This window comes from Bos indicus, chromosome 7 (assembly GCF_029378745.1).
Source record: "Bos indicus isolate NIAB-ARS_2022 breed Sahiwal x Tharparkar chromosome 7, NIAB-ARS_B.indTharparkar_mat_pri_1.0, whole genome shotgun sequence".
Taxonomy (NCBI): Eukaryota; Metazoa; Chordata; class Mammalia; order Artiodactyla; family Bovidae; genus Bos; species Bos indicus.
Genome location: NC_091766.1, coordinates 29,909,742 through 30,053,920, shown reverse-complemented (window position 1 = coordinate 30,053,920; position 144,179 = coordinate 29,909,742). Strand labels below are relative to the sequence as shown.

At 37.1% G+C, this 144,179-nt stretch overlaps 1 protein-coding gene across 11 annotated transcripts; it reads left to right on the top strand.

The window, feature by feature from the left end:
* The first annotated feature begins 25,504 nt into the window (after positions 1–25,504).
* Positions 25,505–141,618, top strand: CSNK1G3 (casein kinase 1 gamma 3). 11 transcript variants are annotated; one of them, XM_070793245.1, is made up of 15 exons: positions 25,505–25,911; positions 31,547–40,821; positions 54,558–54,982; positions 64,728–64,768; positions 70,447–70,516; positions 84,143–84,291; positions 86,115–86,349; positions 99,351–99,436; positions 99,553–99,637; positions 105,804–105,952; positions 111,036–111,128; positions 114,722–114,817; positions 124,758–124,864; positions 125,369–125,392; positions 139,185–141,618. In XM_070793245.1, the coding sequence occupies exons 3-15, from the start codon at positions 54,805–54,807 to the stop codon at positions 139,237–139,239; spliced, it is 1,368 nt and encodes a 455-aa protein (XP_070649346.1). In that variant the 5' UTR covers positions 25,505–25,911; positions 31,547–40,821; positions 54,558–54,804; the 3' UTR covers positions 139,240–141,618. The 11 variants fall into 11 exon arrangements, with proteins under 11 accessions (XP_070649346.1, XP_019820191.2, XP_019820192.2 ...); XM_019964632.2 differs by lacking the exon at positions 31,547–40,821 and having other exon boundaries at positions 105,807–105,952; XM_019964633.2 differs by lacking the exon at positions 31,547–40,821 and having other exon boundaries at positions 114,722–114,811.
* The last annotated feature ends 2,561 nt before the right edge of the window (positions 141,619–144,179 follow it).

Sequence of the window (144,179 nt, the reverse complement as noted above, 5' to 3'; positions counted from 1 at the left end):
GGAGGAGGAGTACAAGTAGTGGAAAAAACAGGAGACATCCGTGAAGTAGAAGAAAAAGGATGGGAAAAAAAAAAAAAGCATTAATGAAAAACCACTTTCTGAGGAAGAACCATGCTCCGGCACAGCAATTGCTGGCCCTGAGAAGAAAAAGGAAAAAAAAAGAGAGTTAATGACGACTATTGGAAGGAGCCATTCTTTCAAAGACTTCATAATCGAATCACCTGGATATATCATGCGTGAGATTCAGTCAGAAATATACCAGAGATGCTCTCTAAAATAATCAGCGGGAGGTTGGATGAAACAAAACAATTTATCATCAATAGCATTTCATATCTACTTGTGCCTTGACGTCAACTCTGTTAATTTTATTATGTCACCATTTCTTAGAATATCTGCTATACAAATACAAATATTTTCTTTGTATTAAAAAAAGAAATGGACTATTGACAGATGCAACAACTTGAACGAAACACCAAGAAATTAGGCTGAGCAAAAAAAAAGCCCGTCCTGGTGGATCCTTCCCTGCAGTGAGGGAAGGACTTGGCGGCTCCCTTTCCTGAGATCTCAGAAGTGACCTGTGATGGAAAAGTCCAGTACTGGTCAGCCTACGGGCCTGTAAAGAGGAAAGAGAGGACCCGGAACCAGCTGTCCTGACCAACTAGAGAATAGCAGGCAGCAGCAGGGTAGACTGGACGGGCCTGTTGAAAATAAGCCTCAAGAATTCGAGCAACTATGCTGCTCAGATTCCTTTTCACCGCCTTGAGTATGACAACCTGGGTCTGAAGGGCCAGCAAGTTACCTTAGAAGTCACTCGAGCGTCTCCTTGGAAACCACACATCTTTAATCCTGCTGTGACGCAAGAGGCAGTTCAGGACCCCCGGCTTTTCCTTGCTGAGAGCCTGGGAACGAGTGACGTCCTGCTCTGGCCCGCTCAGACTCCTTTCTGTGGACTGCTGCCGCTGGGCACTCACACCTGTGAGGACTTTCCAGGGCGTGAACCCCGTACAGGCCAGAGGGGGCCTGTTAACTGGCGGTACTAGAAAGATCTCCACGCTTTCCTTTCCTATTTAAATCACCTCTTTTCTTCAGGTGAAGACCTTTGATGATTGAAAGGGGAGGAGAAAAGTGTTAAAGAGAAACATATGCTATTCTATTATATAATATTCTTGAAGAGACTTCTAGCCTTTAGTCTCAATAAATAACTCTAGATCCTCTACTTTTCTAGTGGGACATTGAAACTTGTCAATGTAGAACCTGAAGTTTACTCACCCAAGTTCAAAAAGCACTTAAAAAAAAAATTTAGAAATTACAGTGAGCAGCCTTTTCCCAAGCTCACTGACATCTCATACTTTTGGGGTTTATCCCTGCAATGCGTTAAACTACTCCAAATCCTTGGAAGAAGGAGATCATTGTTAATTTCTCATCCAGCGGAAAAACTGAAACGTATGGTACTTATAGTACTTGGAGAAGGAAATGGCAACCCACTCCAGTGTTCTTCCATGGAAAATCCCATGGACAGAGGAACTTGGAGGGCTACAGTCTATGGGGTCGCAGTGTCAGACACGATTTAGCAAGTAAACAACATAGTATTTAGAAAAACCTTTATCCTAACCTATGTTCCTTCATCAAAGGACAAGATAATGAGCAAGCCTGGTTCATTTGCTAATCAAAACAGCTGTGAGCCTTAGTGATGACTGTAGCACCTCCTCCCCTTTCCACACACATGTGTGCCTGTTGCCCATCTCAGTAGTCTTGAGTTTCTTTATTGGAGGGGGCTGTAGGGAAGGCCTCTGTGAATTGTTTAGTGGGTAATTCTGCTGCTCTGCTGTTGTTTTTTAGTCATTTATTTGTCTCTGACTCTTTGCCACGCCAAGTACTATATAGCTTGCCAGGCTGCTCCTGTCCATGGGATTTCCTAGGCAAGACTACTGGAGTGAATTGCCATTCCCTTCTCCAGGGTAATCTTCCCGACTCAGGAATTGAACCTGCGTCTCCTGCTTAACAGAATTCTTTACCATTGAGTCACCTGAGAAGCCCAATTCTGCTGAGTATTGAAATTTTAGGAAGTAGTCACAAGATAAAGGTCGGACACAACGGAGTGACTTCACTTTCACTTTTCACTTTCATGCGTTGGAGAAGGAAATGGCAACCCACTCCAGTGTTCTTGCCTGGAGAATCCCAGGGACGGGGGAGCCTGGTGGGCTGCCGTCTATGGGGTCGCACAGAGTCGGACACGACTGAAGTGACTTAGCAGCAGCAGCAGCAGCAGCAGCAGTCACAAAACAGAGCATTCCCAAAAGGTGTTTTTCTAATCAATGGCAGTCTCAAGAATCGGGACCTTTGAGCAAAGAGGAGACATCACTCAGTACGTCAGAAGGTTCCTGGCTCCTTGGTGCTGTCCCAGGTGTTCATTCCTGGGCCTGCCTTTTCACTTATCCTCCTGAGGCATCTAGTTGATGAATGTTTTCTCTCTGGTGGGAATAGTAATGTCCTATAAATTCTTGGTATGAAGGTTTCCATGTCAAACTCATGTTTGCCTTAAAAAAAAAAAAAGCCCATGCCCAAAGGTTACATACTGTATGATCACATTTGTAAATACTTCTGAAATAACAAAATTTTAGAAGTAGGGAACAGATCACTGGTTGCTAGGGATTACAGTGAGGAGGGTAGTTTTGAGGAGAAGGTAGGAGAGAGATGAGTATGTTATAAAATGTAAATTTTATTTAAAAAAAGGGAGGTCCTTGTGCTGTTTGGTATTATAACTGGTCATTATATGAACCCACACATTGTATATATACAATGTCATATAAAACTTCACACAAACACACACACACACAGACACAGACCACAAATGAGTACAAGTAATACTGGGGAAATTTGAATAAAGTAGGTGGATTTTATTAATGTCAATATCTTGGTTATGATATTATGCCATAATTTAGCAAAATGTTATCACTGGAGTAAACTGAGTGTCATGTACTGGGATTTATATGATTTCTTATAATTGTGTATGAATCTATCATTATTTGAATAAACACTTCAATTAAAAGAAGTAAAAGTCAGATTTATAACTTGAAGCTTGAAGTTGGTAAATATGGGACAATCAGAAGAAGTTGATTGCAGATTTATAGATTTTATTGATCTAATTTTAGATACTGAAAAACATGAACAGAATAACTTGAGATAGTTTTACATAGAGATTCTATCTCTATGTAAGGGATTCCATAAGGTAATTAGGATATTCATCACTACCCCTAAGCTTTAGTGGAATTCATGCTCTTCCAACAATGTTCTTTGATGCCTCTGAAATTGAATGTATTCAATAGTACTTGGAAATTGGTTGATATAATTTTTAATGTCAGTGACTGGCAATTTTTTCAGGTGTTTCTGAAGGGAAAATTCCTGTGTAAATTTAATTTCCTCCAAATATTTTTCATTTGCAAGGAGTAATCTCTCCTTGTATTCAAGTTTTGTGTTCTTCTCCAGAAAACATAATTTTTAATTAAAGTATAAATTATAAGGAAAGCATAGCCTATACTCCAGCTATTTTCCATTTTTGTCCTGAACCAAGTCATGATGTAGTCCTCTGAGACATTACGTTCAATACACTGCCAAGTTTATCCTTTTATAATAATTAAGGTCATTGTAAAGAATGTATAATATAAATCACTCCAAGATATAAAAAATATCGCCTGTTCAAAGCTATTTTCAGCACATTTTCAAGAGGCTTCCCATAAAGCAACTTTCAAATCTGAATTTTTGGGGTGATGCTTTATAAGATAACTTATCTTCCCTTGTCTCCCTGAGTATGGATTTGAAGAAAGCTCAAAGTGGATAAGATTAAAATATCAACTTGTGCTAACATTCTCATTTTTTCTCCAGAAGGTGAATACATAGAAGTGCTCAGACCACAAATAGATCAATTTATGCCTGACTGTGGGAATCCCAGGTGGCACAGTGGCAAAAAAAAAAGTCTGCCTGCCAATGTGGGAGATGCAAGAGATGCAGGTTCAATCCCTGGGTTGGGAAGATCCCGTGGAGTAGGAGATGACCACCCACTCCAATATTCTTGCCTGCCAATATGGTTTTCACCACTATGTGGAACAATTTTCACTTGGGCTTATTCCTGAGATTCTGGCCCCATTCATCCATCATGTATAGAAACTTATTTAAGGGTTTGAGTCTAACCTGGGGTAGGTCTGTGGTGGCAATAAGGATCCTAAAACCACCTTTACAGCAAGATTAAATTAATGTGTAAGAATGTAATGGAGTTAATTCAGATCTGTGTGTGTGTTAGTTGCTCAGTCGTAGGCAGACCAGAAATTACATGCCTAAGAGTCCTTCAGATTAGTAATGGTCTGAGTCAGCAAGAATTCCCCGGGCATTCCCACCTCCAAGAGCCAGTGGAAACCAAATCAATTCTCTGAAGCATGTTTGCAACAAGAGGCGCAGGCATGTTGCAAATACAGTCTCTCTGTAGAGATCATCTTGTTATGACATCAACCATAAGACAACTGTCAGCCCATGAAAGACAAAGCAAATGCAAAGAGATCTTTTAATATGTAAAATGCATAGACCTTGGTTAATATTTTGAAAATACATATGCATATTAGATATTTTGTAGTTGGTGTTAATTTTATTGATTTTATAAATTCTATTACTATTTGGACTTTTAACAGGCCTTGTTTTACCTTTTAATCTTTCCAAAATATACCCCATAGCCTTTAAACTCTTGAGAGTTAATTAAATTACAATTAAATGGTATCCTCAGCAGCAGAGAACAATTTCATCAGTTAGGAAAGTAAAAGTAGGGCTTTATTTTCAGGGTTTTCGTTATAAAAAGGATATAATTAAAGGAAGGATGATTTTGTGATTCCTAACTGATAAAGTACCCACTCCAGTGTTCTCCAGTGTTCTTGCCTGGAGAATCCCAGGGATGGGGGAGCCTGGTGGGCTGCCATCTATGGGGTCGCACAGAGTCGGACACGACTGAAGCGACTTAGCAGCAGTAGCAGCAGCAACTGATAAAGTGTAAATGGAAAAAAAAACTGATCTTGACCAACATCAATATCCAGAATTATTTTCTATAACTTATATTAGCACCAAGGAATACTCTTATTATGGTAACGAGGCAGACTGAAACAGTAATGTGGTAGACAGCCAATTGTTAAATAATGAATAATTTTTGTAAGACAGCTGATGTCACATTGATAACTTGGAATTGGCCATGGTGGGAATATTTAAGTTACGAAAAGTAGCAAACCACTGAGAGCTCCCCTTTCCTCCCCAGAGAGCCAGTTGTTAAATACTTACCAGCATACCACTGGAGTTTATTCACACTGGTAGAGAAAGTGGCTTATTCATTTGTGATTTTGAGGAGGAACTGAGGGAAGTCCTACACATCTTAAAGTAACTTCTTAACTAGTTTGCCATGATAAGCATTAGACCATTGTTAGATAGAGAATTATATCCAGAGAGTCAGTCTGTAGTGAATTACAACCTAGAAAACTATAATACATTTCTATATTGACTTGTACAATTTACAGAACTCTCAACATGGTTGGTGTCATTTGATCTTTACAACCATCCTAGAGAGCGGGTTTCATTACTATTCTCATTTTATAAGTGTGGTAACTGAGGCTCAAATGGATTTAGTATCTTTTTTGAAGGTTACACACCAGTGATGGAACCGATAAACTTACACTATACCTTGTATATCTAACTGTAGAATACCTTCCACTGTGCCGTGTTTCGGGCTTCCCTGGTGGCTCAGTTTAGCCCCAGGGGTTTGCTTTCATCTCGAGTGCTGCTTTAGACCTCTATCTGTCAGTAGCAGTCAGGGAATTAGAAACCACTCTAGATATTTCAGGGCTTCCCTGGTAGTTCAAATAGTAAAGAATCTATCTGCAGTATGGGAGACCCCGATTCAATCCTTGGGTTGAGAAGATCCCTTGGAGAAGGGCATGGCAACCCACCCCAATATTCTTGTCAGGAGAATTCCATGAACAGAGGAACCTGGCGGGCTACAGTTCGTGGGGTCCCAAAGAGTTGGACATGACAGGGCAACTAACACTTTCACCTTCTAGGTATTTCTAGCCTTTATGAAGGCTTTTTTTTAATGAAAATTTTATAAGGTCTGGAAGATAAAATAAGGAAGGTGATATCTAGAAATCAGTAACTGTAGGAAGTTTCTCTCACTCTCAATCTTGAAGATATTTGGAAAGCTAGCTTTGTTCAAGAGTCACCGTAGCAACTCATGTTTTTCTAGTCAATTAGTGGGTTGTACACTTTAGGGTGGGTCAGGTTGGAGAATAGGGAAGGTACTAAAGAGGTCAGGGAGAAGTTATCCTACCAACTTTGTTCTATTGCAGGCAAAAAGATCTACAGTGAGGTTGATTAGAACCAAAGAATGATTTTAGGATTAGCTCAAGGTCTAGAAGTGAGATTTAAAGTGGAATTAGTTTCCACACATTTAGATCTGATTTATTTCCCAAAGACAAAGGTGCCCTTGCTTCCTGTCCGAGAATGCATGAAATTCTTCAGGATCGGTTTCAGAGTGATCTGGGAGTCTACAGTTTGTATAAAGAGATGTAATTAAAGGTGAAAAAGAGCCATGTACTACACCAGGGATCAACAAAACTTGGTCTAGAAGCCTTTTACAGTTCAACGTGGTTGAATTTATTTGCTCACATGAGGCAATGCACAGCCAATGCCTGTGAAGGATGGATGGATAAGATACAAAGCAAAAATGCTTCACAACAAAACAACTACTTATTTTTCTGTTGTATATCATATACATAAACATATTTACATATTATATGCATATATATTACATATTATATGCATACATACTATATACACTATGTGACATTTGTTGATTATATATTATTGAAAGGCATATGATATTATACACATACACACACGTTTAGAATGTAGATAGCTATAAACTCACATTGGCACCCTTTATGATTGCCGACCCCACCCTTGATCTTGTCCAGGCTCAGCCAATGGCCTGGCGACAGTCTCATGCCACAATAGAGAATCCATAAAACATATAATCTACTTGCAGACATTAGAGAGACATATGGGAAACTCACATTAGTGAGACCACAATGCAGAGATCGTAAAGGGAGAAATTATGTTTGAGGTAAAAGAGGGTAAGAATTAGCCCTTTGGTGGGACTGGAATGTCAACATCATCAGGCTAGGTCATTTGAAATACATTTTGTTTTTCAGGAGCTGAAAATTTGTTAACTTACAATAGATTCATTTTACTCACATTTCTTAGGCTTGAGACCTGACAAAGATTTAAGTTGATTCTCGCATTTTTTTACCTTAAACTTTTCAGGCTGTTAGAATCCTTGTTGCTTCATTTACTTTACACATGGAAACTCTGTATTAAGTAGAGGACAATTTTAGATCTTAATATACTTCTAAGTTTCTGGCTCCCTAACATCTGTTCCCTCATGTTTCTCAACCCAGGGGTTTGCTGTCTGTTTAAAGGATAGCTGACGTGGCATTCACTAAAAGGAAACGTGATGAAGAAGGTGGCAGTGTTCTCCAGCTCTCCCCACAACGAAACCATACCCCTTTGTTGGAAGGCAGTCTCTCTGAATGGTATCAAATCTCCAGAAAAAAGCTCTGGCTTTACCCTCAGCATCGACTGGAAAGACAGGGGGACTTTATTTTCTGATCATTTGACATTTGATAACCTTCATTTAGGGGCTTCCCAAGTGGCACTAACTGGCCTGCTAAAGCGGGAGGTGCTGGAGACGTGGGTTTGATCCCTGAGTCAGGAAGATCCCCTGGAGGAGGGCATGGCAGCCCACTTCGGTGTTCTTGGAGAAGAGACTGGCAGGCTACGGTCCACAGGGTAGCAAAGAGTGAAAACATGACCGAAGCAACTTAGCATGCAAACACAACCTTCGTTTAATATTGATTCATTTATTATTTTGGCTGCATTGGGCCTTAGTAGCAGCATGCAGGATCTTTTGTTTTGGCTCATGGGCTTAGTTGCCCCTTGGCATGTTAGATCTTAGTTCCCGGGGATCCAACCCGGGTCCCCTGCATTGAAACGTGGACTCTTAAGCTCTGGAGCACCGGGGAAGTCCTGACAGCTTTCATTTAGCCTACTGAAAGCTACTGTCTTTGAGAAAGAAAAGTTGTGTGCCATAACACAAACACACCTTGATTATTAAACTATATTCTGACTCTCACAGCTCTCAGCGCCTTCGTTACTACTTCTCTGCTCCTAGTCATCATGTTGTACATGCACTATTACAATAGCTTCCTTAATGGTTTCCCTTTTAGCCTAATTCCTTCAGAGCAGGCAGACAGACCTTCTTCAGATGTAAATTGGATTATGCCAAGTGAAAAGTGAAAGTGTTAGTTGCTCAGTCATGTCCAACTCTTTGCCACCCAATGGATACTGGAGAGGGTAGCCATTCTCTTCTCCAGGGGATCTTCCTAACCCAGGGATCGAGCTCAGGTCTCCTGCATTGAAGATAGATTCATTATCATCTAAGCCACCCAGGAAGCCTGAATTATGCCAAGCTCCTTGATAAATCCCCCAGTGGCTTTCCTTTACATTTCTCATTTGTAAAAATGGATTTAACAAAAATGCCTACTCACTGAGGTTCTAAAAATTAAATAAGTATGTGGTATATAGTAGGTACTCAATAAATGTTCAGTAGTATCATTGCTAATATTATTATATTTGTTCAATGTGTAATGAGTTGATAGTGATTTGCTACTTAAAACATTTTTTGAATTACTTGTGATGTTTCAGTTGATAATTTTTTGGAAGAATCATTAACCATTGCTAAATAAATCAGTCCCAGCTACTACACATTTTGGAATGCTGTATATACAGAATGTATATGTGGAATGCAGCTTCATATGCGAATGACTGCCTGATCCTGCTTATTTGTTTGGGTTTGTATTTGAAGATGGTGCTTCCCAGGTGGCTCTAGTAGTAAAGAACCTGTCTGCCAATGCAGGAGAGGTAAGAGACTTGGGTTTAATCCCTGGGTCAGGAAGATTTCCTGGAGAAGGAAATGGTAACCCATTCCAGTGTTCTTGCTTGGAGAATCCCATGGACCAGAGGAGCCTGGCAGGCTATAGACCGCAGGGTCATAAAGAGTTGGACACAACTGAAGAGACTCATCAGGCACACATATACTATTTTTTCTCTTGTAAAACACTTTAAGAGCACATTATGCATCATTTACGGTCATAAACACAAGCTGGAATCAAGATTGCTGGGAGAAATATCAATAACCTCAGATATGCAGATGACACCATCCTTATGGCAGAAAGTGAAGAGGAACTAAAAAGCCTCTTGATGAAAGTGAAAGTGGAGAGTGAAAAAGTTGGCTTAAAGCTCAACATTCAGAAAACGAAGATCATGGCATCTGGTCCCATCACTTCATGGGAAATAGATGGGGAAACAGTGGAAACAGTGTCAGACTTTACTTTTTTGGGCTCCAAAATCACTGCAGATGGTGACTGCAGCTTAAAAGATGCTTACTCCTTGGAAGGAAAGTTATGTCCAACCTAGATAGTATATTCAAAAGCAGAGACATTACTTTGCCAACAAAGGTTCGTCTAGTCAAGGCTATGGTTTTTCCTGTGGTCATGTATGGATGTGAGAGTTGGACTGTGAAGAAGGCTGAGCGCCGAAGAATTGATGCTTTTGAACTGTGGTGATGGAGAAGACTCTTGAGAGTCCCTTGGACTGCAAGGAGATCCAACCAGTCCATTCTGAAGGAGATCAGCCCTGGGATTTCTTTGGAAGGAATGATGCTGAAGCTGAAACTCCAGTACTTTGGCCACCTCATGCGAAGAGTTGACTCATTGGAAAAGACCCTGATGCTGGGAGGGATTGGGGGCAGGAGGAGAAAGGGACGACAGAGGATGAGATGGCTGGATGCCATCACCGACTCGATGGACATGAGTCTCAGTGAACTCCGGGGGTTGGTGATGGACAGGGAGGCCTGGCGTGCTGCGATTCATGGGGTCTCGAAGAGTCGGAGACGACTGAGCGACTGAACTGAACTGAACTGAGTCTCGTTGTACCTCAGTTTCATCTGCTCCAGAAGATGAATACATTTCTCTTCCAGGTGCCCCTCAGGAAACCCTAGTGTGAAATTCAGGAGAGCCACATTCAGGTCAGAATGACCCAATCTTGCCTGGAGAATCCTATGGACAGAGGATCCTGGCAGGCTACAGTCCAAAGGGTTGCAGAGTCGGACACAACTGAAGCAATTTAGCGTGTGCGTGTGTGCGTGCGCGCACACACCCCACCCCCCCAAATATACTTTCCAAATTTTGGAAAAAACTAACAATTTTCATGGAATGTGCAAAATAAATAAACAGGCAGTATCATAATTCTCTCACATATTTTCAATATTCTGTTTCATTATCCAAGGAACCAAGGCAGTTTACAAAAATACTTCCAGTATAACAAGATAAAAACAAAAGGGAGATAACATATGATAACATACACGATATAAGATTATTCCAGAGCTGGTTCACCAACATGCTTGTCAAAAGGTACATGGACTCCCTAGAAATAGGCTAAAAAGTTGGTTCTAGACTTCCTAGAAATCAGTGCTGGAAGCAAATATAAGAGTTAAATGATTTATGACATTTGTAAGATGAAAACAAACCAGCTCTCTAAAAGAAGTATGGCTCTTCCTGGTACTGTAACATAAAAGGAATTTGTTTCTTCGGCCCTCTTATAAATGAAATCATGCTGCTGCTAAGTCGCTTCAGTCGCGTCTGACTCTGTGCATCCCCACAGATGGCAGCCCACCAGGCTCCCCATCCCTGGGATTCTCCAGGCAAGAACACTGGAGTGGGTTTCCATTTCCTTCTCCAATGCATGAAAGTGAAAAGTGAAAGTGAAGTCGCTCATTCGTGTCCGACTCTTAGCGACCCCATGGACTGCAGCCCACCAGGCTCCTCCGTCCATGTGATTTTCCAGGCAAGAGTACTGGAGTGGGGTGCCATTGCCTTCTCCGAAATGAAATCATATGGTATAGTAAATATCATCCTTAAAATATTCTGATAGTAACTACTCTAATGAGTTTCCTAAGGCTCTTTCTTATAATATCCCTCAATATCAAAACAGAAAGAAGAGTTTGGTAATTAAAACAAGTCTATGAAGGTGTTTTTGAGGGGGCAGTGGAAGAGACACAAAATAGTATGGGCCAGATACATCTGACTAAATCCAGTGATAAATTTGAGGGTATCTGTAGAAATTGAATGGTATATTTTTTAGAAAAGCCTCCAAAAAGTATTTTTTAAGATGAATTTTTGGTGTCATGCAAACAAGCGGCTTAAAGTTGTAGTATCAAATGTATGTCTCTCTTGCTAATTAATGGCAGACATATTAATTAGATGGATGTCCTCTTATCAAAGCTAAGGCTAATCAGTACATGTTAGAACAAACACTAATTTCAAACAATGTAACTTCCTAGTGAATTCCCAAGGATCAGTTCAGTTCAGTTCAGTCACTCAGTTGTGTCCGACTCTTTGCAATCCCATGAATCTCAGCACGCCAGGCCTCCCTGTCCGTCACCAACACCTGGAATTTACCCAAACTCATGTCCATCGAGTCGGTGATGCCATCCAGCCATCTCATCCTCTGTCGTCCCTTTCTCCTCCTGCCCCCAATCCCTCCCAGCATCAGGGTCTTTTCCAATGAGTTAACTCTTCGCATGAGGTGGCCAGTATTGGAGTTTCAGCTTCTGCATCAGTCCTTCCAGTGAACAACCAGGATGATCTCCTTTAGGATGGACTGGTTGGATCTCCTTGTAGTCCAAGGGACTCTCAAGAGTCTTCTCCAACACCACAGTTCAAAAGCATCAATTCTTCAGTGTTCATCTTTCTTCACAGTCCAACTCTCACATCCATACATGACCACAGGAAACACCATAGCCTTGACTAGACGGACCTTTGTTGGCAAAGTAATGTTTCTGCTTTTCAATATACTATCAAGGTTGGTCATAACTTTCCTTCCAAGGAGTAAGCATCTTTTAATTTCATGGCTGCAATCACCATCTGCAGTGATTTTGGAGCCCACAAAGATAAAGTCTGACACTTTTTCCACTGTTTCCCCATCTATTTCCCATGAAGTGATGGGACCGGATACCATGATCTTAGTTTTCTGAATGTTGAGCTTTAAGCCAACTTTTTCACTCTCCTCTTTCACTTTCATCAAGAGGCTTTTTAGTTCCTCTTCTCTTTCTGCCATAAGGGTGTAGTCATCTGCATATCTGAGGTTATTGCTAGTTCTCCCAGCAATCTTGATTCCAGTTTGTGTTTCTTCCAGCCCAGTGTTTCTCATGATGTACTCTGCATATAAGTTGAATAAACTGGGTGACAATATACAGCCTTGACGTACTCCTTTTCCTATTTGGAACCAGTCTGTTGTCCCATGTCCAATTCTAACTGTTGCTTCCTGACCTGCATATAAGTTTCTCAAGAGGCAGGTCAGGTGGTCTGGTATTCCCATCTTTTTCAGAGTTTTCCACAGTTTATTGTGATCCACACAGTCAAAGGCTTTGGCATAGTCAATAAAGCAGAAATAGATGTTCTTCTGGAACTCTCTTGCTTTTCTGATGATCCAGCAGATGTTGGCAACTTGATCTCTGGTTCCTCTGCCTTTTTTAAAACCAGCTTGAGCATCAGGAAGTTCATGGTTCATGTGTTGCTGAAGCCTGGCTTGGAGAATTTTGAGCATTACTTTACTAGAATGTGAGGTGAGTGCAATTGTGTGGTAGTCTGAGCATTCTTTGGCATTGCCTTTCTTTGGATGGAATGAAAACTGACTTTCCAGTTCTGTGGCCACTGCTGAGTTTTCCAAATTTGCTGGACTATTGAGTGCAGCACTTTCACAGCATCATCTTCCAGGATTTGAAATAGATCAACTGGAATTCCATCACCTCCACTAGCTTTGTTCGTAGTGATGTTTTTTAAGGCCCACTTGACTTCACATTCCAGGATGCCTGGCTCTAGGTGAGTGATCACATCATCATGATTATCTGGGTTGTGAAGATCTTTTTTGTACAGTTCTTCTGTATATTCTTGCCACCTCTTCTTAATCTTCTGCTTCTGTTAGGTCCATACCATTTATGTCCTTTATCAAGCCCATCTTTGCATGAAATGTTCCCTTGGTATCTCTAATTTTCCTGAAGAGATCTCTAATCTTTCCCATTCTGTAGTTTTCCTCTTTTTCTTTTCCTCTATTCCTTGATTTCCTCTATTTATTTCCTCTGTTGATCGCTGAGGAAGGCTTTCTTATTGCTCCTTGCTATTCTTTGGAACTCTGCATTCAGATGCTTATATCTTTCCTTTTCTCCTTTGCTTTTTGCTTCTCTTCTTTTCACAGCTATTTGTAAGGCCTCCCCAGACAGCCATTTTGTTTTTTTGCGTTTCTTTTCCATGGGGATGGTCTTGATCCCTGTCTCCTGTACAATGTCACGAAACTCCGTCCATAGTTCATCAGGCATTCTGTCTATCGGATCTAGTCCCTTAAATCTATTTCTCACTTCCACTGTATAATCATAAGGAATTTGATTTAGGTCATACCTGAATGGTCTAGTGGTTTTCCCTACTTTCTTCAATTTAAGTCTGAATTTGGCAATAAGGAGTTCATGATCCGAGTCACAGTCAGCTCTCGGTCTTGTTTTTGTTGACTGTATAGAGCTTCTCCATCTTTGGCTGCAAAGAATATAATCAATCTGATTTCGGTGTTGACCATCTGGTGATGTCACTGTGTAGAGTCTTGTGTTGTTGGAAGAGGGTGTTTGCTATGACCAGTGCATTCTCTTGGCAAAAGTCTATTAGCATTTGCTGTGCTTCATTCCATATTCCAAGACCAAATTTACCTGTTACTCCAGGTGTTTCTTGACTTCCTACTTTTGCATTCCAGTCCCCTATAATGAAAAGGGCATCTTTTTTGGGTATTAGCTCTAAAAGGTCTTGTAGGTCTTCACAGAACTGTTCAACTTCAGCTTATTCAGTGTTACTGGTTGAGGCATAGACTTGGATTACTGTGATATTGAATAGTTTGCCTTGGAAATGAACAGAGATCATTCTGTCGTTTCTGAGCCTGCATCCAAGTACTGCATTTTGGACTCTTTTGTTGACCATGATGGCTACTCCATTTCTTCTAAGGGATTTCTGCCCACAGTAGTAGATATAATGGTCATCTGAGTTAAATTCGCCCATTCCAGTTCAATTGAAAAGAATTCCTGGGATATATCATTGTTAACAGTTAACAGTTGGAAAATGTTTACTAAAAGTAATTATTAATAACTATTTGTGTACTTACATGGCTGAAAAGACCAGCATATATAAGAAAGCCAATTGTACCCAAGTAAATATTAGGTTTTTTGGTTTAAAAATCCTCTCATTCATTGGGACTTGACATTTGGAATAAGAATGGATTAAGACGTATTTAACTACAGACCATAGTCATTCTCTGACTGGTGCTGTGTCTGTGAGTGTTAAAATCCACAAAGCTGTGCTTAGAAATAGGTCTTGATTTTCTCTCTGCCCTTTTCTATCCATCCTTCATATGTATAGAGTTGGTTTAGTTCAGCTTGATATAAATCACTAATTTAGGATCCCACTTTCCCTACTTGCTTTCTCCCTTCCTCTTTTCCTTCTTCCTTTCCTCCTTCTTTCTTTCTTTGCCTAGACAGGTTCAATCTGCAGCAGCAGCAGTTGGACAATTTGTGCCGGGATCTCCTTGTTTACTTCTTGTTACATCATGAAAAGCGGCATAAATTCATGGACTTTGGAGTCAGACGTATGTATTGAAATTTTAGCTCCGCCATTCACTAGTTGAGTGATCAGAGCATTGCCTAGACTGTCTTCTCTTCGAGTCTGACTTTTCTCATCTATGAAAAGGAGAAAGTGATACTTACCTACAATAAAAGAGGTGGTTTCTAGAAAGTGCCTGACTCTCTTTGTTCAGGCACTCAGTAGTTGTTAGTTCCACTCTCTCCCATTTATTATTATGCTTCCCTTGTAGCTCAGTTGGTAACGAATCTGCCTACCATACAGGAGACCTGGGTTCAATTCCTTGGTCGGGAAGATCCCCTGGAGAAGGAAATGGCAACCCACTCCAGTATTCTTGCCTGGAGAATCCTATGGACAGAGGAGGCTGGCAGGCTATAGTCCATGGGGTCGCAAGAGTTGGACATGACTTAGCGACTAAACCACCAAAGCTTATAGGCAATATTGATAAAATTATATTAAAAGTGACATTTATTAGTGGATCCTTATCTCAGCAACTGGGGTTAGGCTTTACTTCTGTAAAAAGAACTCAGATCCTTCTATTTGGCTTAGTACCTGTGGCAGGCAGAATAATCGTCCTCCCAAATATGTCCACATCCTAATCTCCAGAACCAATAAATGTATTATCTCACACAGCAAAAGGGGCTTCACATTAAGTGAAGGATTTTGAGACAGGGATTATCCTGGATTATCCCAGAGAACTCAGTGCAATCACTAGAGTCCTTATAAATGAGAGAGAAAGGCAGGAGAGAATCTGAGGAGATGTGAAGATGGAAGTAGAATTTAGTGTTACGTGATGCTGGCTTTAAAGGTGGAAAGCAGCCAAGAGACAGGGAATACAGGAAGCCTCTGGAATCTGGAAAACACAAGGAAAGGAATTTGCCCCTAAACACTCCACAGTTTTGCCAACGACGAGATTTCAGCTCAAAGATAACAATTTTGGATTTCTAACATCCAGACCTGTAAGATAGTAAATGTGTTGTTTTAAACCACTAAGTTTGTGGTCGTTTGTTACACAGCAGTAGGAAACTAATATTGGCTATTCTCTGCTTGTCTTGCTTCCAAAGGCTCTGTTGCTTGTAAAGTGTGCAGGCTAAAGGAACTCACTGCAACTAAATTGGGCTTATCTGGAGACTTTTCAGTGGATGGAGTTAAAAAATATTTATACAAAATTCCTCTGAGTTCATGACGACATCTCTCATCCAAATTCAGGATTATTGGCTGTTTAGATGGTCTCTTTTTTCATCTGTATCAATATCAGAGATGGTAGAATAAGATATTGTAATCACTCATTTTGCTTTATCCCACATTACACATATAACAGTCTTAGAAAAACAGCAACTATTACCAACAACATGGTTACTGGAAAGTTAAAAAAGAAGAAAAGAAACCTTTTTGCATTTTTTTGTTCTTAGGATAAAATCTATGAAGGATGTATAGTCAGATTATTTTAAAATCACGTGGGATTACAAGCTTTAAAAAAAAATCAGTTTATATGTACAGAATGAAAATCATCATTCTTTTCCTCTGTTTACCAATCATGACCCCAAAATCTACCAGATAATTATTTTCATTTCTTTGGATAATGTTTTAGTCTACTGAGTTTATTAATAATTAGCCTTTATTATAACAATTGTATGTAATTGGGTTTTTCTGATATCTGGAAATGAATTCTAAAGCCAGATTCTATTTTCTGTTTTGAAATTTTGGTCATGACTTTGTTTCCTTTTCAACACCACAAGATTTCTAGTGAGATGTCAAGGTCTGGTTTAAAGGCATGATGGAGGAAGCTGAGGACTGTAGCTTTGGTTTGGAGTACAAACACTCCACAACTAGGCTCTCTTTAGTATTCCAAAACTAGGATTAAGTTGATTAGATAGCTTCCAAAAACAAGGGATAAGGCTTCCTAGGTGGCTCAGTGGTAAAATAATCTGCCTATGAATGCCAGAGATGTAGGAGATGCTGGTTCAATCCCTAGGTTGGGAAGATCCCCTGGAGAAGGAAATGACAACCCACTCCAGTATTTTTGCCTAGAAAATTCCATGGACAGAGGAACCTAGCAGGCTACCATGGGGTCACAAAGAGTCAGACATGACCAAGAGACTGAGCACATGCACACACACACGAAAACAAGGGATATCCCAACACTAAGGACTCCAATAGCTATAGTAATTTTAGACTACAGAATCTATTCCATTGTGAAGAGACCACATTAATGTCTCTTTGCTCATATGAGTCCAGAACAGAAGAGTAGAGGTAAAATATGGAAAGGCAATGAGATACAAGATGACTCTGGCTTTCATTGTCCTAAGTATAAACTGACAAGCACACACTAATATATATCAGACTAATGTGGCTAGAAAGCAGCAAGTATTGGCATTTGGTTGAAGTTTTTTCTTAGTTAATATCAAGTCACCCAAGCTGACAGAACACAAAGCATTAAGTCACAGTCCAAAGGGTTAGGTCTGCAATTGGCAGGGTTTCAGCCAGAAGCTTAGGTAGAACTGTCTGGTGACTGGAGCAGCTGCACTGAAATACAAAGCTCTGGCAGGGTGTGGCCAGTTTTGCCAATTAGAATACAAACCTGAAGCCAGGGAGCCTCACGACAACAGTGAGATAGTCAAGAGGTTATATTAGAGCAAGGCCAAAGAAGTGAAATCAGGACTGAACTACAGTTCAGAATTCAAGTATTCTCGTGGACACAGAGCCAAGCCACACAAGAAAGAATATAAATAGGAGAGACAGTGGTGAGCTGAACCAAAAGACAGGAATGAACGCCTAGTAGTCAGGATTCTTCAGTTGCAAACAAAGGAAACATTCTGGTAAAGCAAGCGAAACAGAATTGAATGAAAAGCATTGCCAGCCAAGTGGGGAGGGGGTTTGGTTGTCGTGGGTGGTAAGGATGGGCTGACAGAATTAACAGGAAGTGGGAAGCAGGAGGGCCAGGTTTGGGTAGGATCTAAAATGCTCCAAAGGCTGGAAGTAGGATCATAACCACTGTTCGAGAGCATAGATCACAGCCCTAACCCTAACCCTAACCCTAACCTTAACTGTATGGCCAGAAGGCTGAATTTAGATGGAGTGTGATTGCAATTGTTTTTAGAGTCCTCGTCTCTCTGCTCAAGATTTAAACAGGGCATCCATTGGCATTGTTTGGGCAATGTGTTCTTTTACTCTTCCCCCACCTGATAACACACCTACAGGGAGCCAGAGCCCCAGGTCAAAGAATACCGTGAGATGGAGAAAAGTTATCAAAAGGAAATCTGGGTGCCATTGTTGTTGTTCAGTCACTAAGTTGTGTCTGATTCTTTGCCCTGCCCTCCAACGTGAACTGCAACATGCCAGGCTTCCCTGTCCTTCACTACGAACAACAACGGCACCCACACAGGAAAGGGTAAGCAGACGCTGGACAGCTAATATACCGTGAATGTCCAAGTATATATGGTAAAATCAAGAAAAATAGGGCCTGGAGCAGATTTAAATAATGATTTGCTCTGGACCACAAATTCAGTTACATGATTCTTGGGCCTTAAAGCTATGAAACAACTTGAGGTCTGATATTTTCAACAACTGATTATCATTCATGTTGACCTAGAAAATGCAGTTTCCTAAGGGTCACATGGTGACTAGCAATGACCATGAATTTAGTGCTTTCTGTATGCTAGATACTGTGGTAAGTTGATATATCATTGCATTTAATCTTCCTGATATCTTTATGATGCAGATATTACAGATTCATTTTACAGGTGAGCCAACTGGGGTTTCTGACAACTTAAATTGTTCAAGGAAGAAAAATGGAAATTGAAAAGTAGTATAATTCAAATTGTAGAAGGGTTAGAATGAGGGCTAAAGGAAAGTGAGGTTCTAACTAAGGTATCCTCCCACGTCAGTTTTAACTTTTGTTGACCTTGAGATCTTGTTCAGTCAGATATGGTATCAGCAGCATAATAGGAACAGGTGGGAGGATGAAACTATGTAGAGAATTCAGCAGTACTACTTGGTGAAGAGAAGGATGAAGCGAAGATCAGGTGCAGCCAAACGTGACAGAGACTCAAGAAACATAATTAGACACAGATTCTGACCCCACTCAAGGTAGTCCTTTGTTCACTGTCCAGAGGGCACATGAAGTTCAGACATGGCTTAGATGAGCTTTGGAAACAATGTAGTGCTACGCAGGAGAAGAATACAGTAATCCAGTAAGCCCAGTCAGGAGGTGATATTTAAAGAAGTTGAGTCGTTGGAGCCTCAGAGTGGAACCATAGCCAGTGACTTAGGGTCTAGCCTGAACTTGGTTTAGGGAACAATTTTCCACACCAAGTTTATACCTTTTCTATATCGGGTGGGGCTCTGGGAAAGGGTACGGTTTTCATTATAAAGGGAAACCAAAGGAGAAGTCCAGGACTAGAGACTGGGAACCATTATACCGGTAACAGAGAGAGAAGTGGCACAGTTGGAAGGCTGCTCTCTAATGCAGAGCTCCTCCTTGGCATTCTGCATCTTCAGCTGGAGGACTGCATGATTCCTGTGGGTGGGGCCGATGAGACACTCAGTCTTGGTCACATTTGGCCCATGAGCTGGGATGGGCTCTTGAGGAAGATATTGGGGAATATAACATGGAAGGGGGCTTCCCTGGTGGCTCAGACAGTAAAGAATCTTCTTGTAATGCAAGAGACCTGGGTTCAGTCCCTGTGTTGGGAAGATCCCCTGCGGAGGGGAATGGCAACTCACTCCAGAATTCTTGCCTGGAAAATTCCATGGACAGAGGAGCCTGGCAGGCTACAGTTTATGGGGCCACAAAGAGACAGACATGACTAAAGTGATTCTCACTTTCTACAAACATAACCATGGAAAACAAAAGGAGACCAGGGTGAGGAAAATGGAATGGGGATCAATGATTATGGTCATCTTTAAACTTTGGCTTCATATGTGATCCAGAATTCAAACTGCTATTGAGAATATTACAAAAACACACACAAACAAACATAGCTTTAGTTAATTCTTCCATTTATCACATTACAGCATCCTTTGAATAGCCAAACTTGTTTAAAAGCTGCCAAAATTCAGGTCTGTTAATGGAAAAAACAAAAATTAAATTGCCTGCCTAGGGATTTAACTGCTCTTTTTGGCAAGATACTTTTAACACTTTTCAGGGTCTTTGTAGCTCTGTAGAGAAGAGCTCCTCTCTTTATTTACTGAAGTTCTTTCTCTTACAAATGCATTCTTTCCTCTGTGAGGTTTTAATGTTATGTTGTTTACAAATTGTTTTTTCTTATTTGCATCCTGTCTAACCTTTAGATTCTCTTTCACTTATAGATGATACACTATATATAGAAAGTATTCCTTTCAAGAGTGCTACAGACCGAATTGTGATCCCCCCGCCCTGCCCACCCCAATTCATATGTTGACACCCTGTGTGTGTTTGCATGCTAAGTTGATTCAGTCATGTCCAACTCCTTGTGATCCCATGACTTAGCCCACCAGGCTCCTCATTCCATAGGATTTTCTAGGCAAGCACACTTGGGCTTCCCTGGTGGCTCAAACAGTAAAGCATCTGCCTGCAATGCAAGAGGCCTGGATTTGATCCCTGTGTCAGGAAGATACCCTGGAGAAGGGAATGTTGACACCCTAACCCCTAATGTGGTAGCATTTCTAGATGAGACCTTTTGTATGTAATTAGGTTTATATGAGGTCATGAGGGTGGGTCTCTCATGATGGGATTGGTGCCCCTTTAAAAAGAGGAAGAGTGACAGATTGCATGCATCGAGAAAACGTCATATGCGTACATGATGATGTACATGTACAAGAGTACATGATGTACATATGCGTACATGATGCGTACATGATGACAGATTGCATGCATCGAGAAAAGGTCATATGCATACATGATGACATCATCATGTACATCAGATGGCAGCTAGCCATCAGAAAGCCAGGAAGAAAGCCCACGAATCAACCATACTAGCACCCTGGTGGCTAGACTTCTAGCTTTCAGAACTGTGAGAAAAATTTCTGTTGTTTAAGCCACTCTACGTCAGCCTGAGCTAAGACAAGGAATCTGAAAGATGTGATTATAAAATACAATGCTGAAGATTATGACTATAAAATACAATAAAACCTCTCAGAAAAGTTGATTCTTATATTTTCATTTTTGCCAACTACAGAATACTTAAAATAATTTTCTTGGGCTGTGTAAACTGGTGCCTTGACCCTTTCTGACTTTACTCATGTAACAATCTAAACGAAAGGTTGCTAAGTGACAGCTTTCCCCAAACCTGACCTAGCTGCTGTCTGTGACTGGTTTTCTCCCAGAATCCTTCCCTTGCTCCCCCTACTGCAGGCTTGACTGGGGAAGAGGTTATTTTTCTATTCTGAGTAGAACATGCATCTTTGCTCCCAGGCTCTGGCTATTGCTAGTGTCTCATTTTGCGTTCTTCCTGCTTCTACTTGATCATATTTTAATGTTTCTTTTCCTCTTTTAATTTTTAAGAAAATAAATGTTTTTTGAGGCCACATACCTTAAATTTTTTTCTCCTTCTAGTTTTATTGATATGTAATTGATGTAGAGCATAAGATTAAGGAGTACAACACAATAATTCGGCTCATATATACATCAGGAAATAATTACCACACTAAGTTTAGTGAATATCCATCATCTCATATAGATACAAAATAAAAGAAAAAAATTTTTCCCTTTAGATGAGAACTCTTAGGATTTACTCTCTTTACAACTTTCATATACAACATACAGAAGTATTACTTGTATTAATTATGCTGTACATTTGGCAGTTATTTATCACATAACTTCCAGTAATAAGACTATTTACTTTTTCATGTTTTAAAATTATATTTATTTATCAATGGCTGTGCTGGGTCTGCGTTGCCATGTGCAGGCTTTCTCTAGCTGTGACGAGCAGGGGCTATTCTCTTGTTACGCGAGGGCTTCTCATTGTAGTGGCTTCTATTGCAGAGAATAGACTCTAGGGCACACCTGTTATAGTAGTTGCAGTTTGTGAGTTTCAGCAGTTGTGTTACATGGGCTTAGCTGTCCCATGGCATGGAACTTAGCCAGGGATCAAACCCCTGTCCCTTCATTGGCAGGTGGATTCTTAACCACTGGACCACCAGGGAAGTTCCATTTATTTTTTCTTAATTACATCTGTCCCCCACATAAATGAATGTTTCCTCTATTTTTATTTTGAAAAGTTCTGGTAAAGATTTTAATCTCATTTTGTAGTTTATATTTAACAGTTTATCACTTGTACATCTTGGGCAAATCAATTTATCTTTTGAGACCATCCTTCTTCTTTCCCAAGAGGGAAAAAAATAATATCTGCTATACTACTTCATAAGCTGTTGTCAGAATCAACAGAAAGAATCATATACATCAGAGTTTGTGCAAACGTTGCTTGTTACATTGTTAGTTGGAAAATAGCTGTCTGTATTTAACTCAGCCAGGTTGGCCACATAGTTGATGAGTGAGTGAGTGAGTCAAAGTCGCTCAGTTGTGTCCGACTCTTTACAACCTCAAGGATATACAGTCCATGATATTCTCCAGGCCAGAGTACTGGAGTAGGTAGCCTTTCCCTTCTCCAGGGGATCTTCCCAACCCCAAGGTTTGAACCCAGGTCTCCTGCATTGCAGGTGGATTCTTTACCAGCTGAGCTACCAGGGAAGCCTTACACAGTTGATACACTACACCAAAGTAGAGTGTAGATTAATTAGTCTTTGGTGCTTATTTATATTTTTAGGGTATTTCTTGACCAATATGTGCAAAACAAGTTTGGCTTTGGAGAATATTTTAATAGTATGTATGAGGGGCAGAGGAGAAAATGATTATAACACAGATCTGTATGTTAGTGCTTATAATCTTTAATGATATCCTGGAAACTTGTATTTATTAAATTTATCTTTTGACAAATGCTTTTTTTTATCATGTCCTACAAGTTTTTTGCTTGAGAGAAAGAAAAGTAGGTAATTTTGTGGAAAGTAAAGCTGGCCATTTTTTTCTGAGATTTTAACTGAGACAAAAAATGAAATGGAACAGCTTTCCGGCTTTTAAGACCCTGATTGAAGGCCTTATTCCTAAACTCTCTCCATTCTGGTTGTATGTGTGTGTCTGTGTGTGTAAATTGGCATGGTTAGGTAACACACTGAGTGTGAAAAGAGGTGAGAAGAGATACAGTAACAGAAATAAAGACTCAAAAGATGTAAAGGAGATATTGGAATATTTATACTATTAAAGGCACCCAGAAATTTTGCTTTCTCGTTCCTTCCCAAATTCCCACTTGATAAATTTTTTTTTCCTGAGGAATTCATGATAGTCTTAGACCGAAGTCATTGTGAAGTAACCTCCGGCCTTGTTCTAAAATGTGTGGATAAATCTGCTTTTATCCTGTTTTTCATAATAATAACAGATGTTGCATGACCAAATGATGGGATGAACATTTGCTTATATCTATAGAGACATAAGGGCTCAGCAGTAGAGTCTACTTACAATGCAAGAGACTGCCTACAATGCAGGAGATGTAGGTTCGAACCCTGGGTCAGGAAGATCCCCTGGAAAAGAAAATGGCAACCCACTCCACTATTCTTGCCTGGGCAATCCAACGGACAGAAGAGCCTGGCAGGCGACATTCCATGTGGTCACAAGAGTTGGATCACCACCACCACAGAGATATAAATTCAACAAAATAAAGTTCTGGGTGATAAAAATGTGACACTGCTTTGGGAAACATGAAAAATATTAATAATAATATAAACACCTAATGAGTAGCAAATGCTAGGAAACGTGGTGAAATTAACTATAGATAACGTAGCAGATAAAAATGATGATCTGTCTGCTTATGCTGAGACATCATGCTACAGAACAAAGAGTTTTGGTTAAGATGCCTGTAATTTGATTATTCTCTCTTTAACATATTTTTGTATTGCCAATTTTTTCTTAGAAGTTAATAGAACTGTAAGAAAACATTATTGACTTCTTACTTACCAGCCAATTTTAATCTATAGGAGCTTCTAGGTCAAATTTTAACAAAAACAGTCTTTACTGAAGTGTTTAAAAACATAAACATTTTGATCTAATTAAATACTTGTATTTCTTAAACATTTATCAGACTTTGATGTAGAGGTGTTCTTGATCTAAACTGAGGTTTTTGAGGTGCGGAGTATAAAATGGTTTGTTGATCGCTGATGACAATATTTACAGTTCCCGAAATGCAGACATTTCTTCTCCATTTAGTGAGATATGCTTAATTCTGTTTTTTGTCCAGTATCTGGTCCTGGAATATATCAGAACCGTGGAGATGTGTTATTTTAGGCATATTATTCCCAAGCCCGAGCATGCACAAACTGTAGTTGCTTTTGAGCCTCTAAAAGAATGATGGTAGCGTGGTAAACACAGAAGCAGTCCTTACTACCACTGTTCCTCTATGACAGGTGATACCAGTCACTTCATAACCTCCAGTCTGGGAAACCATGAAAGTAAAGAGGTGAAAAAGAGGTACTGTTGTACTACAAAAACAAAAATGGCCTCTTTCCATACTAACTACCCCTCTGAACGTTACACATCGACTCTATCAGCAGTCTGCTAAAGCAGAAAGGGAAATGAGATAAATTCTCAATCATTTTAAAGTGCATTTGTTTCATTGAAGCCTTTCAAGTATTTTGTGTGGTGTGTGTGTGTGAGACAGAAACTGACTCAAGGCTTCCTTGATGCAGCAAGTACACTGAAAATATAAAAATAAGTTTGACTTTTCTTCATGCACACCTTTATGTCTGACTTTTGAAAGGACTTTAGACAGTTTCCAAGAAATCAGAATCCTCTACAATGCCTTCATGGTGGATTGATTTCCACAGAGGTCTCCTATAATAAAGTATTTTCATCCCAGATAACCAACCGTAAGAAAAAGAATGTAATCTGCCTTCCCTGTTTGGGCAGAGTGGACTGGATGGAGAACAAATTTAGAATCGGTTTCAATTTGATGAGTTGAGTGATGTTTGGTTTCTAGGAATTTCAGGAGATTGGTTAGATAGATAGATACATAGATACCAGTAATTATAATAGTTACCACACTATATAGTTGAGAGGATTACTTGAGCTCACAAATTACTTCTCTATAGACAGCAAATGGAATGCAAACGTGAGCCACAATGTATATTTCTAAGCGTCTGAATCCTTGATATAGCACTGGAGTTACAAAAAAGTGGGGGAAAACGTCAATCCAGTGATGTCATTCCCTGAGCCCAGGCTTTCAAATTCTTTGGCACCTGGAGGGGTGTGCTCCTCACACTCAGCAAAGCCTCGGCAACCTGACTTGGCACAATGGCGTCCTTAGGCTCTCTGCTCATTCATGCAGAGGGGGACTTTTCATTCCTCCTCTAAACCATGAGCGATTTTCTCCCAGTTCTCGCCACAGACCTACCCAAGCCTCTTCTCCCAAGGCCTCACCCAGGGAAACAGGCGCGTAACCACAATTACTCCACGATCTCTACACGCACCACGGGTGCGGAGGTAGGGAGGGGGCGTGGCTTGACTTTTATAGGCCTTTCCAGCCAATGAACAATCTGCTTTTCTTCCGGTCGGCAAGCCGACCAATCTGAGCAAGTCGGTGTAACCTTCGGCTGTACTCGGCTCTTTTCGCTGATGCGGGCAGCTCAAGGGGCGGCCGCCGCTGGAGAGACGCTTCCCTTTTTTATTTTTTTTTTCCCCAAGCGTTCACTTCCGGGTCCGGCGCCGATCCGGATGCCCGAGGCAGAAGGATGTTTGACCTCCGGATAAGCGAGGAGGCGCCGCTGTGCATTCATTGCCGGCTGCATCGGTGGCGACAGCAGCGGCCCGGGCGGCGACTCTCCGGCCACAGGCGGCGGTAGGACGCACCGGCAGTAGTGAGGGGACCGAGTCCGAGCCGAGCTGCGTTACCTCCCTCGCTCGTTCCTTCCCCCTCTACCTCGCTCGCTCCCTCCCTGCGTGGCTCGCTTTCCTCCTCCGGCCGCCGGCGGGTGCAATGTGCCGCCGCCGCTGCCCCCGCCGCCACTGACTGACGGACCGGGGGGCGCCGCCCGCGCCCGGGACCGACCCGCCGCTGGCGGCCGCGCCTCTGAGGTAAAGCCCCCTGTGCGTTGGCGCCTGGCTGGGCGGCCCCGGCCCGCCGGCAGCCTCGGCGCGGCCGCGGCGCCCTCCTGCCCGGGTGGGGCTGGGCGGGCTGGGGTCCGGGGCTGAGTGGGGTGGGGTAGGGTGCGGCGGGGGCGGCGCCGCCAGCGGGGGCCTCGGGAAGGGGTGGGCGAAGAGGACCCGGGCTGGGGCGCGGAGGCGCGGGACCGGAGGGGGCCGCGGCCGGGGGGCGAGGGCGCCGCGGGCTCGCTGGGCAGGGAGGGGGCCGCGGGCGGCGGGCCGGGCTGGCCGCAGAAGTTGCCCGAGTGGTGCGGCGCGAGTGGGGACCGCGGGGATGTGGGCGAGGTGGGAAAAGGCAGGGGCTTTTGCGAGGAGGGTTGAGAGGTCGGGAGTGCAGCCCCCCAGCGCTCCTCGATTTTGTCCAGACAATTCTCTTTGGAGTAGGCATTTTAGGCAAGAGGGTGGGAGCTATCGGTCGGCTGGAGGGAGGGATCAGGGGCTAGCATTCATTTCGGGGAGAAACTTCCCGATAGGGTATTTGTTTCCAGGTTTGGGGTGGGGGGCAGGGATTTACCTATTTGTTGGAGCTTTTGACTTTGCTCAAAACTTACCCAAGGCATTAGTCGGGGGAACAAAATTACTCTGCTGGTTACTGTTAGGGTGCTGGTTTGTTTGTTTATCCCACTTGCTAGGGGAAGTGACACACAGAAGCGTCGGCTTTCCTGGTCCACAGCCCCCACGTTTCTTTTCTGCGGGGTGGTGATGGAGATGTGCGTTTGCTTCTGGGGTGGGGGTAGTTAGGCCTGTGTTAGGATGGTTCCAGTTCTCCCAGGGAAGGAGGAAAAGTTAATGGGTGGGAGAGAGTGTGTGTGGGAGATGGCTACTGTTGCTGCCATTGTGCGAATTAGTTTTAACTCTGTTGTAATGAGTGCCTAGGCTGGTCAGCAAGTGACCCTTTTTTAACCTTTGGTTTTAGAACATCGACTTTAATTGGACAGTTAAAAACCTACTGATTTTTAGTAAGTTAAGAAAAAGTCAGTACTTAATTTCTTTTACGTTTGCAGTTACTTCTTGTGATAGGAATTGACATTGGCCCACACAGATAGTAAAAGAGGTTAAGCTATATCTGACTTAGAATACTTTTTAAAATTAAAAATGTCTAGTAAAGGCATGTGTATGTTTTTGAAGAATATTTGCTTTCCCTATAAATAAGCAAATTGTGAAAGAAAAGTATCATAAAAGTTGCAAGATGTGAGGCCAGTTTAAGAAAACATTTCCCACCAAAAATCAAATCTGGTTTGTGACATTCTTAGTAACTTTTGGGGGGGGAGGGAAGTGGAGAGATGTACTTAGTGTATTTTATAATTATTCCCAAACTTCAAACTTTTGGTCTAACTATATTCTGAGCTAAGATTATATTCATATTTTATATACATTAACCATATATTTTGTACAAAACATGAAAATCATATTTATGGGAATTGGAAGAAAGATGTAATAAAATAAATTGCGTAGCTTTTGTATAGATTCAGAGCAGAGTGTATAGACACTTTGGTATTCAGGGAGCTTCCTTTTCTGGATATGCCTCAGGTATAAGTAGTTCTTCTTAGAATGGGGAACAGAAAGTTTAACTTTAATGTTGATGTGTATGAGATTTTTGGGGGAATCTTGGAAAATGATTTTTTTTTTTAACTATGATTTAGTGTGCTCATTGACCAAGAGGTCGTTAACCTAAAAATTAATGAATTATATAATTATTGACATTTTCATTGTTAGATTTGCAAGCATTAACTATTAACAAAATCTTCAGCACATGAAATGCATTTATTCCTTCAAATAAAAGAACTAGGATTCAAACAAAGGAATAGTTTAGTTCAGACTGAAACTTTACTTTGTGCAAGGGACTTTTACTGTGTGTTGAGGATGAAAGAGTGGGTTGACACATGAAGAGGAATTAGATCCAGTTAGTTACCTTTAAGGGAGAAGCAGACATGCACAGAAATAATTGCAACACAGGACTCCTGTGGGGCTTATTAGAGATGTACGGAAATGTGGGGGTGGTGGTGATGGTGTGTGTGTGTGTGAGACAGAGAGACTAATTTTTGACTGGGAATTACAAATGAGTTTAAAGCTGGTAATACTCCATTTAGGCCTTAAAATATTTTAATTGTCAAAATGGTTCAGTGTGTGTAGCGGCGGTATTTTTGTAGGTGAAGGGAGCAGTTGAGCACGGACATGTTGGTTTGGTATGGTGGGGCCTGTTGAACTGGAGGCAAGGCTCTGTGCCAGGAAGTCTTTATGGGAAATGAAGCTATAAAATTAGGTGGTGATCAGTCCATGGACATCTAGAATGCCTTGTATTTAAAAATGAGTCAGTTCACCATATGAAGATCCTAGTGTATAGATTCTAAGGTGATAGGGAATACCTATGAAAATAAGGCTGCTGCTGCTGCTAAGTCGCTTCAGTCGTATCCGACTCTGTGCGACCCCATGGACTGCAGCCTACCAGGCTCCTCCATCCATGGGATTTTCCAGGCAACAGTACTGGAGTGGGGTGCCATTGCCTTCTCCAAAAATAAGGCTAGTAAGTTTAAAGGAAACAAAGTGTAACAGAATAGTCAATTTGTTATCCTTCATGCTAATAGAGGAGAGCCAGAAGAGTATATGAAACAGTTTATACATGGCTTTGTCATATTTCTTGACTTGCTTTTGGATATGAGTGTGTGGTAATCTGGCAGTTGGTTATATGAAATAAAGCTAGATTTTTAAACATGTGACCTGGAAAGAAATGGGAATCTTTGCATTTCTTCTCTGGGTCTCCTCTGTATCCCCTTCATGCTGATAATAGACCGTCATTCTGGCATGGGTTTTTGGTTCATATTTTTTCAGAATGGAACAAGTGGTTTAGTTTCCAAGAGCTTGCTAAAAGAATATAACAGACTACATAGAGGGAATTTGAAAATAATAACCAACAAAATACAGGTCTTTGGATAGTTATATTATTGTTAATACATTTTAAGGTGAGATTTGCTATGGATGAAGTGAAATGTGAGGAATCTATATAGGACGAGAATTGGCTGTAATAGTAAGATGACAACATGAGAAAATTCCACAGTTCTGGATCAATATGTACAAGGTTTTTAGTCATCTTAAGTATCAACAACTCTAAAAAAATTTAACCCCCAATTTAATCATTATCAAAGGGGTACTTAAAAAATATCACCCTTACGACACCAGTGTTTAATCATCTAGTCATGTTGCAGGGGAGATTGATAGTTCTTACTAACTGTTCCCTTCTTAGTGTTCAACAAGGACTTAACTTTATAACTGAATTTGTATCTCAAATCTCCCAATAATAGCAGTACCTGTTACACTTTATTAAATGCTCACTTTGTCTGTGGACCTTAAATGATACTGTTATAAGACAGCTCTATGAGTTAGGTGGTATACCGCTTGCTTTCGACAGTAGGAAACGGTCTTCTAGAATTTAAGCATCCTGTTTAAGGTGTATCTTGGGAGTAGCAGAGGGCATATTTAAATCATTTTTTTTTTCTGACTTTGCAGTGTTAGACCAGTGATATCTTCCCTAATCTTCTATCATCTTCCTTTTTGTCTTCTCTTATGCAGTTGGCATTTAGCGGTACTGAGTAATGTTTTTAATATGTGTTTGGGTGTTGTTTTTCTAAGATGTAATTTCTTTGGAAATGGTGGTTTGGGGATATCTGTAGTTTTCTAATCGTAGACTCTCTAGGAGCAGAAAATATGGTTCTAGTAACTTAAGCTACTGCAGAGTATCGTTTTTGTGATAATCTATAGGAAAGAACCATACATGGGATTATTAATATGTAGAGATCAAGTGTGTATTATCTATTAATGTAAAGTGACTTTGGAGAGCCTCTGAACTAGTCAGGAAACATGGAATGAGACAGAAACGTGGAGATGGGTAAGTTTTAGAGACAGTGGAGACTGCTGTTAGCCATGGTCTTTCCAGCTCCCTTCTCAAAGTTGAGATTTAGGAACTGTGAATGTTTGGGTTCCTTTCTATTATGGGATGTAAGAAAGATGCATAGTGATTTGTTCTTTAACCATATTAAGTGACTGGTTATAGTCTCTCCTTCTTATCCCTTATCGTCTTAGTTCTGAACGTGAAGTATTTGTGTATTTGGTAGATAAGACACATTTTGATCATTTTCTTTACTAATGACATATCACATAGTTATAATTTAATTTGATGAAAATCTATAACTTATATCCAATGACTATACCATATCCACTTTTTTTTTTTTTACAGCTTTTACTGTAATTAGGTAAAAATCTCATGATAGATGCCCTCTTTCTTAAACACAAGTTTCTAACGTTTTTTTCCTTCAGTGAGTTGTCAGACTTTTAACTGTATTCAAATTTATTACATATATTTAGCTGATTAGGTGCTGAACTGCTTTCGTTAGCTGAAAAGAGTGCGGATAGTTTCTCTGCCATTATATTTTTCATCAGGATTGAGAAAACTGGTATGAAGTGCCAGGATGTGATGCCTGGCACACAGTAGGCACTGTGAAAGTCTTCTCATAAATGTAGAAGTTGCTGATGTATATGAGTTGTCAGAGGGTTGATTGGTGTGTAGAATCAGCAAAGACTATTAGGGATAGCCTGTTACAGGAGAATCTCTGAACTCACCTCTCTAACCCACTCAGAAGATTGTTGTATTCTCCATTCATTTACTGTTTGATGTCCATGCTACATTAAAAGGCAGTAGACTACCCTCTAGTTTCTTGAACTTTTATTCCCATCAGTTGCTGTATACCTTGTATACATACCAAGAATCATTTATCTTTGTACCCAACAAATTGTTACAAAGACAAATGATTCTTGGTAGGTATACAAGGTATACAGCAACTGATGGGAATACAAGTTAATGGCAGTTGTACCTCTTGTTGTAATTACATAGTTTAATGAAACATTATTCAGTGAACTGTGAAGGCAAAAAGGTGTTTATCTTGAGACCCAGTGGCTGCTTTGAAAAGCAGTTGAGTAATTGAGTGGTTGAAGTCAATTATAGTTAAAATAGTTTTAGGTGAAATAACTTAAATGATTAGGGGAAAAAACCCTAAAGATCTTAGATTTCACAGTAAGATTCTTCAGCAAAATTGCTTTTCAGTGTTGTGAGATGTCTTTCCATGTTTAAGAGACAGAAGCTGGAAATCACAGGTGATGTACTATGGGTGTGGTTTTTGCAAGAAAAATAAAGTAGGACTACAATCTGTAGACTTATGCTTGAAGGAAAGGCCTTGGCAACCTGCATTTAAAGACTGTTTTGTGATTGTTTTAGTGTTGGTGGCATTAAACTGTTTAAAGTATGTAGATTTTTTGTGATTCCCTTTTAAAATTCACTTATGAACTGTATGTTAACAATAATATATTAAAGAGGTATCTACTTCTGAAATAACACCTCTTTTATACTCACAGAGATTTACTTAACAGCATCCTCTTCTAAAAAAGAGAGAAATACTGGTCTTCCTGAGCATACAGCCATTCATATTTTAGGATGAATTGTTCAATTATCCAGTCACATGATATCCACTTGTTTCCTGATACAGTCCCTCATCTGATTTTCTGTGTTCTCTTTCAGCTGTTACACAGTGTCAGGGATGGATAGAGCCATTTGTAATTCCACCATCTCCTCAACCTGAGTGGGGACTGCAGGAGTGAGTTGGTAGAGGAAATTGTCCTTTGGAAGAGGAAATGCCATCCCCTTGATGTATACCAGGAGCTGTTGAGCTTGGTGCAAAGCGTGCTGGTTTAACAGCTTATGGTAACTACTCGCCTTTCCTGTCTAGCTCAGCCCAAGTGGAGAGGAAGGCACGCAGGTGTAGGAGAAGAAGGTCCAAGTTGGAGAAGGAAAGGTAGATGGGGTATACTATTTATCTTGGTGTCACACATTACAACACCAGAAATGCAGTAGCTTCTGAAATGGAACACTGAAGTATGAAGGCAGGGCTAGTTTTTCAGAGTGTTGGCTGGCTCCTGTGTAATTGACTTGCCTCTGCTTTCCCCTGTGTATGGGGTTCTTCCTGCTACTGGTAGCAGGATCCTGGTGCGTTGGCCAGGACATCTTTTGCACAAGCCTACCTGCATACTTTCGCCTTCCTGTTTTTTTTTTTTTCCCTTAAGTTTTTGTTTCTTTTGGCTGTGTTGGGTCTTTGTTGCTCGCATGGGCTTTCTCTAGTTGAGGTGAGCAGGGGCTACTCTTCGTTGCGGTGCGTGGGCTTCTCATTGCTCTGGCTTCTCTTGTGGCTGAGCACCGGGTCTAAGTGCGTGGGCTTCTCATTGCTCTGGCTTCTCTTGTGGCTGAGCACCGGGTCTAAATGCGTGGGCTTCGGTAGTTGCAGCTCTCGGGCTCTAGAGCGCAGGCTCAGTAGTTGTGGCGCAGCGGCCGTCTTAGTTGCTCCGCGGGATGTGGGATGTTCCTGGACTGTGGATAGAACCGGTGTCCCCTGCGTTGGCAGGCAGATTCTTATACACCATACCACCAGGGAAGTCCCTCATCATATTTTATTGACCGGAATTAGATCACATACACTTCTAAACCAGTTATGACACGGGGAACAGGGTTACTGTAGTGAGTTTCTACTATTCAGGATATAGTCCCTGCAGTTGGGGATGGGGTCACATTTCCCTGAGTTACATGGTGGAGGGAGGATGTTCTAAAAAACTGTGGGAAGGAAGAATATGGGGGAAATGGATGTTATAGAGGCAATCAATAGTGACCACCACATCTACTTGTTTAAAGGATGAAAATAAATAATGCATACAAATGCACTTTGAACTTTAAAGTGTTGTGCAAATGTAACAGATCAAAGATTAGAAAGCTGTTTCTATGTGACTGTCTTAAATATGCTCAGGTATGAATATTTTAGGAGCTGAAAACACTGCTAGTTTCTTACTGACTTTCGAGTCAGTAAAATTGAGTATTACTTTTTTCATGGAAAAAAGCTATTTTAACTTTCATAGGGCTATTTTAACTTTAAAAACTTGTACCTCTAAACTTATTTAAATTTTTTGGTGTGTTGTTGCCCTCCTTCCTGGACAAAACTTGCCCGACATCTTTGATTTTATCAGACTTCTTTGTGACACCTGGAGGAGAGTAAGATGCCTTGAGGAAATGGGAATTTATCAGTCAGAAATGGTTGGTTTATTTTGAGTCAACGAATCTCTTTGAAGTAGGAGGGAAAGATGGGTGTTATATTATCTTGACTACAGCCACCCACCCTCTGCCGCCCCCCTGAAAATTATAGGGCCAGAGGAGAATCACAGACTTTTATAACTGAATTGTGGAAGGTTGAAATGCTTGTCACGTACCTGGTTAATAGAACCCTCCTATCCTCATTGATAGGTTGATAGGTTGATTCTCTTTCTAACCAAAAGGGGAGAGGCTGTGAAAAAATTTGTGTATTTTGCAATTTTGCTCAGGACCATGGGCTAGTTATATAAAGCAGTCAGCCAAGAACCTTTAAAGTTCTCAGGGTTTGGAAAATTTTAGCCAGAGTTGAAGTGTATATGTATGTGTGTGTTTGTGTGCATATGTGTTTAAATAAAACAAGCAAACAGACAAATCTTTTAATCTTCCCTCAAGCAGCCCACAAAAACAGCACACTTGGATTTCCCCTCCCTCCCCCCGCCTCCCCACACAAAGTAACCTCAAACCTGGCCTGCTGAAATGGAAAGGCAGAAGCAGACTGAGTGCTTGGAACAGTTCTTGTATTTTTAGTTTCAAGAAAGTTATCTTAAAGATTTCTTTATTGTATGTGTGAAAGAAAGAAATTGTGTGTGTGTGTGTGTGTTTATGGGGACATATATGGAAATACATGTATGTATAAATACATAATTAGTATACATTAATTATGGTAATTCTAATCCCTGCATTGTTGTTGTAAACATACAGAGTAAATCCATCCATCCCCTGGAAGGATGTTAATGACATTTATAAATAGATTTGGGATGATTTTTATTTTTACACTTTTTATACTTTTCTGTATCGTTTGGGTTTTCAGCTATGATTGTGCATTATTTGACCATCAGAAAAAAATACTGAGTTTTTCATTTGAGGGAAGAAAATAAAATTTGGGGATGGGATGTTTTCTCCAACCTAGAATTTACCATAGTCCACTTTCATTGTAAATTACCTTGAATAGAGTATGCACTGAATGCACTGTTGCATTGTAATAGCCTTTATTTAAAAAACTGGGCTTGTTAAAATTATGTTTCTTAAAATTTTAAGTTGAAATTAGCTGTATGATACCATATGGTACAAGAACATTTTATAAAAGTAGTAGACTTCTGAATTTTTGTAATTATTAATTGTGTTATCTATTTTAAACTTGTTTAGTTTTTGACTTCAGGTGGTATACTTGGCAGGGCATCAGAGTATGATATATTGGAGTCAAAGTTACAGTCAGAATTTCCTTTAATAAAAAGGGAAGTGAAAATTTATTTTTCCCCTTACACCCAGTCTGTGTCATGTTTATTTTCTATTTCTGTGAAATACTTATTGCAATGAATACTTTCAGGCGAATATAGTAGGTAATGTTACAGGAAGAGAAAATGCCTGATATTTCAATATATATATGACTATAAAGCCTTTTCATACAATCCTAGTTGGGCATGTAAAAATAACCTAGCATTGTTTTGGAGGTGAAACTAGTAGGTATCAATAGTTGGTGAGACACTTGAAAAAGAAACTGGTATTTGTAGATGTATATTTTTATGAAACAGTATTTTATATTCTTTTGTTCCAGGGATCTGAAAACAATATTAACATTTCTGCACCACCCACCCTCCCACCTCCCAAAGTGTAAATCTTAAAGATGTGGAATCACGTAATGCCAGTTTTTATTTTTAAAAAATGGTAGACTATTTACTGAATTTGTTTTCTGTCATATGAATGTCAGGACATATTATTGATAGTATTTCTTAATATATTTAAGATTCTGAAAATATTAGGGTAGTTAAAATAGCAATGTAATCAGCCCTTGAAACTTATTTTTTTGAGTATTTTTTGATAGTCTGTTGAAAGTTGATTATTGAAATACGTGTTGTGTGTTTATATTCTGTTAATCTAAATACTCTACTAATGAAAGTTGTTTTTTGAAGGCTGACTGAACAATAAAGTTCTGAGCACTGGGAATGAGAACATCAAATAAGTTAAAATAAATTTTACTATATTTACTTTTTAAAAAATCTCCCAACTGAAAATTAATAATTTTTTTTTTCTGTGACAGAATAAAGAAGAGAACAAAATTGGGCAATTTTAAAGATGGTGCTTTCAGTCCTTGCTATAGGGCTGGGAGTGCTAATACTTATGAGTAGATGAGAGAAAGAGGTTGTAGAGAAGGCAGCTTGTTCCAGTGGTTCTCAGCCCTGACTTCACATTAACATTTTCTGTGGAGTTTCAAAAAATGACAGATATTGGGATTCTACCCATGCTGTTGAATCTGGCTATGGGGCCAGGGTGTTGATCTATTTTAGGATTTCTACAGGTGATTCCAATGTACTTCAGGGTTAAAAATGACTCATTTCATTTTTTATGTGTATCTCTTAGCTCTTTTTGAAAAAATGACTTCCTTTTACTTTCAGATTGTCTTTTAAATCAGGGATGGAGGTGTAAAGATAAGAAAGAAATGCATAGAAAATATATGCAAGAGGAACAGGTTAGTGAAGTGAGTTCTCTTTAGGGTTTCACACTCAGAATCCTTAGGCTACTGTATTGCTTGTTCATTAGCATCTTTTGAATAGTATGGCACCACAATTAGTGGAGTTTTGACATTTGGAAAATTTGTTAAAGGAAATTTATCAGATTAAATTAAGGCACCTGGAGAATGTTCCATGTGTACTTGGAAAGAATGTGTAGTCTGCTGCTTTTGGATGAAATGCTCTTTAAATATCAATTAAGTCCAACTCTTCTAAAAGTGTCATATAAGTGTGTTTCCTTACTGATTTTTTGCTGGATGATCTGTCCATTGGTGAAAGTGGGTATTAAAGTCCCCCACTGTTATTGTTACCATCACTTTCTCTCTTTATTGTTGTTAGTATTTGCCTCACATATTGAGCTGCTCCTTTGTTGGGTGCATGTGTGCGTGTATGCTCAGTCGCTTCAGTCGTGTCCAGCTCTTTGCTACCCTGTCGACTGTAGCCTGCCAGGCTCCTCTGTCCATGGGATTATCCAGGCAAGAATACTGGAGTGAGTTCCCATGCCCTCCGCCAGGAATCTTCCTGACCAGGGATCAAACCCAAATCTCCTGCGTCTTCTGCGCCGGCAGGCGGGTTCTTTACTCACTAAGCCACGTGGGAAGCCTGTGTTGGGTATATATTTATAATTGTTACATCTTCTTTTTTGGATTGAACCCTTGGTCATTACGTGTAGTGTCCTTATTCCTCTCAAAATCTTAAGAAACCTAAGTGATAAAAGCAATCCTGTCTTTAAAGTTAGTGTAAGAATGTTACTCATCAAAATTTGATTAGTTTTGGGTTATATTTATCATATTTGCAATATTGTTGAGTTGTATTTTTCATGGAACATAAGCATGGAAGGAGCCTTAATGGTATTTTAGTGTAATTGTACTTCTGCTTTACTCTTTTTTACCATTGTTGATGAGGTATTGTTTCTGTTTTTCCCGTTGGTGGAGATAGTTTAGTACTTCAGTTATAGTATATTGTGAATGTAGTATATTACTTATATCAGATATAGTCAGTAAATGTATACTTGTAAGTACACTATGATACTAGGGTTTTATGGTTATTGTATCTTGTCATTTATGGGAAATCAGGTTCCAAGGTGACTCATTTACTGCTCCTCCCTAGGTCAGGAACACTGTTACTGGTTATAGCATTTTTCTTATGACAGAATGAGAGCAAGCCATTTTGTGAGTTTAATACATTAAATTCCATTCAATGAACATTTTTTTCATAGTGGCAAATTTGGATGTGGCATTTTTTTCTATCAATGTCAATGGTTAGATATTTGTAAACTGCCCTGATAGGAGAATTTGTGGTAGAGAAATTTAAGAGTGGGTACAGTGTAGGGGGCTTCCTTGGGAGCTCAGCTGGTAAAGAATCTGCCTGTAATGCAGGAGACCTGAGTTGGATCCCTGGGTTGGGAAGATCTCCTGGAGGACAGCATGGCAACCCACTCCAGTATTTCTGCCTGGAGAGTCCCCATGACAGAAGAGCCTGGTGGGCTATGGTTCACGGGGTTGCAAAGAGTCGAACACAACTGAGTGTCTAAGCACAGCACAGCAGAGTGTAGAGGAGATACTGTGTGTGAACCATTGGGAGACTTTTAGAATTATTTTGAGTTCATCAATATACTACAGTAAAAGCCATGATAAAGAGGTTACCAGTTATATCTTGCACATATAATTAGTAATGGATTAATGGGTACTCTTCAACAGGACCACAATTTCTTATCAATAGTTTTGACATCCTAAATGCCCTGAAAACAAAAACAATTTTTTTTGGTATATATGACACAAATTGGTTTTATTCCCAAATCTTGTTAACTGTCTTTTATTTCACGTGACTGTGGGTTTCACTGCAGAAATAGTAAATGTTTAGTCACAGTGCTGTCTCAGACTTCTCTGTGCCATTCTGCTTTCTCTGTGGGTATTTCAAAGTACATAGTGTTTACACACTGTATCACCTGTCAAAAATGCCCTGAAATTCTGAGTTCCAGAATGATTAGCTGCAAGAACTTTGGAAAAGGAACTGTGAAACGGCATTGATTTGCTTCTGTCATTTGCTTAGGATAGGAACTACTCAGTATCTTACTCCTCTGAGATGGAGTTTGAGTAAGATCCTGGTAGACTTCTCTTGCTTTTTACAGTTGTAAGTATGTGGATACCAAGAGGCACTTTGTTTTAATCTGGGTTTATTTCTTTAGCAGTTGTTGAAAGCTTTTCTGGTTTTTCGACAACCGAGTCTTGTGGGGCCCATTGTGGTCCCAGAAGCGTTGTGTAATTAGGATGCTTGAGATGGACAATGTTTCGGGTAACTTCAGCATAGCTGAGCATTCATCACACTCTCTTTGGTCCTTGGCATTATGTAAGTTTACCTCTGTAACTCATGGTAATTTCATGCCACAGCACCTGCAGGCACCCATCTTTTTTTTTTTTTTTAATATCTTGGCTTCCTTTTTCATAACAGAAAGTAGAAGGGGTGTGGTTGCAGTGCCTCTGTTTTAGTTTCCTTAAACTTCCTTAATTTGTTTTTAAGAGTTCACTGCAAAAATCTTCATACCTACTCTGGCTTCTCTCCCCCCCCCCCATCCTGTTTCTTTTTTTCTTGATTACTTCCCTGCCCCCTTCCCTTTAAAATAATATTCCTCAGCCAGAGAAGTTTATACTTACGGTATTCTGTATCAGAAAAATACAGAAATTTGTTTGCTGAAAAGGTGACAGAAGTAAATGTGCACATTCTCTTTCCCTAACGAGGACCTTTCTATAGGGGAGTGATTATTGCACTGCTGTGCATGGATAGTGTTCTGTGTGTATAATCTTTGCTTTCTTTCCATCCTTAGATACTGAAGGGTAATGGTGAGCACTGTGGTCCATGTCTTTTTGTGTTTGCCATGACACTAGACACCTTAAGGTGTAAATCTTAATGGGAAATTTAGACCTCTTCCATGGTGGCTCACTGGTGAGGAATCTGCCTGCAGTGTGGGAGATGCAGTTTCAATCCCTGGGTTGGGAAGCTCCCCTGGAGAAGGAAATGGCAACCCACTCTAGTATTCTTGCCTGGGCAATCCCATCCCATGGACGGAGGAGCCTGGCGGGCTCCAGTCCATGGGGTTTCAAAGAGTCGACCCGACCAAGGGGCTAAGCACACACAGCGTGCTTAGTTATGGTGCACCTGCTGTGTCCCCTGAAAGCACTGCGATTCTCCTGGAGGACAGATTTAACCTTGTGTATGGTTTGTCTAAGCTATGTGATGTCAGGGATTGTGATGGTTTTATTTGCCATTTGTATTTCCTGTGTTTGGTATGTAATAGGCCTCTAATGATTGCTTGTTTGTTGAATAGATTAATCATTTCATCTTTTATTAGGGAGAATTTTTTTTTTTTTTTTGTAGGGAGAATTTTAACATGGAAGAACCTTCATTAATTAAATCCCTCCTGAGGCACCATACTCATCCCAGACCAGTTTAGTTTGCATCATCACAGTTGTATAAGACAAACTTCAAACAAGTAAATTGGGCCTAGTTTAAATAAAGTAATAAACCAACCCTCTGACTGACTTTCTCAGGCTTAAGAGTAGAGAGATACATTATAGAAAGATTTTTGAAATGAAAAGCATTCATGGGCTAGCTGGACAATTTAAAGGAAATATTCTATTTTTTTGAGCATTTCAGTTAATTATGATTTTAAGATATTTTTTATATTAAAGTTTTTCTCTCTCTTTTAAGTTCACACAGCAAACTTCACTCCCCATCACAGGCAAATTAGAAAGCAGTTTTATCACCCTAGAGTATTCTCTCATGCTGCCCATTTGTACTTAAGCCCTTCTCCCACTCTAGCCCCAACAACCACTGCTCTCTTTCTATACTTTTGCCAAATACCATGTAAATGGAATCATGTGGTGTGTAGCCTTCTAAATCTCTCTTCCACAGTGCAGAATGCATTTGAGTTTCATCCATGTTGTAGTGTGTATCAGTGGTTTCTATTTGCTGCTAAGCAATAATCCATCATAATGGATATACTTGAGCATATTTATCCATTCACCAGTTGAAGTACTTGTTTCTAGTTTTTGTGATCATGGATACAGCTGCCACAAAACTTTGTATGTGGTTTTGTTTTTGTGTGTGAATCTAAGTTTTTATTTCTCTTGGGTAGCTTTCTAGGGGAATTGTTAGGTCATATGGCAAGTATGGCTTTCCTGGTGGCTCAGACGGTAAAGAGTCTGCTGCAATGTGGGAGACCTGGGTTCAATCCCCGGGTTGGGAAGACCCCCTGAAGAAGAAAGTGGCAATCCACTCCAATATTCTTGCCTGGAAAATCCCATGGACCGAGGAGCCTGGCAAGCTACAGTCCATGGGGTCTTAAAGAGTCAGACACGACTGAGCAACTAACACACACAGATGGCAAGTGTATGTTTAACTTTATAGCAAGCTGTCAAACTGTTTTCTAAAGCATTTTGTATTCCCACCAGTAATGTAGGAGAGTTCCACTAATAATCAGTTCCTAAAATTTAAATTGGCTGTATTGAGTTACTCTAGTAATTTGTTGGTTTGATTGTATACCAGAATATCTTGACAATAACATTTAATTCTGAACATGATATTTTTATAGTTGTAGATCTGTTGGAGATAGTGATTTTGGGGAGTCTCACTTTTCAGTGAATGCAATCTTCCGTATGGTTTGGAACTATTTTTTCTTGCTAAGATCATGCAGCCCTGATCTTTGTAAAAAAAAAAAAAGCAAAACAAAAAGCAAAAATCTAGGCCTTAACCCTGGTGTTCATATTGGGGATTAAGGTGCCTTTGGATCAATTCTGTCTCTGTCTTCAGGTTTATAGCACTACTTTGGGGACGGATTCTTTTGGTTTGAACTAGGCAGAAGAAAATCCTTCTCACGGAGAAGTGGTTGTCCTTTCAGCCAGTTTCTGTCACCTGTTACATGTTCCATTCCACAGTTTTGTAGAAGTCAACATATTTATGATTTACTGTCGATTATACTAGTTAGGGGCTTCCCTTGTAGCTCAGACAGTAAAGAATCTGCCTACAGTGCAGGAGAGACCTGGGTTTGATTACTGGATTGGGAACGTCCCCTGGAGAAGGAAATGGTTACCCATTTCAGTATTCTTCCTTGGAGAATTCCATGGACAGAGGAGCCTGGCGGTCTACAGTCAGACACAAGTAAGCAGCCGACACTAACTATACTGATAAGCCCTTTCTGCAATGAGGGTTGACAATATTAACTTCATAATTGGAATTTTCAAATGCTAATACCCTTGAATGACTGTTTTAAATCTGAGGCCTTTGCCTACATTAAACTGTTGTTTTTAATAACATTTTTATAAATTAGGAAACAAGCACTGTAGTTAAGAAAGAATGTAACTTTGTTATGGGAACCATGCATGAAATAGCTGCTGACTTTCCTGAAGTGTTTTCTCATTTATCTGGTATTATTAGGGAACAACCTGTTAGATGAATTAGAAGTTTGTATTTATAGTTAAATATTTTATTAACATTGTTTTAAATGGTAAACTTTACACAGTAGTACTGTTTTTCTCAGTGTTTTCTAAGCATATTCAGATCTTGCTGATGCCCAGTTCTCATTCTAAACATCAATTACAAACTGTGCTGTCATGCGTAGATGCCAGAATTTATTGAAGTTGTATAAGGTTGCCTTCTTCCTGTTCTCTGTCATGTTTTTATAAGTCACCTCAAATTTTCCAGTTTGATTTCTAGTGTAAACTTGTTAGAATTATGTTAAAATGGAGTTCAGGGGCTCTTATTAAGTGAACAGAATATGCATTTTGTGACCTCCTTTGGTGAATTTTTTTGTTTTTTCTTCTGACTCATAGCTATGTCTTGGAGAGCTGAAATTACAGTATCAATGATCTTTGACTTGTGAGGTGTTATTCCGCTTGCTTGTAGTATCTCAGAGCCATACATGGCCTGCCTGTCCTCTGATACCTTTTTCTTTCCTTTATTTGGAAAAGAGATGATCATATAAATTATGAGTAGCCTGGTGGGCTGCAGTCCATGGGATCTCAAAGAGTTGGACACAACTTAGTGACTAAACAACAGCAACAATAGGGTAAATACTCAAGTATTTGTTGGATGAGAGTAAGTGCCCCCAAATGGAACATGATTTTTTCATTGATGGCTTGGAGTTTAACATCATTCCTGTGATTGAGATTTGTAGTCAAGTCTATGCTTAGAGATAGTGAGATGACCTGCTCTTAGTATAAATTTAATATGATGTCTACTTGATTTTTGATTTCCATCGTACAGGAGATGAGCATGATTGGATGTGTTTATAAGTGCTTAAGGGGCTGGAGGGGTTAAGGGGTTTAGTTTTCAAATTAAACATTCCCTCCTCTTTCAAACATGGAGACTCACTAGCAGTGATAAGGGATGTTACCAACGGGAGTATAAGTTCAACTGTGAAATTCAAGAGGAGGCACATGTCCTCAGAAGACATTTTGAGGGCCTATGGAATGGTCATATCCTAGTTACCTAGAGAACAATTAGATGTGGATAATTAGAAAATTTACTTAATTAGACTTTCAGTAATACTTACATATTTTATGAAAGTTGAGATTTTAATACAATTTCCCATAAAATTGACTTAGTTATAACTGAATATAGTATGTTTTGCTACTCCTTTGCTATTATGTATTATGCAGTAGCTTTCAAGTTTAGAAATATTTTTGACTACAGTGCATAGAAAAATATTTACCACAACTTAGAGAAATATATTTTGCATTGTATCCTAGTGATATGTATATATTCATATAAGGAGCCAAAACAAAATCTCATTAAACAAAACTATTCTTACTACATTTGAGCACTCTATTTTCTTTCTTTCTTTGATACTATTTTATTTAAAAAACTGTTGCTTAAGACCCATTTGTTTAAACACCCAGTAATGGGTCATTATCCACAGTTTGGGGAACACTGTTGTCTAATAAAACTGATGATAAATTTTAAAGGCTAGAATTTTCTGGGTCTTAACAGAAATATACAAGGGACATCGCTGAAATCAGGTTTTGAAAATCTAAAGTGTTGTAGATGATAGTTACTAAACATTTCTGAGATAAAATAAGTTTCTGTGGTATGTAATTAGAGAATTGATTTCCATTTTTGTCATTACAGTTAATGATTTAGCTTTCAAAAATAAGTGTTTAGTCTTTTCTTAGACAACCACAGTTGAGCTCATGCCAGAAACCAGTAACTGGGACACTTGCTGCTAACAGAAGCATGTGATGTAACGGCTAGCCATCACATCACGAATATCCTTACTCATTTAGATTTTGGAGAAGCTTGGAGACTTGTAGTAGTGTCATTTTTTATAGAGACTGCATTGGGCATTTAAAACACTGAATGGCTCATTTTATGTATGGATTTTAAAATTTAAGATAAAGCAGTGAGAAATCAATGCTATGACAACTAACTTGTGAAAAAATTAATTAAAAATTTCTATTGCATGTGATTTTTTTATTTGCAAAGAATATTGAATAACAGCATGTGAAAAGATACCTATAGATACTTTTAATATTTAAAATTATAGGTACATGAAAATTCTATATTGATTACAACCTATTTTGGAAGATAGTTTCAGTTCATTCGCTCAGTCGTGTCCGACGCTTTGCAACCCCATGAACTGCAGCACATCAGGCCCCCCTGTCCATCACCAACTCCTGGAGTTCACCCAAACTCATGTCCATTGAGTTGGTGATTCTATCCAACCATCGCATCCTCTGTCGTCCCCTTCTCCTCCTACCCTCGATCTTTCCCAGCATCAGGGTCAGTTCTTCGAGTCAGGTGGCCAAAGTTTTGGAGTCTCAGCTTCAGCATCAGTTCTTCAATGAACACCCAGGACTGATCTTCTTTAGGATGGACTGGTTGGATCTCCTTGCAGTCCAAGGGAAGATAGGTAGAGTACTAATAATTATTTTAAACAATTTAGAACTGATCATTAATGTTTACTGGAAAGCTTTAGCTAGCTGTATGGCTTTTTATGAAGTAAAACATACTATACTAATATGTTCTCAGATTACTTTGATTTATCTATTTGCAACTTAAAGGAGGTCAGTTGGCTCTGTAATGTCCTAAATTATTGGGCCATGCAGGTTAGAGAATCTGATTTTCTGTTTTCTGTTTTGAAGATTCATCAGTGATCATCAAATTAGAAGTATGCCTGTGACCTACATTTTCACTCATATAATCAGATTATATCTAATGTTTTCTGTATTTAGCAGCTCATTTTTTGTCTTTATTAGTGAATGATACTCCATGAAAATTATAATTGTTTATGAAAGAAAAGCAATTGATTATTAATCTGTTCTCAAGGATAATTTGAAAATATATCCCTTAGATAAATTCTGTCTTTTTAATATAGATATTTAAATAAGTTAGTATGCTGAGAATTATGATAGAATCATCAGAGATCAGATCAGATCAGTCGCTCAGTCATGTTCGACTCTTCGCGACCCCATGAATCGCAGCACGCCAGGCCTCCCTGTCCATCACCAACTCCTGGAGTTCACTCAGACTCACGTCCATTGAGTCAGTGATGCCATCCAGCCATCTCATCCTCTGTCATCCCCTTCTCCTCTTGCCCCCAATCCCTCCCAGCATCAGTCTTTTGCAGTGAGTCAACTCTTCGCATGAGGTGGCCAAAGTACTGGAGTTTTAGCTTCAGCATCATTCCTTCCAAAGAAATCCCAGGGCTGATCTCTTCAGAATGGACTGGTTGGATCTCCTTGCAGTCCAAGGGACTCTCAAGAGTCTTCTCCAACACCACAGTTCAAAAGCATCAATTCTTCGGCGCTCAGCCTTCTTCACAGTCCAACCCTCACATCCATACATGACCACAGGAAAAACCATAGCCTTGACTAGACGAACCTTTGTTGGCAAAGTAATGTTTCTGCTTTTAAATATGCTATGTAGGTTTGTTCTAGCAATTTTACATTATCTCTTTAATCTGTGCTTACTAAGTTGCAAGTGTTCATATCCCTGTCCTTCCCTCTACTACTTCTACTCCGCCTTAACAGCTGAGTGTCTATCAATTGCAGTGTTACTTTAACCCTGGAAAAATTTACATTTTCATCAATAACATCTTATTTGGGGGGGATAAAATTGATTCTAAAAGCTGAAAATCAATTAACCTTGCTTACACTCTTAGAACTTACAGTGGAATGCCTGTGTTAGGTTTTCTTTGTTTTTCTTTGCTGCATCTGCAGTATGTGAGATCGTCTTCCCCAAACAGCCACTGAAGCTGTGTCTGCTGCAGTGGAAGCATGGATTCCTAACCACTGGACCGCCAGGGAATTCTCTAGTTTTCTTCCTTGATGAGCCCCCAGGGCCCTTTTTGCTGTAGCTCAGGAAAAATTTCTTTTTCTTAATTTCCTCTGTCCTTAATGCTAATTTATCTTATTAGTTGGAAGTCAGAGGTATTGAATTGCTTCTTTCTGTCTCTGTTCCTTTATTTTTTGTTTCTTTTTATTTTTCTTTCACATAATAGGATTGTTTTCCTACTCTGGTTATTCTATATAGTATGGCATTATTTTCTTAACTCAGTGTTTATTATTGTCCTTCTCAAAAGTCACTGAGGATCTTTTTTTTTTTTTTTTTTAATGTTTTCCTTTTTCTGAATGGTGTACCTCCCTGTATTTTTAAAAATTTGCTTTTTGGGGGGCATTTTTCTATCCTGTTGTTACTTTTCTTCATGAATTAGTGATTCTGTCAGTTCATATTTGTGAAGGAGTGATTAGGTTACTATTTCTGGGCAGATGGTTTGGGTTTTCTTTGCCATTCTGTTTGCTCTGCTGTCTTTTTCTGTATCAGCCTCTTGAATCTGTCTACACAGATGGGGCTTATTGACCAGCATGTTTCACATAGGGTAGGCACTCAGGGAACCACAGCCAATATCATACTTAAAGAGTAAAACAATGAACTCTTAATCAAGACTTGGAAAAAACACAAGGAAGTTTGTTCTCAGATCTTCCATTCTACATTGTACTGAAGAACTAGTCTTTTGGCAGGGGTTTCTTTAAAATGCCACCTTGGCTCAAATTAGGATCTGACAACATTGAGGTACTGTAGAGACAGTACAGGCTGGCAGGAAGGGACAGACTGTACCTGCCGATCCAGACAGAAAGGCAGACACATTTTAGACTTTGGGAGGCCAGAGAATTAGTGGAAACACCATCAGAGTTTAAGTGGATAAGAATGTGAACTCAGGAATCTGACTCCTTGTGATCATGTTCTCACTATACCATTTATTAACTTGATGATGCTGGTCAGGTTGTACAATTGCTCTATGTTTTAGTTTTCTTTATTGGTAAAAATAGGGATTGAAATAGTATAATTGTGGGAACTGATGAGCTGATCTATTTAAAATATGTAGCAAATTAAGTGCTTAGCAAATGGCAACTGGAGAGATTTTATGTAAAATCCAGGTTTCTGGATTTTTCTTGAAAAATTTGGACATCTGATGGTCCTGAATGGTGGCAGTTGTTTACAGCTGAGTGGTAGCCACCTCTAATTGGAGTATTTGCTTTCCAGATTGCTGTAGCCCCCAGTACTACTTATTGTCTCACACTCTATTTGATTCACTCTCTTTATGGTACCTCTGTGGCCATTTGGATTTGTGACTTCTGATGTACCAGTTATCAACTGTAGCTAAAAGGATATCTTTAATTTTCAAAACTGATTTTTCTTTGGTGTAGAACGAATCAGCACCAAAGGCACAGACATAGACCAGATGAGAAGAGTAATTCAGGCAAGGGAATGCTGTCACATACAGGAAATGCTTGGCAGTGCTTATAGCATACTGGTTGGTGAGGTTCAGCGAGTGCATCAGGTGAATGGAGAGACTGATGCTGGGGGGTGTAGTGATATGTAACTGGGAATGCTCTAGGTACGAATCATACCACCAAAACCTGAAAATGTTTAGAGATAGAAAAAAACTCATGTCTTAATCTGTAGTAGCTATTGACTGTCCTAGGTGCCTGACAGTATGCTAGGTTCAGAGATCACCAGGTTACATAATGAGTCCTTGTCATCAAATACAGCAGACAATTATAATAATGTGTATAATGTAAGAATAGCCTCAGAAGTCTCTTAATCTAATCCTCCTATTTTATAATTATTAAAATAAGCTTAGACAGATTAGGCCTTGCCTAAGGCTTTACAACTAGTTGAGACTCGAAGATGACTTTTTTTTTTTTAATACAATGCTTTTTCTAGTACATAGCCAGGCAGGCAACATCAAAGAGGTTTGGAAGCAGCTAGTAGGGATTCCAAGACCTGGGAGAACTGATGTATTGGAGCATGGTACAAAGATTGGGACTTGGGTGTGAAAGAAGGTTACGTTGCTGCATTTAAGACTTATTCTTCAAAGACTGGAGCTAGAGGTTCTTCTTAGGGGTGTGAAGAAGTGGCCATTTTAGAGAAGCCTGTGTGGCAAGGAACTGTTGGTAGCTGCTGGGAACTGTCGACACCATTTTAGGACCCGAGGGTGGCCTCTGAGAGCCAGCAAGAAGCTGACACCATCACACCATCAGTTATACACTGCAAGGGTGTGAGTTCTGTCCACAATCTGAAGGAACTTGGAAGAAGATTCTTTCCCATTTTCACCTCCAGATAAGAATGTCATCTAACTGATCTTTTGATGAAGTCTGTGAAACCCTGAGCAAATGCCTCAGCTGAGTCGTGCCCAGAGTTCTAATCCACAGAAACTCTGGACTAATAAATGTATTGCTATAAGCTGCTAAGTTTTTGGTAGTTTGTTCCACAGTAACAGAAAACTAGTACTTTTGGTCATGTCCAAGTATATTATATTCTTTACTGTCATTACATAATAAACACAGCACTTTGCCATCTGATTTGAAATACATAATCCACACTCCACTATGCCTTAGAAGCATGAAAATCACTGCAGTTTGTGATTTTCTGGCAGCACTGTGAAATGATAAGAGTGCCCCACACGGTCTCACAACTGTTGTCTTGTAGCGTGAAGCAGCTTTAACAATGCATAAGTGACTTAGCATGGATGATTATTAATGAAAGTTTGTTTATGAACACCAGCATTTGAATTTCATATAATTTTCATGTGTCACAAAATACTGTTTCTTCTCCAAACATGTAAATATGTAAAGACCATTCTTAGTCTGTAGACTGTGTATAGTGGACAAGAGCCTGGATTTAGCCTGCAGGCTGGAGTTTGCTGACCATGACTATAGACAGACTTGTCTATACTAATACTGTTTGATAGGTGCAACAATAGGGAAAGTACTAGCACTCTTTAGGATCCTTAATAAAAAAATATTTAATCAAAAATTCTATTTGTTAACTATATTAAAAGACTAAAGAAATCTAGTAAGACAGGTTTGTGAGCAGTTTCTTGAATGTGGTGAAAAGGATGGAGTAAAATAGGAAACAGCTTCGTTTCTCACTAACCACTAAATTGTATACTTTGATTATTTCTTTTTCCCCACTCATAAATGATATAAGTGGCCGGTTTCCATTGATTCTTACCATATATTAATAGGAATAAGTTCAGTTTGTCAAGAGTTATTTTGGGGTGTTAATACTTGTTCCATTTTCAAGTACAGTTTTAAGCTATTCGATCACTTCTTCCTGTCTCTTGAAATTTCTTCTGGGGAAGGAATTTGGGGCCGTCTCTTGACTTTTCCTACTGCCTCCTCAGCCATTCATTAAGCTGGCCCTTGATCCTCCAGGGTCCGTGTGAGTGGAGGGTTATGAAAGGGAAAAGGCAAAAGTTTTTCAGTGGATGACATGCTTTCAAATGCTCTTTCTTTTGGGAGGAAGTTTTAGTTCATCAGAGGCTGTACCCTGACCTATTCTGTAAAACAAACAGACCTGCAAGTATTGCTATACATAAACATATCCATGCACAGGAATTACAAAAAAGAGTTGGATCATATAAAACAAACTGAAAGTAATGTTTACATCTGAGGAGAGCAAGTGGGATGAAGGACAAGACGTATGGGCATCCCAAGGATATTTTTACTTTGTATTTGAATTCTTACAACATGTAGAATGTCTTTTGGATATTTGGTAAATGAAAAGGTATATATTGAAAATAGCATGAAAAATTGCAAATGGGAAGGAAATTACTTTCTTCTAAATAGAAAAAAATGTAGAAGGGCCCTTTTTGTTTTGGTTGCTGTTGTTGGTTACACTTTGTGGCATGTGGGATCTTAGTTCCCCAACTAAGTATTGAACCCACACCCCCATGTGTTGGAATGGTGGAGTCTTTTAACCACTGGACTGCTAGGAAAGTCCCCTGAAAGGGCTCTTTTAAAGAAAACCTTCTAAAATACTTACATGTTCATTAACCTTAAAAAGCTGTAGTGTTTTCACATGAGTTTTGGGATAAAGTTATAGTAGAGAAAACATATGAACTTTGAGATGTAGCATTATTTTTGGAGTGGGTTATTTCTAAAAATAATGTTTTGAAGTATTATCTACATATAATACAACACATAGATTTTTAGTTTGATGAATTTTTATACATGTATACACTTGTATAATCCCTTCCCAAGCACAGTAGAGAATATTCCTTTCTCTGGTAAAGTTCCCTTATGCCACTTTCCAAGCTTTCAACCACTCTTGGCAACAACTGATCTGCTTTCTATCACCACAACTTATTTTTGCTGATTCTAGAACTTCATTTGATGAGAATTGTATGATACTTACTCATTTGTGCCTGACTTACCTCAATCTCATATCTGAGAGATTCATCCATATGGTTACATGTATCAACAGTTCTTTCCTTTTTATTTACTGAGTAATATTCCACTGAATGAATATATCAGTTTGTATACCTGTTCTCCTGTTAGTAGATATTAGGATTGTTTTTAGTTTTGGCTGTTACTGATTTAGGCTGCTCTAAATACATGTGTACAAGTCTTTCTCTAAATATATGTTTTAATTTCTCTTGAGTAACTACCTAAGAGTGGTATTGTTAGGACATCAGATAGGTGTATATTTTACTTAGAATAAACTATCAAACTTCCTTAGAATCAAAGTTGTACTATTTTATATTCCCATTAGGAATTGAGAGTTCTAATTGTTCCTCATTCTTTCCTGGACTTTTCTTTCTTGGGAGGTTTTTGATTACTGATTGCATATCTTTACTATTGTTCTATTGAGGTTTTTCTTTTTTTTCCCTAATGATTCCCACAGTAATCACGGTGAGGCAAGACCAGAGTGGGCTTCCCAGGAAGCTGGAGGTCCACCTTGGACTCTCATTTTCCCGCTGGGGAAACCATAGGCTTGAGGGCCCTGTGGGTGTGATGCTGTGCCAGCCTTGGGGGAGGCCCAGTGTGGTCAGAGTATAGCCACTCCTCTTGCCCTTCTCTGTCTCTCTGGTTCAGGAGGGTGCTTTGGCCTCAGCCCTGGGTTCTGGGGATTTGTTTCAGTGGTGTCTTGTGCTAACTGACCTATGTTGCTCTCTTGATGGTGTCTCCCTATAAGGTTTTCTGCACACACAATTATAATGTCTCTGAATAACAGTGGTTTAGCCTTTTCCTCTTCACTTTTCATGCCTTTTGCATCTTTCTTAACTTATTGTACAGGCTAGTTCTTCTGTACAGTGTGTTGAATGGAAGATCTGAGAGCAAACATTCTTTTGTTTTCTCTTAGTCTTGATTAAGAGTTCAGTGTTTTACCATATAAGTATGATGTTGGCTATCTTTTTTTTTTTTTAAGGAAAAACTCTTTTTATTAGGTTGACGTTTGATTCTCTTTCTGGATTACTGAGAGGTTTTAAACATTAACGGGTTGAATTTTGTCAAATGCATTTTATTGTCTGTTGAGATACTTTCTTTTTTTTCCTGTTAATTTGTTGAATTTATTTCAAATATTAAATCTTAACATTTCTAATATGAGAAATACGAGATCAGAGAGTATACTTTAATTTTGTAGTTACTTGAGACAAATAATGATAGCATATGATCTTTCTTGATGAACATTTTTTGAAAGGAAATATTATTCTTCAGTTTTGGGCTATTGTATTTTATAAATGTCAGTTCAGGGTAGTTGATGATATTTAGGTCTACTGTTTTAATATACATACTGTTATTTTTGTCTTCTACTCAATCAAACAACAGTGAAACAACAGTGTTAACATTTCAACTATGATTGTCTTTTTCAAACAGTTATTTCAAACTAATCCTTGTTTTTTAAAGTCTTTCCCTTATTTTGCTCATTTATATGTCATTTTAATGATTTTTCAAATTTTTCTGTTGAGTTATTTCTGTTATTATGAAATGGATCTCTGTGTCTTTGGAGATTCTCCCTTGTTTCGATGTTTACTTTGTATGATAACATTATAGCCTCTAAGGCTTATTATACTTGATGTTTGCATTGTCGTTGTTCAGTCGCTCAGTCATGTGCGACTGTTTGCGACCCCGTGGACTGCAGCACACCAGGCTTCCTTATCCTTCACTGTCTCCCGGAGCTAGCTCAAACTAGTCCATTGAGTCGATGATGCCATCCACCCATCTCGTCCTCTGTCGTCCCCTTCTCCTCCTGCCTTCAGTCTTTCCCAGCATCAAGGTCTTTTCTAATGAGTCGGCTCTTCGCATCAGGTAGCCAAAAGTATTGGCACTTCAGCTTCAGCATCAGTCCTTCCAATGAATATTCAGAATTGATTTCCTTTAGGATTGATTGGTTTGATCTGTTTGCAGACCAAGGGACTCTCAAGAGTCTTCTCCAACACCACAGTTCAAAAGCATCAATTCTTCAGCACTCAGCCTTCTTTATGGTCCAACTTGCACATTCATACACGACTACTGGAAAAACTACAGCTTTGACTATATGGACCTTAGTTGGCAAAGTAACAGCTCTGCTTTTTAATATTGCTGTCTAGGTTGGTCATAGCTTTTCTTCCAAGGAGCAAGAGTCTTTTAATTTCATGGCTGCAGTCACCATCTGCAGTGATTTGGAGTCCAAGAAGGTCAAGTCTGTCACTGTATCCATTGTTTTCCCATCTATTTGCCATGAAGTAATGGGACAGGATGCCATGATCTTAGTTTTTTGAATGTTGAATTTTAAGCTGGCCTTTTCACTCTTCTCTTTCACCTTCATCAAGAGGCTCTTTAGTTCTTGTTCGCTTTCTGCCATAAGGGTGGTGTCGTCTGCAAATCTGAGGATGTTTGCGTAGTATATCTTTCTGTTATTTCACTTTCAGTTTGTCTGCGTCTTTGAATGTAAAGTTGTTTCTTAGAGACAATGTATAGTTGGATCTTGGTTTTTTTCTTTTTTAAAGTCTTTGCTTTTTATGGGGAGAATATGGTCCATTTTCATTATATGTGTGTTTTTAAGTCTATTCTCTTGGTGTTTTCCTTTTTGTCTCATATCTCGTTTATTTCTCTTGTTTTAATCAAATGTTTATCATCCTACTTTATTTCTTATATTAACTTTTTAGCTGTTTCTACTGCAGTTAATTTTTAGTGTTTGGTCTGGGTATTACAATATGCATTTTTAATTTGTCATGGGCTGCTTAAAATTAATATTGAACCACTCATTCTTAACAAATACAAGAATCTTAAAAAACAACGTAGTTCCATTTACTGTCTGCCCTGCCATTTAAAATTAATTTTTAACTACTTCATTCTTAACAAATATAAGAATCTTAATATAATTGCATTTGCTTGCTGCCCCTGCCATTTCTGTTATCATATATTTATTCTACTTTCCCGTATCTTATAAATGACACTAAGAAATTATTTGTGCTTTAACAAGTAATTTATCTTTTGAGGAAATGAATACCCATGCATTTCTCATTTCTAGGGTTCCTCATTTCTTCTTAAAGTTTCACATTTCTGTCTGGTATCATGTGATTTAATTAAGCATAATGGATTATTTAAAAAGTTTTTCTTGTGAAAGTGTGCTGGTGACTATTCTTAGCTTCCTTCATCCGAAAATGACTTTCTTTCATTTTCAGTTTTAAAGACTAATTTTATTGGGTGTCATGTTCTTGGTTGAGACTTCTTTTCCTCCTTCCATTGCTTTGAACATGTTCTCCCGTTTTCTTTTCGGTCTCCATTATTTCTGATGATAAAGTTCACCTGTGTGTTGTGGAGTTTTCCTCTGTCTGCTTTCAAGACTTTCCTTTAATTTTTGGGTTTTTGCACTCTGATGTACCTAGGTTTAATTTTCTTTGTATTGATTCTTCATGGAGTTGCTGAGTTTCCCCATTTTGTAGGTTAATGTTTTTCAGTGAATTTGGGAAATTTTCCATCATTATTTCTTCAAATATTTTTTCTGCTCCATTCTCTTTCTTTAATGTAGTAGAACTTTAATAGCTACTTAGTAGTTTTGAAGTCCTGTCTTCTAATTTCAGTGTCAGGGTCATCTTGGTGTCTGTTTCCTTTGGTAGCTTTATTTCTGACTGCATGTCACATTTACTGATTTTTCTTGTCTGGTAATTTCTAACTGTATGCTGGACATTATGAATTCAGCGTTGTTGAAAGTCTGTTTTTTTGTTTTCCCTTCTGTCTTTTTAATTATGTCAAGTTTCATTCTGGAATGCAGTTAGTGTAGTTGGAGATATTCTTAATCCTCTCTAGGCTTGGTTTTAGCTTTAGGTGGGTTATTCTAAATAGTCCTTACTTTACAGTATGATCCTTACTGTTAAGACTTGGTCTTTCTGGTATCTCAACTGAATTCTGGGATATTAATGAAGTTCCTCCACCATGACTAGGTAGGAACTTTAAGATATCCTGGCACTCTACAGCCTTTGGTATCTCCATTCTTTATTTAACCCCAGAGTAGTTTGTCTGCTAGCCTTGTTTCAGCCCTGTCACCTCCTACCCCGCAAACTGGACAGCTCCCTCACCTTCAGTACTGCCTGCAAATTCCACTAGCTTCAACACCCCAAACTCTGAGCTGTGATCATTGGGCACTGCCTGAAATACCCCAGACTCTGATTTGTGATCACTGGGCACTGTCTGAGTCTCCACTTCCCTGTGCTGTAGTCAGAAAACTGTCCCTAGCTGGAGATCTTGAGTGAAGGTGGAATTCACCTTCTGTGTTTCTATTTTCTCAGAAATGGCAGTTTACTCTACCTGTTATTCAATGCCTGAAAATATTTGTCCATATTCATAATTATTTACAGCAAGGGGGGAAGTTCAATATTAGTTACCCTATCGTAGAAAGTAAACAGTATATGTAAAACTCATTAAATTTTACTTATACCAAATGGATGCTTATATTTCATCTGCAATATTAAGATCATGGCAGAATGTAATAAGAAACTTTATAAATAGATTGGGTGTTAGGAATAATTGCATATTTGGTGGGTTGCTAAAATTAATCAGAAATATACTATTTATTTCAAACCTTGTTATGATCGCTCCATTCCCTATGTAGTTACAAGTAATAAATATTTGAATAAATGAAGATCAAATAAGAATGTATACTTGAAAAGCCCTTGAAAATTATTAAATGTATGAACATGTGAAAGATATTAAACTCTTTTACTAATTTGCAAACTGTATTCTCTTTTCTTGCTTTTAAATTGATATTCCTGTATTGACTTACTTGAATTCTTTGAATTTTTTGTTTTTAATTGGAATGATTCTAAGCTGGAAGGTCTAAGCTGGTGAATGTATATTGGCTTATGAAATACTCAATACATTTTTGTTATTTTTATTTATTCTTTAAAAAGTAAGCAAAATCACTGATTTCGTTTGGTTTTGTTTTTGTGATCACTTTGGTGTTGAAGTATAGGAATAAAGGGGAATGATTAAGAGTCTGCTGAGGTTTTATTTCAGTGGGCATTAACTAATAAGTCCATTGCCTGAACTTTTGTTACGTTATTAATTTCCGAAACATGGTTTTTAGTTCTCTGTAAGTTGACTAATTTTCTTTTCTTAATATTTTAGCTCTCTGTCAATATCAGCTCACATCATTGAAAAATAATTCTGAAGACATGTTTTGCTGAAAAGACAGCTGAGAAAAATTTTACGAATGGGATGAACACGCGCCAGTTCATTGACTACCTACTGCAATTTGAATGTTAACATCACCCACCTGGTACAGTTACCTAGTGATGTACCAGTTCTCACAATACCCTATTTCAGTGTGCTTGTCTTGATTAAAGAATTCAAAGTGGAGTACCGCAAACTTGATATGGAAAATAAAAAGAAAGACAAGGACAAATCAGATGATAGAATGGCACGACCTAGTGGTCGGCTGGGACATAACACTCGAGGAACTGGTTCTTCATCCTCTGGAGTTTTAATGGTTGGACCTAACTTTAGAGTTGGAAAAAAAATTGGATGTGGGAATTTTGGAGAACTACGATTAGGTAAGACTATTTTGTTTATTCCATAATAATGGGAGCATTTTTTTTAAATGAAGGGTACTTTTTAATGAAATGATTTAGTTAGTCACTTGTTGTTTCATTGTTGTGGTAATTTTAAACAACACAGATACTAAGAATTTCTGTGTACTTGTATTTTCATTTTTGGGTCATTACTTAGTATAACAGTGTCTGTTTTCTTGAGATTAGCCATCCAGATTAAGAGAAAAAAGAAAGTAAATGAAAAAGCCCTAGCAGGCTGAAAGAGATACCAGGGGAGTCTTTGCAGTATACTCTTTAGGAATGATATTTAGGCTACCTTTTCTGATTAGAAAACATGTAGTAACTGGTTACTTTAGTAACTGCTTACTACCTTTTCTGATTAGAAAACATTTAGTAACTGTATGGCTTAAAGTTAAGGTAATATCCTCAAACTACGTCAGAAATCAGTGCAGTTTGCAGTGTTATAATTTATTCCCCTCTTCCCCCATGTATGTCCAGAGTGGTTTAGAAATCTATATTCTTACCAAGGGACACAAAATACTGATTCACTTTATTCTTATAATCAGGTAAGTTTGGGAAACATTGATCTACTTTAACCTCCTAACTCTACGTTTAAGACATTTGAAACTCAGGGAAGGTTTCTTGACAAATGTAACCCATCAATTTAATGATGGCCTTTTAAACTCTCCTAGTGCAATGAAGATGTGGCTATCTTCATTGAAGAGAAACAAGAAGGAGGACAGCACGGTTTTATGGGAGTCAGTATTGAGGTTCTTTGAGGGCTAGCTGGTTAATGCACCAGCATGAGTGTAAACTTCTTTAAATAAAAAGAAAAAACTTAGCTTCGCAATTTTCATTAGATTTAACCTTGGTGTTATAAAAATATATGTAATTGTATGTTCATCTACTCAGCTACTTCTCTTTATCATCTTGTAAAACACTTTGAAAGAAAGTGAAGTTTTAGTCTCAAAGAGTATCAGACTCTTTGAGACCCCCATGGACTGTAGCCCACCAGGCTCCTCTGACCATGGAGTTCTCCAGGCAAGAATACTAGAGTGGGTTGCCATTCACTTCTCCATGGAATCTTTCTAATCCAGGGATCGAATCCAGGTCTCTTGCATTGCAGGCAGATTCTTTACCATCTGGGCCAAAAACATTCTAATTTTTAGTTACTCCTTCATTTCATTATTGTTTTATGTAGTTAGTGTACATTAAATCTTTGAATGAAGCAATCCAATAAAAGGTAATGACATATTTTAAAATACATATGATGTGTCTGATAGACTCTTCTGCATTTTAGTAGGGACTCAAATATTTGAAAGGGTGAATGTTTTATATTTTATTTTTTAAAAGATATTGTAATGATACTTTGAAATTCTTAAACTGTTTTTGATTTTGGCATTAAAAAGCAGATTATTTACTTGTCTGACCTTGAATTACACCCATCCATCCATTAAAAATTTATCACATGTCTACAGTATTATGTATGAAGCATGATTAGACACTGATGATACACTGGAAAAATATAAAAATTGTCTCTGCCATTATGGAACGCATAAGTCATTTAACCACATGGGGCTTCAAATTTGTCAACTTTAAAATGGAATTATTTCTGCTTCCTGAATTATTGTGAAGATTAAATTTAGATAGCAATATAAAAGAACCAACATTATCCTTGCCTGTTTCAGGAAAGCAGTGATTGTTCTACTCCTTTAAAGGATATCAAGATATTTGTTCTTAATTAAGATTATAGCATGTTGTATGTATATTTAAATTTAATATAAATTAGTTTTCTAGCTGTATATTATGACATATATATTTGTACTTTGTCACTCTCTTTGTATATGACTATAGTACTAAAGTATTTTGGCATTTATTATTCAGAATTGATTTCATATAATTTATTTCAAAATAACTATATATATATATATACACACACACACACATCTGTGTGTGTATGCATGTATATGTGTGTGTGTGGGTATATGTGTGTATATACACAAAAGAATCTAGTGGAACATTTTAGCCAGGGCATATGAGAAAACTGTATTACTCCTATAAACTGAAACTAACATGCTGTATACTGAAAAAAACAGCAAAATACCCCCATTCTTTTGCAGTCTGTGAATAAACAGGAATAGGGTAAGATGACTTACTAGTCTGTCCATCCATCCATCCTTTATCATCTTTCTATTTATCTATCTATATCTAATCTACCTGTGTGTTTTTATTGTATATTTTTGTAGATTTTATTTAAATGTTTTATCTATACATGTTACTGTTTCAGTACTTACTATATATGTAACATGTCCATTTGCATAATTATTTTAGTCATTTTTTTTCTTAGTAGACTACTAAATAAAGGGAGGTTTTATTCCCTTTTAAAAAGGTTCCAGGTGATCTCTCTGTACAGAAAGTGTCAGTTTTTTCTATGATAAATGTGAATAAACATGTTTATTTAATCTGGATAAACATGCTAATGTTAAAAGCTGGTTTGAATTCTTAAACTGCCTTCTTTAAAACCATGTTAATAGACATTGATTTCTGGCACTAAATTGTTTGTGATTAGTATTGAGTAAGAAAGAATACAGAGTATATATGTTATAGGTAAGTGATTGTCAAAAAAGATGGTATTAGGATCTTGGGCTGGACAGTGTTTTGTTTTTGTCTGCTTGTTTGTTAGAAGACTGTCCCATGCATTGTGTGGTATTTAGAACTTCAGACCTCTTGGACACTGAACAGGAGTTGCATCTCCACATGCAGCCCCAGGTTCTTTCCCTCCAGCCCCTACTCCCATTTCTAAAAGCCCCAAGGAGAGACACTATTACCCTCTGTTGAAAGTACTTTTATAGAGGATTGCTAAAGAAAGAAGGAAATGGCAACACATTCCAGTATTTTTGCCTGGAGAATTCCATGGACAGAAGAGCCTGGCAGACTGTAGTTCATGGGGTTGCAAAGAGTTGGACATGACTGAGTGGCTAACAGACACACACACACTAAAGAAAGAAAGCCGAACATAAAAAATTTGCCTTGAGATTAAAAAGAAAATAGTTAATCTTTTAAAAAAATCTAAAATTAAGTTTAAGTAAATGTGTTTACTATCATTTTAATCTGTATTTTTAATTGTAAAATGATGAATTGATATTTTTGGTTTTATTTTATCCTTGTATTGGTGGTAAGGCTTGTATCCAGCATGTTGGATATATTCCTAGCTTAGACAATTAACCAAAACCCCCAGAAATGTTTTTAACAGGTACAGAATGAGACAGAACAAAGCTAGCTAAAATGTGGGGTTATATTGTATACATTTTTTATTTTCCTATGTATTATGAGGCTATAACATCTGAAGAAAAACCTTTCTGGTCAACCATATAGACCTCTGACTGCGGATGTATTCTAGAAGTGTGGAATACAAACCAGCTAATATAACATTGCTTTAATAATAAAAAGAAACCAAAAAACCTCAAATCCTTTCACTCTATGGAAAGACTGCTCCTCTACAGGATAGCCAGTTCTTCAAGATAAAAAAAAAAATTGAGAGCATGCCTTTGATCTGCAAACTAACCAATTTAGAGCCATACCTCCCTCCTCTCTCTGGCCCATGCATTCCAGGAGGCAGTCTTCCTGAAGGCATCCCGTGGCAAAGCACAAGACAGAGAAACTGCCCTGAAGGTTAAGAGTTATTCAAACTAGTCACTCCTAAGCTGTTTACCCTCCCCTATCTTGCTTTTCCTGCAGAAATACCAAAGATCTTGGCCAAAGCTCTTCCCTTGCTCCTGTCTTCTACCGCTTGACCAAAACATGGTGTTTCTTCTGTGTCTCCTCTTGTAGCTATGCCTGACTGACCATCACGTGAAAGAACAGAACAAGGGTGTTATATATTGTTTTATGAATTAACATATCTGAAGTAAGATATTATAAATTTTGATATAATTAAGTAGACATGGAAGTTTTTATAACTTTTTATTTTTGTTTAAGAATTGTTTTGTTGAAAATTCTTCAGGTCTTAACCATATGTATCAAGTAAATATACAGATTTGGGTAGATTCATCTTTTTTATGTTTATTGATTTTTCTATATTTATTAGCTGAAGCTTAAAATTTTTCTGAAAAATGTAACAAGGAGTAGGCTATGATGCTATAAGAAAGAGACCCTAGCATACAGCAGTGTTAGGCAAAGTAGTTTCTTTCTTTTTCACATGACACAGGCCGGAAGAGCAGCACCAAGGGCTGTCAGGGTATCTCTGCACCCTCAGTATGTGGCTTCAGTCTCAGTGTGTGAGTTGTTTACTCCCGTTGTTGCTGTCTCCCAGACACCCAGCCAGCAAGAAGAAAAGCCAGAAGATAATACGTTCATTCTCGCAAGTGGGCAGTGACATACTTTGTGTTGACTCATATCTAGAACTTAAAATCACACGTCTGCACCAAGTTGAAAGAGAGGCTAGAAATGTAGTCTAGCTGGGCAACTATTTTAGGCTGTTCTTTTACTAAGGTAGGTGAACAGGGATATTTCAGTTGATTAGTTGTCCCTGATATAACCATATATGGAGTTTCTGTAGAACATAGTTTTATAATAATGACTATTCAAATATCCCAATATTGGTAAACCCATCTTTTCAAGTTCAGTATGGCTCAAAGTACTATTGGAAACATCTTTTGAAATTGGATTAAAACTTCAGTGAACTGGAACCAGTTTACTTGGAGCCTTTTCTTATTTGGATTTCCTTCATACACACACTTGTCTCTCTTACTTGTACTGTACCCACAAACATATACTTTGTGCATTGAACATACATTGTTAGTTTGTTCATATATATACCAAATGTGGATTGAAAAGCCGATTATTTAAGGGCATGCCTATACAAAGTGGATCATTGAAAAAGCAAAAGAGTTGCAAAAAAAGTCTACTTCTGCTTTATTGACTACGCCAAAGCCTTTGACTGTGTGGATCACAGCAAACTGGAAAATTCTGAAAGAGATGGGAATAGTAGACCACTGGACTTGCCTCCTGAGAAATCTGTGTGCAGGTCAAGAAGCAACAGTTAGAATTGGACATGGAACAAGAGACTGGTTCCAAATAGGAAAGGAGTACTGATATATCAAGGCTGTATATTGTCACCCTGCTTGTTCATCTGTGCAGAGTACATCCTGAGAAATGCTGGACTGGATGAAGCACAAGCTGGAATCAGGATTGCTGGGAGTAGTATCAGTAACCTCAGATATGTGGATGACACCACCCTTATGGCAGAAAGCAAAGAAGAACTAAAGAGCTTCTTAGTGAAAGTGAAAGAGGAGAGTGAAAAAGTTGGCTTAAAACTCAACATGCAGAAAACTAAGATCATGGCATCTGGTCCCATCACTTCATGGCAAATAGATGGGGAAACAAGGGAAACAGTGACAGACTTCATTTTTTGGGGCTCCAAAATCACTGTAGATGGTGATTGCAGCAATGAAATTAAAAGATGCTTGCTCCTTGGAAGAAAAGTTATGACCAACCTAGACAGGATATTCAAAAGCAGAGACATTACTTTGCCAACAGAGGTCCATCTAGTCAAACCTATGGTTTTTTCAGAAATGCATGGATGTGAGAGTTGGACTATAAAGAAAGCTGAGTGCCGAAGAACTGATGCTTTTGAACTGTGGTGTTGGAGAAGACACTTGAGAGTCCCTTGGACTGCAGGGAGGTCCAACCAGTCCATTCTAAAGGAAATCAGTCCATAATGCATTGGAAGGACTGATGCTGAAGCTGAAACTCCAATACTTTGGCCATCTGATGCGAAGAACTGACTCATTTGAAAAGACTCCGATGCTGGGAAAGATTGAAGGCGGGAGGAGGAGGGGACAACAGAGGATGAGATGGTTGGATGGCATCACTGACTCAATGGACATGAATTTGAGTAAACTCCAGGAGTTGGTGAGGGACAGGGAAGCCTGGTGTACTGCAGTCCATGGGGTAGCAAAGGGTTGGACCCAACTGAGTGAACTGAACTGAACTATGCAAAGTGACAAAAATGCATTAGTAATATTCAATCATGGCTCATTTTTATAACCTTCAAAGTTTAGTGAAATCACTAATATTCAAAAAAAGAAAATGCTTTTAGATTTAGTTCTTTCTTCTGTGACTTAAAAGTAAACATTTGACCATGTAAATGAAAACAAGAACAATATTTTTAGAAGTATTTTATTTTCATTGTATGGAATCTGTGTTTAAACTAACTTTTTGTCCTATAAATATTTTTTACCTATGTGGTTATGAATAAATATCATATACAGTACAAAATTCTGAGAAGATGATAATGTCTTGATGAAATATAAATTCCATTTTTAAGTTAAAAATTTTTCTTTTGTTAGACACTCAGGATTTAAATGTTCCTCAAGATTTAAATTTTTAATTGTATCATTAAAGTATTCACTAAGCCAATTTTATACATCATGTATTCTTAAAATATATATGGTCACATCTAAATGCTGAACTAATTGGCTAAAAAATGGTATGTTTTCTAAAATGATTTTTAATTTATGGTCTCAGTGAGTACTTTGACTACAGCTTGGCTTACACCACTTAGGTACTCCTATTAATCTCTGTCTTTGTGATCAGTGTAATAGGTTTATGAGACTTATGCTATTTAGCATTAGAATGAACATTTTTCCCCCCACTCATTTTTATAAAACAAGAACAAAACTCAGAAGAGCTTTATAATATTTATATGAACAAACACTGCTGTACAGTTGGCAGTGGTTGTAACTATTTTTGCCATGACATTCTTTGTCAAAAGTAGTCTTGCTGTTTGGTCATGCAGCTCATTGACCGTAAGGCAGTTTTGCCCTCAAGGGTAAGATAACTGGTTGACAGTTTGGTTTCAGTGCTCTAGAAGATAAAAAAAAAACCTGGTTGACAGTTTTGATCTTGAATGGTTGACAGTTTGGTTTCATTTCTCCACGGATGCAGTGCTTTCATTTTTTTTTCATTTTATATTGGATTCTAGTTTATTTACAATGCTGTGTTAGTTTCAGGTGTACAGCAAAGTGATTTAGTTATTTTTACAGTCCCATCACTTCATGGTAAATAGAAGGGAAAAAGTGGAAGCAGTGACACATTTTCTTTTCTTGAGCTCCAAAATCACTGTGGACAGTGCTGTAGCCATTAAATTAAAAGATGCTTGCTCCTTGGAAGGAAAGCTGTGAGAAACCTAGACCGTGTATTTAAAAGCAGAGATATCACTTTGCCAACAAAAGTCCATATGATCAAAGCATGGAAATGAGAGTTGGACCATAAAGAAGGCTGAGTGCTGAAGAATTGATGCTTTTGAACTGTGGTGCTGGAGAAGACTCTTGAGAGTCCCTTGGACAGCAAGGAGATCATACTAGTCAATCCTAAAGGAAATCAACCCTGAATATTCCTTGGAAGGACTGATGTTGAAACCAAAACTCCAATACTTTGGCCACCTGATGTGAAGAGCTGACTCATTGGAAAAGGCCCTGATGCTGGGAAAGATTGAGGGCAAGAGGAGAAGAGGGCGGCTGAGGATCAGATGGTTAGATAGCGTCACTGACTCAATGGACATGAATTTCAGCAAACTCTGGGAGATAGTGAAGGACATGGAAACCTGATGTGCTGCAGTCCATGGGGTTGCAAAAGTTGGACACGACTTAGTCACTGAACAACAACAACTTTGGCTAATTTAGATACAATTGCTTGTTCTCTAATGACATCTTTACCAGGTTTATCATGCAATTAGAAATTGGATGCTAAAGAACAATCAAGCTCTTCGGTGTCCCTCGCAAAAGAAATGGTTACACGATTCCTGATGAGTGTAAGTTTCTTAAAAATGGTCAAAATTTTTGCTGTTTGATAGTGGAGAACATGATGGAGACAGAGTTTTTGTATTTGGTACAGCATCTAGCTTAGTGAATTTGGTGAAATATAAGGAGTGGTCATGTGTTGGAACATTTAAATGCAGTGCAGTGATTTATTACCAGTTGTATAGGTTGCACCTGGAGGAGGACATGGCAACCCACTCCAGTGCTCTTGCCTGGAAAATCCCATGGATGGAGGAGCCTGGGAGGCTACAGTCCATGGGGTTGCAAAGAGTCGGAGACAACTGAGGGACTTCACTTTCTTTATATAGGTTACATGTATTGATAATCAATAGGAGTGTCCCTCGATTATTCATTTTATTTCCAGGGAAATCTGGAGAGACTTAGTGCAAAATTTTTCTTATATCATAGAGAATTTAGGTCCAGTATGAGATCCTGAATCCTTAATGTTTGACTTTGACAAAGGAAGTATCACCTTTTCTCAGATATACCATTATTATCATGAATCTTCACAAATTTTAAATGTTTTTTATATTTTCATTTTTCACAATAAAGTCTTTAAAAGATTTTTTTTACTAGTTTTTCATGTGTCTTTGTGTCCTATTTAATGTTTATTTAAAATTTTATTTTCCTTGTTTTTTATGGCAAAATTGCCTTATGGGCCGTTAGCTGGGCTATGAAATTGCTTGTGGCAAAGAGTCTTATGGTGAAAATACTGCTCACTGTGGCAACATATCCAAGACTGAAATTTTGTCTAGAAGTTTTCCTGCCATTCATTGAATAAAATGAAGTTAGGAGTATTATGTTGGAAAAAATTGCATGTGTGAAAGTTGATGATTACCTATTTTATTCAGTACTCAGTGTAACCAGGGCCATTTACTATCATAGTTAAACACAACAACTGTCATTGTTCTGTCTTTCTTCAGAAATCAAATATTGTTATATTTTTTATCTTTTTAGCTATACTTGTAAAGAAGCACATGAATTTATGTATTACATTATCTTTACATACTTAATTCTCCATAGTGTTTTACTTGAACTACAGATACTGACCCTGTGGAATTTTCTAGATTATTTTCAACTTGCTGGTGCAAATGATTAGTGTAATTTACTTGGATTCTTTACATATTAATTATGTTAAATCTTTATTCTGATTTGTCTTCTATCTGTGTGTAGGTTTAAACTTAAAAAAGTTTAAAGTGTTTTAAGCTATCAAATCGGTATAAAATCTTCTGATCTCAATCTTTTTCCATTTTTTTTTTTTTAATGCTTAAAAGGCTTCTATATACTGGCCTGATAAATATTTTTTCTTGTTTTATGGCTTATATCTAACTCTTAAAATAACTGGAATTTAATTTGGTTTTAAGGTAAGTTGCTAATAACACTTCTTCCCCTCAAAGTAAATAACTAGTTTGTCAAAGCCAGTTATTGAATAGTATTTCTATTATTTTAAATGTATTCTGGATTTTTCTGTATATTTACTAGATTATGTAAGAGCCCTATTAAGATCACATCCGATAATAACAAAGGATTTAAAATGAGGTGGTGATTGAAAAAGGAATTGTGTAGTCTTGTTTCAATATACCGTTCTGGTTTTGAAACGTAGTGTGTTTGCCTATTGATTACTTCCTAAGTGGTACACAGTGTTCTAACAAAATAAAGAGTTTTTCTATTTTTTTTTTTATAGGCTAAAGTATTTCTTAGTCTTACTTTTTTCTCTGAGTCCAGGTGAAATACTAAATGTTAATGAGTTGATCATAAATTTAAATATATCCCTGTTATTGAGGTTTCTGCTAAGTAGTTGGAAGCAAAAATCTATAATTTATTTAAATGTATTCTGTGCTTCTCCTATCCCTCCAGAGCAGTTTTACATAATATATCTTTAAAAATTCACTTTTGGTAGAACCTGACATTTTTCTTTCTTTTTCAAGGGAAAAATTTGTATACAAATGAATATGTGGCCATTAAATTGGTAAGTTCATGTTTCTTATTTTTCTTCAATCATTTTCTTGTTATTTCTTTAATGATTAAGTTGCATTTTCACTAGTTTTTTCCATATCATTTGTAACTTGAGCGTTTATTTGGAAAGTATGAGGCATAACTGATCTTTTGTTATTAAGCTTCTAGCATTATCGTGCCCTCAAGTGTATGGTAATGTATAAGATATCTGTGTCTTTCTGTGTTATAACAACTTAATTCTTTTACTGTGGCAGCATTATAGAACTGAATTCTTAAAATTTGGTACTGCTTCAAATTTGAGGAAGCTGATGTACTGGCCTTTTTAATATGCTGGAAGTTAGAATGCAAGGTTTTTCTTTCTGATTCAAGCATTTGGACAAAAGTGTCTTTAGTGTTTAGGATTACATTACTTGGAAATGTATTTCCAGGTAGCTTCCAAAATCTTTTCTGTTTGTGTTTTATGTTTGGTAAAACCGGGTCTTGCTTGACCTTCAGGGATTCAGAAATTCTTGATATGGGTGGAGGTTAGCCAGGAAAGCAAACTCCCAAGGGACTGATTTGAAGTCCTAAAGAAGCTTGGTATGACATCTGTAAGGCAGCTTTTTTTTTTTTTTGTATAGTTGGGATCTGGGAATTTTTATGACATATAACTTTGTTCTGGTGCAGCTTTACTATTTGGTTTGCCAGCCAGGTTTCCCTGAGGTTGAGCATGGCTTATTTGGTTTTCCCAGCCTGCCTGCCAGTCTTGATCTTCTTTGTGCCAATATAACCTCTGTTATTAGGGTAATGTGACTACAGAAGAGCCTATTCAAGCAAGAGGCAAGTTGGAGAAATTGAAAAACAAAACTTTGGGGATAAGATAGAAAACTGTGCTTTAAGTTAAAAAGCACAGTTTAAGTATCTTTGTGAGTATAAACCAAGTTTCACTGGAACAAATGCTGTCTATTTTTACTGGAAAATAAAAATGTGCAGTAGGGGTTGTGGTGCTACTGAGATGGGCTCACTGACATGTGAGTTGGGACTGGCATTTACCTGGCATGAGTTCACCTAGGTTTAGTTCTGGTCCTTGATTTTTATGACAGAAAATCTGGTTAGGTTGTCTCATTAAAATTGTCGCTGTTAATCAGAACTAGATTCACAGTATCCATCAATTCACTTAGTCAAGTTCTCAGGTGTAAGTCAGAAGAGTTAATTTCTAACTTACAGTGAAGGTATTTTATTATTATGGGTCCAGAATGCCCACAACAGTATAAATCATGTTTTCTTTCTGTAGGCTGATCTACATAGAATATTAAGTTAAAATTACAAAAAGAAATATGCAAGGTTTCCTCATGAGTGTGTAGTCAGGACAAGGGGAGTTAGTTTGTGTGAATCACAATAGGGAGGCCAGGATGCAAGGAACGGGCATTGCTGACTTTTCTTTTCCCATGGTCTAGGCCAGTGGTCTGAGATACAGACATTGAATGGTGTTGGGAGTGGACATGGCACACTAGGATGGCAGTTCCTATATTCTTTGTTATTGATGGCTTGTAATGAGTAGTTCCACTCACGGGAGCATGTGAATAATACTTAACTGAGGTTAGGGCAAATAAATCTTTATGTCAAAATATGAGCCACGCTAGGCTCACCTTTACTTGTCAGTTTCAGTCATTCACTGGTGACCCTTAGCTCCAGTTATTTTCAGATTTGAAACTTGTTTACCCTGTTGACGTCTTTGCTACCTTACTAAACATGTCCTGTGTCATCTGTTAGCCTTCCTGTGTATACACATACAAGTCACTTGTTTTAGTTTACTTTCATGCTGTATCACTGTTCCCGTATTTTTTTTTAAATGTTAAGTTTGGTTTTCTTTTTATTCTGGAACCTAAATTTATTTATTAATTTACTTTTGGCTAAACTGAGTCTTTGTTGCTATGCGAAGGCATTCTCTAATTGCTGTGAGCAGGGGCTGCTCTTTGTTGTGGTGCGTGGGCTTCTCGTCGTGGTAGCTTCTCTTGTTGCAGAGCATGAGCTCTAGACGAGCAGGCTTAAGTAGCTGTGGGGTGTGGGCTCAGGAGTTGTGGTTCCCAGGCTCCAGAGCACAGCCTTTTTGTTGCGGTGCGTGGGCTTAGTTGCTCCACACTATGTGGGATCTTCCCAGACAAGGGATCGAACCCACGTCCCCTGCATTGGCAGGTGGATTCTTTACCACTGAGCCAATGGGGAAGTCCCCTTATTTTTTTTTTTTCTTCTTTTGTTTTTTGACATTATTTTTCTGCCTTGATTTGTCCCTTATTAAAGCACAGTGATTAGAACTACATATAATAATGTTGTTATTCAATATTCTTTGGAAGAACTGGAAGTATTTTTATATCTATATGTGGCATTTTGAGGTTGAAGTATGGTATAGAGTTATACTTGCCTCAGATTCATCCAAAGGTGTATTGGCAAGATAAAAAATTTTTCATATAAACTGTTAAGCCATGGTTGGTATTTAGTTTCCTAAATATTTTCATGTGTGTGTATTTATGTATTTATATGTGTATTATATGTATATACATATATATAAAATGTCCTTTTATATTTTTTCTATCTTATATGTTTGTCTGTTTGTATCTATTGTCTCTGTTTATACAAAACCTCATGATTTTGTTCAGAACCTGCCTTAAAAGTAACCACTTGAAAAATGTTGTATCTGTATACCTTCAGTACTCTCTTATTTTTGTACCTTGGTACAAAGTCCTTATTTGATGACAGTGGTGTTCATTCAGAGAGCAAACTTTAGTGACTAATTTCAGTTTTGTTATATATCCCATATAAAGGTTTACACAGTTATTTAATGTTACCCTGGTTCCTATTGATAGTTTGCTTCAGGTTAATTTGTTAACTTGATCTCAGCCACCACTCTCATATCTTGTTTGTTCAGTTCAGTTCAGTCGCTCAATCCTGACTCTTTGCGACTCCATGGACTGTTGCATGCCAGGCTTCCCTGTCCATCACCAACTCCCGAAGCTTGCTCAAACTCGTGTCCACTGAGTTGGTGATGCCATCCAACCATTCATCCTCTATCACCCCCTTCTCCTCCTGCCTCCTGCCATACAACAAATGACAGGTTATTATGCACCTTGTTTATAGTTACATAATAACCTGTCATTCATGAATAATGAAAAATTCATCCTATGGTGAGGTGACTTTTCTTGTATGGTGGCACAATAAAATTTTAGTGCTAGTAAAGTATTGGAATCAAGCTGAAGTGACTCTGCTAAATTAGAGAGTAGATAGATCTGGGTTTCTGTTTTTACCTAGGGAATATTAGTGATTGAGTGAATTATGTATTTTACTTGTGATTGTCTACTTGGGTATCTTTTTATTATATCTTATGGTTATATACTTTAATATAGTTAACTAAGGAATTCCACTGTATGGAAGGGGCTGTTTTAAGTCATATATATGTGTATAGAAATAAAATGAGAAAATATTTTATGTGTCTTTTGTAAACAAGGGAACTGAAAAGTACAAAAAGATTAAGTAAGTCTAGCAAGTAGTGAATTTCTGATTCACACCCAGCCTCTGCCTTTACCCTACCATCCTGCCTCTCAAGAACTAAGTTGATTGTTTTCTCTTATAATAATCTTTATGATTATAACTGTTCCACTGGGATTTTACAGCTTCCTTATTTGAAGTCTTTGTCGTTGGCTCTTTCATTATGATATGTCAAGTATAAATTTCTTTTTAGTTACTCTGGGATTCACATTCCTCTTGACTCTCTGGTTTGTTGTCTTTCATCAGTTCTCGCATTTATTTCTTCAGTTGTTGCCTCTGCTCACTTTTCTTTCTCTTTTCCTTATCAAATGCATATTAGTCCTCATTGTATTGTCCAGCTCTTTAATCTTTTTTCTGTGTTTTCTGTTTTTCTTCCTGCATAATGCATTTTGTATAATTTATGTAGATGCATTCCACAAAATTTTCTCATTCTTTAGGTATTTTTCTGTCTCCCAGTTTCCAAATTCTTTTTGCTGTTGTGTTAGTGTGTTGACGGATTGGTTTTAAATTTTGGTTATTTTTGTTTTTTTGTACTTCTTGAAGTTTTGTTGGTTTTGTTTAAATTTTGTTAGCTTGTTATATACTTTCCTGTTGGATCTTGTTCAGTTTTCCTGTGTTATTGCTCTGTTATAGTTTTGTTTCCTACACATTTATATCTTAAATCTACTTTGCTTCTGTTTATGTTCTATGAGTGTGTGTGTGTGTTTGTCTGTGTAGGTATAAATCTCAAAAACATGTTGAATGAAAAGTCAGATACATACATATAAGACATATATCATACAATCTCATTTGCATGAAATCCAGCAACAGACAAAACAAATCAAAAGATGATAGAAGTCTGAGAGAAGGGTGATAGAAGAGCGCTAAAGGCTTTTTGAGCTAGTGGTTGCAGTTTACAAAACTCAGTTCAGTTCAGTTCAGTTGCTCAGTGATGTCTGACTCTTTGTGACCCCATGAATCGCAGCACGCCAGGCCTCCCTGTCCATCACCAACTCCCTGAGTTCACTCAGACTCATGTCCATTGAGTCAGTGATGCCATCCAGCCATCTCATCCTCTGTTGTCCCCTTCTCCTCCTGCCCTCAATTCCTCCCAGCATCAAAGTCTTTTCCAATGAGTCAAGTCTTCGCATGAGGTGGCCAAAGTACTGGAGTTTCAGCTTAGCATCATTCCTTCCAAAGAAATCCCAGGGCTGATTTCCTTCGGAATGGACCGGTTGGATCTCCTTGCAGTCCAAGGGACTCTCAAGAGTCTTCTCCAACACCACAGTTCAAAAGCATCAATTCTTCAGCACTCAGCTTTATAGTCCAACTCTCACATCCATACATGACCACTGGAAAAACCATAGCCTTGACTAGACGAACCTTTGTTGGCAAAGTAATGTCTCTGCTTTTGAATATGCTATGTAGGTTGGTCATAACTTTCCTTCCAAGGAGTAAGCGTCTTTTAATTTCATGGCTGCAGTCACCATCTGCAGTGATTTTGAAGCCCAGAAAAATAAAGTCTGACACTGTTTCCACTGTTTCCCCATCTATTTCTCATTAAGTGATGGGATCGGATGCCATGATCTTCGTTTTCTGAATGTTGAGCTTTAAGCCAACTTTTTCACTCTCCCCTTTCACTTTCATCAAGAGGCTTTTCAGTTCCTCGTATGAGCCTAATATTTAGAAATTGTGTGTTTTACTGTAAGCTGTACTCCACCTAAAATTTTTAAAAATGTGTTGTTGCTACTGTCAAAATTTTCCCATTTCCATCGTTGTTCTTTTTTACTTTTCTGTAATGTCACTTTAACCCAGAACCTTTCCATCAGAAATATATAATGTACAGGGCACAGTAATTCCTGGGAACAGAAGTAGAATCAGGGCCATCATTGCCTTAGTCAAGAATGTTAACAGTATACTTTTCTTCAGGGTCAAAGAGTCAAACATAGACTTCCCTAATGCTTCTGTAATAGCCACTTAACCTTGTATATGTTTATGGCATTAATATATTTTACATTGTACTTAAAGTTGATTATTATCTGGATTTAACCTTAGGGAGACAAGGATACCTAATAGAGTGTTACACTATATAAGAGCTGACATCAAGATTTGTAACATTTGTAATAACTGGGGCCTAGTGACACTTTAATAACTTGTATATTTTTTATTGTTGCTTTTTTTTTTAAACAGGAGCCCATGAAATCCAGAGCACCACAGCTACATTTGGAATACAGATTCTACAAGCAGTTAGGATCTGGAGGTAAAGTCTTATATTAATTTTTAAATTTGTAAAAAAATGAATTGTCATGATAGTAACTCTAAGTTTCAAGGAATACTATGTTAAATTTAGTTAAAAGTAATACTTCTTAAGGCTATGCTTAGTAGGTTATTTTCTTACTAGAGTCTTCCTTTTTATTTTAAATATGCCATTTTTAGAGCTTTTTGTGTTGCTACCAATAGAAATAGAGAACATTGTGAAAAAATTTAATTGGGGAATATAAAGTTCATATAGTTTCCAGACTCTTAGCCTTTTTGGTGATAGAAGGAGATCAGTTCTGGGATTTCTTTGGAAGGAATGATGCTACAGCTGAAACTCCAGTACTTTGGCCACCTCATGCGAAGAGTTGACTCATTGGAAAAGACTCTGATGCTGGGAGGGATTGGGGGCAGGTGGAGAAGGGGACAACAGAGGATGAGATGGCTGGATGGCATCACTGACTTGATGGACATGAGTTTGAGTGAACTCCGGGAGTTGGTGATGGACAGGGAGGCCTGGCGTGCTGCGATTCATGGGGGTCGCAGAGTCGGACATGACTAAGCGACTGAACTGAAGTGAACTGAACTGATAGTTACTGAAATGACTTAGGACATAATAGTAGGCTGAAAAATGGCCCCTTAAAAGATATCCATATCACAGGCCCTAGAATCTATAAATGTGACCTTATAGCAAAGACTTTGCCGGTATGAGTAAGTTAAGGATCTTGAGATTAAAGATTATTTTGGGTTATCTCACTTCAGTTCAGTTGTTCAGTTGTGTCGGACTCTTTGCGACCCCCTGGACTACAGCACATGGGTTATCTGGGTGGCCCCAAATGCACAGTAAAAGAGAGTCAGAGGAACGATTTACGTAACGGAAGAGAAGGCCTAGTGGCTACTGAGGCCAAGATTGGAGTGATACGGCCAATAAGCCAAGGAATCTTGAAATCCTGGTGTAGGATTGTCCCGTAGAACCTTTTTGATTCAGCCTGTTGGAACTGATTTCAAATTTTTTGGCCTCCAGAACTGTGAGAAAATAAATTTCTGTTATTTTAAGCCACAAATGTGTAGTAATTACAGTGGCTGTAAGAAATTAATACCAGTATAGTTTTACATAAACTCTAAGTGAGAATGGATATTTTGTTCCATTGGAAAAAAACTAACGAGAAAATTTCCTAGTTTACGTTGTATTTACTTTATGTTAACGTTTCTCTCAGCTCCACTTTTCATTTCTGTTCTACTAACTGTAATGATTTTTATATGTACAGTGTCTTACCAAGTAAGGGTATTTTGTTTTCCCAGGTTCAATAGAACGGAATTTTTTCATGTGTCTTTTTGTAAGCTCATGTTTACCTTCTGCTTGGTAGAGCTGTACATTTCTTAATACATTATCAATTTTGCATTCTTTTCTTTTTCCTTAGAGCATGCTTTCCAAATGAGTCATCATTGTGGGGACACTAAGTTGACATTTTGTAATAATGGTTTTATCATTATAATCTTTCTATAGTGCGTGTTTGAGTCTGATACAGACAGTCCTCCAGGACTTATCAAAATTATCACTGACAATTGAGATTTAAATGATAAGGGGATACAATTAATTATATGTGAAACTATACATATTAGTTAGGACTAGTAAGTGACCCCACTCCAGTACTCTTGCCTGGAGAATCCCATGGATGGGGGAGCCTGGTAGGCTGCAGTCCATGGGGTTGCTAGGAGTCGGATACAACTGAGCGACTTCACTTTCACTTTCATGCATTGGAGAAGGAAATGGCAACCCACTCCAGTGTTCTTGCCTGAAGAATCCCAGGGATGGGGGAGCCTGGTGGGCTGCCATCTATGGGGGTCACACGGAGTCGGACACGACTGAAGTGACTTAGCAGCAGCAGTAAGTGACAGAAAGCCCTAAGAAGCTAAGTGGGGGGAAAAAAGGAGTTTATTGACCACGTACTGTGAATTCAGGGAAAAGACTTGTTTATAAGACATTGCAATACTGTCACCAGAGACATTCTTTAATTTGTCTGTATGCTGTTTGTGTGTGTCTCTCTGTGTGTAAGCATATGTGTAAGCTTTGTTCTCTGGCCCTTCTTATGAAATGACAGAGAAGCTTACCAACAGCCTAGCTTAGCACTTATAAAAGTATCTCTTAACTAAAAATTTCAGCAAAAGTTCTAGAACTGATTGTAAGGGTTTCCTGAAGTGGGGAGGGAGGGATAGTTAGGGATTTTAGGAAGGTCATGTGCATGCTGCTGTATTTAAAACGGATAACCAACAAAGACCTACTGTATAGCACATGGAACTCTGCTCGGTGTTATGTGCCAACCTGGATGGATGGGGGTTTGGGAGAGAATGGATGCATATATGCATATGACTGAGTCCCTTCACTGTTCACCTGAAATTACCACAGCGTTGTTAATTGGGTAAAAGTTTAAGCTTTGGGGAGAAAAGTTACAGCACCAAAAAAATAAAAGTTCTAGGACTGAATCATACTTATTTCGTATCTAGTGATTTAATCACTGTGAATTTGATCACCCAGACTTGCATCTTGTGCTCATCTCAGATACTACCTGAAATCCAGGGGCTGGGAATAGGGAGATATTCCCGTGTCTCATGGGAAACTGAGGTGTTACCAGAAGAAGGAAGATTGGATGCTGGGGACCATGTGTTGAGAACTGCTGAGCTAGGAGTATAAGCATTTGTGCTAAAAGTTAAGAATGCCTGAAAGCAAAAAATTTCCTTGGAAAAGAACATAACCTATGTGCTAATTCTGTAGTTAGTTTTTCTAATCAGATTTCAGTTTTTCTTGATCAGATCTGTAGAGTTTAAACTTCGTGATAAGAATGTTAATATTGATGTGCATGCGTTCTAAGTTGCTTCAGTCATGTCTGACTCTGTGCAACCCTGTGGACTGTAGCCCTCCAGGCTCCTCTGTCCATGGGGATTCTCCAGGCAGAAATACTGGAGTGGGTTGCCATGTCCTCCTCCAGGGGATCTTCCCGACCCAGGGATCGAACCCATGTCTCTTATGTCTCCTGCATTGGCAGATGGGTTCTTTACCACTACTTCTGTTCTAATCCTTCGTACATGAACAATAGTGGACCTGAAAATGGAAAGAAACATCATGACAATGATTCTTTCAATAACATGCTTAACCGTTGCCCACCTATAAGGAACTGAAGTACCAAGCAGTATCAAGAGTGTAGGATCTCCATATGTTATTTTGTGGCTTAATTGATGGTGTTTTATCACATAAGTGAAATGCTGAAATATAAAATGAAGTGGTAAATTTATTTTGGGAGAGAGATGGTACAATTGTACTTTCATGTAGTGTGTGAATTTTGTATTCTTACCCACTCTTGAGCGTTTCTTGGGAAAAAATATACTTGTCTCCAGTGTTGGGGATGCTAATAAGCATCACTGAAAATTAGTGATGTTAGAAGTTATCAGAGTAACTTGTCAGCCCACAATCAATGACTTTTTGTAGTAGTATCAAAAATGCATTTAGAACAATTGAAATTGGGTAGACTCTTAAGTTATATAGTTGAAAGTTCACTGGATACAAAAACAAATACAAAAGCTTGCTTTTGCCCATTGAGCTGGATCGTGTTCATGCTTTTTAGTAGCCAAAAAACTTTGATCAAGAGACACAGCTAGTAACTTAAAGCCTCATTACTCTCTGTTCTCAACCATCTCCCCAGAGCCTCTCTTTTCTTGCCCTCCTGTGCCTCGCCTCTCCTCTGGTCTTGCGTATCATATTCATATTGCTGTGGTCGTGTTGTTTTGTTTGGTGCTTGTTTCGGGTACTCCGTATCCCTTGTTTATTAGTTGCAGCTCTTCCCAATTCATAGCAGTTTGATTTGTTTGCTCATTGTTAGAAAACTGCCCAGCCATGACCTGGGAAATGGAATTTTAGTTTGGTTTTTACAGTGCTTGCTTTGTACTCTTGATTTTAAAAAGATATCTAACTCTGATCCTGTACTTCAATGACAGAATTTGTGTTGAAATACATTATCTATTACATTAGTAGTTATGTAAGAAGTTTTTGCATTCATTGACTCATGAAGCAATATGTATTTCAAAGAGTTATTTAGAGTTAGATCATTTTTTTTTTTTTCACCAGAGATCTGTGCTGAGTCATTTTAAGGTAAAATTATGTTGAATGGTAAAGCTGAGGTATTTCTATTCATATTGGAGACTAAATATTTAATTTACTCAATGAAATGTAATGCTTTTTATGGAATTTAGCCATCTGGATAAGGTAGAGATAAATATTTTTGAGACTCTTTGAAACCATTAAAGGAAGGAAGTTTTGAAGAAAATGGAAGCAGTTCTTACTTGTTCCTTTATTGATCTCTTTCTCAGTATTATTTTAGAAAGCCAGATATATTACGTGTATACCTTGCTTGAATGTACATGTACAACTGCCAACAATGAGTTGGCTTATATGAATTCACTTACGTATACGTCTTTTCAATTCAGAAATTTTATGTGAATAGTTAAGAATTTTGAGTTATGCTTAATAGACACGTTTGAAGAGGGGAGACTTAAAGGTTGGGAAAAAAAGAAAAGTTGGTGATTTGGATAGCAGAACTAGGGTAGAAAACTTTGAAATGCAGCCTTAGAACAAAATGGCAAGACAGAGTAAATCTGGGCCTTAGGATGGGAGGTATGGCGGGAAGGGAGAGGAAGGCAAAATTATATGATGACAGAGTCTGAACACTATACAGTTGACCCTTGAACAGTGTGGGTCCACTTATACATGGATTTTTTTCAGTAGTAAGTACTACTTCCCAGGTGGGCTTCCCTGGTGGCTCAGACAGTAAAGAATCTGCCTGCAATGCAAGAGACCCAGGTTACATGCCTGGGTCTGGAAGACCCCTGGAGAAGGGAATGGCTACCCACTCCAGTATTACTGCCTGGAGAACTCCATGGACGGAGGAGCCTGACAGGCTGTAGCCCATGGGGTCACAAAGAGTCAGACAAGACTGAATGACTAACACTTTCACTACAATACTACATGATGTAAGGTTGGTTGAATGTGAGGATGTGGAACCACAGACACAGAGGATCCAAAACATGTATATGGAGGGCCGACTATGAGTTATATGTGGGTTTTTGTGCAGTGGGGTCAGTGCCCCTAACTCCTGTGTTTTTCAAGGGTCAGTTCTACTTTGCTTAATTCCAAGGAGCTCCAAAATGAAGCTCATGGTTAATAAGAATAGAAGTAAGGCTATATAACTTTGAATATTAGGGACAGTGTTTGAGATATACTTAGTCAGTTAATACTTGGATTAAATAAATGTGGCCTAAATCTTTTTCCAATTCAAGTTTTTCTTTGTCATCCCTGAATCTTTTTTTTTTGTTGTTGTTGTTATTAAAAGTTTCAAGTGTGAAGCATTATAATTTGACATCTGTACAGGCATTCCTTGTTTTGTTGTGCTTCACCAGTATTTTTTTTTTTTTTTTTAATTACAAATTGGAAGTTTGTGGCATCCCTACAAAGAGCAAGTCCTTGGCACCCTTTCTCTAACAGCATCTGCTCACTTCATGTCTTTGTGTCACATTTGGACAATTTTCACAGTATTTCTGACTTTTCTGAATGGGAGTTTCCTTGTAGCTCAGTTGGTGAAAAATCTGCCTGTAATGCAGGAGACCTGGGTTCGATTCCTGTGTCGGGAAGATCCCCTGGAGAAGGAAATAGCAGCCCACTCAGTATTCTTTCCTGGAGAATCTCATGGACAGAGAAGCCTGGCAGGCTACAGTCAATGGGGGTCTCAAGAGTCGGACCTGACTGACCGACTAAACCACCACCATTAGAGTTTTCCATTATTATTATGTTTGTTCTGGTGAACTATGTACAGTGATCTTTGATGTTACTGTCACAGCTTGCTGAAGGGTCAGATGATGGTTAGCATTTTTTACCCATAAAGGGTTTTTAAGCTGTAGAATTGATGCTTTTGAACTGTGGTGTTGGAGAAGACTCTTGAGAGTCCCTTGGACTGCAAGGAGATCCAACCAGTCCATTCTGACGGGGATCGGCCCTGGGATTTCTTTGGAAGGAATGATGCTGAAGCTGAAACTCCAGTACTTTGGCCACCTCATGCGAAGAGTTGATTCATTGGAAAAGACCCTGATGCTGGGAGGGATTGGGGGCAGGAGGAGAAGGGGACGACAGAGGATGAGATGGCTGGATGGCATCACTGACTCAATGGATGTGAGTCTGAGTGAACTCCGGGACTTGGTGATGGACAGGGAGGCCTGGCGTGCTATGATTCATGGGGTCGCAAAGAGTTGGACACGACTGAGCGACTGATCTGATCTGATCTGATGTACATTGTGTTTTTAGACATAATGCTACAGCATACTTAATAGACTTCAGTATAGTGTAAATATAACTTCTATATGCACCATGAAACCAAAAAATTCTGTTTACATTTATTTTGATTTTCCCGTTATTGCAGTGGTCTGGAACTGAACCCAGAATATGTCCTAAGTATGCCTGTACACACTACAAAGTGATCGTCACCACATTTCTATTTACCGTCCATCACTGTACAGCTGACTCCCCTTACCCATTTCACTCATTCCCCCAACTCCCTTTCCCTCTGGTAACACTAATCTAATTTCTACATTAGGTTAGAATTTGATTCTAATGAGTTTGTTAGAACTGAGTTTGTTTTTTTATTTATTTTGTGTATTCATTCATTTTGTTTTTTTTTAGATCCCACACATGAGTAACTTTTTGTGGTATTTGTCTTGTTTGCTTAACTTATTTCACTTAGCATAAAACTTTCAGTGTCCATCCATGTTGTCACAAATGGCAGGATTTCATTCTTTTTTTGTGGTGGAGTAGTATGCCTTCATGTATGTGTACCACATCTTCTTTATCCATTCATGCATCCATGAACACTTAGGTTATTTCTGTTTCTTGGCCATTGTAAATAATGCTGCAGTATTTAGGGGTTCTTGTGTCTTTTCACATTGTGTTGTGTTCTTTGGATAATACCTAGACGTGAAAATAGCTGGGTCAGATGGTAGTTCTGTTCTTAAGTTTTTGAGGAATCTCAATGCTATTTCCCATATGACTGCACCAATTTTCAGTCCCACCAATAGTGTACAAGGGTTCCCTTTATCCACATCCTCTCCAGCATTTGTTATTTTTTTTCTTGTTGATAATAGCCATTCTGACAGGTGTGAGGTGATCTTTCATTGTGGTTTTGGTTGCATTTCCCTCATAATTAGTGATGTTGAACATCTTTTCATGTGCCTCTTACTGTGTCTTTAGAAAAATACCTATTCAGATCCTCTGCCCATTTTTTTTATCATAAATGAATTTTTCAAATTCATAAATTGAATTTTGTCAAATGCTTTTTCTGAGTCTGTTGAGATAATCATGTGTTTTTATCCTTCATTTTGTTAATATAATATATCATGTTGATTGACTTGCAGATGTTAAATGTTCTTGCATCCCTGAAATTAATCCCACTTGATCATGATGGATGATTCTTTTAATGTATTACTGGATTTGGTTTGCTAATGTTGAGGATTTTTGCAGCTTTGTTCATCAGGGATGTGTGTGCTCAGTCGCTGAGTGTGTCCAACTCTTTGTGACCCCATGGACTGTAGTTCGTCAGGCTCCTCTGTCCATTGAATTTTCCAGGCAAGAATACTGGAGTGGGTTGCCATTTCTTACTCCAGAGGGTCTTCCTGACCCAGGGATCAAACCCAAGTCTCCTGTGGCTCCTGCATTGGCAGGTGGATTCTTTACCACTGTGCCACCGGGGGAGCCCTTATCAAGGATATTGGCCTCTTATTTTTTTTAATGGGGGTCATTGTTTGGTTTTGGTATCAGAGTAATGGTGTCTTCATGAGATGTGTTTGGAAGGTTTTCTTCCTCTTCAATTTTTGGGAAGAATTTGAGAAGAGTTGGTATTAAATCTTTTTGAATGTTTTGAATAATTTATCGATGAAAGCCATCTGATCCTAGACTTGAGTTTGCTGGGAGCTTTTTGATTAATCTTTCCGTCTCCTTACTAGTAGTTATTCTATTCATATTTTCTGTTTCTTCATGATTCAGTCTTGGGAGCTTGTATGTTTCTAGGAATTCTTCATTCTTTTCTAAGTTGTCTAATTTATTGATATTGAATATTGGTTCATAGTGGTTTCATAATTTTTTGTATTTCTGTTGTATCATTTGTAATTTCTCCTCTTACAGTTTGATTTTGTTTGAGTCCTCTTTTTTTTAAGATTAGTCTAACCAAGGATTTGCCAATTTTATCTGTTTAAAGAACTAGCTCTTGTTTCATTATCTTTTCTATTGTTTTTTAAATGTCTTTCATTTATTTCCCCTCATATCTTTATTATTTCCTTCTTCTAATTTTGAGCTTCATTTATTCTTTTTGTTTCCTTTAGGTGTAAAGTTATATTATTTATTTTGGATTTTTCTTGCTTCTTGAGGTAGGCCTGTATTGCTATGGACTTTCTTCTTTGAACTGCTTTTGCTGCATCCCATGGATTTTGGTATGTTGTTACTCTGCTTTCACTTGTTTCTAGGTATTTTTTCATTTCTTCATTGACCTATTGGTTGTTTTGTACATGTTGTTTATTAATTTCTATGATTTTGTGCTTTGTGGTTGATATTTAGTTTCATAGAATTGTGGTTGGAGAATATGCTTGATATGATATCAGCTTTTCTGAATTTATTCTGAGACTTTGTGACCTAATATCTGATCTGTCTTGGAGAATGTTTTGTGTGCACTTGAAAAGAATGTATATTTTGGTGTTTTTGGATGGAATACTCTATATATTAAATCCATGGAATCTAATACATGATTTAAATTTGTCTTCTTTCTGATTATTTTTTTCTGGGTGATCTATCCATTGATGTAAGTAGGGTGGTAAAGTCCTCTGCTATTATTGTTTGCTTTCAATTTCTCCTTTAGGTTTGTTAATATTTGAGTTGTATATCTTAGTCCTCCTCTACTAGATGCATATACATTTATAAATGTTTTACCTTTTTCCTGGATTGACATCTTTATCGTTATGTTTGCTCTTCTTTGTCTTTTATAGTCTTTGTTTTAAAATCTTCTTTCTCTGATATGAGTGTGAGTGAAGAGTGAGTGAAGTCGCTCAGTCGTGTCCGACTCTTTGAGACCCCATGGACTGTTGCCTACCAGGCTCCTCTGTCCATGAGATTCTCCAGGCAAAAATACTGGAGTGGGTTGCCATTTCCTTCTCCAGGGGATATGAGTGTAGCTAGTCCAACTTTCTTTTCATTTATGTCTGCATTGAAATTTTTTCAATTTCTTCACTTTCAGACTGTGTGTATCCTTCCTCCTGAAGTGAGTCTTGTGTAGACAGCATGTAGATAGGTCTTTTTTTATTTTCCTCTTTAAATTCAAACAGTCCCTCAGTGTCTTTTAATTGGCTGTTCTAGTCCATATACATTTGAAGTAGTTCTTGATAAATACGTACTTACTGTCAGTTTGTTAATTTTTTCCTCGTGGTTTTGTAGTTCCTCTCTGTTCCTTTCTTCTCTTTTCCTCTTTCTTTGTGTTTTGGTAGTTTTCTTCAGTGTTATATTTACATTTCTTTCCATTTTCTTCTGTGTATTTACTTCAAGTTTTTTTCCCAGTGGTTGTTATGAGATTCACATAGAACTGTTTATGTAAGTAGTAGCCTGTTTTAAACTGGTAGCATCTTAAATTCCAAAGCTTTATCTAACAAAATAAGGTTTTTCTCAATGTTTTATGCTTTTAATGACATATATTGTCTCTTAATGCAGCCGTTGTTATTGGAATTTAATTTAAATTTGCTACTTTTTGTCTTTAAACTATCATGTTTGCTTTATAGGTGATTGATACACTACCTCTTTTCCAATAATATTTTTTACTTGTGTATGTTTTCTTATTTAGTTCTTTTTCTTTTCAGTTTAAGAAACCTCTTCAATATTTCTTATAGGGCCAGTTTAGTTGTGATGAACCTCTTTAAGCTTGTGTTTATCTGGGAAACTCTTTATCCTTTCTTCAATTCTGAATGATATACTTGCTAGATGGAGAATTTTTGGTTGAAAGTTTTTTCCTTTGTAGCACTCTGAATATGTTATGCCACTTACTCTTGGCCTGTAAAGTTTCTACTGAAAAATCTGATTATTTTATGGGATTTACTTTGTAGGTAATAAGTTGGTTTTCTCTTGTTTTTAGGACTCTCTCTTTATCCTTAACTTATATCATTTTAATTATGACATGTCTTGGTGTATGTTTGTTAGAGTTAATCTTTATTGGAACTCTCTGGAATTCCTGGACCTGGATGTCTTGTTTCCTTCCACAGATTAGAGAAATTTTTAGCTATATTTCTTCAGATGATTTTTCGGGCCCTTTTTCTCTCTCTCCTTCTGGGATCTATGTAATGCAAATGTTATTTTGCTTTATGCTGTCTCAGTGGTTTCTTAAGTTAATTCCACGTTTTTTGATTCATTTTGCTTCTCGGTCTAGATAAGTTCAGCTGTTTTGTCTTGCAGCTCACTGATTCAGTCTTTGACCACATCCAGTCTACCACTGAACTCCTCTAGTATATATATGTTTTTAATTCAGTTATAATTTATTTGGTACTTTCCTATATTTCTGTCTCTATGTTAATCCATTCTCCTCCTGAGTTCGTTGAGCATCTTTATGGCTAGAAGCAACAGGAAATGGGTTATTAGAGATTGCTAGATTAAGAACATAAAAATACTTTTCAGTGGCACAGAGGCAGGAGAAAACATCATAGAAATATTTTTTAAAAGTTAGTAACTAAGAGCTATTGATAAATCTTAATTGTATCACTAGGCTCTTAATGTATATAGCATAGTAAAAGCTGTATGTCAGAGTTAGAATAAACATTAATGAGTCTCTTATCCACTATTTCTGAGCCTTTTGTCTTTTTTACACATCATATGGGTAGATATAACTCAAATATGGTATGAGTGACTCTAGTAAGAACTCATCCTAAGGTGGTGGTTTAATTGCTAAGTCGTGTCTGACTCTTGTGACCCCATGGACTGTAGCCTGCCAGGCTCCTCCGTCCATGAGATTCTCCAGGAGAGAATACTGGAGTGGGTTGCCATTTGCTTCTCTAGGAGATCTTCCCGATCTAGGAATCGAACCTGGGTCTCCTGCATTACAGGCAGATTCTTTACGAACTGAGCTACAAGGGAAGCTCCCATTCGGAAAAGTCAGAAATACTGTGAAAATTGTCCAAATGTGACACAAAGACATGAAGTGAGCAGATGCTGTTAGAGAAAGGGCGCCAAAGACTTGCTCTTTGTAGGGATGCCCCAAACTTCCAATTTGTAATAAAAAAAAAAAAAAATACTGGTGAAGTGCAACAAAACAAGGAATGCCTGTACAGATGTCAAATTATAATGCTTCACACTTGAAACTTTTAATAACAACAACAACAAAAACGATTCAGGGATGACAAAGAAAAACTTGAATTGGAAAAAGATTTAGGCCACATTTATTTAATCCAAGTATTAACTGTAACTGACTAAAGTATTTCTCATGCTCTCCCTAATATTCAAAGTTGTATAGCCTTACTTCTATTCTTATTAACCATGAGCTTCATTTTGGAGCTCTTTGGAATTAAGCAGTGTTGAACTGACACTTGAAAAACAGGAGTTAGGGACAGTGACCCTCTGCACAGTGAAAAATCCACATGTAACTCATGGTCAGCCCTCCACATACATGTTTCGGATCCTCTGTGTCTGTGGTTCCACATCCTCCCATTCAACCAACCTTAACTCATGCTATAATGATTCTTTTGGCAGGGGAAAATGTGTGTGTGTGTCTGGTGTGTGGTGCAGGGTGATGATACATACACATAGTGTATGCGTATGTATGGGAGTGTATCTTTACCCATGGGAGTGTATGAGAATCTCTGTTTTTGAGGAGGGGACCATGTATGAAGTTTGACTGTGTCTCCTTCCTCTGTGCCTATCATGACTATATTTTGTTACCTTCCTATCTTCAGCTGTCCTAACACCTCCCTTACGTTTGTTCACATTTCAGGAAAAATTGGTCTTTTCTAAACTATTGATATTATAGATAAACTGAAGTCTACTTGAGAGATTGAATAGTTAGTATTAAGACAGACTAAGAGCCTAATTATCTTGGCTTCCAGTCCAGTGTTTTATTTTGCCATGCAGTACTAACTATGCAAAATGATAGAATAAACAGTAAGAGTGAAATTGCATTCCTCATGCTCTTTATTTTAAAAGAATGGGGGAAGGTTTTAGTATATTTTAGAAAGATTTTTCCCTTCCAAAGTCATTACACAAAACAGAAAACACTTGTAAGTAAAACTGAGGCATTTAAGATGGAAGTTGTTCATTTCCTCAAAACAAATAGATAGATGCAGTATTAAAATAAAATGATCACCTATTATATGTTAATTTTTTGGGAGTCTTAGTTCTAAAAATGAAGTATATGAGAGAGGTTCAAGAGGGAAAGGACATAATGTATATCTGTATCTGATTCATGTTGATGTATGGCAGAAACCAGTACAATATTGTAAAGCAGTTATCCTCCAGTTAAAAACAAATAAATTAAAAAAAATACATGAAAAAGTAAAAGTAAAGTACATTTGATTTCTGTGCATGTAGGCTTTATATTTGGAGTTTGTATTATTTTGTGTTCTTTCATAATGAATTATTTAGTAATTAGTGATATTAGACTTTATTGTCTTCTCCCAGTTTCTATGGAGTACAGGCATAGTTTAGCTTTGTCCTTTTTTGAGAGTCTTTCTAGGTTTAGATCAAGGTGTAAGCCTGGACTGCAGTCTTTTCTGAGGCTCAGAGTCCTCTTACAGGTTCATTGGTATTTTCAAAATTGACTTTTTCAGGGCTGTGGGATGAAGCTCTCAGTTCCTAGAGCCTGCCCACCATTCTCTGGCATGTGGCCATCTTGTGCAACATGGTAGTTTTTTTTTAACGTTAACAGAACTGCTCTGCTGCTTTTGAATATTTCTGACTTCTAGAATGGCTTTTTTAAATGTCTTGCCTGATTAGGTCAGGCACATCGGAATAATCTCCCTTTTGATGTTAAACTCCAGTGACACGGGCCTTAACTATGTTACCTTTGCCATATAATACAGCCTAATGATTAGAGGAAAATCTGGGAATCTTGCCCACAATTGGAGGAGAAGGATTATACACCAGAGGGATGTGTATACCAGAGGATGGGAATCTTGGGGTTGATCTTAACATTATGCCTACCACAAGGTTATCAAAGAGTGCAGTGGCTCCTTTTTTTCAGTACAAATAAGAGCTTTCCTGTGTGCCAGGCATTTCTGTAGGCCCTGGAAATAATAAGGCTCAAATGCACAGCTCCTTTCTGTGGTGAAGTGGAGACCAGCAGTGAAGCGGTGTTTATAATGTAGTTCAGCGGTGCAGGTGGAGCAGAGGTGGACCCCGGCTCCCTGTGGTTCACGAGGGAGGAGGCTGGGTCAAGAAAAGTTTGTACAGAAAAAGTAAAATGCCTGCTACAGTTCTTAAAACTACAGAATGTTTAAAAAATTGTGTATTGATTTTCTAGGAAACAAAGTTTGATATTTAAGATGAGGAAGTTATTAAAGTCCTTCTTCTTTCCCCTAGATGGTATACCTCAAGTTTACTATTTTGGCCCTTGTGGTAAATACAACGCTATGGTGCTGGAACTACTGGGACCTAGTTTGGAAGATTTGTTTGATTTGTGTGACAGAACATTTTCTCTTAAAACGGTTCTCATGATAGCTATCCAACTGGTAAGTAAAGCAGGATGTTTTGAAGCTGCTTGAACAATTGTATGGTTCCGTTTGGTTACTAAGTTACATTAAAAGTTAAAAGTTCTGCAACATTGTCATCCACAGCATTCAACCTAATAAAAAATATGTCTACTTTTCATATCATTGTCTTGTTAGGATGAAAGTAGCTTAAAATAACTGATTCAGATATAATTTTTTGTATGAAAAAATTAGTATCTTACTGCTTTAAGATCACAATGCTTAGTTTGAGAATTAAGTTGTTTCCAGCACTCTTTTCATGTCAAAAATGAATGCTTAGGGAGCTTCAAAAGGGAGGAGATATATGTATACCTATGGCTGATTCATGTTGAGGTTTGACAGAAAAGAACGAAATTCTGTAAAGCAATTATCCTTCAATAAAACAATAAATTAAAAAAGAATGAAAATAGCAAACATAGGTGATGATACAGAGAAAAGAGAATCCTCAAACATTGATGGTAGTAATGTAAATTGGTATAGCCACTGTGGAAAACAGTATGGAGATTTCTCAATAAAACTAAAAAAAGATCTACCATATGGGGGGGAAAAAATGGAAACTTAGAGAAGAGAACCCTCAGAAACACATGTTTTTAATCTCAGTAAATTAATGTAAAATGGCCTAGGAAAGGAAGCAAACGAATGAGGGAGTCTTAGACATCATTTAAATTTCAGGGAGCCTGTGGGGAAGTAACTTATAGGGTAATTTTTAAGGAAGTTTCTAAACAAATGTTATTAATAAGTATATTTTGCAGAAGTCTTAGAATTGTTTTTCTCTGTTGGTTTTTTCACTTCTGCAGATTTACCCTGTAGAAGTATTCAGGTGTACTTAAAGCTTTTTGTCCAGAGATGTCCATAATAAAGTGGGACACAACCCAGATGCACAGAAATGTTAGTTGAATAAATTATTAATAACGATAAGATAATATGTAGTCATTAAAAAGTGTTTATTAAAAGAATATTTCATGACCTGAAAAATGCTCATAACACATTGTTAATGAAAAGTGTAGGTCACAGAATGTTATATATATATATATATGACCCAAAATTTGTTAACAAACTAAAATGGCTTGAGTGACTGGGTTCACTTACGTTGTATTGTGACCATGATTATTACTGAATGAAGCACTTTTATTTACTTAACTGTAATGTTTTATTTTGTGACAGTTTATACAATGAATATTGAGTAACTGTAAAGCAAGGAATAAAAATGTATTATATTATTATTAGAGTTGTATTCCAAAGTTTTCTAGTTTCGGTATCTTTTTAAATGTTTAATATGTAAGAAAAGTAAACAAGTTATGAAAAAGAAAAATACGACCAAAGGGTGCTCTGTTAACTGTTTTTAACAGTTGGACTCTCTAAGTTTCTTTAGTGTAATTGTAAAAGTTTTTCCATTATTGAACTGAAAAGGAAAAATAAATTGCAGTTTTCCAAATATATCTGTTTATACTTTTAAGATTTTGTATTGGTAAATCTGTTTGATTGTATAAGGTGGCATCATCTGAAAGTTTTGATCAAATCAGTCTTCCTGATATGAAAGGAATTCATAAAATTCAAGCACTTCCATTTATAAGTGCCCAAAATAGAAAAAGCAGAGATTTTTAATCATAATTGAACATGTTTTTGAGAAACTATGGAGTGATAGCATGTTGCTTTTAAGGGGATAAAACAATTTGGTTTTTTTTTTTTTTTCCTTCTTTACATTGTTTTCATTGTGAAAATTGTCTTGCTGCTCTCATCCTATTTTATGATAGTCAAGCCTAAAATAAAATTTATCTTTTTTTTTTTTTCTTTTTTGCATCAAGATTTCTCGCATGGAATATGTCCATTCAAAGAACTTGATATACAGAGATGTAAAACCTGAGAACTTCTTAATAGGCCGGCCGGGAAACAAAACCCAGCAAGTTATTCATATTATAGATTTTGGTTTGGCAAAGGAATATATTGATCCAGAAACAAAGAAACACATACCATACAGAGAACACAAGAGCCTTACAGGAACAGCTAGATATATGAGCATAAACACACATTTAGGGAAAGGTATGTGTACCTTTTGTAAGTATGGATGTTTGAACTCAGTATGCTGACAGTGTGAGTTTTTATCTCTTATTATGGTTCGGTTTTTGCAGGTTACAGTTGCTTCTATTGTAATTTTTATTTATCTCATCTAGAGTGTACTTTCATTTGTATTTGATAAGTCTTTTAAAGTAACTTGTTTAAAATAAATGGATGACAGATATCCTTATATTCACTGTATCTTTCTTTTTTGGTAACTTGAAATATTCAACTTTGATACACTTAGGGTGATCCATTTGATTATTTCTGTTAAAAGAATGTCAGAAAATACTTAATTTTAACTGAATTTAATGTGTATAAAGATTTTGGATTGAGACTTTAGCTCTCTGATACAGCTAGCCAGGGAGACAGCAACCTGGCTAATACATTGAATACTGAGAATACATACCTTAGAGGTAACTGTTTACTTTGTACTATTATTTAACCTTTTAAAGAAGGTCCCTTATTTGTATAAAGGATAAAATAATATCAACTGCACAGAATTTCTTACAGCTTTTTCTCCCCTTGGTTCAAGTTCCAGTTCAGGATCACATATTTCATCTTTTTTTTTTCGTTAATCTCTTTAGTCTCTTTTCATCTGGGCCAGTTCCTTGCCTTTCTTTATGGTTCATGACCTTGATATTTTTTGGAGCGCAGGCTGTCTTGTAAAATGTCCTGTATTTGAGGCCGTCTCCTATTTCTTCATGATTATATTTGGGTATGCAGTTTAAGCACACATATTATAGAAGTGATATGATCTCAGTGCATCATGTCAGAAGGGACATGATGTCACCTGGTTCCAAGTGGCTTTGATCACTTGCCTAGGCTAGTGACTGCTAAGTTTCTCCACTTAACAGTTTCTTATTTTCCCTTTGTATTCAGAAAACATTTTCTAAGGTGAGTTTTGAGATTTTGTAAATAGGTTTGTTTCTCATCAAATTTATACCCACTAGATTATTTTCTGACTCCTTTCTGATTCCTTATGTATTCTAGTTTACATTCTAACGTAGGCAAAAGCTGTTCCTTCTTCCCTTGTTCGTTAACTTATATAAGCATGGACTCATGGATTCTGATATAATTGGATGCATTATAGTCCATTACTATCATTATTTATATCATCATTTATTTTGAAGTGCAGATTGTCCCATATTTGGCTACTGGTTGCTCTGTCATGCTGGCTCTGCTGTTCTTTGGCATGTTCTCATGACTCTTGGAAAACTTCTTTCCTTTCTTATGCAGCATGTTGTTCCAGGCTCATGTTATAGCTTTTCTACTCTAGCCTAGATACAACATTTTCTAAGCAGCCCTGGGTCCTTTTATTGAATAATAAACATACACAAATAATAAAACTAGGAAATATGTGTAGGTGTGTCTGTTTTGATTTCTACCAGCAGCAAGTGGGAGTTCTGTTTGTTTCACCTTCTTGACAACATTTGGTATTGTCTGTCTTTTCCATCCTAGCCATTCTAGTGAATATCTGTCGTGCTATGTTATTTTACTGTGACTAATGGTTGTGAGCACTTTTCATGTGCTTATTGACCATTTGCATATCTTCTTTTGTGGTGTGCACATTGTTTCATTGTTTACTTTTAGGAGTTCTTTATATATTCCGGATGTGAGTCTTTTGGCAAATGTATGCCCTGTGAACATTTTCTTCTAATCTGTGGCTTGTCTATTCATTTTCCTAGTGTTGACAATTGATGAACAAAAGTTGTAAATACTTATGAAGTCTAATTTATCAATTTTTTCTGATTACTACTTTTTAAATCCTAAGGAATCTTTGCCCTTTAATAATGAGAATATTTTGTATGCCACCTAGAATTCATTTTTTGTGTGGTGTGAGATAGGCTTGAGGTATTCTTTTTATGATATTCTTTCCCATTGGATTACTTTTGTGTGTTTCTGAAGAAAATTGGTTCTAGGTTGTGTTTACAATAGTTTATTCTTAAGTCTTAAACCTTGGTCAGGTTTAACTTAAGTTTCTGCTTTTAGATTTTACATCTACCATGTTACTCACAGAGAGGAGAGACAGGAATGTAAATTGATCAGTATTTATCCACTATCACTGCTCAATGTTCCTTAAAATACAATCACAATTTGTCTAGAGCCTTAGAAGTCATCTAATCCAACCTCTAGCTTAGGTCTTAGCTTCTTCTTTAACCATTCTCTCCAGACCTGTCTGCTATCCACGGTTGTTCCCTGCTTCTGCCTCTCAGCCGAAATAGCACATGGCATCTTCCCTGACAGCTTACCTGATAGTAGACTCTTGATATTTTTTTTTTCAGGTTTTTGCCTTTTTTTTTTTAGTATATGTGCTGCCGAAGCGAGCACTTTGCCTTTTTTTTAAAGTCAGTAGTATTTATATTTCAGGTGGTATTTGTGTGAGTGCCTTTTAATAACAGACTTTTCCTGATAGATTTTAAAACATGCTTGGGTAGATACACAGCTTTCAGGGTTGTGTCTTCTGTTAAAACCAGGCACATCTATGTTTATATGAACAGTGTCTGAGAAATTTTCATTTCATGGTAGTTGTTAAGACTATTTTATAACAACTAACAAAGGTTCGCTTTATTATGAGACATGAAGTCATGACTTCCTTCTGGCCTGGTGTTCTTTATCTGAACAATGGTAAATGTAACAGGATTCTATTTGTAGAAATGGCAAAGTGGTCTGATATGTTTTTCCTTGTTAGAAAAGCCTTCAGAGCTTGGGAAATGACATTTAACTATTGTAATAATCTCTTTTTTACTCTTCTTTCAGGAAGCAAACACAAAATTATTTATTTGGCAAGTTCTGCAAAGAACAAAAGCTTTAAACCTTACTTTCTCTCATTTGTAAAAGCTCTTATTCTCAGTTTTGATGTAGAATTTTGGAATGGATGGTAAAAATAGAAAATTTGTTTGACAGGTTATATAAGTTCCTTTTTCTTAAATTAAGAATGAGCTAATGTAGAGTGAGTTTGAGTGCTAGAGTTAAAGCATTCTATATGTTTGAGAGGCTGTGAACAGGCAATAGTTAGTGGTGTTTTGAGTTTAGAGCACTTGGCTTTGTGAGGAATCAGGAAGAGATTAAGGACAGTGAAAAAGTGACCTTCCCAACTAAGGGAAAAAGTTGTCCCTTAATATAATATGGAGGAATAGTGTTAAGATCACATTATAGAATTTAGTATCTTTATTTCTGTGGTGTATGTATGTCTATTGATCTTAATTAGAAGATTTATGTCTAGAAGGAAGATATGGTGATTCATTTGTATAATATTTTTCTTGTACTTGCGGCAGTCACTGATCAAGATGAAATCTCAATGAAGCTGCACGTGACAAATGTTGATTTCTTTGGTTTGCTTTAATGGACGCATTCTTTAGTACTATCAGGTTGAATTATTTTTAATTGCATCTCATCAAGTATCTTCTTTTTAATAGTTTTTAAAGACTTTTTTTTTCTCAAGTGCTTTGAGCCTCATTTTATAATCTTTCTTTGGATTACTTTTTTTCTTTTTTGTCTTATTGGAGTCATTTGAAATTAAGTAAATACTATGTATTTCTCGTTAGCAAGTGTCTTGAAATAAACTTGTCTTTTATTTTTAACTGTCATTGAGTATTCATGAGTAAAAAGACTAGGATTTGAGGAATAAGTTGCCAGTTGCTTTGTAATTGTTAAGAAGAATCTGTGTTCCAAAGAAGAATGGTATTTTAATTCCCTCAGTGGAAAGTGCTCAGAATGGGAGAGAAGCAATCACAGAATTATGGTGTTATAAAAATGATAATTTTTTCATTCTGTGATGTGATGCGTATAATTTCCAGCTAATTGCCCCAAATCCTGAGACCTACTCCTGAAGCCTCTCCAAACAGCTTTTTAACAGTTAAAAAGCTCAGGTTTTCATTTTTCAGTTACATTTTAACAGTTTATACTGCACAATTCCTTGCTTTTTGAAACAAAGTATAATAAACCTAATTGGTGTTTTCTTGATATTTCAGTGTCATAATTTTTTTATGATTGTTGTTCTAAAGTGATACCCTCAAGGCCACTTGGAGAGTGTTAGGATGTATATTTAAATAAGTTTAGAAAAAGTGCATTTAAATAGTTCTGTATTTTTAAAAAATAACATTAATTTTTAGAGCAGTTTTAAATTCACAACAAAATTAGGCACAAAGTACAGAGGTTTCCTTTTTACCCTGTCCCCGCATGTGCTCACTGTAATACGATCACACCAAAGTGGTACGTTTTTGATAGTCGATGAATCCACACTGATGCATCGTTATTGCCAAGAGTCTGTAGTTTACTTTGGGGTTCACTCTTGGTGTTGTGTATTATGTGGGTTTGGACAAATTTATAATGACATGTATCTACCTGTAGTATCCTAGAGGTTAGTTTCACTTTCTAAGCATCCTCTATGCTTCACTTAATCCCTTCCTCTCTCCAGCCCCTGACAACCACTGGTCTTTTTCCTGTCTCCATAGTTCTGCTTTTTCCAGATTCCATATAGTTGGAATCATACAGTATGTAACCTTTTCAGATTGGCTTCTTTCACTTAGTAATACGTAGTTACATTTCCTTCATGTTTTTTCTTGGCTTGATAACTCATTTCACTTAGTATTGAATAATTTTCCATTGGAGATAACACAGATTATTTATCCATTCGTCTACTGAAGGACCTCTTCATTGCTTTCAAGTTTTAGCAATTATGACTAAAACTGCTGTACACATCCTTGTGTAGTTTTTGTATGACATAAGGTTTTCAGCTCCTTTGTGTAAATATAAAAAAGCTCAGTTGCTTCAACATGTGGTTTGAGTATGTTTAGTTTTGTAAGAAACCCCCAAATTGTCTTCCAAAGTGGCTACCATTTTGTATTCCAGCTACCAATGAATGAGAATTCTTATTGCTCTGCATTCTCACTAGCATTTGATATTGTTAGTGTTCTGGATTTATACCAAATAGGTCTGTAGTGTTATCTTGTTTTAATTTGCATTTACTGATGCCATGTGATGTGGAGCATCTTTTCATATGCTTATTTGTCATCTGTGTATCTTCTTTGGTGAGGTGTCTGTTAAGGTCTTTGGCCCATTTTAATCAATGTGGTTATTTTCTTATTGTTGAATTTTAAGGGTTGTTTGTCTCTTTTGGATAACAGTTTTTTATGAGATGTGTCTTTTGCAAATATTTTCTCCCAGTCTATGGCTTATCTTTTTATTCTCTTGATGGTATTTTTTGTAGAGCAGAAGTTTTAATTTTAATGAAGTCCAGTTTATCAGTTATTTCTTTCATGTATTGTGCTTATAGTATTACATCTTAAAACTCATCACCAAACCCAAGGTCATCTAGATTTTCTCCTGTGTTATCTTCTAAGAACTTTGTAACTTTGTGTTTCATGTTTAGGTCTCTTATCTATTTTAGTTAATTTGAATAGTGAACAGTGTAAGTTCTGTGTCTAGATTCATTTTTCTACATATGAATGTTCAGCTGTCTTAGCACCATTTGTTAAAAAGACTTGTCTTTGCTCCGTTGTATTGCCTTTGCTTCTTTGTTGAAGGTCAGTTGACTGTTAATGAGAGTCTATTCCTGGGCTCTCTGTTCTGTTCGTTGATCTATTTGTCTGTTCCTTAGCCACTACCATGCAGTAGGTCTTGAAGCAGTGTTTTTTTTTTAAACAGGTTTTTATCCCATCAACTATATTTTTGATTACTTTTTGTTACTGTGTATAGTACAGCTACTGCTGGCAGCACTTTCTCATCTTTTGTTTTGCTTCTTGTAACCTGATAGCCAAACTCATTGGAATTATATCTAAATTAAGATAACTAGATTTTTAAGAGGACTTTTTGAGGAATCAGATTTATGCATATTTTGAGTTCCATTGCTCAGAAAACATATTTTTTCTTTCTGAGTTTTTGATATTTCTAGATAAGGTATTTGAATTAGTGGGTTGTTGCTGAGAATTGTCTTGCATAATTATGCTTATTCTTTTTCTTTTGAGTTTGTGTTTTCATTTCTAAGAAACTCAGTTATGTGATTTTGAAAAATGTGAATAAGCTCAGTGAATCTTGTGAAAGAGTTTTTTTTTTTTTTTTTATGAGATGCCAAGGAAAAATAACTTTAATCCTTTTAGAAGGAAATATAAAGTGAAACTTTATTTGCTTGTAGTGATTTTTGTTTTTATATTTTGGTTACATATAAAGGATAAACTTTCTTTGGTGAGAATTTTTGTTGTTCAGCTCTCTTGTCATGCTTGTATTTAGTTTAACTAACATGTTTTTAGCCTCATTTTTTATTTTTGCAGGGAAATGCAGTAATAAATTTACTTTTAAAAATATACGTGGATATATTATAGGGTTTCCTACCTTTTAGTGGGACTTTTGATATTTTGGGGTGGTATTTTTCTGTTGAAAACTGAATAGAAATTCAGTGGCAGTGGAAACAATGCTAGGTAATAAGTCAGTTTTAAAAAGAGGAAAATAATGTTGAGTTGCATGAGTAGAATTTTTAAATAGAAAAGCATTGTAGAGATTTGTAATAAGCGTTTAATTAATTGATTGACTCTACCTTGTTTTCTCGGAGAAGGCAATGGCACCCCACTCTAGTACTCTTGCCTGGAAAATCCCATGGGCGGAGGAGCCTGGTAGGCTGCAGTCCATGGGGTCACTAAGAGTTGGACACGACTGAGCGACTTCACTTTCACTTTTCACTTTCATGCATTGGAGAAGGAAATGGCAACCCACTCCAATGTTCTTGCCTTGAGAATCCCAGGGACGGGGGAGCCTGGTGGGCTGCCATCTATGGGGTTGCACAGAGTCGGACACGACTGAAGCGATTTAGCAGCAGCAACCTTGTTTTCTGAAATGAAAAAAAGTACAGACACATGATCTGAAATTCTGCGTAGGTTTGAGCTAGTCACAATCATTCTGAGCCTTAATTTCTTTATTGGGGGATAACTGACACTTTGAGTATAGCTGTAGTTTTAAAAGATCATCTGTATGAAGCACTGACACACACTGGGCTTGTAGTATGTGTTGGTTGTGTTACTTTATGTGATACATATATTCCCGAAGAGCAGAATTTTAATTTGACTCTTTACATAACCTTTAAATTTATTGGAGAACCTATTTAACACATTATTCACTGGGAGATTTTTGCAGAAACTAATAGCTGTGGCCAGTGATTTGTTAGTTAAGTGAATATTGAAACTCTCTGGTCAATAATGTTCAGGTTACAAAAGATGTATTAATATTAATAATGTCTCTGGCCAATAAGTTGTTAAAATAACAATAAGTTATAGTTATTCTATTGTAAAGAAAATTGTCACTTTTTAATGTTTTAATTGCTCAAAGCAAGAGTTCCTATAGTAAAGATTCTGCCTTTGACAAAAACATACATTTTCAAATGATCCTTTGTAGTGAACTAATTTAAAGATTGTGAACAAGATTTAATATGGGCCAAATTACCTTTGGGAGATTTTTTTTTCATCTAACTCAACTGTTAAAGACCAGAGGAGGTATTCTTTAGTTACTGTGTTTCAAAAAGAAAGCCCTCTTCATGACTTCTGTTACTGCACAGTGAAATTTATTTTCAAATTTGTCAGTTGGTGATAAAACAGAAAGGAATTATCAGAGGAAGAAATATTTCAGACCGAGTTTTGGTAATAGGCTTATTTTAATAGCTCCTATTTATGGTTTGAATTTTTAAATACTCTGTAGGTTATAAGACTGTTCTGTGAGATAAGCATGTAGGCAAGATCGCCTTATGATCTTGACTTCTTGTCACTGTGTTAACTAAACCTCCTCTTGGATTGAATTCAGTGGAGAATTGCCTTTATGACCAGTTCTTCTCCTTAATAAAAATCCTACTGTAGGGCTCAGTATACTTGTCCCTTGGTATCCACAAATTGGTTCCAGGACCCTGAGGATGCCAAAACCCAAGGATGCTCAACCCTTAATATAAAATTGCATAGTATTTGCATATAACCTACACACATTCTCCCATATACTTTAAATCATCTCTTGATTATTTATAATAACTAATACAATGTAAATACTTTGTAATAGTTGCCAACCCTTGGCAAGTTCAAGTTTTGCTTTTTGGAACTTTCTAGAATTATTTTTTACAGATATTTCAGTCCATAGTTGGTTGAATCCACAGAGGCAGAACCCATAAATATGGTGGGCCCACTGTATTTATATACATTTAGCATTTAGTCTTGAAAACCATATACTATAATTACTACAATCAGTACTACAAGGTATTGCTTGTATTTTGATAAATTGATCCCCACATTTCATGTTTTCTGATGCTATTGGAAATTTTATTACTGTTCACATTCATTTTCCAATTGTTCATTTCTAGTATAGGAATACAATTAATTTTTATATACTGACCTTGTATCATATATCCTTGCTAAAACTCATTTACTGGTCCTAACACTTTTTTTTTTTTTTTTTTTTTGTGGATTAGGATTTTCTACATATGCAGTCATATTGTCTGCAAAGAAAAATAGTTTCACTTCGTCAGTTACAATCTGAATATCTTTTAATTTTTTCTCTTTCTTTTGTTGTACTGACAGGAACTTCTAGTACAATATTGAATAGAAAATGTGAGTGAACATCCTTGCTTTGTTCTGGATCTTAGGGATGCCTTTTACTTACATAAGAATTTTTGTTTTTTTCATGGAAGTCCTTTTGCAATGTGAAGAAGTTTCCTTCTTTTTTTATTTGAGAGGTGTTTTTTTTTTAATCATAAATGCATGTTAGCTTTTCTCAAATACTTTTTCTATATTTTTTGAGATGTTCTTATGATTCATATCTTCTTTTAATTTTGGAGAATTATATCAATTGATTTTTGAAAGTTAAACCAAACTTCAAGTCATAGGATGACCCCTACTTCATCATGGTTTACTTTCTTTTTAAGGATTTTACATCTGTGTTAATGAGAGATATTTCCTGTAGTTTTCTTTGCTTGTAATGCCTTTGTCTGGCTTTGGTAACGTGGTAGTGAATCAAGTTGGGAGGGGTTTCCTTCTCTTCTGTTTTCTGAAAGAGTTTGTGTAGAAATGGTATTGTTCCTTAAATGTTTAATAGAATTTACTAGATCATTTCTGGGCCCATAGTTATATTTGGAGATTATAAATTACATTTTGTTTAACTAATATAAAGCTGTCTTCTTGAGGTAATTTTGGTAATTTATAGCTTTCAAATACTTGTCCATTTCATCTAAGTTGTTGAATGTATTGGCTTAATGTTAGTTTGTAACATTCCTTTATCATCCTTTTACTGTCTGTAGGATCTGTCCTGATGCCCCCAGATAATAGTAATTTGTGTTCTTTCCTTTATCCTAATGAGAGGATTAATTTTATTGAACTTTTCAAATAACCAGCTTTTGATTTCAATATTTTTCTCTACTAATTGTCCATTTTGTCATTATTGGTTTTCTAATTTATCATTATTTTTTCCTTTCTTTTACTTATTTTGGGTGGAGTTGGTATAGACATAGATAATTGAATCATAATACAGTTCTGAAATAGACCCATACATGGATGCTTAATTGATTTTTGCTGCCAAGTCTGCTGCTAAGTCGCTTCAGTCATGTCCGACTCTGTGTGACCCTATAGGCGGCAGCCCACCAGGCTCCCCCGTCCCTGGGATTCTCCAGGCAAGAACACTGGAGTGGGTTGCCATCTCATTCTCCAATGCATGAAAGTGAAAAGTGAAAGTGAAGGCGCGCAGTCGTGTCTGACTCTTTGTAACCCCATGGACTGCAGCCTACCAGGCTCCTCCGCCCATGGGATTTTCCAGGCAAGAGTACTAGAGTGGGGTGCCATTGCCTTCTCCGATTGATTTTTGAGGATAGTGCAAAAGATACCCAAGGGGAAAAGACAGCCTTCTCAAGGAACTTTGTGAGAATAACTAGGCATCAGTATTGAAAAAAATGAATCTAAACCCTTACAACAAAAGAAAACAGGAGAAAAAGACTTCAAATGATTCATAGATTTAAATGTTAGAGCCAAAACTATAGTATTTCTTAAAGGAAAAATAGAAAATCTTTGTGACCTTAGGGGAGTCAAAGATGTTCTAGCTGAGACAAAAAAGCATAAACAATAAAACAACAACAAGGACGTCCAATAAATTTGGTTTCATCTAAATATAAACTGCTGTTCTTTGAAGGATACTGTTAAGCAAATGAAAAAAATATGCTACAGTGTGGGAGGAAGTATTTGCAAAGCTTGTATCTGAAAATGACTTACATCCAAAATACACAAACAACTCTTTAAGATTTATTATAAGACAAATAATATAATTTTTTAAAACATGGGTACAGTGTCACTGGTGCTGCTGCTGCTAAGTCGCTTCAGTCATGTTCGACTCCGTGCGACCCCATAGACGGCAGCCCGCCAGGCTCCCCCATCCCTGGAATTCTCCAGGCAAGAACACTGGAGTGGGTTGCCGTTTCCTTCTCCAGTGCAGGAAAGTGAAAAGTGAAAGTGAAGTCGCTCAGTCGTGTCACAACATGTCACAAAAAGATGTGAATGACCAGTAACAACATGAAACAATGTTCAAAATGTTGTCACCAGTGAAACTCAAATCACAGTGAGGTAATACTTCATGGCCATTAGCATAGCTAAATTTGAAAGATTGACCATACTAAATGATAAGTTCTGGAGCAACTTGAAGTCTCATGTATTGCTTGTGGAAATATAAAATGGGACAAACCCTTTGGAAAATACTGTATACGTTTCTTACAAAGTTAAACCTACACTTTCCATATAACGGAGTAATCCCACTCCTGGATATGTGAGAGAAATGAAAACGTATGTCCGCACAAAGACTTGTACAAGAATGATCCTAACAGCCTTATTTACAATAACTCAAAACTGGAAGTTCCTCAAAGGTACGTCAGTAGCCGAATAGATAAATGATGTTGGCAATAAAAAGTATTGAGGTACTAATTAATGCTTACAGCAACAGGAGTAAAGCAGAAGAATCTGGACACAACGGTTCATACTGTATGATCCTATGCATGTGAAACTCTATAAAAAATCAAGTCTACTGTAGTGTAACAGAAAACATGTGCCTGGTTGAGGCCAGGGGAGGGGGAGAATAGCAGGCAGGGCGTGAAAGGGAATCTTTTGGAGTGTTGGAAATACTTCTTGATTGTAGTAGTACTTATGTGTATGTGTTGTCAATATTTATCATACTGTACCCTTTAATAAGTGTATTTTATTATATGTAAAATTAGACTTGAGTAAAAGAAGTTTGTTTTTAGTGCTTATCAAATCTGGTTATACTTCAGAATCATCTGCTAAACTTTAAGTATACATTCTTCTACTCTGTGTCGTCCCCAGAGAATCAACATCCAGCATTAGGTGTGCTCATCTGACATTCTTAAAAGCTTCAGAGGTGATTCTGATTCTCAGGGGACTTCAGAAATAATATTTTTTTCTTTCCTTGACTTCTCATTCTTTAAGACTCCTCGGGTCTAATAAAGTGAAATTTTAGTTTAAAAAGTCATTACTGGACTTTTTTCATGTTATTCATATCCTGCTTTCATTAATGGGTTTTAGAAGAATTTATGGGTTTTAGAAGAATTTAAAGTCTATATTACTTATTTTGAAAGCTTGCTTTTTTAAAAATAAAATATGCTTACATTGTTAAAATATGGAATATAAGGAAAAATTCCCATTATATCACATTTTTGAAATTATGAAGTGAGCTATTGAAATATCCCATCTAGTCCTGCAGTTTCATACCCCTGATTACTAATGATTTGATGCCTATTCTTCTAGATATTTCCTTATATTTATAGAAAAGAGATATAATCTAGTATTAATAGGGACAAATCTAGTACATTTTTAAATAGTCACTTATATATTTAAGTAGTATGCCTTGATTGCCTGTTTTGTGGCAGCCCTGAGGCACTAGGCCCTGAGGCTGTTGAGCCAGAGACCTCTGTTCTCCTGTGATAATGTCAGGTGAGAGGATAGATGTTGATTAAATAAAAGCACAAACATATTTATTAAAACTGTAACAAGTGTTTCAGAAGACAATTACAGAATATTCTAAGGTTGCATAGTAAAAATTAAAACATTTTTGACCCTTTCACTCTAGTTCAGATCTGTCCTTTGAAAGGTTTGCTTTTCCTAAAACATTTAGTACTGCTTGGATAGTCTTAGTGTTCATTTGGATGAAACATCTTGCACATGAACATCCTCTTATTAAACTATTATTATCTCCTCTTACTTTTAGAATTTTTGTATTATTTTAAAATACTAACAAAAATTAAGCATTTAGCTCAAGTGACAAATTGAAAAAAAAAAATTCACTCAGCAAATATTTGTAAGTACCTCTCTGAGTCTTGGTCTGTTATTATATCATTCAGTTATATGCTATACAACCTTTTGTTACTAGAACAATAGAAACTTGAAAATGGCAATTTGTTCTGGTAGCATATTTTTGGTGCTGCCGGAGGAGTTACTACCATTGGAATGTGTCAAACGCAAGTGCTTTTAAAAATATATTTTGCAATATATTAATGGTATTTTATAGTAATGGAGAGTATGGTATGTGGGATGGAATTTTTGTGCTCATTTAAGTTTAGGAAATGGAGGACTAAAGAAAGTTAAACGTTGTTAGTTCTAGGTATTTTCAAAATTTTTAATATGTTATATTGTATATCTTGTAAAATGGAGCTGTAGTACACAGTGACTCTGTTTTTCATCATGGAACCCGTTCCTCCTTACCTTATTTGTAGGAATAGATATTAATATTTAGGGAAAGAAAGAAATCTCCAGTAGCATGTAAAGAAATCATAGTATCATATTTTTTAAATGCATGATAATTTTACTGTAAAACCATTATTGTTTAGGCATGATTAGATTTGTATTTTATATGCTGGACTTTGAGGAATTATCAGGAATTAATTTACATGTAAGGAAAGAATCATTTTTCCATTCTTCCGTCCTTTACTGGGAAAGGAACATTAAATTTATGTTTCTCTTATATTTCAGAACAAAGTAGAAGAGATGACTTAGAAGCGTTAGGTCACATGTTCATGTATTTTCTGAGAGGCAGTCTTCCTTGGCAAGGTTTAAAGGTAATTGTTTTTGTGTTTCTTTATTGAGTTTAATAAGTTGTTAATTTATTAAGATACTTTCTTCCAAGTATTTAATTTTAAAATTACTTTTCAAGAGTTTTTACTTTCTATTTTAGGCTGACACATTAAAGGAGAGGTATCAGAAAATTGGAGATACAAAACGAGCCACACCAATAGAAGTGTTATGTGAAAATTTTCCAGGTAATGAATAATGCTGTACTGATACATGTGCTTATTATACACAGAAAACTGTAAGTGTTAATTGTCATTACTTAAGTTTATAAGTACTTTTTTCATGCTTAAAAAATATGATTTAAAAGATGTCAGCATTTGATACACAGACCACAGGGGCAATTTATGTGTTTGCTTTGTAAGATGATATTAATGGAAAAAAATCCTTCTAATAGTGTTGGCCAGTACCAGCTAAAATAGTATTTTCTTCAACAGCATACTTTCAATAAGTTGAAATATTTGCTCAGAAATACCAACTGTAAAGTTTTGGTATCCAGTTTTAGTCATTTGAAACTCAGTATCAATCTCAAAGGAGGTATGTGATATATGATGTAGTCTAGTTTTCCAAGTACAGCAAAATCTGCTAACCTTACTGCTTTTAGGCTGATTTTTTATTTTCTGAAGATAGTTTTGTTCTCATGTAGTTTTTTGGCAACTCACATGAAATCAATCAACAAAAATTTACTTAAGATTTCTAAATTAATTAACGGATAAGAGTAATGTGTCTGTAATGTGTTAAAATACCTGTTAGAATATTTTGTTGTTGTTCAGTCCCTAAGTCATGTCCGACTCTTTGCGACCCATTGGACTGTAGCATACCAAGCTCCCCTGTTTCCCACTATCTCCTGGAGTTTGTTCAAATTCACGTCCGTTGTGTCAGTGATGCTTTCCAACCATTGCATCCTCTGTGGCCCCCTTTTCCTTTTGCCTTCAATGTTTCCCAGCATCTCGGTCTTTTCCAGTGAGTCGGCTCTTTGGAAATCTGTTAGCCAAATACAGGGCTTTAGGTCCAGTGAATAAACAGGGTTGATTTCCTTTAGAATTGATTGATTAGGTCTTCTTGCAATCCACGGGACTCTCAAAAGTCTTCACCACTGCCACAGTTTGAAAGTATCAGTTCTTTGGCACTTAGCCTTCTTTATGGTCCAACTCTCATATCTGTACACAACTACTGGAAAAACCATAGCTTTGACTGTATGGACCTTTTGTCAGCAAAGTGATGTCTCTTCTTTTTAATATGCTCCTAGGTTTGTTACAGCTTTCCTTCCAAGGAGCAAGTGTCTTAATTTCATGGCTGCAGACACTGTCCACAGTAATTCTGGAGCCCAAGAAAATAAAATCTGTCACTGCTTCTACTTTTTCCCCTTCTATTTGACAGGAAGTGATGCAACTGGATGCCATGATGTTATTTTTTTGAATGTTGTGTTTTAAGAGAGCTTTTTCACTCTGATCTTGGACCCTCGTCAATAGACTCTTTAGTTCCTCTTCACTTTGTGCTGTTAGAGTGGTATTATCTACATATCTGAGGTTGTTGATATTTCTCCTGGCAGTCTTGATTCCAGCTTGTGATTCATTCAGCTTAGCATTTGCATAATGTACTCTGCATAGAATTTAAATAAGCAGGGTGACAGTATACAGCCTTGTCATCCTCCTTTCTCAATTTTGAACCAGTCCAGTGTTTCATGTCCAGTTCTAACTGTTGCTTCTTGACCCACATTCAGTTTTCTCAGGAGACAGGTTAAGGTGGTCTGGTATTCCCATCTCTTTAAGAATTTTCCACAGTTTGTTGTGATCTGCACAGGCAAAGGCTAACGCAGAAGTAGATGCTTTTCTGGGAGTCCCTTGCTTTCTCCATGATCCAGCAAGTGTTGGCAATTTGATTTCTGGTTCCTCTGCCTTTTCTAAACCCAGCTTGTACTTCTGGAAGTTCTTGGTTCACATACTTCTGAAGCCTTGCTTGAAAGATTTTGAGCATAGCCTTGCTAGCATTCAGTTGGGTATATCTTTCCCTTTATCCCTTGCCTTTTAGTTCTCTGCTTTCCTTAGCTTCCTAATCCTCCTCAGACAACCACTTTGCTTCCTTGCATTTTTTTTCTTTGGGATGGTTTCATTCACTGCCTCCTGTACAGTGTTATACACCTCAATCCATAGTTCTTCAGGCACTCTCTCTAGTAAATCTAATCCCTTGAATCTGTTCTTCGTCTCCACTGTATAATCATAAGGGATTTGTTTTAGGTATAGTGGTTCCCCCTACTTTCTTCAATTTAAGCCTGAATTTTGCAGTAAGAAGCTCATGATCTGAGCCACAGTCAGCTCTAGGTCTTGTTTTTGCTACCTGTATAGAGCTTCTCTGTCTTCAGCTGCAGAGAATATAATCAGTCTGATTTTGCTGTTGATCATTTGGTGATGTCCATGTATAGAATCATCTCTTGTGTTGGAAAAGGTGTTTGCTATGACTAATATGTTCCCTTGACAAAATTCTTTTAACCTTTGCCCTGCTTCATTTTGTATTCCAAGGCCAAACTTGTGTATTATTGTGGATACTTGTGTATTGTTGTGGATAACTCTTGACTTTTTCCTTTTGCATTCCAGTCCCCAAGATTATGAAGGGCTTTCCAAGTGGTGCTAGTGGTAAAGAACCCAGCTGCCAATGTAGTAGACTCGAGAGATGTGGGTTCGATCCCTGGGTTGGGAAGATCCCCTGGAGAAGGAAATGGCAACCCACTCCAGTATTCTTGCCTGAGAAATCCCATGGACAGAGGAGCCTGGCAGGCTACAGTCCTTGGGGTAGACTTGCAAAGAGTCAGACATGACTGAGCACACATACACACAGCCTAATTATGAAAAGGACATCTGTTTTTGGTGTTAGTTCTAGAAGGTGTTATTGGTCTTCATAGAACCAGTCAGCTTCAGCTTCTTCAGTATCAGTGGTTGGAGTATAGACTTAATTAATGAGATGTTGAATGGTTTGCCTTGGAAATAAACCAAGATCATTCTGTCATTTTTGAGATTGTACCCAGGTACTGCATTTTGGACTCTTTGTTGACTATGAGGACTACTTCATTTCTTCTAAGGGATTCTTGCCCATATAGTTGATATAATGGCCATCTGAATTAAATTCACCCAAATCTTGTCCATTTTAGTTCACTGATTCCTAAAATGTTGATATTCACTCTTGCCATCTCCTTGACCATGTCCAGTTTACCTTGATTCATGGACCTAACATTCCAGGTTCCTATGCAGTATTGATCTCTATTTTTTTTTTTTTAATTTATTTAATTGGAGGCTAATTACTTTACAATATTGTGGTGGTTTTTGCCATACATTGACATGAATCAGCCATGGGTGTACATGTGTCCCTCCTTCCTGAATCCTCTGCCCCACCTCCCCCTGCACCCCATCTCTCTGGGTTGTCCCAGAGCACCAGCTTTGAGTGCCCTGCTTTATGTATCGAACTTGAACTGGTCATCTGTTTTACATATGGAAATATACATGTTTCAATGCTATTCTCTCAAATTGTCCCACCCTTGCCTTCTCCCACAGAGTCCAAAAGTTTTTTCTTTACACCTGTGTCTCTTTTGCTGTCTTGCATATAGGGTAGTCATTGCCATCTTTCTAAATTTCATATATATGCATTAACATACTGTATTGGTGTTTCTCTTTCTGACTTACTTCACCCTATATAATAGGCTCCAGTTTTATCCACTTCATTAGGATTGACTCAAATGTGTCCTTTTTCATAGCTGAGTAATATTCCATTGTGTATATGTACCACAACTTCCTTATCCATTTGTCTGCCGATGGACATCTAGGTTGCTTCAGTGTGCTAGCTACAGTATTGTTCTTTATAGCATCTACTTTACTTTCACCAGCAGACACAACCGTAACTGAGCATCATTTTCCACTTTGGCCCAGCTGCTTCATTCTTTCTGGAGCTATTAGTAATTGCCCTCCGCTCTTCCCCAGTAGCATATTGGGCACCTTCAGACTTGGAAGGGTCATCTTCTGGCATCATATATCTTTCCCTTTTCATATAGTTTATGGGATTCTCCAGGCAAGAATACTGGAGTGGGTTGCAATTTCCTTTTCCATTGGATCACGTTTTGTGAGAACTCTTCACTGTGACCCATCTGTCTTGGGTGGCCCAGCATGGCATGGTTCACAGCTTCATTGAGTTACGCAAGCCTCTTCACCGTGACAAGGCTGTGATCCATGAAGGGGGTTGTGATTTATGCAGTAACAGTAAATGAGAACCAAACTTGAAGGTAGAAGATGGAGCTTATATTCAGTTCAGTTCAGTTCAGTCGCTCAGTCGTGTCCAATTCTTTGCGACCCCATGAATCTCAGCACGTCAGGCCTCCCTGTCCATTACCAACTCCCGGAGTTTACTCAAACTCATGTCCATCGAGTTGGTGATGCCATCCAGCCATCTCATCCTCTGTCGTCCCCTTCTCCTCCTGCCCCCAGTCCCTCCCAGCATCAGAGTCTTTTTCAGTGAGTCAACTCTTCGCATGAGGTGGCCAAAGTAGGTTGCTGCAAAAGTAATTGTGATTTCAGACTGTGAATTTAAATCATTATAACCAGGCTCTTTTAATCAAAATAGGAACCATTACAAGACAACCAGGACAAAATAGGAACAAGACCAAGACAACACAGTTTTGCCCACTAGAGAGAAGTTTGTTTATTCCTGAATCCCAGGGACAGGGGAGCCTGGTGGGTGCTGTCTCTGGGGTCGCACAGAGTCAGACACGACTGAAGCGACTTAGCAGCAGCAGCATAAAAATACGTGCTTCCAGATTCGATGAAGTCTTGGAAAGCATTTTCTGCCTCCTGCTGATTGTGGAAGCATTTTCCCTGCAAAAAGTCATCGAGATGCTTAAAGAAGTGGTTATCAGTTGGCGAGAGGTCAGGTGAATATAGCAGATGAGGCAAAACTTCTTAGCCCAGTTTGTTGACCCATTGAAGCGTTTTTTGTATGATGTGTAGTCAGGCATTGTCATGGAGAAGAATTGGGCCATTGGGCTGCAGGCATTTCAGTTTTCAGTACATCCATTTGTTGAGAATACTTCTCAGATGTAGTGGTTTTGCCAGGGTTCAGAAAGCTATAGTGTAATGGACCAGCCAGCATCAGACCACCAACCAGTGACAGCTCTTTTTGGTGCAAATTTGGCTTTGAGAAGTGCTTTGAAGCTTCTTCACAGTCCAGCCACTGAGCTGGTTGTCTCTGGTTGTCATATAAAATCCACTTTTCATTGCATGTCACAATTTGATCGAGAAATGGTTTGTTGTTGTAGAAGAAGAGAAGACAGCACCTCAAAACAGTGATTTTTTTGACTTGCGGTTGGCTCATGAGACACCCACTTATTGAGCTTTTTCAGCTTTCCAATTTGCTTCAAATGCTGAATGACTGTAGAATGGTCGACGGTGATGTTTTTGGCAATTTGTCGTGTAAGTTGTAAGAGGATTAGCTTCGATGATGCTCTCAATTGGTTGTTGTCAACCTTCTAATGGCCGGTCACTGGGCTCCTCATCTTCAAGGTTCTTGTCTCCTTTGCAAAACTTCTTGAACCACCACCACAGTGTATGTTTTTGTATTTCCAACGCCAAATGTGTTGTTGATGTTGCAAGATGTCTCCGCTGCTTACGACCCATTTTGAACTTAAATAAGAAAATCACTTGAATTGGCTTTTTGTCTAACATAATTTCTGTAGTCTAAAATATGTATATAATAAAAAGCAAGTAATTAGTCATTAGCAAAAAAATAGTGAGAAATGTGCATTAAAATGATGTATAACCATACTTATTTAAGAATGTATTCCAATATCAAATGGCAATGTTGCTAGATCCTTTGGGTAGAATACCATTTAGCCTAGGTTAAGTATTTGAATCCTCTTTTAGGCAGTTAGTTTGTGTCGCAGATTCTAAAGGACATCCAGCAAACTAGTGCAAATGCTTTCCTATATAAATCAGCTCCCATCAGTATTAACAGTATGAGCTGAGTATGGTGTTTTGTGATTAAATAATTATGCATTGTTGAAATTTCTATTTCAACCTTCAGTACTAGCCAAGGTTTCTATTAAAAATATTATTTTAAAAAAATTTCAGCCTTTTCTCATGAAATGAAGCAAAAATAATACTTGTTAAATCTCAGGTTTTTCTTTTGTCTCTATTTCCTTTCCTCCCTTCTTTTCACCCTTTTAATTTTATTGTTATTAAGTTCATAATATTTTCACTGATAGTAGAATCTTGCTACTTTTTCATGTGTTCTTATAATACTTGTCCTTTTAGATATTTATAATTTTATTAAAATGTATATAGAAAAGTTTAATCAGAGTAATTTTTATTTTCTTTCTAGAAGAAATGGCAACATATCTTCGTTATGTAAGAAGGCTAGATTTTTTTGAAAAACCAGATTATGACTACCTAAGAAAACTTTTTACTGACTTGTTTGATCGAAAAGGATATATGTTTGATTATGAATATGACTGGATTGGTAAACAGTTGGTGAGTACTCCAGGCTGTATAAGAAAAACAAAAGATTATTTGTAGTACTTAGCTTCCTTTTTCATAGTAGAGATCCTCTATTTGAAAAGAGTTGAGAACAGATAATTTTTTATTTTGAAGTATAGTTGGTTTACAGTATAAGTTTTAGGTGAACATCATAGTGATTTAAAATTTTTATAGATTATGCTCCATTTTAAGTTATTACAGAATAATATCTATATTTTTCTGTACTGTACAGTATATCCTTTTTGCTAATTTATTTCATAGATGGAAGTTTGTGTCTCCTAATCCCCTACTCTTGTCTTGCCCCTCCTCTGTTTTTTCTCCTCACTGGTAACCACAAGATTGTTCTCTGTATTTTTAAGTCTGTTCCTTTTTTGTTATATTCATTTGTTTGTTTTATTTTTAAGACTCCACATAATAATGATAACAAGAGTATATTTCTCCTAAGCATAATTCTCTATAGTTCCAGTCACATTGTTGCAAATGGCAGAATTCCATTCTTTTTATGGCTGAGTAATATTTTATCATATAGTCTAGTTCAGTCACTCAGTCATGTCCAACTCTTTGCGACCCCACGGACTGCAGCATGCCAGGCTTCCCTGTCCATCACCAACTCTCAGAGTTTACTCAGACTTACGTCCGTTGAGTTGGTGATGCCATCCAACCATCTCATCCTCTGTCATCCCCTTCTCCTCCCAACTTCAATCTTTCCCAGCCTCAGGGTCTTTTCAAATGAGTCGGTTCTTTGAATCAGGTGACCGAAGTATTGGAGTTTCAGCTTCAGCATCAGTCCTTCCAATGAACATTTAGGGCTGATTTCCTTTAGGGTGGACTGGTTGGATCTCCTTATAGTCCAAGGGACTCACAAGAGTCTTCTCCAACACCACAGTTCAAAAGCATCAGTTGTTCGGTGCTCAGCTTTCTTTATGGTCCAACTCTCACATCCATACATGACTACTGGAAAAACCATAGCTTTGACTAAACGGACCTTTGTTGGCAAACTCATGTCTCTGCTTTTGAATATGCTGTCTAGGTTGGTCATAACTTTTCTTCCAAGGAGTAAGCGTCTTTTAATTTCATGGCTGCATTCACCATCTGCAGTGATTTTGGAGCCCCCAAAAAGAAAGTCTCTCACAGTTTCTACTGTTTCCCATCTGTTTGTCATGAAGTGATGGGACCAGATGCCATGATCTTAGTTTTCTGAAGTTAAGTTTTAAGCCAACTTTTTCACTCTCCTCTTTCACTTTCATCAAGAGGTTTTTTAGTTATTCTTCACTTTCTGCCATAAGGGTGGTATCATCTGCATATCTGAGGTTATTGATATTTCTCCCGGCAATCTTGATTCCAGCTTGTACATCATCCAGCCCAGCGTTTCTCATGATGTACTCTGCATATAAGTTAAATAAGTAGGGTGACAGTATACAGCCTGACGTACTCCTTTCCCAATTTGGAACCAGTCTGTTGTTACATGTCCAGTTCTAACTGTTGCTTCCTGACCTGCATATAGATTTCTCAAGAGGCAGGTCAGGTGATCTGGTATTCCCCTCTCTTTTGGAATTTTCCAGTTTGTTGTGATCCACACAATCAAAGGCTTTGGCTTAGTCAATAAAACAGAAGTAGATGTTTTTCTGGAACTCTCTTGCTTTTTCGATGATCCAATGGATTTTGGCAATTTGATCTCTGATTCCTCTGCCTTTTCTAAATCCAGTTGAACATCTGGAAGTTTATGGTTCACATATTGTTGAAGCCTGGCTTGGAGAATTTTGAGCAGTACTTTACTAGCGTGTGAGATGAGTTCAATTATGCAGTAGTTGGAGCATTCTTTGGCATTGCCTTTCTTTGGGATTGGAATGAAAACTGACCTTTTCCAGTCCTGTGGCCACTGCTGAGTTTTCCAAATTTGCTGGCATATTGAGTGCAGCACTTTCACAGCTTCATCTTTTAGGATTTGAAATAGCTTAACTGGAATTCCATCACCTCCACTAGCTTTGTTTGTAGTGATGCTTCCTAAGGCCCACTTGTCTTCACATTCCAGGATATCTGGCTCTAGGTGAGTGATCACACCATTGTGGTTATCTGGGACGTGAAGATTTTTTTTGTATAGTATTTCTGTGTATTCTTGCCACCTCTTCTTAATATCTTCTGCTTCTTTTAGGTCCATACCATTTCTGTCCTTTATTGTGCCCATGTTTGCATGAAATGTTCCCTTGGTATCTCTGAGTTTCTTGAAGAGGTCTCTAGTCTTTTCCCTTCTATTTTCCTCTCTTTCTTTGCATTGATGACTGAGGAAGGCTTTCTTATCTCTCCTTGCTATTCTTTGGAACTCTGCATTCAAATGGGTATATCTTTACTTTTGTTCTTTGCCTTTCTCTTCTCTTCTTTTCACAACTATTCGTAAGGCTCCTCAGCCAACCATTTTACCTTTTGCATCTCTTTTTCTTGGGGATGGTCTTGATCCCTGCCTCCTATACAGTGTCCCAAACCTCCGTCCATAGTTCTTCCTTAACTTTTCTTTAAAAAAAATTTTTTTTTTTAATCTTTTTACTTTTGGCTGTTCTGGGTCTTCATTGCTGTGCAGGCTTTTCTCTAGTTGCAGAGAACAGGGGCTATCTCTAGCTGCAGTGTGCTGGCTTCTCATTGCAGTGGTTTTCCTTGGCTCTCGGGCTTGCGGGCTTCAGTTGTTGTAGCACGTGGGCTCTAGAGTAGTTGTAGCACTCAGGTTTAATTGCCCCAAGGCATGTGCGATCTTCTGAATCAGGGACTGAACCCATGTCTCCTGCATTAGCAGGTGGATTCTTTACCACTGAGTGACCAGGGAAGCTCCTCTCCATATCTTCTTTGTCCATTCATCTGCTGCTGGGCACTTAGGTTGCTTCTGTATCTTGGCTGTTGTATATAATGCTGTTTTGAACATTGAGGTGTATAAACCTTTTGAATTACTTTTTTCATTTTCTTTGAATATGTACCCAGCGGTGTACTGCTGGATCATATGGTAGTTATACTTCTGGTGTTTTGAGGAATCTTCATAATGTTTACCATAGTGGCTGTACTCATTTAAATTTCCACCAGTAGTGCACAAGGGTTCCGTTTTATCCATATCCTCACCAACAATTGTTATTTCGTGTCTTTTTAATAATGGCCATTCTGACAAGTGTGAAATGATGTCTCATTATGGTTTTGATTTTAATTTCTCTGATGATTAGTAATGTTGAACATTTTTTCATGCATCTCTTAGCCATCTGTGTGTTTTCTTTGGAAAACTATTCAGATCTGCTTATTTGTTGTTTGTTTTTTTGGTACTGTATGAGCTGTTCATAAATTTTGAATATTAACCTCTTTTCAGTCATATCATTTGCAAATATATTCAGTAGGTTGTCTTTTCATTTTGTTGATGGTTTTCTTTGCTGTGTCAAAGCTTTAAAGTTTAATTAGGTCCCATTTGTTTATTTTTGCTTTTGTTTCTTCTACCGTAAGAGACAGATCCAAAAAAATATTGCTACAATTTAAGTCAGAGTGTTCACTTATGCTTTCTTCCAGGAATTTTGTGGTTTCATAATAAAGGTCTTTAATCTGTTTTGAGTGTGTTTTTGTATATGGTGTTAGAATATGTTCTGATCTCATTCTTTTACACACAGCTGTCCAGTTTTTCAGCACCACTTATTGAAGAGACTGTCTTTTGTTATTTGTATATTCTTGCTTCCTCTGTTATAGATTAATTAGGTTAATTGATCATACATATGTGGGTTTATTTCTGAGCTCTCTTTTCTGTTGACATATGTCTGTCGTTAAGCCAGTACTGTACTGATTTGATTACTGCAGGTTTGTAGTATAGTCTGAAGTCAGGGAGTGTTATACCTCCAGATTTGTTCTTTTTTCTCAAGATTGTTAGACAGGGTCTTTTGTGGTTCCATATACATTTTAGTATTGAGAATAAATAATTTTAAAGGATTCATTCTTTGTGTTTTGTAAAAAGGGAGAATTTGGAGTCTGCTTTTTAGAGTAATGGGTTATTTTGAATGTTTTGCTTTTGATTTAGTTCTTAATATCAAATATACTTTTTAAAAATATAGTATTCTAGTGCCTACTTTAAAAGATCAGCTAGTTTTTTCTTTAGTCATTGCTCAAGATATTTGTAATTTTAGAGTATACTTTAATTATTCTAGCAGTTTTAGCTTATTTTGCAGTAGACTGATACTTACGTATCAGAGCAAGTTTAGGTTTTTTTAACTATAAAAACTGCCGCAAAAATTTGTCTTGATCATAACTGTGGGATGAGTGTCATTACTTAAATGAACACAACATTAAGTTCTTTCTTTAAAGAGATGACTTAAAAAAAATCAAATATTTATTCTCACTAGTCTTCTTTTTAAATAAATAAGAATGCCTTACAAAATTTACTTTAATTTCAGTTCACTGATACCAAATTTTGTCCATATTTGGAACTACCAAGCTCTCAGGTTCAAGTACTTTTGAACAATTGACTTACTTAAATGTTTAATCTGTATTTTTCTTAGCGCCAAAGTGATTTGAATACATATTGTATCTAAAATGCAAACCTGAATAAACTTTGATTAATGCATTTATTATGAAACTTTGAATTATATTTGATAGTTTATGAATTATATTTGATAGTTTAAATTTTATAAAAGTCTCTTCTGAGTTAAAATATTGACAGTAACCAATTTTATTAGCTTATTTAAAAAATTATTCCCTTAATTTTCATAACATAATTTTTTCTGTTTATATATTGGCTTTGGAAATGAGAGAGATAAACAAATACATTTTGTTTTTTTATAAGAATTAACCTAAAACGTAATGGTAACATTAAAAGGTCTTTTGTTGATATAAAAATAAATACTTGATAAACTATTGAAATATTTTGAAGCTACTTTAAATAGTAGTTATAATTTCTTTGCTTTAATTTGGTATATTTAACAACTTATTTTAGGGAAGATACCTTTTCTTAAGGCTTTATGTAATAGTATCTTTTATTATTTTTTTATTATTTTAAGGTGCTAAATAATTTTAAATAAGACTTCTGAAATAGAATGCATTGATGCTAATTGTTATTGTGTCGCAGCCTACTCCAGTGGGTGCAGTTCAGCAAGATCCTGCTCTGTCATCAAACAGAGAAGCACATCCCCACAGAGATAAGATACAATCCAAAAATCAGGTTTGCTGTCCTTTTAGATATGAACTGTCTTGATTTATTTCTGTGTTACCTTCTCACTGTTTATAAATGTATTTGGTGTTTTATCATGCCCAGATTAAGCTTTATAATTTGTGCATGTATTTGCACATATGTGTATACATACTTATATATACATATTGAATGATTGAAATACATATCCTTTTCTTCTAGAAAACAGACCATATACAGACATATTAAGGATAAAAATGCACATATTTTCAATGCATAGGCTGTTTCTCCTAATGGTCACATTAAAATTGTTTAATCACAAATCCTGATTAGTGGTGTTAGTATAAACTTTGAGAATATTGTTCTGTTAGAATGGAAGTATTTGGATACCCTGTTGGAATGAATTGTAATAGTAGCTGTTCTTTCTAACTTTAGTCCAGTTTAGTGTAATAAATTATTTACTGAGTTCTGTTATTTGAAAGCTACTGCTCTCCACATTGCAGAAATGCAGAAGTAAGGAAAAACATACAACCTGTGAGAAATGACTTTGTAATGAGTGGCTAAGAGCTCACTGAACCTCTGGAATCAATCAGACCTGGATATGGCAGGTTACTCATTCACTCAAAGCCTCAGTTCTCATCTATAAAAGAAATAATGCATGTTAATTCTTACTAGCATATAGTAAGCATTCATTAAGTCTCAACTCTTGTGGCTGGTGTTCCTGTTATCATTATTACAACAAATTCACAAATAACTACATAACAATGCAGAATAAACTGTACCATGGGAGATACATTAATAAAGTGCCATAGAGGATCATTGGAATATGTAGGATCTATATGCAAAGGTGGTTTTTGAGATGAGCGTGAAAAATGAATGGAATTTTTAAAGGCAGGCTAAGGAATAAGAATTTTGGAGAGAGTGAGCATTAAAAAAATAAGGCAAAAGTTTAAAAATGTGGAATATGTCTGAGGAGAAATAAGCAGTTGGTTTGGAGCAGAGAGCAGGTTCAAGACAAGATATAGAAGATTCATTGAAGAGTTGTATTTTCTGGGTAAGATAAATTGGAAGCTGTTAAATTTTTGAGCAACATTTTCACTCGTCTTTTTTATATAAAGAAACCTTACTGAATCCATTTTTGACAGAGAATTTTTGCTGTTACCTTGAATTAAACGGTATCTTTAGAATTTTCGGTTATAACCCTTTTTGGAGAGGGGTAGTGTGCTGTCTATTTTGTATTCCATCAGGGTTGAGGTGAGGGTTAAAAAAATGACATCAAAGAAGAAACACAACTTACTAAATATCGTAGTCAAATAAAATGCTACATTTAGGAAGTATTTATAATTTTATGCTTTAAAGTATAGACAATTTAAAAAAGATTAGTTTTATAATTTTGCCTTAGAAAAACTGGGCAGTAAAGGGTCTTATATATAAATTACTTCCAGTATAAATTAAAAGACATTGATAGCTTGAGTACTCTGATAAGATGCTGTAAATAGAAAGAAATGGGAGAAGTGAAGACTTGGAGTATGTGTTTTTTAAATCAGTTAATTTTTCAAACGTATGTGGAACAAGACCAGTAATTCATGTTCTGTGAGGATCTCTACTTGAGCTATTAGGTATTGTAATAAATGAAACTTCTTTTATTGTTGAATTAAATTTTTCTTGAAATAAATTTAAATATTTTAAAGTTTTAACTTTCTACCTGTTTCAGATATGTCTTGCTAGGTCATTGCTAGTTCACTGAGGGTGGGAACCATATTTCGTTGATGTAGTCCTTCTTGGAATAAATGTAGGGAATCAATTTTTTTTTTTTTTTCAGGAAATCCTTTATGATAGCTTATTGAATTTTCAACCTAGATATGTAGATTCTTATCATGATAGAAACATTATATATCTAGAAAAAAATTTCTTAACTATCTGTGCTGCAGTAAACAGCTTAAGTTGTGTGATAAACCCACAGTTCATAATCCCAAAAGACGAAAAGTTAATTCTTTAAAAGTCTGAAACCTTTGTAATATCCCCAGATAAACAGTTTTATCTTAGAGTCAATGTTTGAAGTTCAGGGGATCCTGAAATTTTACAGGAAATGTTGGGTGGATGCAAATGTTTATTTTGAGGAGAGGTTGCATAGCTTTTGGTGTCTTCTTAAAAGGTCCACGATTCCCAAATGTTGCCTGCTGTCCCATGGTCTCATCTAATTTATTTCACTTTAACCTAAAAGTCAGCTGAATTCTGGTGATAAATTTGGAGGATTTAATAAAGGGACATTAGAATTGTCGTAATTGTTTTGATGACATATTTTATGCCACAGAGTATGTAGTTTTGTACTGTACAATTTAATTCAGGAAGCTTAGTGCCAAAACATGTATTCTTTGTGTCTACTTGACTTTAACATCTCTTCTCCTAAAGGGTTTCTCTGGCCACTGATATTCTTAGTCTGCATATAGCCTGGTGTACTTGACACTTTGTGGCAAGATTTTCGTGACTTTAGTTGAAAAAGAAAGAAAAGAGCCCTGAAGTCTTTAGAACATAATGTAATTGTGGTAATGAGCCTGGTAGTAATGTTGGGAAAATAGTAGGCTCTCAGTTTGAATCCCAGGTGTACTATTTGCTACTTCAGTGATGTGAGAGAAGTATTTAATGTCTTAATGTCTTCATCAGTAAAATGAGGATAATACTTTATGTCTCAAAAATGAGATAACACATATAAAGCAGCCAGTGCAGAACCAAACATGTGATAGAAACTTAAATATTGTATGCCTTCCCCCATGTTAGTACTGTCCACATTTTCCTGAAATGCAGAAATTGCTCCCTATTAAGCCGTTACTCAATTCTTTTAGTAGATTATTATATAGTTTGTGGTTATTGCCATACAGGCTTGCCAGGTCATCTAAAATCTTTAAGAATTATCGGCCTGTTTCATGGAAATAGGTCTCTTAATTTGAACCAGATGAAAAAAATAGATGAAGGAAACAAAGGGATTCATATATGAAAGATTGTCACTTAAAAAGTTTTTTTGTCATATCCTCTTGGTATTCTGTATAGCAGTTCTTATTTTTCAAGGAACTTTTCTGTTTTCTTGTATTATCCTCACAATCAGAAACAGGGTACTAAGCAAGAAGAGAAAAATTTTTAAGTTTTCTGAGACCTTAAGTGTGGCTGCTTAAGTAATGTCTTTTTTTTTTTTTTTAAATGTTACTGGAAGTAGTTTCTTATCAGGAAACCAGTGGGGACCTCTATTGTAAGAAGATATAGTGAATGGCTTTTTAGAACATTTCATGGTTTATGGAGTGTGTTCTTGACCATGTCATTTTTACCTCTCTAGTTTTTGTTAACTTTATTTATAAAATTAGAAAGTGGAGTCTATGATATCTAAAGTCCTTTCACTTCTAAAATTCTGTGGTGCTATTTTATTTTTGTGGTTGATCATTACATAATTGTAGCGTTTTCATTGAAATCTCTCCACATTCACTATGCAAAGATAATTGCATCTGTGACTCAGAATAGTAAGGGTTTTTAAAATTTCCTTTTATACATTTGTTTTCTATATTATAAGGATGCGATGTTTAACATTTTGGGTTTTTCTTCTTCCATGCATGCCACATGCATTAAATAAATGGCAGTCGACAGACCACAGGGCAGCTTGGGACTCCCAGCAGGCAAATCCCCATCATTTGAGAGCTCACCTTGCAGCAGACAGACATGGTGGCTCGGTACAGGTATTTTCTGATTTTTGCATGAGTGATTATTTCCCAGATTTATACAACTAACCCTTTTTGGAACTCATGGCATGATTTCTTATCCTAATGAAAGACTTGTTGCTGAACTCTCCATAATTCTATTCCTTTGAATTTAACCAAAAGAGAAAAATTAACATGGTCTAGCAAGACCACCTAAGGGATACTAAGATTTTGCCTTTGTTCATTTTTGCAAGCACATGCAACATTATTTAAGTAAGTTGTACTTAGAACAGATTAGAAAAATAAAATGTATTACTTGAACTGTCTGTTAAACTTGATTGTCCAGTAATGAGCTCAGTCTTTTTTAATGCTTTAAGTAATAGAACATTTTTATACCTTATCCTTTCATTACTTTGCTTCCTTTAAACTTAGTTAAGCAGTTATCTAACATTTTCATTCTCAGTCCTTAGAATGTATTTTCTGATTAATTGGTCAAATAAATATGACCCCAGTTTTACAATGACATATTTTGTTTTATTTGGATAAAGTATAACATGGAGAAAATAATTTCAAAGACAGATATTTATAAAACATTTCCCTCTATTTTCTGGATATTAAGAAAAATTTAAAGTTGTCCCTTATTTTTTTGATGTGTTCCTTTTCCCCCCTTTTCTATACATTTACAGATAGCTACTATATTCTTCCCTTAAATGCCCCCCTAAATTTTAATCTTTTATATATATATTATAAAAATAGGAAAAGATTACTGAATCTCTTATTTCTTTTAAAAATGTCAGTTTAGATAATCTGAATGCTGGCTTAAAGTAATTGAGATGAGAAATGTTTCCTCAGTCCATTTCAGTGTAAAACCTATTTTTAAATTTTTTTCTCCACATACTTCAACTTGAACAATATTCTGTTATATTTTACCAAATTTATATTTTTTCTTCATATATATTAATCTGAATCTATGCTTGGATTTTATTCTGTCTTGATTTGAACTCTTAAAAAGCCAATTCTTAATTAAATCATATGAGTTATCATGTTTTTCCCACAGTTAGATTTTAGAGACAGTTTAAATTGTGAAACCAACTTTTATAGAATTTTGTAGTCTGTGGAACTTTCAGTCATGTATTAACAGAAGAATTTGAATAGTGCTGTCAAATTTTGGAGTGAGGGATTCAGAGGCAAGGGAGCCTGAGAGGTAAAACTTTTTTGTGATCTAAATTCATATCATTGGAAAAGTTAATTGAGGAAATTATGTTTAATTTGCATAAACACAAGCTGAATTGTGTATGTATCTGTATACATTTACGTGTTTCTAAGTGTTGTATGTTTTTATAACGTGTCTTGCTCAGGGTTCAGGGAAATCTATAACAATTAAGATTTGTACCAATGCCACAAATTTATCAGTAGTTTTTTTTTTTTTTTTTTTTCCACTTTGTGGAATTCCTAAAGATGGCTCATGGAATTTCTTTGGACTGTCAAAGGGTGAATGAGTTTCATTGTTGGCTAATCATTCCAGTATTTTATTCTATTTTTTCACATATTCTCAAAGATATATTTTAAATCTGCTTATTTCTTATTTCTTTAAAACTTTTCTGCCTTATAAAGATTGCATCTGACTTCATTCTAATATTTAGTAAGTGATCACTTTACTATTTGGGTAAATACATAAGTGAGTAAAAATTTTTACACTATTTTTCAATTACTTCCTGAATTAACTTGATATGATGAACATTAAGGTAGTTTTACTGTCATGAAAAATTTGCTAGCAGCGTAGTAGGATTATGCGTGAATCTTGGTCCATCCAAAAATGTTGAATTTATGTATAATTTAAAATTTGAAAAGTTATGACACTGGCATAATTGGACTGATGAAGTAATAGTTTAAAAATTAATAATAGTGAGAGGAAGTAAAGGTATCTTAATCTGAGCTAATATGATTATTCCAATAATTGAATGCTATATTTTACTTTGAATGAAAGAAGAAGGGAAAGCAGTGTGTTTTTTTCTCATTATTTGATAAAGGGAAGATAGAAAGATCACTTTACTAATACACAAGTATGAGAAGAATTCGCATTGAGGTTCTTTGTTCCGTGGTTGTTGAACCACCTGTCGGACAAAGTTTCAGTCACTGGCTTTGCAGGGTGTGGGAGACCTGGGTTTGATCCCTGGGTTGGGACGATCCCCTGGAGAAGGGAACAGCTACCTACTCCAGTATTCTGGCCTGGAGAATTCCATGGACTGTCCATGGGGTCGCAAAGAGTCGGACACGACTGAGCGACAAAGATCTTACATGGCAATTAAAAAGTTTTCCTCAATAAATACCAAGGGCGTATCATCAAATAGTTTTCAGGAAATACATTTACAAAATAGATAGATTGCTATCTGGTATACGAACACCTCTTGCCTTTTCGACCTACAGAAAAATCCTCACTCACTATTTCATATATGCCCCTTGGAGTCTGTATTTGAACTCCTTATCTTTTCAGAATTATTATATATATATTATAGGTCAGGTATATAGGTTACCAAGTTGATTTAATTGTGGTTAGCTGCATAATTTCAAATTTCGTGCCTTAGATTATTCATCATAACATGGGGATATTAATGATAGCTTTATTCATGGTTTTGTGAGAACTTTTAAAAAAAGTATTTAGTATAGAGTCTGGGACAAAGAAGTACTAAATAGTAGAATTGTCTGTTGCTTTGGCAAATTAAGAAGCTTGACTAGTATTTTTATCCATCTCTGAAAAGTGAAGTATAGAGATGTAGCCAAAAGAATGCATTGTGAAATGGGATTTATCTAATTTTATTCTGTCTCTTCAGTTAATTTACTCATCAGAAAGATAATGCTATCTATTTGATAAACTTTCCCCACTTAAGAGATTGAGAATAATATTCAGATATCGTGAAGTCTGTATTTTCAATCTGTTCTTGGCTTGTATGTGATTTGGAAAATTTCCTAGGGGTACAAGTGTGTCTCCCCCTGCTCCTCTGAGAATCACTGGTAATAAATATGGTTGAGAAGCCTAGAGCTACCATTTTCCGTTTCTTGGCTCTTCATTATTCAGCAAATATATATAAATGTTTACCACGTGTTTGGCACTGTGCTAGTAGGTTCTTTGAATAAAGGAAAGAATAACAGATATGGTGTCTGTCCCTATGGAGCTTTCAGTTAATGGAAAGAGCTAATAAGCAGGTGGTATGATAAGCAGAGGAAGTACAGGGTACTATGAGAATGTGTAGGAAAAGCATCTAACTTGGATTTAGCAAGTTAAAGTTTCCTGAAAAAAATATTACTTATACTCTTATTTTTTCACATGTTTTCAAAGTGAAGAATCAGTAGGACTTAGCATTTGAAGAAGGTAGAAGGAAGGGGTTAAGAGAGGAGTGTACCAGGCAGAGAAAAGTGTGTGTAAGATTGTGGAGGAGAGAGTGACAGACTGAGGAATTAAATGCAGTTCTGTCAAGCTATTATGTATTGAGAAATGAGACTGACAGGCAGACAGGAGGGGAATTGTGAAGGACCTGAAAGTTTTGTTACTAAATTTGGGTTTTGGTCTAAGGGTATTGGGTAGGCATAAAGAGAATTAGAAGTAACTTGATTAGATTAGCATTTACAGAGATACTTTTGAGACCAAATGGAAGGGAGACAAGTCTAAGGCAGGGCCACAACTCTCAAAAGTCCACAGTTGAGGAGTGATGATGGGTAGTGGAGATAAAGAGAAACAAAAGGACTTGAAAGATAGAAGATACAATTTAATTGGGTATGAGGGTTGAGGGAAGGGGAGGGGTCAGTAACCCTTTTTGGTAGGTTTCCACCTGGCAAATCAGAATTTCCAAAATGGGGTTTTAAAATGTACCACTGGCAGCAGATAGTACTAGTCTCTAATGCCACTGTGTTGAACTTTTCACTGTAACATCGAGCTCTATGTTAACTAAACATCTGATCTGTAAACGCTGAGAGGTCATGGCAAGCAGAGGGAAGAAGACAGGTGTTAACTACTCAGAGAACTGTTTTACTTGGTGTGGCATACTTTCTGACTGTTGGAAAGCTCTTCTGCTTGTCCAGCCTTTCTTTTTTCATGTAAGGAACCGTGTGACACTGGGGAGAAAGGGCAGAATTGCAAGTGGTGCAGATATGTTTTACAGCCAGGCACTGTTGATGAAATGAAACAATAATATTAATTGTTATAATAAGCAGTCTGATATTTTAGTTATTATCACTTCAGAAATGCAGATACAGGTGATGGTAACAGAAAAAGAATCAGACAAACATATCTTGAAATGATAAAACATATGTGGTTAAAAGTCAGAGGAGTAATAGATGTCATATCTGAGTCAGTTCTCCTTTATGCTAATTGTTAATGCAGGCCTTTTCAAAACATTTCAGATAACCAAGTTTAGTTTTCTTTGTCAAATCTTTGAAAATACTGAGGTCCTAACAAGGAAAAAAAAATTGAGTAACTACAAGAGTCATCTCTTTTATTTTTTTGGGGGGTACTAAAGTCTGGAAAAGAGAGGTTTGTGGAATGAGAGAAGTTACATGCCTTTATTACATAAATAATTTCCAGTTCCTCTTTTTTTTTTTTAGTTTAGTTTAGGAAATCCCTTGTTTAGTTACAATTGGGATAAATCAGCATTACACATTTGTTTTGATACTCTTTTTTTTTCTTTTCTGGCAGTAAAGAAAGATTTTAATAGCTACTATATATAGTAGGGAAGAGAATATAGTGTAAACTGAGCTTGCTCTACCCAAAACAAGAGGCAGGAGACTTTTTGAATGGTTGGGATTTTGTTGACTAAAAAATATATTCGCAATCTAAAAGTTGAGAGTTATGTTTTATTGAGTGGGAATTTTCAGGATGTCAAGCCTGAAGGCAGTATCTTAAGTAACTCTAAGAACTGCTCCGAGAAGGGGAGGGGGAGAGCTAGGATATGATATATAGGAGTTTTGCAGCAAAGGGCTGGTAGTCTGAACATTGAAAGTGAAGTCGCTCAGTCATGTCTGACTCTTTGCGACCCCATTGACTATAGCCTGCCAATCTCCTCTGTCCATGGAATTCTCCAGGCAAGAATACTGAAGTGGGCTGCCATTCCCTTCTCTAGGGGATCTTCCTGACCCAGGGATTGATCCCGGGTCTACTGCATTGCACGCAGATTCTTTATTGTCTGAGTCACCAGGAAATGAAAGACAAACAGATATCTCATGTTAAGGAATTTAACACTTTTCCAGTGTCATTTGCAGTAACATCTTGCAAGACTGGAGTACTCAAAGAATCTATTAGTCTAAGTGAATATTAGATCACTCAGAGATTGAATAGAGAATCCATTTTGGTTTTTCTTTGGTGAAAGTCACTGAGAAAATCACTGGGCCTTTGGGTCATCAGTTGGAATATTAATTATATTTCTGTAGCTTTTAGAATATGTTAGAAAGCTGGTTTCATACAGTCATGTTGAACCTTTTAACTGTATCTCTTTTACTAGTGTGCTTTCTTATAGATGCCTCTAGAAAAAGCTGAGTGTCTTAAGTGAAATATATGTTTTTTTAGTATTTCTAATATATTTTTTTGATTAGATGATTTAATTCATTAATATAGTGTGCTTCTACTGAGCATTTGATAACATGCTCACAAAACTTCAAATAGAAATTAGGAAGATAGTAGTATAACGAATTTGAATTCATTCTATACGGAAAGTAAATTAATTGGCATTTTAACATCCTTCAGTACAAAGACATGTTGTCTTTGTACTCGTCTATGATAATGATTTCTTTGGAATTAGACGGGGCAGGCAGGCGTTAAATGAACCATTATTTTTCGCCCTCGCTTAGCTACAGGCTTTTTGCCCACTGCCTCCCATTTAACTCTGATATTGTGAGAGTAAAATGGTAACCTAGTTACTTTTTTTTTAAACCTCTTAAAATGAGAATTACACTAAGTTTCTTATCAAGTGGGAATAACAGTGAAAATTTCTTTAAGAACAAGAACAGCAACAACAAAAATCCTATAAAATAGCTGAATTTTCTTTTGAAATGTCAAACCTCAAAGCATTTGTGATTTTTAGATTTGTTGTTGTTCAGTCGCTCTGTCATGTCTGACTCTTTGCAACCCCATGGACTGCAGCACGCCAGGCTCTATCCTCCACTATCTCCTGGTGTTTGCTCAAACTCAAGTGCATTGAGTTGGTGATGCCATCCAACCATCTCATCCTCTGAAGAAACTAGCCTGATAAACACTAATATTGCAGAGATTCTTATGTTCTAGTTTGAATTATTCTAGAAAAGTCACTTAAGTGGAATCATTCCTCAAAATTTGGCTTACAAAAATAATTTTTGTTTGATCCATTGCCTTTGGTTTCCAAGAAGATATTGACACAGTTTATAATATCATGTCTTTGTTTCTTCTTGTAAAATCTGTTTAGAAAAGACCACTCGTTTCCTTAAGTGGAAACACTTTTAATGCCTGATTCACTCTTAGGTCGTTGCTGTTAAGTGGGTCAGCTTAACAGAACTCTGTTACCACATTGATTGTGTTCTGGCCCTGGGCTATTGGCTTTTACTCAGAGGGTTAGGGAATCTGGGGAGCCCAGGAAAAATTACATTAAAATTTTTATAAAGTCAGATGTTAACTTCTTTTTAATCCGGTTCTGATCAACCATGTAGAATGAAATTTGAAGTATTTCACTAAAATAAAATTTATTGAAGTCTGATATAACTTTGTGATGAAATTATATGAAGTGAAGTAAATCACATTATATAATTATAATGCATGTATAGGTACTGTTGCTGGAAATTTAGAGTACTAGAGTTTCAAATTTTCATTTTTGCTGCTTAAGAAAGGGAAGACACATCAGAGGAACTGCCTATAAGTTGATGGGGTAAGGAGTGTCCTTCCAACTATGTAGGGCCATTGAACAAAAAGGGATGGGGAAGAAACCTGTTGACTATCATGTTAAGGAAATAAAAATGGAAATAGTTCATTGAACTGTTAGTTATCTACTACATGCAAGGCACTCTGCTAGTTAAAAGTGATGGAGAATAGAAAAGTATGGGATAAGAATTCTGCTTTTTAGCTTCTTTCCAGTTCAAGGTAGAGGCTCTGACATTTTAAAAATAAAGAAGCCAATTATATTCAGTAATTAGAACAAATAAGTATCTTTTCACATTTTCAGAAAGAGAGAAAATTGGCACAGTACCACAGAGCTCAAAGTATGACAGAAAGGAGGAAGCAGGTGCCCCAGAAGCTGAGAGGGTGACTTAGGAATATTCCTCCCATTGAATTGCCTCTAAAGAGGATCAAGGCAGCTTTGTGTTTTCAGCTGAAGGAACAAATGCAGTGCTCATTTCTTAAGTACTTGTTCCATATAGGCTATAGGAAATTGAACTTGTATAAATCATGACCTAGTCTAGATACATTGATTGATTTCTGGTTATCTAGCTTGAGCTGCAGGGAGAGGGCCTATTTCCCTACACTGACTATTAAGTCTACAAGGACAGAGATGTTTTTCTGCATTGTTTACTGTGGTATTCCAAGTTCCTAGAACGGTGCTTGGCGTAATGTTGTCTTTTCGAACTTAAACTTTTTATGTATAATTTTATCTAATGTTTTTGGCTGTGCTGGGTCTTTGTTGTACACGGGTACAACAGTGGTTGCAGCACACGGGCTCAATAGTCGCAGCTCGCAGGCTCTAGAGCACAAACTGAATAGTTGTGGCGCATGGGATTAGTTGCTCAACAGCATGTGGGAGTTTCCTGGGATCAAGGACTGGACCCATATCTCCTGCTTTGGCAGGTGGATTCTTTACCACTGAGCCACCACGGAAGCCTGGAATTTAAGTTTTAGAAACCGGCCTCTGTAAATGGAAGTGTTAAGTCTACTAGTCACCTGTCAGCTCTGATACTTAGACTTTTGTTACATCATAAAGAGATCATGTAGAGAAAGCATCAAAAATGATTTTGAGATTTTTGAGCCTGGAGGTCTGGGAAGTGGGTAGGGCTTTAGTAAAAGTAGGGACTATAGGAAACGTAACAGATTTAAGAAGGAATATGATAAATTTGGTTTTAGAAATAACAAGGTGCCAAACTTGATCTAGCTAACTAACCATGTAGGTGAGCAGTTAGGCTTGGGGAATCCTTTTTGTAAAGGTAATAGTTGAAGCCATTGTTTAGGTTAGACTGATGGTAATAATGATGGCCACCATTTGTTGAACTCTTACTATATGCCAGTCACTGTATTTTATATATTAACTTTATTTCCTATTCATATCAACCTTATTAAACAGATAACTTCTGTTTCCAATTTCATAGTTGAGAATACTGAGGTTTAGCAAGGTCAGGTGTCTTCCCAGAGTCACATAAGTGGTAAGTGGTAGAACTAGGTTTTGTATCTAGCTCTGTCTCACTTCAAAGTCATTAGCTGGTGCCAAGTGATAGAGAGATGTACAGGCAAATGAAGACTGAGCAAAGACTACTAACATACCTTTTAGGAACTATTGGTAACCTTCAAGAAAAACCTCAATTTGAGTTCTGATACAGGGTCAGAGTATAGATTGGGAGGAGTTAAGGAATAAATGGGGAATTTTATAAAAATATAAATGGTAAATTAAGATGATTGTTTTTTATTAAGTTTAGAGGAAAACAAGAGATAGGACAGTAGAGAGACTTTGTTGGACCAAGAGAATTTGGGAGTGTTATGATTTTTATCTTGCTTCAAGCTTTCATATATGCATGCATATATTCATTTATTCCAACAAATATTTATTGAGTGCCTTTTTTGTGCCACATTGAGGTGAGGAGATCTCTCAGGAAATAACAGAAGGCTCTTGCTGTTATGGAGCTTAATTTTAATAGAATTTGGGGTGGGTGTTAAGAAACTGATCAATCAGTCAATCAGAAAAACATCAATATTGATAAATGCTATACAAAGAATTACAAATGAAGTATAACATATAAGAGTGTTTCTGCACAAAAGTTCTAGATTATATGTTGAAAAAAAATCCTATTCTCTGAGAATCTGAAAGACAAGAAAATAGCCACTAAGCAAGAAGAGAATTCCAGGGAGTAAGAAAAGAGAATGCCAAGGCCTTAGGTGGAAATAAGCTTGATGTTGGATGGAGGCTAGTGAAGAAAGGGAAAGTGCTATGAGATCAAAGGGGTAGACAGGATTGAGATCTTGTGGGGCTTTGTAAATTGGAGTAAAGAATATAGATCTTTATTTCAAATGAAACCATAAAGTTGACATTATAAGAGTTTTAAGCAGAGAGTTATGTGTTACCTAATTTACATCTTAAAGGAACATCTTGGTGGTTGTGTGGACAATCCATTAATGGGCGGTAGATACAAATAAAAGCTGACCAGTTGATCAGTTTTTGCTCTACTTCATTCAAGAGTGCTTTGGACCATTATCTCTTGGTTTTAGTAGTCTTAAGAGTGGGGAGGACCCAGTTAGGTTTGGGGTTTGTGTCAGGGAGGATTTAACATAATCTGCTGATGGTTTATGTCAAAGAGAGGAATCACAGTGATGCCTAGATTTAGGGCTTGAAAAACTGGGTGAATGAATGGACAAATGAGGGTGAGACCTGAGCGTGATTACCGAATGAAACGGAGGGTCTGTTGGAAGGACAGTATTAAAGTTTCCAAAGCAAATAATTCATGATGTAGCAGAGTACCAAAGGAGCTGGGTACCCAAAAGGGAACTGATTGCATTAGCCTTAAAAACCAGAGGATAGCAGACAGGACAGAAATTTCAAGATGACCAGGAAGTAAGTTGAAAAGCAAGTGTTGAATGACTTTATCTTTAATGTAGACCTGTTAGTATATTTAGTTATGAACAACTACATACTAATTGTTTTGTGGTCTTCATATTAACTTTCTAATTTAAATACTTTATGTTTATCATTGTATAACTTATTACTTTTTGTGTGTGTGTGTGTGTGTGTATATATATATATATTTTTTTTTTTCTCTTTTGCAGGTTGTAAGTTCTACAAATGGAGAATTAAACACAGATGACCCTACTGCAGGACGTTCAAATGCACCCATCACAGCCCCTACAGAAGTAGAGGTGATGGATGAAACCAAGTATGTATTGGTTTTGCTTGATTTAGTCACTTTTTTCCTTAAACTGTGCATGTTTGAGACTTACAGTCATGTGCAATTATTTAAGGAAATTTTTTTCAAGGAGTAGGTGCATGCAAAACAAATTGGTATATTTAATTGTTTTAACCACTAAGTTTTAAATAGTGCTATTTCAGTAAATGTTTTAATAATATAAAAATAGTTATTTAAGAACTGTGCTCAGATTCTTATTTAGAGTTAACAGCATGTTTTTAGCTTATTAGTTTTAGGAATGTTGGTGCATGAAAATTACTACTATAGAGGCATATTTTTTTCTGTAAACATAAAAATATTAATTTTGTGGTATACTGCATGTATTAATACTAGTTTTAAATTAGTTGTTTGTTGTTAAAATTATAATTCTGCTTGGAAAAAAATTAAGCATGAAAGCAATGTGATAATTTCAGTGTGGGCAGTTTCTGATGATATCTCTCTCTCTCTTTTTCCTTCTATTTTTTTTGTGTTTAGCTGCCAGAAAGTGTTGAACATGTGGTGAGTTCTCAAGTGTAGGCAGGCAGAAATAGCTCCGTTGACTATAATCTCAAAGATTTAGCACCAGTTTGTGTCTTTAAAAACAAACTTTTCAACATAGAAATTATAATTGGTAAAAGTCATACAAAAGTCGTTAATATCATTTACATTAACTCTGAAAAGCAAGAAATAATTGAGGAGCTCTTTTGCCTGCTGCAGCTTTTTTGTTTCAAGTGACACAGATGAAACATTTGGGGGCACTTTTTATTGAGTAGATGATACACCAGTCTTGCTTGTGCTTGTGCATTTGTTTTGTAACACAATGCATTATTTGCTTTTAAAAGAGGCAAGTTTTTGAGTCAAACTTTTTTTCCTATTTGTAGTTGTTAAATACACCTAGCAATAACATCACTAAACCAGTACTTCACTTGCTAATTATATTGCCGTTAAATACACATACTATGCATTATTAAATTTCATGATAAACTATAGTAAGAGAGTGTTATGAAAAATCCTCATCTAAATAGTAACTGCTAAATACAGATATTATGAAAAATAATATTCTTATCTGTTGCAGTAATACTGAATTTAAACTATTTATTGACACTTGCCTTTAGTTATAACGCTGTGTTTAAAATGCTTCCTTCGATTTTAGGACAAATTTACCCCAAGCCTTGGGGTAAATAATGAAAGTGGTTTAGATTAGTAAATTGTGTAACATTCTACTCATGTCTAAAAGGAACCTTATATAATTTTTAAGACAATGTTCATTTATTGACTGCAAGATGAGGAAACTTTTGTGGATATTTCTGTTTAAGAGAGTAATGAGCAAGTGTTCCTTTTAACCAGTTTGACTGTGGAATTTATTCATAGCCACTGTGACTTAGTTTTGGTGGATTTCAGGATATAATCAGTCAGCTACATACTTCTGTATTCTTATGTCAAAAGTAAAAAACAGTTACATGTGCTGGTGCAATCCCAAGCACAATTATAAAAGGGGATGACGTAAGGCAGATAGTAACGCACATGGCCTTTGCAAAGAAACGTAAGTTGTAGAAACCTACTTCTGCCACTGTTTGTTTCCTTCTTCAAGCTTGTTTCTTTTCCTGTAAAATGAGGCTAATAATATCTACCTCGTGGGCTGTTGAAAAAATTAAATGTACTAAAGCGCTGGTATTTTGTCTGGCACATGGCGTGGCAGGTACTCACTTGCCATTATCACCCCTTCTGTTTCTCTACTCGCTGCCAGTGACCTCGTTCATCTTGCCAGGCTTGTGCTTCTTCCATCAACATTCTCTATTTTTACTTCCACACCCAGATTCGTCACCGAAACCGGCCATTCTGTGTTCTCATCCTCCTAGAGATCTACTTTCCGCCAAATCTATTGCATTTTTTCCATGTATTCATTCAGCGTTTACACTGCTTGGATTTCAGAACTAATGATACTATCCTTGCTTTTATGAAGCTCACTCTTCAGCAGGGATAATTGCAGCTGTATTACCATTTATCAGTGTATGATAAATATTGTGAAAAAGGTCCTGTTAGAGTTGTTTGACAGGATGGTCAGAGAATGCTTTGTGGAGGGGGCTTTGAAGAATGGGTAGTAATTTATTTAGTTGAGATGGGTGTGAGTGTGTATGTTTATGGTTTGGGTTTCTATCTGTAGGTGTTGGAAGATAAGAAAAAAGGAAGTGGTGGGGAGGGGTGGGAGACTCTTTCTGAAGGGAGGTTCTCTTTTGCATAGAGCAGCAAGTCCAGATCACTTGGCATGGCACCAGGCCCTTCATGGTTGCTCTGGTCTGTCTTTCCCAGCCTCATTTTCCATTCTGAATTCTGTGTTCCATTAGTTTCTTAAGTCTGTCATTGATATGTTATTCTCTTTATCTATCTCCCACCTTTTAAAACTTCTTGAAGTGAAAGTGAAAGTTGCTCAGCTGTGTCCAACTCTGCGAGCCCATGGGCTATACAGTCCTTGGAATTCTCCAGGCCAGAATACCGGAGTGGGCAGCCTTTGCCTTCTCCAGGAGATCTTCCCAACTCAGGGATCAAACCCAGGTCTCCCACATTGCAGGCTCTTCACCAGCTGAGCCGCAAGGGAAGCCCAAGAATACTGGAGTGAGTAGCCTGTCCCTTCTCCAGGGGATCTTCCTGACCCAGGAATTGAACAACCAGGGTCTCCTGCATTGCAGGCGGATTCTTTACCAACTGAGCTATCAGGATTTCTTAAAAACCAGGCCTTTTTTTTGGTAAGATCCGCAAAGCCTCAATAAATTATTACTAAATGATTGACTGCATAATGTAGTGTATCTATGCAATGTACTATAAGTTGACAATATAAAAAAATAAAATTGAAAACATGATGCAATGTGACATAAACCAGACATAAAAGGCTATACATTATAAGGTCCATTTATGTAAAATGTCCAGAATTAGCAAATATACAGAGACAGAAAATAGTGAAGGCCTGGAACAGAGAAGAGGAATAGAGGAGTGACTGCTGATAGGTTATGTGGTTTCTTTATGGAGTGCAGACAGTGTTTTGAACTTAGATAGCGGTGAGAGCTGAAAAATCCCTTGACTATATTAAAAAAAAATTGTATTATATGTTTTAAAAAGGTGAATTTAATGGTATGTGAATTATATCTGAATACAGCAGTTTCTTTAGAAAAATTGATAGCAGTCCATGAGTTCAGTGTAGCTTTTTTATTCCATATGGGTTACAGAAATTCTCAGAACTTCCTAAACTGTTCATTAGTTGGAAATTCTTTTTAAACACACAACATTTTGTCCTGTCTTTGATCAAGGTTATTTTAATGTTCCTACAGCCTTATTATTGTATTCCTTATACCCTCTTAGTCTGTGATTAAGAAATGTGAGCATAATTTCTTTTCCAAAGTTGGGGCTAATGCTTCTCTTCTCTTTTCCACAATTTTCTGGGTAGCTAGGGACTGGCCTAGAATTCTTTTTCAGAATCTGTTTGCTACTTCCTTCTTTTCTTCTTACCTGTGATTGGCAGAGGTCTTTCTTACCCCATCTCATAAACTGAAATGTATTCTACAACAAATATTTTAGAATCTCAAGTTTATGTAAATGTATGATTTCCAAATGATGGAAAATAATCTCTTCCCCCAAGACAAAGTGGCTCCTTCAATAGTAATGAGATTTTGCCTCCCCCCCCTCTTTTTTTTTTAACTGTAGTGGAGACTTTTTTTAAACAGGTGATCGAAATGACAGCAGCCTCATCATTTCTTCCAGGAATTTAGGAGACTAAGGCTTCAAGTTTAGTTACTGAGTTTTGAAATATTATGAATTCATCTTTTTTCCTTTGTTTCTCTGTTTCTCTGCGCCATCTCCCCACCCCCCATTCTCTGTCATTTACTGAATAGTTGTTGTGTGTATGGTGATACGATGATTATGAAGCTAAGTCAGGACCCTGTTGTTCCATTAGAGAAAGTAGTAAGTACACCAGAGACTTTCATGTAGAGTGGTTCTCAAACCTGGCTTGATATCACAATCATCGGGGCAGTTTTAAAAATATGCCAGTACTTAGGCTGTGCATTCTCAGTAGTGGTGGGGTCTGGTTACCAGTATTTTTAAAATGCTTTTAAGCTGATTTTAAGGAATAACCATGATTGAGAATCACCGATATAAAACAAGGTGTTATAGGGTTAACACTATGGAGTTCAGAGACTGGGTGTGCATTTCCAGCTGAAGATCATAGAGATCTTTGTGGGTAAGGATACATTTGCCGAAGTTCAGAGATGAATGTGATTTGAAAAGGGGAATGGGGGTCAGAGAGAAGAGATTGCGTAACAACGTGAAGCAAGGAAAGAATGGGTAAGTGAGTAGTGACCCGTGCAAGTAGAGTATGATTATATTAATGGGAACTGAGACAGGCTGAGTATCTAATCTCAAAAGGTTTTAGTAACAAGGTTTAAAAAAAAAAAAAATTGGACATTATCTTTCTTAGCCCAAGAAAGCACACTGTGGGTTTTAAGCCAAGAAATGGTATAATCAGATTGAACCTTAAGAAAATTATTTTGGTGCCAGTTTTGAGGCTTATGTCACTTCCTGGGCTTCAGGAAATCTCCCTTCCCTCCTTCCTGCCCTCTTTTCCTTCCTTCCTTCTAAGATACAGGCTGTCTGGGAAAGGAAGCCTAATGTAGGATGAGAGTGAGAGGAGAGTAGAAATACATTGGGACCAAATTTTTAAAACTGATGCCTTAGGACAGTGGAGAACCATTGCTGAGATTTAAGAAGAAAGGGCATGGCCATATTTATGATGAGGGAAGTTTGGATGGCAGATTGGAGAGAGGTGAGTCTTACATGAAAGTCAGTTAAAAGGCTCTTAGCAGTGATGGAGGCAGTTGAAGGTATAAACTAAACCAGCATTAGAGGGTGGGCAAATTGTGAAAGTCATTTCAGGTTTGTGATACTTGCCGCGTGGGGATGGAAAGGAAGAAAGTGAAGGTGCAGTTGCTTTGTTAGAGTGGCTACATACATGATCTTGCTCTCTGATCTAAACCCCACTTGTCTAACCAAATAGTTTCTCATTTTTATCATTGAGAAAGCTAGAGAAATGAAATTACATTTCAAGTATAAGTTTTAAGGGGAAAAAAATCCTTTGGCAGTGAATTAAAGTTCAGATGTCATGAAAGATACCTCCTATATCCTCTTCAACCAGCGGAGGATAGGCTAGGTTCTGGGGTCCTAAGTGCAGAGGGTCTGGCAGGTACCAACAGTCCCTCAACTGGATACTGACGAGCCAGTGAGTTACAGGGGCAGATAAACACTTCAGATCCAGACGGAGGAATGTGCTTCAGTTTCTGGGTAGACTTTTGAGAAGAAAGTTTTTGACAGAGATCCAGGAAGACAAGCCATGTTTTACAAGAAGAAAAAGGCAGTCAGTAATGGGGAAATGGTGGTGTGATGTCAGTAGCAAAATCTTGGTTGTTCCCATCTATGTTTTCTACAGAGTTTAGGACTTTGATCTGTTATCATTTCTTATTTCCTATGTAAACAGTATGTGAAGCAACAGTGTTCATCAGAAATAGAACTTAATGTTTATTCCCAAAGGATTTAAGAGTAGCGTTGTTGCTTCAAAGATTCTAGGCTAGCCTTCTAAATGATCTGGTCAGAAGCGTGACTTTGACTTTTGAGAACATTTTGGCTCACTGGAACCATACAAGGGATAATCAAGAAAGAGCTGAGAAAAATAGAATCATTGACAGGAACATGATTTAATTGTCTGCACAGCCTAAATCTTTTCCCAGGGTAGTTGTCAGTCTCCATCTGAGGAGATTGAGGTATGAGGTATGCATATGAGATTGCATATGAGGTATGAATGAATGGATAAGAAAATGTAGTCACTGAACAACAGGAGAGAAAATGTCTGAAAATTTTTGAAAATATAAGTTATATTCTAAGACCAAATAATTGGACTTATTGATAGAATAACTTGGTCATATCATCTGTGAAAATTTCTATATGTGCTAATTCCTGGAATCTTTGCTATCATTACAATTATTATTTCCGATAACTACCCTCTATACCCCCCCCTTCAGCTGTACCAAGTTAAAATTATATGGTTTCATTTTATGCATTTGGCCTGCTCTCATGTAAATTGATGACATGGTGTCCACTCGGTGTCTCTAGCACTCAGCTCCTTGCATCCAGGACAAGTCCTCATTGGAAATGGAGATGTAGGAAGTTGGCCTGGTAGTTGAATCTGGAAAGCAGTGCTTCTTGCGATTCAGATTCCTTTATTAATTTAATTCCTTTATTGACCATTTATTTCCAGAAAAGTTTCCATGGGCACTGAGATCTATATTTTGTAATATTTCACTAGAGTTTGTGACCTAAGGCTAAGAGCTTTGGCTTTAAAACATGGTTTAGGATTTTGACCAGGTTCTTACTTTAGAAGTTAGCTCCATTTATGAGGCAAAAATTTGATTTATTCAGTAGATATTAAATTAACAGTACCAACTTTGTGTCCATTTGTGGAATGTATCATGATCAGGACCTTGGGAAATTTAAGGTTTTTGTTATTCAGTCACCAAGTCATCTCCAGCTCTTTGAAACCCCATTGACTGCAGCACAGCAGGCTCTTCTGTTCTTCACTATCTCCTGGAGTTACTCAAATTGATGTCCATTGAGTTGGTGATACTATCTAAACATCTCATCCTCTGCCACCCTCTTCTCCTTTTGCCTTCAGTCTTTCCCAGCATCAGGTTCTTTTCCAGTGAGTCGGCTTTTCACATCAGGTGGCCAAAGTACTGGAGCGTTAGCATCCATCCTTCCAATGAATATTCAGGTTGATTACCTTAAAGATTGACTGGTTTGTTCTCCTTGCTGTCCAAGGGACTCTTAAGCATCTTCTGTAGTACCACAATTCGAAAGCATCAGTTCTTCAGTACTCAGCCTTCTTTATGGTCCAACTGTTATATCCTTACATGACTACTGGAAAAACCACATGCGGTTTAGGTTTGTCATAGCTTTCCTTCCAAGGAGCAAGCATCTTTTAATTTTGTGGTTGCAGTCACTGTCTGCAGTGATTTTGGAGCCCAAGAAAATAAAATCTGTCACTGTTTCCACTTTCCCCCCATCTATTTGCCTTGAAGTGATGGGACCAGATGCCATGATCTTAACTTTTTTAATGTTGAGTTTTAAGGCAGCTTTTTCACTCTCCTCTTTCACCGTCATGAAGAGGCTTCTTAGTTTCTCTTCATTGTCTGCCTTTAGAGTGGTGTCATCTATGTATCTGAGGCTGTTGTCATTTCTCCTGGCAGTCTTGATTCCTGCTTGTGATTCATCCAGTCCAGCATTTCCCAAGATGTACTCTGCATATAAGTTGAATAAGCAAGGTGACAGTGTACAGTCTTGAGGTACTCCTATCCCAGTTGTGAACCAGTCTATCGTTCCATGTCCATTTCTAATTATTGCTTCTTGTCCCGTAATCAGATTTCTCAGGAGACAGGTAAGGTGGTCTGGTGTTCTCATCTCTTTAAGAATTTTCCACAGTTTGTGTGATGTATACAGTTAAAGGCTTTAGTGTAACAGAAGTAGAGGTTTTTTTAGAAATCTCTTGCTTTTTCTATGATCCAACAAATGTTGACAATTTGATCTCTGGTTACTCTGCCTTTTCTAAACCCAGCTTGTATATTTCCGAGTTCTCTGTTCACATACTGCTGAAGCCTAGCTTGAAGGATTTTAAGCATTATCTTACTAGCGTGTGAAATTAGCACAATTGTCTGGTAGTTTGAACATTCTTTGACATTGCCCTTCTTTGGGATTGGAATGAAAAGTGACCTTTTCTAGTCTTATGGCCACTGCTGAGTTTTCCAAATTTGCAGGCATAGTGAATGCAGCGCTTTCACAGCATCATCTTTTAGGATTTGAAATAGCTCAGCTGGAATTCCATCACCTCCACTAGCTTGGTTTGTAATAATGATTCCTAAGGTCCAGTTGACTTCACACTGTAGGATGTATGGTTCTAGGTGAGCGACCACACCTTTGTGGTTATCTGGTCATTAAGACCTTTTTTTGTATACTTCTTCTTTGTCTTCTTGCCTCCTCTTCTTAATCTTTTCTGCTTCTGTTAGGTCCTTGCCATTTCTGTCCTTTATTGTGCCCATCCTTGGCATGAAGTGTTTCCTTTATATCTCCAATTTTCTTGATGAGATTTCCAGTTTTTCCCATTCTATTGTTTTTCTCTATTTCTTTGCCTTGTTCATTTCAGGAGGCCTTTTTTACCTCTCCTTGTTATTCTCTGGAATTCTGCATTCATTTGGGTATCTTTCCCTTTCTTTCCCTTACCTTTTGCTTCTCTTCTTTCCTCAGACATTTCCTCAGACATTCCTCAATAAAGCCTCCTCAGACAGTCTCTTTGCCTTCTTGCATTTCTTTGGGATGGTTTTGGTTACTTCCTCCTATACTGTGTTACAAACCTCCATCCATAATTCTTCAGGTACTCTGTCTACCAGATGTAATCCCTTGAATTTATTTGTCACTTCCACTGTATAATCATAAGAGATTTGATTTAGGTCATATCTGAATGGCCTAGTGGTTTTCCCTACTTTCTTCAATTAAGCTTGAATTTTGCCATAAGGAGCTCATGATCTGAGCCACAGTCAGCTCTAGGTCTTGTTTTTGCTGACTGAATAGAGCTTCTCTATCTTCAGCTGCAAAGAATAACAATCAGTCTGATTTTGATATTGACCATTTGGTGATGTCCATGTGTAGAGTCATCTCTTGTGTTGTTGGAAGAGAGTGTTTGTTATGACCAGTGTGTTCTCTTGACAGAACTCTGTTAGCCTTTACCCTGTTTGATTTTGTACTTTGGGGCCAAACTTGCCTGTTACTCCAGGTATCTCTTGAATTCCTACTTTTGCATTCCAATCCCTGGTGACGAAATGACATCCTTTTTGGTGTTAATACTAGAAGGTCTTGGAGGTTCTCGTAGAACCTTTCAGCTTCAGCTTCTTCGGCATTGGTGATTGAGGCATCAGATCAGATCAGATCAGATCAGTCGCTCAGTTGTGTCCGACTCTTTGCAACCCCATGAATCGCAGCACGCCAGGCCTCCCTGTCCATCACCAACTCCCAGAGTTCACTGACTCACATCCATCAAGTCAGTGATGCAATCCAGCCATCTCATCCTCTGTCGTCCCCTTCTCCTCCTGCCCCCAATCCCTCCCAGCATCAGAGTCTTTTCCAGTGAGTCAACACTTCGCATGAGGTGGCCAAAATACTGGGGTTTCAGCTTTAGCATCCTTCCTTCCAAAGAAATCCCAGGGCTGATCTCCTTCAGAAAGGGCTGGTTGGATCTCCTTGCAGTCCAAGGGACTCTCAAGAGTCTTCTCCAACACCACAGTTCAAAAGCATCAATTCTTTGGCGCTCAGCCTTCTTCACAGTCCAACTCTCACATCCGTACATGACCACAGGAAAAACCCTAGCCTGGACTAGACGGACCTTTGTTGGCAAAGTAATGTCTCTGCTTTTGAATATGCTATCTAGGTTGGTCATAACTTTCCTTCCGAGGAGTAAGCATCTTTTAATTTCATGGCTGCAGTCACCATCTGTAGTGATTTTGGAGCCCAGAAAAATAAAGTCTGACACTGTTTCCCCATCTATTTCCCATGAAGTGGTGGGACCGAATGCCATAATCTTCGTTTTCTGAATGTTGAGCTTTAAGCCAACATTTTCACTCTCCAGTTTCACTTTCATCAAGAGGCTTTTGAGTTCCTGTTCACTTTCTGCCATAAGGGTGGTGTCATCTGCATATCTGAGGTTATTGTTATTTCTCCCGGCAATCTTGATTCCAGTTTGTGTTTCTTCCAGTCCAGCATTTCTCATGATGTACTCTGCATATATGTTAAATATACAGCCTTGACGTACTCCTTTTCCTATTTGGAACCAGTCTGTTGTTCCATGTCCAGTCCTAACTGTTGCTTCCTGACCTGCATACAAATTTCTCAAGAGGCAGATCAGGTGGTCTGGTATTCCCATCTCTTTCAGAATTTTCCACAGTTTATTGTGATCCACACAGTCAAAGGCTTTGGCATAGTCAATAAAGCAGAAGTAGATGTTTTTCTGGAACTCTCTTGCTTTTTCTATGATTCAGCGGATGTTGGCAATTTGATCTCTGGTTCCTCTGCCTTTTCTAAAACCAGCTTGAACATCAGGAAGTTCACAGTTCACATATTGCTGAAGCCTGGCTTGGAGAATTTTGAGCATTACTTTACTAGCGTGTGAGATGAGTGCAATTGTGTGGTAGTTTGAGCATTCTTTGGCATTGCCTTTCTTTGGGATTGTAATGAAAACTGACCTTTTCCAGTCCTGTGGCCACTGCTGAGTTTTCCAAATTTGCTGGCATATTGAGTGCAGCACTTTCACAGCATCATCTTTCAGGATGTGGAATAGCTCAACTGGAATTCCATCACCTCCACTAGCTTTGTTCATAGTGATGCTTTCTAAGGCCCACTTGACTTCACATTCCACGATGTCTGGCTCTAGGTCAGTGATCACACCATCGTGATTATCTGGGCCGTGAAGATCTTTTTTGTATAGTTCTTCTGTGTATTCTTGCCATCTTCTAATATCTTCTGCTTCTGTTAGGTCCATACCATTTCTGTCCTTTATCGAGCTCATCTTTGCATGAAATGTTCCTTTGGTATCTCTGATTTTCTTGAAGAGATCCCTAGTCTTTCCCATTCTGTTGTTTTCCTGTATTTCTTTGCATTGATTGCTGAAGAAGGCTTTCTTATTTCTTCTTGCTATTCTTTGGAACTCTGCATTCAGATGTTTATATCTTTCCTTTTCTCCTTTGCTTTTCGCTTCCCTTCTTTAGACTTGGATTACTTGTTGAATGGTTTGCCTTGGAAATGAGCTGAAATCATTCTGTTGCTTCTGAGATTGCATCCAAGTACTGCCTTTTGAACTCTTGTGTTGATTGTGTGGGCTGCTCCATTTCTTCTAAGGGACTCTTGCCCACAGTAGTAGGTATAGTGGTCATCTGAATTAAATTTGCCCATTCCCATACATTTTAGTTCACGGATTCCTAAGATGTTGATGTGCACTCTTGCCATCTCCTGCTTGACCACGTCCAGTTTGCCTCGGTTCATGGACCTAATGTGTCAGGTTCCTGTGAAGAATTCTTTACAGCATCGGACTTTACTGTCCCCAGCAGACACATCCACAGCGGAGTGTCCTTTCCGCTTTGGACCAGGCACTTCATTGTTTTGAGAGGTATTAGTAATTGTCCACCACTCTTCCTCAGTAGCATGTTGGACACTTCCAGACCTGGGGGGCTCATCTTCCAGGATCATATATGTTTGCCTTTTCCTACTGTTCATGGTGTTTTTGCAGCAAAAACACTGGAGTGGTTTGTAATTCCTCCTCCAGAAAGTAGACCACAGACAATGTATGTTTTGTCAGAACTTTTCACAAGCCCTTTCACCATGATAAGGCTATGATCCATGAAGGGGAATGTGGAGGTAGATAATAAGCAAATAAATAAAATAAATTAAGATTAGTACTACCTACTGAGAGGAAAATTAAACAATCGTGTCAGAGTGGTCTTATGCTAAAAGTGGTTTAGACTGAGTTCTGAGGACAATTGAGATGAGTCCTGATTTATTAATCACTAAGACTATAAATCAGCTGTTTTGGTAGTGACTTTTAAGAAATCAGCTGGAAGCTTAATATCAATTTCTTATTCTGTAAATATATCATATTTTGAGAACATCTACGTTCTCTGTATGTGGATGCATTCATATCGGATAAAGCAATGCTGTCCTCTGGTGGTCATCGGTTTAATAGCATTGCCAGCTGTACTTGGGCAAATCTATTTCAAGGGTGTACTCTAGTGGGATTTACTTTTAAAAATTGGGTGTCTTTTTTTAGATTGCTTTGATTTTAAAAGGTCTATACAGTTATCATGCATTTGAAGATCTTATTTAATCTTAAATAATGCTTACAATAGTTTTCTGTGTTCAACAATACTTACACATAGAAAGAAAGATTACCTAGGAAATAGGAAGAATTCAACTCTCAGAACTGAAAGCAGGTTAATAATGGTAAAAAAATAAATAAGTCAGACAGTGCGAATTGCTGATACAAGTGTGGAAAATCTGAGCCTTGAACTTGTTTATCAAAACATCTATGAAAGCCCCCTTTCTAAAAGGCTTATTATGTAAACCTTTCAACACTTTTTTAGTAGAAAACTTTTTTAGAAGGACATACTTGGGAATTTGAAAAGACAACCTTATTAAAAATAGTGAACATTGTTAATAAAACTTCATATTAAACAATAAATTTCCATTGACCTATGATCATATTATTTAATCTTCTAAATATTTGGTCTGTTTCTTTTAAATACTGATTTTTTAACATTTGCTGTTTACAATATGGACATTTTCTAACTCTTTAATTGAAGTCTTTCTATTAAAGACTTTCTAAGTCTTTAATTGAAGAGTTCTTTTTAGAATAATGATTTTTTATCTCCTAGTAGTTTTCTTATGATTAAATTTATTTATTTTTAATTGAAGGATAATTGCTTTTCAGTATTGTGTTGGTTTCTGCCAAACATCAACATGAATCAACCATAAGTATTCCTAGTAGTTTTTTGCTTTGCTTTTTTATTTTAGAAAATATATGTAACATATTTGAGAAAGTATTAGGTAGCTAACAGAAAAATTTGACTTTCTCTTCTAAATGTATTGTGCCTGAAGTCTTCTTTTACAGTAGTGTCTCTTTTTAAGACCCTTGATTGAGTAATTTATTTCCATTCTGTCTGGTAGTTATCTCAATAATAATAAAACTCATAAAGACTGATAACAACACATATTTCTAGTTGAATCTTTATCAGCTGATATATACAGTTTTAAATTAGTTTCATTCCCTAGTCTAGTCGTTATGTGCTATTTGAATGCAATTTAAAAAATTGGTTTTGAATGCTCCATAGTGATTTCTTAATCATGGCATAAATCACAGTAAACGTTGAAATTATTTTTTCTAAACATAATGTGAGCTGAGAGAGTGTGTAATTTAACTGGACAGTGTGGGGCTTTGTTTACATTTATTTCACAGAAATATATAAAAGATACCTAGCCATTATTTCATCTGCAATGATCTTTTGCTGGATAGGACTCCTGAAGCTACATGGTCTCTTTCATGCTTAGCTTGAAAATGTTTCAGTTAATATCCTTTGCGGAAGGTGGGCTGGTAAGAATTAAATGGTATCTTGGTATAAGGACTTCAGTGGGGCAAAGAAAAGAGCCTCTGTGTATGTGGCACCTGTCATCTTGGTATTTTGATAGATTGACTCTAAGTATGGAAGGGGGAGAAAGCCAGACCTTTATCTGAAGGAACGATAGAGTTTTGGAATACATGTGTGCATTTGTTTTGTTAGTTGGTAATCAGTGATTCTCGTTTGACTCTCATTTCATACCAGCCTCAGCATATCTCTGCATGTGATGCCTCTTCTCATAATTAGGAGAATTCACTGTGGGAAAAACTAGTACCGTCAGGGATCATATCTAGATTTTGTTCATCTAGGCATGAAAACCAGATATTTCTTTAACAGAATTCAAAAACGGAATCAGTTTTTTATTATGAAACTGAATCACCTTGATTATGTTGTTTTAAATGTTGAGCATAATTTTTACCTTAATTAAGGTAACATGATAAGCTTGACCTTCTTTAACCCCTAAAGAATTAAAAATGCCAATATTAGCGTTTTTATTCTAGTTAATGTATTTTTTTCTCTCTTCTACTTTGTAAACATGATGGAGAATGTTTGTTGAAGAGTATTTTGGGAATTTCTCTCTTCATTTTTGAAATCTAATTCTTAATGAAAATAAAATCCCCAATATTAGGCTCATTATTGCTGTTCTAACATTGGCTTCCACAATCATATTCCACAATCAGGAAAAAAGAGAAAGATTACATAAGATCAACTTTATATACAGCATACAATTGGCAAAAATTAGTATCTAAAATAGGATGTGGTGGGTCAGTTTGGGGTTCAGAGCTTTATGGCTTTTTAATTAGTCTTGGTGCAGAGCCTTTTCAGTTTAGTGGCTCCTTTTAATATTGCATAGAATGTCTTGCTATTCTAAAAAGGCACATTGATGAAATGATAGTAGTACTTGCCATTATCTCACTAATATATATGCTTCATTGGTGTGTTCACTGTTTGTTGCACCAGCCTATGGCTTTTATGATCACTTACATTAACGCAATAGAGTTCAACCTTATTTTGCAATACCCTAGTATTTTTATAATAAAAGAAGTATTTCTCTCCATCTGCAGGTGCTGCTGTTTTTTCAAACGAAGGAAAAGGAAAACCATACAGCGCCACAAATGACTCTGGACACGGACAGATCATGGGGAGTTACTTACGTGTTCACCTGCTGTCTCGTGATTAAAATCAACTCTGTAGTGACCACATATATTTTCAAAGACTCACTCTTAGAAACGAAAATGTCATACTTTCATACTTCATTTTGTGGTTGTCTTACAGTCATTTTTTTTTTTTTTTCTAATTTAACTTTTATGGAAGCTTTAAAGTTTTGTCAAAACATGAGTGCTTTGCCCATCAGTGAATGGAATGGACCAATGAGGTGGTATTGATGACTTACACAGTTCTATAGAACATTTTTAAGAAGCTCTCCTCCAGTTATAGAAAGCAGTACAGTATCTGAAATGTCAACCAGTTATATACCTAACCTGGTTTTCTTTTATAACTTCTGTAAGAGCATAATCAAACAGGAATTTTCTCCCCGGCGGATAAAGCAACAGAGAAAACAGTTGCCCAGATATTTAAAAGAAGTTATCCCTTGAGAAGTTCATTATCTGTGTGACATCTGCATTGATTTCACTGTTACCGATGGTACTGCTATTCATGAATCACGTTAACATTCTCTCTGTGAAATCAAGGTACAGTCACTGCCCAGAGGTACTGAGGAAAAAGCTCTATGGGTTCAGCCGATGGTAGTTGGTAAAATGAATCATAAAATAGCGTGGTTAATACGAGCTCTGCTTTTGTTGCACCACTATGTGAAGTACAGTGTTGCCGAAGTGGCAAAAGCGCTTATTTTTTAAAAATGCGAACTATTTGTGTAATGTAACTTTATGCTTCCAGATAATGATGTATGTTAGACAGCAAGAAATGAATACTTTGAGAAATGAGATATGATGGAGTTTTTGGAGAAATACACTAGGAGAAGGAATAAATGTGAATCTCACCGCATCATATGAGGTTGAAGGAGATCCCACTGAAACCTGCTGCTGAACGACTACATTCTCCTTAAGCAGAAAACTTTGGATGTGCCACGCAATGGTGTCTGTTTATTAATTAGTTGCTCTTTGATTAAAAAGAAGGGCACCCCCCAGCAATAAAACCGGGGTCCCCCTATTGCCATCTGCTCACATTAGTCTCTTGTATTCAATTTTGCTGGTTCTCTGGAATTTTCCTGCTTTTTAGTATAATTTTGATGATTGAAGACTATTTTGGAAAGGATGGGTCAGGTGCTTTGTCCCCATAGTCTTTTGAAGTGCCTGCATATGAACAAAGAAACGGTTCTGTTTTAAAAAAATAGGAAACCCATTCCATTTTTCAAGAATGTTTTGTTTTAAGCCATACAGACACAGGTTATACTTTTGTCACATTTTCCTAGCCAGAATTTTCAAGGAGAGTTAAGATAAAAAGACTGGCTAGAAAGATAATTGTGTTGTTCAGATCTCTCATTCACCTTTCGTTTATGAAATTGTTACCTACTCCTTCAGTGCAGCCCCTTCTTTTTGTCTCTTAAGTGCGTGCCTCTGGGCAAGCTTATTTATTTTTATTGTTTCAAGGTAACATTTAAAATGTGTAATTAAATAAATCTACATTTTTGACTTCCTTATTGCATTTCCAGAAATTTGCTTGTACTTTGTAATTTATTTTCTTATTAGCCAAAAGTTCAGTGTGTTGTTTTTGATGAATTAGGCACCCATATGAATAGTGCAGATCAGGATGTTGTTTGTCATCATCGCTTGGAATCCTATAAATGATCTTTATAAGTTCTTGATTTTAAAGATCTACACTCAGCCTAGAAAACATATACTGTATAATTTGGTCAACAGTTTCCATTTTATATTTGTATACTGTCATGATGTCTTAAACTACAGGAGTTACATACTGAGTTTTTATTTTTGTTTGCTTTGAGCAAGGTAGATGGATGTTTTAGCCATTATAATGTGAAACCACTTCTTTCTTTACAGTATTTGACCAAATTTGTGTGTCTATGATATTTGTAAATACATGCGATATCTGTATTTCTTATCATAAGCCTGTTTAGTTTTATTCTCAGTAGGGTTTTTGGACTGTACAGTGTTTATATGATCTGAACTCCTTATACATAAGAAGGTGTGTATATTAATCCAATTATGGACTTAAAATATTTTAAAAGTATAAATACCCTTATTTGCTGCAAAGACCAGTGTGTAGACATTTGCTTTTTAGCAATATTTTTAAGTGCTCCATTTTAATGCCAAGGAATAAGTCTTTTGGCGACACAAACTGGTCAATAATAGGTAATGCAGGTATGTTCAGGTTAAGCCAACGATGTTTTGCATTTTTATGCTTCTTTTCTGTCAACACTAATGAAGTCAACATTGCCTGAATGTCTGAATAATGAAACACATCCCTGTTTAAAAGTATGTAACTGAAAAAGAAATAAAAAATAAAGGTAGTTTTTTTAAACTTGCTCTTTCCCCTTTCCTCTGATCATGGGTAAAATAATGCCACTCACTAACTGAAGATAGAAATTTTTAAAATTCAGTTTATGTGAATAAATTTAGTATATGTGAAAAGCAGAGCTGAAGGAACGTTCTTTTGTGTTTTTGATTTTTGTTTTGCTTTGTTGGAACTCTATTGTAAGCAGTATGTAGCTGGGTGTATCCAAGCTTTCTTTAATGAAAGTTTAAACAAATTTTTTATTTCTCCGAACTCTTTAATAGAGCAGTTAATTAGAACTAATGCCATTAATAAACAAAGGAAATAAACTGTATCATTTCATCCCTTTTAAAAAATGAAGTCATACTATTATGTTTCCAGAAATGAAGTATTATTGCTCCAGTTTGAAGTGAATGACTTTAAGATCATTGCAGATGCAGAGCACATATCTGTGGCAGTATCTCACAGTTCATCATTGTGCTGTTCACTCTAGGGGGTTTTACAAGATGCTGCTGTGCTTACTGAAAGATGGCAAAGGTAAGGTAAGTCAAAGCAGCAGTCTTAAGTCTGTATGTGTCCACTAAGAACCACCATTCAGAAACAGTAAGAAGATCTGGAGATCAAACATAGCGTAGGTTAAGCATGGGTTAAAAGGCCCTATCTAGAAATAAATGACCTAAGATTAGAGTTTGATCTGAATGATTATATAGTTGCATTAGTCAGTACCCTTGGCTTTGCAAGTGCTAGAAACCTAACTTGGCTTCAGCAGTAGGCATGCACATCATTGCATTTGAAAAGTCCATTCATACATTCATAGGAGTGGCTTCGGACATGCTTGATCCTGGTGTAAAGTTTAGGAATCTGACTTTGTATTTCTCGGTTTTGCTTCCTACTCTTCTGTTTTCGTTGTCAAGGGGATTTTTTGTGTGTGATGGTAAAATGACCACGCAACAACTTTAGACTACTGCCTGCTTCATAACCTCAACAAAGGACAGTTTCTCTCAACAGTTTTAACAGAATCCTGACATTTATTCCTTCATTGATTCACATGCCCACCCCAGAGCCACTGTGGCCCAGGAAATGTTGTTCTCCCATCTTCACAGGACACATTGGACTGAGAAATGAGGTAGAAGGGGTGTTCCCAAAAGAAAATGAGGGTAGTGTTATCAGAAGGAAAGTGAATGGATTCAGTGCAGGCAAAATCTAGATATTTGCTGTTATGGTGAGAAAAACAAAATAGAGTGTAAAGGGAAAAATAATTGCTTTAAATTAGAAAACGTTTGTATTACTGAGACATATTAGTCTGAATATATTATTGAAAATCACTAATACACATTTGAAAAATGTTTTGGACTTAGGTAAAAATGAACATCATAAGTACCATATTTGATGTGTTTTTGTTTAGTTTTTAAAGGTTTTTGTGATTACCATTGGATTAGTAGAGTGAAAAGCTGATCTTTCTAGAGAAAAAGTAAATGGAATTATAAAGTTTTGCTGATGTTTGGGATGATGAGTTTCTTCTCTGCCCATCTCTAATATGGACCCACATTATTTTCTTAGGAAATTTACTTCATAGGAATACATGGATCATAACCAAAGAAAGGACTACATATACAAGTATTATCAGGTAATACTGCTGGGATGTGAAAATGGTTTTAGAAGGAACAGTTGTTCACAGGAATGTTTACCATACTGTGACTTTACTTAATATGAAAAACAGTCCTGCACTGCTCTAGAGTGGGGTTGACAAACTTTGGTTTTATGGGACCAAAGGCAAAATTGAAGTTTTTATATACTTGCATAATGAGAAAACAAATTTCCAGTAGTTTTGTATTGAGGAAGTTCAAAATACATATGAATACTTGAGTACAATTTTTTTGTAATACAGGTCTACTGATAAGAATTGAGATATTTTGAGAGGATAATATTTCACTTAGGAGTTTGAAATTGATCGTCTGTTATGCTGATCTGTAATGTGATTTTATATATTTCATCTTTGAAAATGTCTTCAGATAGATATTACCAAATACTGTATCAGTCCATACGTATGATTTAATTACAGTGTATTCACCATTAGGAAGGTGTTTTACACAATTTTCTTAGATTCTGCCCTTGATATTTGCCATGGACATAACATTACATTGCAGATTAATTACTTTGTATTGAAGATTAGATGGATGCTCCTCATTTGTACAGTTAAGTGGATCCAAAAATGTAGCTGAAACAGCAGTTGAGTTTGAAAAACATACCCACTGCAAATTGTGTAGGAATGGATATCTTGCTTCTTGTTTTAACTTGACAGCATAGGAAGTGGATAAAGTGGCTTGACATTACTTGTGATTTAAACAAGATTAGTTTTGTCATAATGATTTTGTTGCAGTGTAAATTTCACATATAAGTGCTGTTTTGCCTTACAATTTTTAAGTTGATTTACTAAGAAACGTCAAATCTGCTGCAAACCTAGTTGTCAAATCTATTCAGTTTTCATTAATAATAGGTAAAAATGATACCTATTCAGAGAAAATTCAGTGTTGGTTCTGAGCTAAAAAAAAAATTGCAATAAAACTTTCCTACAAATATCAAACTGC

Bases quoted from the DNA above. Each gene is read 5' to 3' on its own strand.
- CSNK1G3 (XM_019964631.2), top strand. From the start codon at position 54,805: ATGGAAAATAAAAAGAAAGACAAGGACAAATCAGATGATAGAATGGCA. The intron at 84,292-86,114 runs GTAAGTAAAGCA...TTTTGCATCAAG, and splicing joins TCATGATAGCTATCCAACTG to ATTTCTCGCATGGAATATGT. The intron at 111,129-114,721 runs GTTTGCTGTCCT...AATAAATGGCAG, and splicing joins AGATACAATCCAAAAATCAG to TCGACAGACCACAGGGCAGC.